General features: G+C 34.5%; 13 protein-coding genes, 1 long non-coding RNA gene and 2 other non-coding genes across 32 annotated transcripts; 7 read left to right on the forward strand and 9 right to left on the reverse strand.

The window, feature by feature from the left end:
- Window positions 1-2,439: 2,439 nt before the first annotated feature.
- On the reverse strand, window positions 2,440-4,518 carry LOC118055751 (uncharacterized). Its single transcript, XM_035067738.2, has 3 exons — window positions 4,366-4,518; window positions 2,949-3,938; window positions 2,440-2,813 (listed from the first exon to the last, which is right to left on the reverse strand). The coding sequence occupies exons 1-3, from the start codon at window positions 4,445-4,447 to the stop codon at window positions 2,782-2,784; spliced, it is 1,104 nt and encodes a 367-aa protein (XP_034923629.1). The 5' UTR covers window positions 4,448-4,518; the 3' UTR covers window positions 2,440-2,781.
- Window positions 4,519-12,097: 7,579 nt separating this feature from the next.
- Window positions 12,098-14,163, reverse strand: LOC118055750 (zinc transporter 1). Its single transcript, XM_035067736.2, has 3 exons — window positions 13,242-14,163; window positions 12,996-13,145; window positions 12,098-12,505 (listed from the first exon to the last, which is right to left on the reverse strand). The coding sequence occupies exons 1-3, from the start codon at window positions 13,863-13,865 to the stop codon at window positions 12,200-12,202; spliced, it is 1,080 nt and encodes a 359-aa protein (XP_034923627.1). The 5' UTR covers window positions 13,866-14,163; the 3' UTR covers window positions 12,098-12,199.
- A 3,110-nt stretch (window positions 14,164-17,273) lies between these two features.
- Window positions 17,274-27,951, forward strand: LOC118055749 (putative cyclin-B3-1). The gene is made up of 24 exons (XM_073410774.1): window positions 17,274-17,360; window positions 17,676-17,789; window positions 17,888-17,945; window positions 18,055-18,112; window positions 18,213-18,245; window positions 18,550-18,598; window positions 18,721-18,778; window positions 18,861-18,954; window positions 19,437-19,494; window positions 20,916-20,973; window positions 21,052-21,139; window positions 21,319-21,351; window positions 21,447-21,501; window positions 21,672-21,720; window positions 21,825-21,918; window positions 22,371-22,425; window positions 24,068-24,361; window positions 24,436-24,558; window positions 25,890-25,979; window positions 26,113-26,274; window positions 26,387-26,470; window positions 26,818-26,916; window positions 27,313-27,491; window positions 27,567-27,951. The coding sequence occupies exons 2-24, from the start codon at window positions 17,775-17,777 to the stop codon at window positions 27,700-27,702; spliced, it is 2,022 nt and encodes a 673-aa protein (XP_073266875.1). The 5' UTR covers window positions 17,274-17,360; window positions 17,676-17,774; the 3' UTR covers window positions 27,703-27,951.
- A 1,041-nt stretch (window positions 27,952-28,992) lies between these two features.
- Window positions 28,993-34,602, reverse strand: LOC118055748 (uncharacterized). Of its 9 annotated transcripts, XM_073410769.1 has the most exons (6): window positions 34,260-34,602; window positions 32,929-33,025; window positions 32,790-32,834; window positions 32,203-32,341; window positions 32,047-32,124; window positions 28,993-31,621 (listed from the first exon to the last, which is right to left on the reverse strand). In XM_073410769.1, the coding sequence occupies exons 3-6, from the start codon at window positions 32,790-32,792 to the stop codon at window positions 29,529-29,531; spliced, it is 2,313 nt and encodes a 770-aa protein (XP_073266870.1). In that variant the 5' UTR covers window positions 32,793-32,834; window positions 32,929-33,025; window positions 34,260-34,602; the 3' UTR covers window positions 28,993-29,528. The 9 variants fall into 9 exon arrangements, with proteins under 9 accessions (XP_073266870.1, XP_073266871.1, XP_034923617.1 ...); XM_073410770.1 differs by lacking the exon at window positions 32,929-33,025; XM_035067726.2 differs by lacking the exon at window positions 32,929-33,025 and having other exon boundaries at window positions 32,203-32,337; window positions 32,790-32,888.
- Window positions 34,603-41,273: 6,671 nt separating this feature from the next.
- Window positions 41,274-41,360, reverse strand: LOC118055929 (small nucleolar RNA snoR116). The gene has a single exon (XR_004688728.1). It is a non-coding gene; the product is annotated as a small nucleolar RNA snoR116 (small nucleolar RNA).
- Window positions 41,361-41,432: 72 nt separating this feature from the next.
- On the reverse strand, window positions 41,433-41,517 carry LOC118055930 (small nucleolar RNA snoR117). The gene has a single exon (XR_004688729.1). It is a non-coding gene; the product is annotated as a small nucleolar RNA snoR117 (small nucleolar RNA).
- Window positions 41,518-42,696: 1,179 nt separating this feature from the next.
- On the reverse strand, window positions 42,697-45,332 carry LOC118055746 (metal tolerance protein 9). Its single transcript, XM_035067720.2, has 6 exons — window positions 44,999-45,332; window positions 44,796-44,908; window positions 44,298-44,543; window positions 43,832-43,912; window positions 43,511-43,741; window positions 42,697-43,396 (listed from the first exon to the last, which is right to left on the reverse strand). The coding sequence occupies exons 1-6, from the start codon at window positions 45,192-45,194 to the stop codon at window positions 43,049-43,051; spliced, it is 1,215 nt and encodes a 404-aa protein (XP_034923611.1). The 5' UTR covers window positions 45,195-45,332; the 3' UTR covers window positions 42,697-43,048.
- Window positions 45,333-49,783: 4,451 nt separating this feature from the next.
- On the forward strand, window positions 49,784-57,940 carry LOC118055747 (uncharacterized). 2 transcript variants are annotated; one of them, XM_035067722.2, is made up of 11 exons: window positions 49,784-49,944; window positions 50,797-50,858; window positions 51,362-51,498; window positions 52,437-52,495; window positions 52,616-52,639; window positions 54,838-54,920; window positions 55,034-55,098; window positions 55,361-55,410; window positions 55,873-55,974; window positions 56,471-56,530; window positions 57,170-57,214. In XM_035067722.2, the coding sequence occupies exons 1-11, from the start codon at window positions 49,942-49,944 to the stop codon at window positions 57,197-57,199; spliced, it is 675 nt and encodes a 224-aa protein (XP_034923613.1). In that variant the 5' UTR covers window positions 49,784-49,941; the 3' UTR covers window positions 57,200-57,214. The 2 variants fall into 2 exon arrangements, with proteins under 2 accessions (XP_034923613.1, XP_034923612.1); XM_035067721.2 differs by lacking the exon at window positions 57,170-57,214 and adding an exon at window positions 57,543-57,940 and having other exon boundaries at window positions 49,785-49,944.
- Window positions 57,941-58,414: 474 nt separating this feature from the next.
- Window positions 58,415-63,868, reverse strand: LOC118055744 (glyceraldehyde-3-phosphate dehydrogenase GAPCP2, chloroplastic). The gene is made up of 14 exons (XM_035067719.2): window positions 63,606-63,868; window positions 62,994-63,067; window positions 62,822-62,889; window positions 62,686-62,724; window positions 62,431-62,531; window positions 60,821-60,933; window positions 60,545-60,644; window positions 60,285-60,431; window positions 60,002-60,062; window positions 59,809-59,906; window positions 59,575-59,717; window positions 59,349-59,432; window positions 58,904-58,993; window positions 58,415-58,781 (listed from the first exon to the last, which is right to left on the reverse strand). Exons 1-14 carry the CDS (start codon window positions 63,699-63,701, stop codon window positions 58,727-58,729), a joined length of 1,269 nt encoding a protein of 422 aa, XP_034923610.1. The 5' UTR covers window positions 63,702-63,868; the 3' UTR covers window positions 58,415-58,726.
- A 7,537-nt stretch (window positions 63,869-71,405) lies between these two features.
- Window positions 71,406-79,709, forward strand: LOC118055742 (uncharacterized). 7 transcript variants are annotated; one of them, XM_035067717.2, is made up of 13 exons: window positions 71,416-71,926; window positions 72,714-73,025; window positions 73,361-73,411; window positions 74,163-74,296; window positions 74,403-74,519; window positions 74,690-74,809; window positions 75,956-76,029; window positions 76,883-76,995; window positions 77,319-77,372; window positions 78,351-78,460; window positions 78,818-78,931; window positions 79,010-79,135; window positions 79,220-79,709. In XM_035067717.2, exons 2-13 carry the CDS (start codon window positions 72,849-72,851, stop codon window positions 79,245-79,247), a joined length of 1,218 nt encoding a protein of 405 aa, XP_034923608.1. In that variant the 5' UTR covers window positions 71,416-71,926; window positions 72,714-72,848; the 3' UTR covers window positions 79,248-79,709. The 7 variants fall into 7 exon arrangements, with proteins under 7 accessions (XP_073266838.1, XP_034923608.1, XP_034923607.1 ...); XM_073410736.1 differs by having other exon boundaries at window positions 71,419-72,074; window positions 72,720-73,025; window positions 76,883-77,052; XM_073410734.1 differs by having other exon boundaries at window positions 71,419-71,926; window positions 76,883-77,052.
- Window positions 79,710-80,640: 931 nt separating this feature from the next.
- On the forward strand, window positions 80,641-81,697 carry LOC118055743 (uncharacterized). Its single transcript, XR_012170531.1, has 2 exons — window positions 80,641-81,099; window positions 81,179-81,697. It is a non-coding gene; the product is annotated as an uncharacterized lncRNA (long non-coding RNA).
- A 1,155-nt stretch (window positions 81,698-82,852) lies between these two features.
- LOC118055876 (germin-like protein 9-3) lies at window positions 82,853-84,466 on the forward strand. Its single transcript, XM_035067902.2, has one exon. The coding sequence runs from the start codon at window positions 83,852-83,854 to the stop codon at window positions 84,464-84,466; it is 615 nt and encodes a 204-aa protein (XP_034923793.1). The 5' UTR covers window positions 82,853-83,851.
- A 1,230-nt stretch (window positions 84,467-85,696) lies between these two features.
- Window positions 85,697-89,587, reverse strand: LOC118055741 (phosphoglycerate kinase, cytosolic). Of its 2 annotated transcripts, none has more exons than XM_035067714.2 (6): window positions 89,258-89,587; window positions 88,933-89,143; window positions 87,099-87,437; window positions 86,557-86,874; window positions 86,191-86,349; window positions 85,697-86,111 (listed from the first exon to the last, which is right to left on the reverse strand). In XM_035067714.2, the coding sequence occupies exons 2-6, from the start codon at window positions 89,125-89,127 to the stop codon at window positions 85,917-85,919; spliced, it is 1,206 nt and encodes a 401-aa protein (XP_034923605.1). In that variant the 5' UTR covers window positions 89,128-89,143; window positions 89,258-89,587; the 3' UTR covers window positions 85,697-85,916. The 2 variants fall into 2 exon arrangements, with proteins under 2 accessions (XP_034923605.1, XP_034923604.1); XM_035067713.2 differs by having other exon boundaries at window positions 89,254-89,583.
- Window positions 89,588-91,216: 1,629 nt separating this feature from the next.
- On the reverse strand, window positions 91,217-94,748 carry LOC118055740 (phosphoglycerate kinase, chloroplastic). Its single transcript, XM_035067712.2, has 6 exons — window positions 94,057-94,748; window positions 93,285-93,362; window positions 92,942-93,202; window positions 92,230-92,547; window positions 91,963-92,121; window positions 91,217-91,589 (listed from the first exon to the last, which is right to left on the reverse strand). Exons 1-6 carry the CDS (start codon window positions 94,474-94,476, stop codon window positions 91,380-91,382), a joined length of 1,446 nt encoding a protein of 481 aa, XP_034923603.1. The 5' UTR covers window positions 94,477-94,748; the 3' UTR covers window positions 91,217-91,379.
- A 4,132-nt stretch (window positions 94,749-98,880) lies between these two features.
- LOC118055885 (DEAD-box ATP-dependent RNA helicase 36) lies at window positions 98,881-103,361 on the forward strand. The gene is made up of 6 exons (XM_035067908.2): window positions 98,881-99,697; window positions 100,010-100,332; window positions 101,004-101,207; window positions 101,288-101,369; window positions 102,275-102,373; window positions 102,889-103,361. The coding sequence occupies exons 1-6, from the start codon at window positions 99,074-99,076 to the stop codon at window positions 103,045-103,047; spliced, it is 1,491 nt and encodes a 496-aa protein (XP_034923799.1). The 5' UTR covers window positions 98,881-99,073; the 3' UTR covers window positions 103,048-103,361.
- Window positions 103,362-109,126: 5,765 nt separating this feature from the next.
- On the forward strand, window positions 109,127-114,750 carry LOC118055821 (delta(24)-sterol reductase). The gene is made up of 3 exons (XM_035067823.2): window positions 109,127-109,285; window positions 112,266-113,537; window positions 113,844-114,750. Exons 2-3 carry the CDS (start codon window positions 112,290-112,292, stop codon window positions 114,285-114,287), a joined length of 1,692 nt encoding a protein of 563 aa, XP_034923714.1. The 5' UTR covers window positions 109,127-109,285; window positions 112,266-112,289; the 3' UTR covers window positions 114,288-114,750.
- Window positions 114,751-116,149: the final 1,399 nt, after the last annotated feature.

Consider the following 116,149-nt stretch of genomic DNA (forward strand, 5'->3'; position numbering starts at 1 on the left):
CTATATTCAATCTTTATTTTATTAATTGTCATTTCTTTTTATTGTATTTTTAAAAAATTTCATCTCCTAATATTTTATTAATTTATAACTTTGCTTTGTTGTTTTTAATACTTATTTTTTATGATGTTGTTTATGAACTCGTAATCAGAGTAATTGGTTTTAAAAACTAGTATAGGTTGGTTTTGGTTTTTTTTTATATATATTTTTAAAATTGATTTTTCCATATTCATCCTTAAACATATGATTTACCATAAATTATTTTTTGTGCTTTTTTTTTTAAATTTCTTTTCTACTTGATTGGCAGGTCAACCTAGACGGACATTAATTTATTTTTTCATTCATTTATTTTATTTTATTTTATTCTCAATTTTACCATTGAATATTATATTATTTTTTTTATAATTAAGCTTAATGATTTTATTCAATTTGCTTTTGATGATATTACCTTAATATCATGACTAGCTCATGGATTTTACATTCTAAACCAGGTGGGTTTTGTTTATATATATATATTTTTTTTTGCTGTCAATTTGTTTATCCATTCATCTATTATCATTGCATTTTTTTATTTGTATTATTTAAACTAGACAAGCTTATTAAACTCAGTTTAGTTAATAACTAAAATTTCATATTTTTTTAGTGTCTTTTCAAATGCCTGTATAGACCTGAATTTTATTTTGTATATTTAAAAAAATAATCAGCCTATAGTGTAGTGTGGTCTTCTTTGTCTATCTAGAGCTTGTTTGATATTATAATAATAGTTGGTTTTTAAAATATTTTTTATTTTTAAATATAAAAATAATATTTTATTTTTATTTTTAAAATTATAAAATATCAACGCACTTCAAAAACATGAAAACATGATTCTCATGTAAAACAAAAGAGGATGCTAGTATAAACTATTAAAGCCGGTCACGTAAAGCGAGACAGCCAGCAACTTACGCAACACGGCAATAGTGCGTTCTGACCAGGAGCGCTCTCTAATGTCGTTTTGATTCTGTTATTGTCCACAAGGTAATTGTTAATTAATGGGTGTCCACGCAGTTTAATTGACCCGGAAACTGATTTTGACAAGTCTTTGATCATTAATTTCAAAACAGGGATTCTAATTAAAAAAAAAAAAACTATAGCCAGGAGAAAAAACTGAAACTCCATTAACACTTCTCCGCTGAAAAAACTAAAAAAATTAGTTTTTCAACTTTTATAATGATTTTTTTTTTTTTACTTGGATATGTTCACACATTTTTTAAAAGAACTAGACTAATTTTATTCGAGGTTTATGGCTGTCCCTTCTAATAAATATATTTTTTTAAAATCAAATCTGTATTTTTATTTTTATAAAGATATAACAATACCTAGCTGCTAGATAAATAATTTACTATTAATTTTAATAATAAATTTGAAGAAGACATCTAAGATACTCTTTACCTTTATATGCAGGTGCCCACTACTTTCCAGATAAAAAAGTATAAATAAAACGCATATATATATAAATGTTGTAAAACATTAGACCATTTTTTACATTTTCATATTCAATTAGTAGCGTACATTTATTTTATTGTAGAGAATTTAACACAAAGATTTATTTTTTCAAGTTAAAAAGTATAATTTTATATGGTATTTAAAAAAATTAAAATAATATTTTACAATAATTTGACTACTACTGATTAAAAATATCAAGATCACCATTACAAATAGTGATTTTGATTTTTATATTGAAATAGTTCCAATACTAACACAATTTTTACCTTCTTTCAATTGAAAACTTTATCTCAGTTCTTAATAAACGAATATGTTTTTTTTTAATCTTTTATTGAAAATTTTGAAAAGGAAAGGCATTGAATAGAAGATATTTCTTTACTGGTTAACAAACCCAACCACTAACCCTGTGGAGCAAGAGGTAACAAACTTCTTTTCATTATGAAATTGCTTGGTTAATTTTAACATTTTAAATAAAAAATAAAAAATAATTTAACTAGATTTTATATAAATTTAACTAAATTAATGGAGTTTATCTCAATGAACATTTAAACCGATTCAAAATAAAATCTAGGTCAAGTTTAAATGTTTGTTTAGGAGTTTAAAAACCTATGTTTTTGTGTATTTTTTTAAAAAGTGTTTTATTTGCTTTAATATATATATATATATATATATATATAATTTTTAACACAAACACATTAAAAATAATCTAACAACATGAAAAAAACATTAATTTAATATTTCTTAAAAAATTAAAGATATTTTTAAAACAATTTCAGCGCAATTGAAAACAATTACTAAATCCGTGGGTTATGAATAGATTCAGCGGAATTGTTCTGGTTCAATAATCATAGTCTACCATCAAGGAAGGAATTCCGAACTTTTTTTTTCTTTAAATTAATATTTTTAACTTGAATATGGCTCTACAAATATGCTATATTGCATACGTGTGCGATCACATGAATAAAACATGCAACTGGAATTACTGTATGTTTATGCGAGTTAACACAACTCACACGGGAGAAACAGAGGAGGTCCCTTGTACAAAAAGTAGAATTTAATGACGAGGATGATAACCTAAAAAGAAATAGAAATCCAAGCCTAATCTACCTGGGACCCACCTTAGCAGCACTACTTACAAAATTCATGCCTTGACAGATCGTAAAGTGACCCTATAAATTTATTTAGAAATGAACCATCAGAGAGAGAGAGAGAGAGGGAGAGATTGGTCTCTGCTGTCTCGGAGACTGGTTTGCTATCTGTTCACTGTTGTCCCCAGAAGATCGAATAGCCTTCATCTCATCACGCGGACATAAATTGACAGCCATCATAGCCTGCGGAGGATATAAAAAAGAAGACTAATTACAATGAAAAGACAAATAATAATAATAATAATAATAATGCAAGGTGCGATGTCGTGACAAGCAGCACAAATTAGAAGTATTTGATATGTGATTTACGGGAATTACTAGGATCAACGGTGACTAGCATGGCAGTGCCTCCAAAGGAACAAGTGCCGCCGGCAACTTTGGTCCTCTGCCAGTAACTATTGAAGGCATAGGAAGCATGTGCAAACAACGTGTTGGGCTCAAAGCATGACCCGCTCGGTTGAATCGAGTCACAATCTGCCCCAGACCCACAAGCGTAGTTCATTGCTTCTTGAATGATTGGATCGGGCACCGAAGGCTTGGCAACACACCACAAGGCTGTGTACGGGCTTGTTCTTGGAGATGGTGGCCCTGTCGGAGGTGGATAAACAACAGGTGGTTGAAAAACCCGCGGGCTTGGAACAAATCCAGTTGGAGATGGAATAAAAATGGGCGGGCTAGGGATATAGCTTGGTGGGCTAGGCTCGTAATAAGGGGGACCGGGTTCAGCTTCTGGTGGGCTTGGAACATAGATGGCCGGGCTAGGCACTGATTCCGGCGTGCCTGGCGGACTTGGGACGGCAACTTCTGGTGTTCCCGGAATGTTGACGGGTGGGCCAGGCACAACTTCTGGCGGGCTTGGAGTGACACCAGGTGGACTAGGTACTATTTCGGGTGGATTGGGAATCGGGGTAAATTCGGGCGGGCTTGGTACCACAACAGTTGGGCTTGGAGGTGGGTTTAGGATGGGAAGAACCGGTGGTAGATAAGAGAAGGGTGGCGGAGATGAAGACGGGACGTATCCTGCTGGAGTTGGAATTGTCGTGGAAGGGGGTTGTGGGGTGTTTGGAGGATAAATGCAGAATGGAGGGGCATAATCGGGCAATGAAACTGGTCCTAATGAATCATAAGGTGGCAAGGTAAATGGTGAGCTCACATAGGGACCAGCATTCGATGAACCCATCGTTTCCTTTTGCAGCAGCAACGAAGCCAAGTCAAAGTGCTCTGTCACTTTTAATTTCTTTGCATGTCTGTTTACTGAGCTTCTTCCATGCACCGAACCTTTAAATAAGCGCACTGATCTTCTTGCATCTGCTCAAAGGTTATAAAAATAGAGCTATCACCTATCAGTATCCATATCCAATTGCTTCTTAATTATATGCATTGAGATGGCGACTACTGAATATTCAGCAGAAAAAGATAGAAATAAATTCAGCAGAAAAAGATAGAAATAAATTCCAGCACTCCTAATGCTATATAGTTCTATTCTTTCCATCCTTCTTGATCATGGATATGTATTATATATTAGGTAGTTATCAAAACTTGATAGCAGAGCCCACAGCAGTAGCAATTCCAATTTCACAATCTACATGCTATATAAGAATAAGATGGTAAATTATATTAGCTATCAACTTGAAACAAAACGGAGCACTAATCTGTAACCTGAAACAAATAAATGCAGGCCAGAGTGATGTAAATAATTATGGGTGCAAGAACTCGAGGGAGCGAGCGAGCTTACTGCAAAGAGTGAATGAGGTAGCTGCAATCGTCAAATAGAGTAGTAGAATGCAAACTCTCTTGCAACCTTTGCTTATTTCCATTTCCTTTCGAGCAAACCAAAGCTTCCAAGGTGAAAGCTCTTAACTATGCCCAGACTCCACGTCCTTGGAAGAATACGAGAAAACACCAGCCATTTGCTTATATATACACAATTAAGAGGGTCACGGCGCCCTTGGACGGTCCTAGAATGGCTCAAAGTAAGGCCGTGAGGGACAGGTGGCGGTTGCGTGGGCCATAAAGATTGATTCTTTAGCAGCTTCACTTTGCTATACAGTCTGCTTTGCTTAGAGTGGTGTATGTGAAGAAATGCTAAAGAAGTTTAAAAGGCGTGATAGAAGGTATATTTTATGCAGTCTTCCTTTTTTAAGGGGCGCCCATGTATAATGGCATATATGCTTGCTTGATATTGAAAAAAATGAAAGTGCTGATTTTTGCCTGCCTTTTGTCTTGCTTGCTTTCTACTCAAAGCTGATCTCTCATGGTGGAGGGAGGCAGAGGCACCCTTTTGTCCCTTGAACGATTTCGAATCATTCGTGGCGTCTTTGGGCTCTAGGATTGATAAAACAGTGCCTCCATTTCCATGCAAATTTATCTCTGATCGTGGTTTTTTCATCATGAAAAAAAAAAAAAAAAAAAAAACGGTGTATCTTTGAAAGATGCAATGCATTTTCGTTGTGAACTCTATGGATGAGTATGGACTGTCATGCAAGTGATATCTTCGACAATTTTGGTTAAAAATGAAAAAAAATATTCCTTTTTCTTTTTTCATGTTAATTTTGGTCCATGTTCTTTGAGTTTTTTTTTAATTAAACCCCTATAATTGTATTTTGAAATAGCAATATTTAATTTAATTCATAAACAGTATTTTTTATATGGCGCATGCATGTGAGAGCATGCTAATCAAAACAAACTTTAAAATATAAAAGTTTGTGGACATAACTTGTGAAGATTAAAGAACAAATAAATAAAGTTTAACAACAAAAGTGCAAAAACAAAAATAAAAATTCAAGACAAAAAAAAAAAAAAAACAGAGAGACCATACACATTGAGGTTAACATGCAAATGTTTCTTCATGAACAGTAAACACACGTTATTTTTCCATTCCCTTTTAAGATTTTTTTTTTTAATGTTTATAGATTTTATATTTCCAGATAGGGTGAGAAAAAAACTAAAAAAATAATTAAACTGAATTTAAAAAAAAAAAAAACCGAACTATAAAAAAAACAACCAAACCGATTAGATTATTTAAATAAATATTCAGTTCGGTTTCGGTTTTATTAGTATGAAGCTGAAAAATCAAACTGAATCGAACCAACAAAAAAAAAAAATCAAACAAAAAAAACCAAATTAAACCAAAAACAAATCCATTAGAAAGTAAAAAAAATATAATTTTTTATTTTTAATATAAAATAACTGAATTGATACCGGTCGGTTTGAATCGGTTTTGATTTTATTTTTTATATTTTATAAAATTTTAGTTTGATTGTTTTTGTAGGTAAAAACCGAACCGAAAATGATCACTTCTATTTTCAAGTATTTTTTATCTTTTAAAATCATTTAGATGGGCATGGTAGAACATAATTCTAATTATATGTTTTAATTGCATTTTTTTAAAAGATAATTTTTTATTTCAATGTTGCATTTTTTCATCTTCCTAGAAAGAAAATTCTCATCGTTCAAAATCTAAAAATATTAAGAAATAAATAAAATTTATAATAACATCAAATCACACGTAAATTATAAAAATTTTGAATTAAGTCTTTTAGAACAATATATTCTTTAATATTTAATATGCGTGGATATGCTTGGATATCTTACCTTGTAGTAGTGCCACACACCAATTGGTGTAATCTTTAATATTTTATTTTAAGTTTTATAAGTAAATTACTAAATCATTTATTGGTCATGTTAAAGACCGTAGCTTTGTGAGAAATTACTGCACTGGAGAGAACAGTGAAGCTGGGCCTGGTGAATGGACTGAGGATATTCAATATTTAGTTCTATGATCACTAATTGTGTCCGTGAAATAGCTAGCAGGAGTGTTACACGTGGCTGTAATCAGCAGTTTAAGCTTGGCAGTGGAAAAGGTGGGAACCAGTTCTGGTAGAGTTTTTGATCCGTCGGCAGTTACATGTTTCGGTTATTTTTTAAATAATTTTTTATGATAAAATATATGATAATAATATTTTTTTTATTTTTTAAAAAATATTTTTAATATCAGCACATCAAAACGATTCAAAAAATATAAACTATATTAAATTGTAGCAAAAAAAAAATAAAATTTAGAATCACAATTTACACCGTTTTTCTAACAGTCTCTAAGTTAGATAGCAGTTATTACTTACTAGGATGTTAAGCAGGAGGTTGTTATGATCATGTTTTTTTTTTTTTTAGAGTTATTTGGTGTTGTGATCGTTTTTTTTTTTTTGGATCGCAATGATATTAAGGTAATTTTTAAAAATTTAATTTGTAAAAAAAACAATTTTTTAATATTGTTTTTAGATGAGAAAAGTTTTATTTAAAAAGTTCTCACTTAGTATTTTAGTCACTACAACCCCTAATTAATCAATAAAAATTCTACAATACAGGACTGCGTATACAAAAGAAAAGATATTATCAATTCTTGAGTATCCTATCCGAAGTAGGCTACATCGCTGATTTTATCTTAGATTACTAAGAGTTTGTTGGATTATACTATCGATAGTCTACTTATAATATTTTTAACTCTTACGGCAGTGAATATTCGGATACAAATACTTCCCACTCTGGTGTTGGTAAATATTATGTAACACAAAAAAAATAACATTTCTGAATCTAGCGTTAATGAATAAACTAGTAAAATTTAAATTTAAAACAAAAAATTCATATTTTATATTTTTTTGTTATTTTTTATATAAAAAAGACAATTTACATTTCACAATAAAAATCTACAAATCAATTACATATTCAAATTATAAAAAAATTTGAGAGATCCACAAATAAATTCAGAAAGGTACATGAATTTTTGTGGAATTTTATGAAATAAAAAAGAAGTTTGTTTGGTCAAATATCAAAATAAAAAGGAATAAAATAAAGAGGATTGGCATAAGGGTGTGTTTTATCAAATACAATCTTGGCCCAAAATAAATTAGGCAGGCTGGGTCTGAGGCCCAGGCCCAGCCCGGCCTCAACTTTTTTTTATTGGATGGGATCCAGTCTTTGTTCTATGATCAGATGGTTCGTGATTCAAGCAAGATTGCAACTTCATTCAGTGCATCTAACAGGGTGCTCATGTATCTAGCTAAAGCAGAAAGGTTGGAGGCGTCATTTTGTTGTTTCAAGAAGGCTCAGGATTCCGGCAGTAAAATTGATACAGAGACATATAACATACAAGGCATTTGAGATATATGAGAGCATAGAAGCAGCAAAGTAATCATTGGATGGCTCAACTTATGAGCTGATGATACCAAGCTTGGCAAAATCAGGTCACCTGGATGCTGCTTTTAAGCTTTTCTAAGAGATGAAAGAAATGAACTTATGTCCAAGCCCTAGCGTTTTTTCCTCGCTCGTTGATTCAATGGGGATCGAAAGCAAGGAGGATGGAGACATCGATGAAGGTTTACATGGAAATGTAAGGCTTAGGGCTCAAACCACCTGTTATCATGTATGTTTCCTTGATCGAGTCCTACACCAAGGCTGAGAAATTAGATACTGCTCGCAGACTTTGGGATGAGATGAAGATAGCTGACTTTAAGCCAAACTTTGGGTTGTATACATCAATAATTGAATCCCGTGCTAAGTCGGGGAAGCTTGATATTGCAATGTCCATCTTTCGAGACATGGAAAAGGCTGGATTTCTACCCACCCCGTCTACCTGTTCATCTCTTCTGCCTCTGGACAATTGATGCTGCTATGAAGCTGTACAACTCGATGACCACTGCAGGTTTGATGAGTACATATACTGTCCTCTTGACTCTCTTGGCTCATAAGAAGCTTGTGGATGTGGCTGCCAAAACTTTACTTGAGATGAAGGCTATGGGATAATCTGTTGATGTGAGTGCCAGTGATGTTTTTATTTTTTTTACATTAAGGAGGTTCTGTTGATCTTGCTTTGAGGCGGCCCTGGATCCTCGGTTTTGCTATCTAGGTCTGTCAAGTTACTTCGCAGCTGATAGCTTGGATTATTATCCTAAGCCAAAAAATTAATTGAGAATTAGCACATTCTACTTCTCCTTCCTGTTGTGGCCATTTGACTATTGGATATCTTTAGCACTCTATTTATGAAATAAACACACAGAGTTTTGTTGTACAGTTCTTGTATTGCAGATGATGAAGCTTCAGGTACTTGTCAGTTACTATTGGAGCAATGCTATCCATCCCTTTCCACTGACAGATGATCAGACGAGCAGGGTACTCCTTGTAAGGTTCTAACATTACGAATAATGATTCTTTTGGGGCCAATATATAGTATTTGCATATTTTACAACAAAATAAGTATACAATGCTGACGTTAAAAGCCATCGAGTTCAACGAGATTCCCACTTAGTTAGACAGCAAGAACTGCATCTGTTCTCGATAGCAAGTGACTAGAACTTGTATGGTGACAGAATCTATGCCGGTGTCGGTTATATAATCATATCACAATTGCGACAGTGACGAAGTTGTGGTTATGTTTTCTTAAAGTTGGTAATGGATCGAGACGTTGAAGATGGACAGTTGTACTGGATTAGAGCAGAGATATTATGATAACCTGCAAAACAAGTTTCACCTGTAGGACTAGTAATGGAGCCTAAGAGTGGGTCGAGTGATTTGGGGCCAGCCATCTCCTTTCCAACCTTTGGTATCTTCAGGTCTTGTTTTCATCCAAGACGGGTCGTTTTCCGAATGCGTTGACTTATTAGGCTTAGTGGAGGTCTCGTATTTATTTTGAAGACCAATTGATCTTCAGGTCTTGCTTTGGACCTCGGGTTCATCCCATGGCTCATTAGTAGACTTGGGCTTTGCCTTGTGTTTTGTATCCTGGGACGGGTGTTTTAGATATAAATCCCAGACCCAGAGACAACTTTCCAAATCTCCAAAAAAAAAAAAAAAAAAAGTGAGATGGAAATTTGATTCCGTCATTATCTTTGTTTTTGCATTTTAAAATTATTTTTTAAAAAATTTGAATTTTTTTAATTTTTTTTTACTTCAAATTATTTTTTTTGTAGAACAAGAGTTGCAACCAATCTCAAGTTCTTTCAACCTTCTGTTTTCATCTAATTTTCTTGGAATCGAGACGATTGGATTTGGACATTCACTAGGCCTTGTTTGTTTCCCGGAAAGTAGTTTTCGGGAAACCATTTTCCAAACTTTCCTGTGTTTGTTTGTCATTAGAAAAGTTGGTCAGCGGAAAACACTTTCTAGTCAATGAAAAACACTTTCCGGTCAACGGAAAACACTTTCCAGTCAATTTTAGTCAAAAAAAAAAAATTGACTTGGTTTTCAGGAAAGTGTTTTCCTTTTAGCTGTGTTTGTTTTCCGGAAAGTAGTTTCCGGGAAAACACTTTCCAAACTTTCTTGTGTTTGTTTGCCAGTAGGAAAGTTGGTCAATGGAAAACACTTTCCAGTAAAAGAAAAATTTGGCTTGGTTTTCAGGAAAGTGTTTTCCTGAAAAATTTGAGGGGAAAACACTTTCCGGAAGTTGTGAAAAATTTAGAAATGTCATTATTTGCTGATTATATCAAATTTGATCCTCAAACTTTTGATTGCTATATATATTTTGTTTTGAATATTTATTTTTCAATTTCATCTCTTAAAATTTTATTTTTATATTAACTTTGGTCCTTATTTTTATAATTGCTATTTGCTTTTTTCTTATCATTTTTTTATTGAAATTTTTTATTGATCAAATTTGATCCTCATTCTTTTGATTGTTACTTATTTTATTTGAAATAATTTATGAAATGTTGATTATTATTATTTTAATTTCTTTATTTTTCATTTTTTTTTAATTTTTTAGATTTAATCCCTATTATTTTGATTATTATTTGTTTTATTTGAGATAATTTATGAAATTATATTTTTTTTTCAATTTCATTCTCATTCAACTTTTTAATTTGTAAGATTTGTTCCTCATTATTTTAATAAACTTGAGAAAAATAAAATATTAATAAGTTATTTTTCAGCTTATTTTCCATGACATAACCAAATACTGGAAAGTGTTTTCCAGTTCATTTTCCATAACACTACCAAACATCGGAAAATACTTTCCCAAAATTCACTTTCCCGAAATTCACTTTCCAAAAGGAATTCACTTTCCTGCAAACAAACGGAGCCTAAATCATCAATCGGTCCAAAAGAAACTTTGGCCTTATTTCCTGCCGTACAATTTGTTTGCTTCCTCTTTGTAGCTTGTACGCCTCCAGACTGCGATGGAGTTTTTTTCCTAAAAGATAACTTTGTTAACTTTTTATTTTTATCGGTTAATTTTAACTTAGATGTATTTTAATATAATATTATTTTGAAAAAAAAATATTATTTTAAACAAAAAATTAAAAAATAATTAAAGTTGACATGATTAATTCTTACTCATGTTTAATAGAATCATAAAATAATTGTTAACTCAACCCAAGCAACTTTCAAATTAATAATTTAATAGATTGAACTAACTATCAACCATTTTAAATTTAATAATTTCAAGGAGTAATTCAACTAGTCAGGTTTTAAATTTTTTTTTTTATAATAATGAGTTCGAGTCTCTTCAGGATCACTAGAGACTTATATATTTGTTAATTTTAGAGTTCATGAAATCAGTCAAGGTATGCACAAACTAACCTCAACACCTCTATTAAGAGTATGTTTGGCAGTGTGGTAGTGACTGTTTTTCAAATAACTTTTCGTGCCGAAATGCATGCCAATGATGTTTTTTCATTTTTTAAAAATCAATTTTGACATCAGGACATCAAAACGATCCAAAACATATAAACTATATTAAATTTTAGCAAAAAAAAAAAATTAAATTTTTTAAGAACGTGGTTTGCGCCGCATTCCCAAATGGTATCTAAAAAAAAAAAAAAAAATCTTTACACGTCAAAATGTTCTTTGGTAAATTTCTTAATGAAATGAAAATTGATCGGAGGATTGTATGATTGGATTTTCTAAACAGAACCACTTATTTTTTAGCGGCTACAAATAAAAGCCTTTTTTTTTTCTCGTTTTAAAAGTAATTAATTTTAATATACAAGGCACGTATTGAATATGATCAGTGAGATGAAATCTGCAGCTGATACAATGAAGAATATGCACCGATGAGTTGAACACTGAAGCTGCTACAATGAGCATAGTAGGTGGTTAGAGTACTGAGCATAGTAGGTGGTTAGATTCTGTTGTCAAGTTCGGTATTAATCTGTTATTTATAACTGATTCCGGTACTATGCTAAGTGTAGGATACAAATACTGTAACCAATTAACTAAATGGATCAGCAGAAATCAATTTACATTTTCATTTCCAATAGCACGTCGTCATTTTGCCAAGTACCTTTGCTTGTTATTCAAATGAAAGAAAAATGACTGCAAATATGAAACCATTGGATAATTGATTTTTTCCACATCTAAATAATATATATATATATATATCATAAAACTAACACTGTTAACCAGTTTCTCAAACTATCAGCCATGAACATGGACGGAGAGAAAATACTTGACCAAAAATGAAAGTTTAGGGTCTGGTGTGATCAAAATTGAAATAGATAGGCACATATTTTTAAAACTTGAAGGACCATGAATCCATTTTCCCCGGAAAAAAGGCAAGTGCTTGTATGGTTCTGAAAATCTCAAGCCCATCTGACCATGAAAGCCATGCAACCAGCCCCTAGAAGAAGGGAAACATTTGCTCCTAGTTGAATCCTGAAATTGCCTTGCATCCTTGGACTCATGAAATCTGATGCTAACAGGTCAACGAGTGCCATGTATATCAAAATCCCAGCTGAGGCTGCATTGAAGATGCCCTCGACTATCAGAGCAGTTGGACTCCTCTCATCGTAAATGTTAGAAATTCCAATTCCGATGGCAATTCCCACCGGCGTTGTCAGGGAGAAAAGCGTTGCCATTATTGCCATGGACGCAGACTTGAATTGTGCCTGTAAATACAAACAGGAATTCATCGGAGTTGAAAGGAGGAAAAACGACAGTATAACAAGAAACAATCTTTGCCCAATGATAACATTGATTCATGTTTAATTAACAAATGGAAGTTGTTTTTCTTACATAATGTTCCTTTCTTCTTAAAATATCAATCAAACGCTCAAAAGCTACTTAATCTACCACGCAATCATTTTTATGTTGAAACTATCAAGTGAGGCATCTGTATGCATGGCAAACCTATCACATTGATGAACAATATTATTAAGGTAAAGGGTAGATGATAAATGAGTTTAATTTCTTAACCAAGATCACACAAGGAGTTGACCATATATAGGAGATTAATGGAGTAGAACAGTGAAAAGACAAAGATGTTGTCATTATGTCGACATCTCCAACCCTTGTAATCTGCATAAAATTCTAGTGGCTGGCAAAAGGCAATAATTGCAAAACATGAAAAAACCATCCTAGGTCGTGTGCGATGTATACCTGAGTGATGCAGCCACCAAGTCCCAGGCCTTCAAAAAACTGGTGGAAAGACAAGGCTGCCATGAGAGGCTTTATTGTTTCCGGACTCCCAGAAGCACCCAGAGATATTCCAATAATTATTGAATGAACTACAATCCCCAACTCCAATACCTGGAATAACATCCATCCAAGCATAAAACATAGGTTATGTGTTAGTTCATCGCCAAAAAATTGCCAAAAAAAATTAGATTATGAGAAAAATCTTACTTGTGAAATAACCCTTCGACGAACCAATTCAGACAGAGCCAAATCTTCTTTTAGGGAGGCAGAACCATGGGCATGGCCATGTGTAGCATGTGTATGAACATGTACATGACCTTCATGCTCTCCAGCTGCCTCTTCATCCGTAGTATCTACCTGTTTGTTCTTGTTAAAATGCATCCTCTTATAAAACCCTGCCGCAAATGAATCCACCATTAGCGTCCCTATTGCAGACATCATGGCAACAAAACCCGTGAATGGAAATTGCCCCCACAGATCCTGGTTAAGACATGGTGATGTTAAGGTTTCAAATGCGTCCGGTAGTATGTGAATGAATCCGGTTGCTAGGATAACACCAGCAGCAAATGCCTTGATCATGAAGAAAACATCATTTTCAGGCCTCAAGGCTTTTATTTTCTTTCCTAACAAAGGGAGGCTAACACCGATAGCGCCAGCAACTAGAATTGAGAGTATTGAACCTAGTTTAAACTTCAGTGCTTCACCTTTACCATGCTCTAAATCTTCAACCTCACATGTACACTCACAGGTGACTATAGTAGGGTAATAAAGAAGAATCAAGAGAGAAGACGCCTTAAAGATGTTCAAAAAGCAAGCTTGAAGATGAGCCATGGCGTGTCGGAGAGGAATGGGAGAGAGGGAAGAGAATTAACAGATTTTTAGGTTTGTGGGCTGTAGAGAAATGATCAAGTGATTTTGGTTTGTATATGATCAGGAAAAAACAGAAAGGAGTGTAATATAATGACCGTTGAAAAAACTGGATGGCTAATAACAAGAGAATATTATACAGACAAAGACATAAAACAAAAGTGAATACGCAGGGAAGGGGAAACCAAACCATTGGCCTAACGTGAAAACTCCATTAGTATATAGTATGCGTGTGATCATCCGCATTCAATATACATACATGGGATTCTCAAGCATCAGTGGTCCAGAATTATATAGATTTCCCAAGTACATTTAGTAATTTAATTTATACACCATTATCTCATTTAATAAACTATATATATAGGACATCTGGTGCACGTATATATTTATATGTGCAGGACACAGGCATATTGTGCGGCTGCAATTGCATGCATATATGTGATCGGGTCAATTCAAGGAGATCTGATACATAGCGGCTGTGCTAGCTTCCATTAATTAAATAAATTAACGGGTTAATTAGCTCTTCTAATCACCTAATAAAATGAGCATGCATGTAATTAAATCTAGTTATACTAGGAGACGCATTATCGGGAGCGGAGACCAGGCGAGAAGCATAATCAATTTCCGGTTTGAAATTAAGGAGGCATGCTGGACATATAGTGAGGGGATAAAGTCATCTGAAAATGTGGGGAAAATGTTGTCATCCATTCACCTACATCAAGAACACTTGCTTAGACTGCAAAGGTACGTAGTGCTTCCTTTGAAATTAATTTCCACTGAAATATTATGTCCTCTTTCCCTATTTCGATCTTTGTAGGTCAGACCACTTCTTTAACATCTTGTTTAGTGCCTCCTGACGGGGCTTTCCGAGGACACAGCCATCTTGTTTAGTTGTCTAATTAATCAATAAAGTAATCGAATAGGTAATCAGTTTCTTGTAAATTAATGGCAGAATTGTTTTGTAAGAATTATTCTTGAAAGCTGCTTAAACGTCGCAGATGAAGGGAATAATAATAAAATATTATGCCTTTTCCTGTCCTCAACTCACAAAAATTCTCTCTCAAGTCTTAATCCCTATCATAATGAAAGTGTGCCAAGCCTGGAAATACTTATGAAAATGACTATACTTTCTTAGCAAGTCCAAAGAAAATGACCATTAAGAATCTAATACAGAGAAAGAACTCAGTCTCCATTACTTAACTATTTGACATTTTAAATTTTAATTTTTTTTTAAGAATACATTATATTTTCATCCAATATTAATATAAATATAAAAAATATTTATTTCTCATTAAATGTTATCAGAGTAAAATTATACTTCAGATTTTTTTCTTCACAAAAAAATAAAAAGACTACAAATACACCATTGGATCTTTTTCAGAACAAAAGTCCATAATCTTTATTCTTCATTTTATATATGTTTTTAGAGAATCTCTTCTTAGAATGTTATTGTATTTTCTATCTTTTTAAAAACATATCTATTTAAGTATTAGATAATCTTCATCTTTATAAAAAAAATCTTTTTTAAATACTAGTTTTACATATATTAGTCATAAGTTAATCAAGTATAAGTTATCAACAAATACCTTAGTTAAAAAAATAAAATTTGATCATGTCTACAGGCTTTCTCCATCTTTTTTGTAACCTGTACGGATGTAGAAGGACTGCAATTGTTTTGATTTTTCATTTTTTTTACTCGACCTTGAATTGTAGCATTGGAATATCAAAATAATTCAATAATGTTAAATACGTCAGCTCTACAATGAAACCCCAGGTGTCTTTAATTCATGGGTTTATCCAATAAACCTAAGAGCAGCACTGTATAACTTATTTTTTCCTCATTGAATGGTTATAGCTCTGTATAATTATTATTTCAAAACAAAATTTAAAAAACATTCAATTATTTCCATCCTTTACAAAAGCAATACCGTTTAATTTTAATTACATCTCTAGCTAGGGTCTTAATATCCATAAAACTTCAAGCTCTTGATGTTGTTTTCCTCCTGTGTGAATTAGGAACAAGTTAGTTAAAAGAAACATCATTTTTATATTGAATTTCTTAGTTTAAAATCTAATGAGAATATTTAAAATAATTTGGATCAGATCAATATAGCAAATATGTTCTTAAAATCATCTAAAAAACAATTTTAATTAATGCACAAGCTGGTTCAAAAATAATTTTTTATATTGTGTAAGAAAACAATTGTAACTATGTGATCATTTCATTTAAATACATGCTTTGCCTACGTAGACTCAAGTACAAAGGTATATTATATAGTGACAAAAAGATGTCTCGAGATTGTGGTTAGTGGAGAGATTGACAGGTATAATATAGCTGTTGTAAAGTGCGCCATATCATGATTAACCATTCATGGATCCCATTTTCTGAAGATTTTTTTTGAAAGTGTAATTTTTTTTTAAAGGATATTTTATTTAAAAATATATTAAAATAATATATTTTTATTTTTAAAAAATTATTTTTGATATCGATGCATTAAAATAACCTAAATATACTAAAAAATTATTAATTTCAAATAAAATATTAAATTCTTTTTTAATTTTTTTTGAAATATAAAACTAATTAAATAAGGGTTGGAGGCTAGGACGAAAATTTGGATGAATTTTCTTCGATAATAATAGAAAGTATGTATAATTTTTTTCGTCAAAAAATATATTTTCCACTTTAGTACCAGTAAAAAATGTATGATTAATTTTCTTTAATTCAAACAGTGAGATATCCTATCAATGAAGGAATATAGCTGTTGACAAATATTTATGAGATAATCAAGGACAAAAGTTGTTTTTGTAACGCTTCAAATAACCCAGGGGCCAGGAGAGGAGCTCGATGCCTAGCTGAAGGATAAGCATCTTTATTACAAATAAATATTATTCTTTATTACAAATAGGTTCATTAGTTATTTATTTTATCTTTTCATAATTCTTAAATATAGAATATGGAGCATCAATTCTTCTCCTTAATGTGCACGTTTCCATCACTCCACAATTGTACTCTTAACGTGTGTTTAGTTGAGTATTTTTCATTTTAAAATATATTAATAATTTTTTTAGTTTTTTTTTTTAAAAAATTTACACATATTCCGAATTTTACCCTGTGCCATGTGTGTTTTTAATTGCTGTCCATGCTCCTATCATCACGCCTCCAAATCCAACGCTGACATTTTCAGTCATTGAAGACAATTAGACACAGGCCCAAAACTTACAAGGCTTTTGGGCCCGGGTACAGGGTGGGAAGCCCATAACCAGAGAGCCTAGCCTAACAAGAAACAAAACCCAAAACGTTGAATTTGGGAGACGCGGAGACTGGGGGCATAAACGTAAACACGCGAAAATTTGAAACCATAAAGGTTAGTGGAGATTCAACATTTGCAACGGTAACCCATCGGATTCATTTTCTAATCGAAAACACAGGTATCGAAAAAAAAATTAGCGTCCTTGAAGGTATAATCTATTAATTAAATGCTTCTTTGATTGTTCTTTAAATTTTATTCTATTTTCATTTTATCCGCTTTCTTGTGTATTTTAATTCCAATTTCCCCTCAAACAAAAAGAGGATTAGGGTTTATTATGTTTTTTATTGAAAGAATAAGGGTTTTATTCATGTATTTTTTTGTTGAAACCAAAGAATTAGGGTTCAGAGGGAAAATAAAAGGGAGGAATAGAGAGTTCCCTTTTCAGAAGAATGTCAATAGTTATTTCTTTAATGCCTTCTACAATGTTGAAATTCTGTTTTTTTTTTTTGTTTGGTAATTTTAGGCAAAATAAATTCAGCGAGAGAACTTCATATCTGTTATCATCATTCGTCATTAAGTGCTCGGTCTTTCTATCAGAGGAACCGAGAAAGAAAGTAACAGCATGGTGGCCGCTAAAGTATGAAAGAAACCCACAAAATGTTTTTTTTTTTTTGTTTTTTTGTTTTATCGTGAATTCACCGTTTGTTTTTGCATGCATTCCTTGTAAATTGTCAGGGAAAAGTCAGCGTGGGCATGAATCCAGTTGCTGAAGATGCCCATACCTGCCGAACAGGTGTAGGAGGGGGTTTCATTGTTTTTTTTTTTTTTTTAAATTTTTAACTTGACTTTATAATTCAGATTGTTGAATTGTTGTGTACCTAATTTTTTTACTTTTATTTTAGGTGTTAGAACTTTTAAAGTTTATTCAGAAAATGAAAAGAATAAGGATGCTGCTAGCATGTAAGTTTAACTCGTAAGTATAACTCATGTTCAGGTTCCCTATGGAAAATCTTATTATTACGTAATGCTTATTGGGTGATGTTTTCATTTTTCTTTCCAGTAAATCTGCCAGGGATAGTTTTCTTCCTGCAAGGTATGTGATGCTATAGACTAGTTAAATCAATATACACAACTGCTTGTGAATTAGAGGTGAAGAAAAGAGCAGAAATCTGGGTCTTTAAGTTTTGTTGTCTAGCTTTAAAAAAACTTAGATTAAGGCTCAGCTTAGTGGATGTTTTCTTTAACTAGTCTTAAAACAACAGGTAGAAGGTTAAGGCAACCGATGTATTTATAAAGTTTCTATAAATTAATTGGAAAAATAGGTTAAGGGAAAATTTGTGCTTTATTTGTTTCTTGAAATATTTTTAACATTTTTTTGTCAAAAACAAATTTTGCAGAAGGATACCTAACAAAGGATATCCTCCTGCCAATGCAAGTGATTCAAAGGTAATTTTCCCCCTTTATTTGCTAATGTTTTTTACTTCAATGGTGTTTTCAGAGAGGATGCTACGTTTTAGATATCTATATGAAGTATGGTTTTATAGTTTTCCTTAACATTTAATATGAAGGGGAGCTCGAAAATTGTGGGGAAGAACAATTGCAAACATGACAATTCTGGACTGAATGGTATGGCTGAATTTGATCATAAATTTTCTCTTTGTTGATTTTTTTTGAGTCATTGTTAAATTTTGATAGTGGCCCTTTCCAGTAAATCAAAATATCAGAAGAAAAGCATTGGCTGATGTAAGCAATGTGCAGAGCGGTAATGCAAGGGATGTGGCATATGATGTTTCAAAACCAATGTGAGTGTCTCTGTTTGAATTGGAAAACCTATTTTTTAATTTATGAAGGACATTTTCATCTACTAGTTACATATATGACCTGTTCATGTCTTACATGCAACTCCCTTTTTCATTCCCACAAATAGCAACTTTAGAAAAATTTCTTGTGCCCTCAAAACATATGGTTTTTACAGAAAAGTTACTTATGAAAGACAATTTGAACATGTAGATATCCATGATATCTCAGTGGAATATATCCTCTCTCTTGCTCTCTCTCTTATTTTTATATTTTAGCTTTCGTGAAAAAAAAAGGGACCAAAGTTAAAGAATATTTCTTTTTCCTATTGAGTAAATAATCAAAGTTTATTTAGGTTGTGAAGCCATAAATACCTTTCTTGACTTTATTTTGATTCTTCAGAGTAGAATTTTTTCTAAGAATTCCATGTATGTTAGATTTTCTTTATAAACTGACATGATTCTCTGCCTGTCATCAACTTTTTTAGGATTTCGGTGGGTCCAGGCTCTAGGACTACGAATCTTTCATCAAGAATATCTGCTAAGGTCTGAAAACCAAATTTCACCTCAAGTTCTTGTTTTCCATCTGTTTTTGCTTTTCTTCCATGTTCCATTGCATTGTTTATGATGTTTGTTGCCATTAATTATTGGTTTCTAACAGGCAACTATAAAATGTCTTTTGCTAACTGGTTTTTTCTGCAAAACCATATAATTCCAGCATCCCGCTGAATGGCTGATTTATTGATTTGCTAGATTTTGTATCTGACTACGACGCCTTTGTTTCAAAACAGTCAGATAACAAAGGAAGCATGCTTTTGAGTTCTTGATTGTTGGGAAGGGAGGGTGAGGGGGATAGTTGAAACCCTAAATTTGTATGAAACCCACTTCCATAGCATTACAAAAGATAAACTCCCCAATACTATCATGCTGTTTTTAAAATTCTGGAAGGCAGGAGTAGAAACAACATTTCACCTCCCAAGTCTTAACCTTGCTTTAGCATCTATAATATGCGTAAACTAGTTTTGAAAACAACCAAAGGAGCTGTTTGTGGAACAGTTTTCTTAAGTTCAGTGGGAGATGGATGAACAAACAAACTCTTAACACGCTTGGAGGTCCTCCAAACAAGGCCTGCCTCCAAGGAGGATTGGCTCGCCTATCTATAGAAGAAACACTGACAGGTCCTGGCCATAAGTCTTAGATCATTTCAGTATGTTGCATTATTCTGGATTTGCATGCTAGCAAGGCTCTTTGTTGCTTGCATGAGTTATTTTGCCTGGCAGATATCATTTCTTTATGTTGATCAGTATTTCTGAATTTTTGTCCTTTATGGAATTCTGGAAAAAAATTGCTTCTTTTGGCTTCACTTTTCAAGCAGTGGTTGTCCTTGTCACTAGCTAACAAAGGCTTCTTCTTTTTTCCTTGAGAAGAAAAATCATAAACCCGGCCAATATTTTGCCATATGCTGGATTAACTTTAATTTTTTTCACTGTATGCCATAGCATTCTCCAAACTTAAAACAATCTGGGATCCTTTTCTCCTTATATGTTTGCTTGCTTCTGTTTCTTGATTTGCTTAATGATTGAGAGACAATTTCTACAAGTTGAATTGGGTATTCTTTTGGGAATTGGCTTTTTCTAATTTTATACTTCAAGCTTATTTTTCTGAAGAATTGAGGTTTTCATGAAAAATGGAGGATTTATTCACCAATGCTGGATGCGTGAGGTTTCCCAACATTCAATCTGGTCACTAATATACACTGTATATTTGTCTTGAGTGATCATAATGTTAAATTCACATTACTTGTAGCTTTCCTTAATTTGTATCTAATTTGACCACATTGTGCCAGTTGCAAGATGAAAGTGTTTTGTCACTAGTAAAGATCAATGTTCTGTTTTATCATGCTCTTTAATTCTTCCTCCTGCGATTCTAGAGTACCAAATACCAAAGATTTTCTTGTTTCAAATTAGGGAAAAATGAGGGATAATCCAAGTCAAAAGGCTGGTGACCTTCATGCTTCTAGGAAAGGTATTTTGTCATAACTTCACATCCATAATCTCTCTAATTGGGAATTCCCATTGAATAGTTACTGTTCTTGTTCAATAGCAGGCGCTAAAGATCTAAGGGTCTCTTTAGAAGATCAGAAGACCAACGCCAAGAATCATGGTCATGAATCCACCGTTAACAATAGCAGGTATTTCAATTATGCTTGTTATTTTTCTTACCTAGGCATGAATACTGGTACAACAGCAAGGGCACAAATATGTTAGTATCAATGCCAGCTGCTATGCAACTGTCTAATGTGACTGAATATTTTCTTATACCCAGCAGGGCACAAACAAGTTATGAAATTATTTTCTTATTTTTTTATAGGAGGAATGCAAGGAATTTTGTTGCAGTGATGAGGTTTTTGATTCTATCTGAATGAAATTTACTCTTTAATATAACTGTGTGCTCGCGCGTGCGCTATTGATCTTATTTTTGTTACTTTTGACATGAAGGAAGTCTCTACCAGCGCTAAAGAGGGTGAGCCATGCAGATGCAAGTAATGCAAAGGTTAATCTCATTACATAAATTTTCCTAGAAAAGAACTGCATCCTATCCCTGATAGACCAGTGCTAATCTCATTACATGCAAAACATATTTATGTTTTGGTTTCGACTGATTCCTGGTCCATTTAGTTGTCTCCTTTTCTTGGTTTTTTTGACACTTTCATTCTCATGTAGGAAAATGATGGAAGCTCTGAGGAAACTAATAATATTAGTGGGTTTCCTGGTAAGATACATTGATCTGTCTCTTTTTACAGGGCTCTATTGTCCATTGACTAAGATTCATGATATTTATATGGCTATTTTGTGTCTTAATTCTTTTGGTTTCAGTTAAGGTTAAAGCGAGTAAGAAAGTAGTACCTCAGGTGGGCATGGGTAGGAAAGATCTATGGAGAAATAGAGTGAGTGATGGCTTCATATTAATGTAAGTAACAATGATCTGTTTCTCCCAAGAAAGGGGGAAAAGGAACCGTTGTCTGTTCTAATTCAATTTACTATCCTGTACATATTGCTGCTTTATTTTAATAAATTTATTTGCATAAATAAAGTTGCTGTACTTGTCTTTGCTCTTCAATCAATTGCATGCTATTTTCTACCTAATATATGAGCTTTGTTTTTATAAATTTATTTGCATAAACAAAATGGCTGTACTGCTCTTTGCTCTTCAATCAATTGTATGTTATTTTCTACCTGATAGATGAGTGTAAAATGTAAAACCAAAGAATAGCAAGAACATAAATTACCTACAATTTATACTTAATCCTTAAACTGAAAGTACTTTATTGTTTTCTGAATCATGGCTGAGAAATTCCTTTCATTTTATCTATTGATGACTGACCAGGCTGCAAATGCTCATCTTTTCCTGTCTTTAAATAGGGCCCCTAGGGATCAAAATAATGCTGAAGTTCGTGTATCCAGAAAATCTGTCAGGGTATGAGTTGTGTTTTATATATTTACTTTTCTTTCTCTTATTTCCAGATTATCTATGCTCCATGCTTTTGTGACTTAAGATATTTTATTTGCTTGCTTAGACAAACATTTATGGTGTTGCTTATTTATGTCGTTTGAATTGTCAAGGCTAGGGGTGTTCAAAAAACCGACCAACCGATTAAACCGAAAAAACCGAGAAAAAATTCGATAAAAAAAACCGAATAAACCGATTAAAAAATTAAAAAAAACCACTCGGTCCGGTTCGGTCCCGGTTTAAAAAGGCTTAAACCGATTAAACCGAACCAAACCGAACCGGTTTAATTGAATCTAAAAAAATATATTAAAAAAAACATCATAAACTTAATAATTAATACCCCTTTCCCAAAACCTTTCCAGCTACCCCTCCTCTTTTCCCTCCCCTTTTCCCGCTTTCCCCTCCCCACAAAATAAAACCCAGCACAATCCACCCACACAACCTTTCCCTCTAAACATTTCTAAAACGTGTGATTGCATTGGAATGTCCATAACAAGTGTAGAAGGACATCCCTTTAGTGGGTCCCACATCCAGGACCATGATGATTGTTATTACCAAAGCTCTAATTTTTTTTACTTAAATAAGAGGAGAGGACAGGACAGAATAGGACATGTTTTATCTTATTTAATTGATTTCGGTTTTTCTGGTTTTGAAAGCTAAAAAACCGACCCGAACCGAACAAAACCGGTTCGGTTTGAACCGGTTCTCGGTTCGGTTCGGGTTATATTAATAAGGAATAGAATTTTCCGGTTCGGTTAAATTTTTATATTGAACCGGACCGTGAACACCCCTAGTCAAGGCAATGTGAATGTTTATAAATTGTTTTATTCTTGTGGCAAAGCTGGCATGACCTGGAAGTTTGAAATTATTTTAATAGTACCAAAATATATGCCTACTGAATATCATGACAGATATCATCTTGAAATTGAAATAATGGCAGATGACATCTTTAAGCTGCACAAGCCTATTACAAATAATTGACAAGAAGTGGATGTTGAGGTACAGTGGAATCGTGATTTGGTATCAAAACTCGTACTAGTTTGATAGAACCTGTGCTTGACCTTTTGACCAAATCATATACAATCATACCTTCCACATCTATGTAAATTAAATGTGTGATTTCTTGAGTAACTGTTTTCACAGTTGGGAGTTGTATACCATTTTTTTGTTTTGTATGGCTAACAAGTGGCTAAATTCGTATCCAGGTTCATGGTTCCCACAATCAAAATCTTCACTTATAGCTATGCATGTGCAGTGACATCCTTTTCTACTCCTACCTGTATCTTCAACATACAACAACAATAAAGCTTTAATCCCAAAATTGTTGTGGTCAGCCTAGCTTCAATATAGCTTAACTATAAATAATGGAATTCAGTGGCCACCAGAACCGCTTATTATGTTCCTAAGCTTTTCCTCATTCTATTGTTTTGTTAATTTGAATGGATGTGCTTGCTGGAAAGTACGGTTACATCTTATAAATGGTAGATTAGTAAAAATCCTGTTCTTGCTGTAATGCTTATAGCTCAAATGATATATATCTGACAACTTGATCTCATGTGTTCTTTTGTTCTTAGTGGTGTTAACTCGATTTCTTCATTCATTGATCCAGCCAATACTAAAGACTGAAATCAATGCTTCCAGTCACTATAAGACATCAAGATCAAAGTGCATCTCTAGTTTGAGCAAATCCAAGTCCATTGCTCCTATATCATCAAAGAAAAAAAAACCTGTGACATCTTTCCCAGAAAACATGCCCTTGGTGATTGCCAATGAAGTTACTCAAGGAGAACCTTCATCTGACAACAACAAGATGTCGGGTGCTAATCACAAATCAGATGTCATCACCATAGGAAAATCAAGTCGAAGGAGATCTTATACATTGTTATTAATGACAAGATCAAAGGTCTGGAACTACTTTATTGTTGTGATGCTGTGCTTGAGCGCTTTATTTTTTTAATAATTGCCTTTGTTTTGCAGTTACTAGAGGAACATGGTGAAGTTATTGAGCAGGAAAAGCTACCAAGTATAGATGATACTTCCAATCAACTGGAAGTTGCTGAATATGTTGACGCGATATATAAGTACTATTGGATTTTGGAGGTGATTATTCTTTTGATCCAACTTGATGCTATTAATCTTGAAAAACATTCCTTCACTGGCACACCCATATTTTGAGCTGAACATCACTCTTTTTTGTTGTTAACTACTACCCTGCCTAATAACACTAAGCTGTCAGATAAATCATGCATGTTTTATTCCTATTTTATTTTCAGATCTCAGTCACGGATCTTTTTAATGGTAATCAGAGTCATTCTTTTAGTGGTTTTGATCCAACCTGATACTTTAATCTTGAAAAAGTTCCCTTCAATTAGATGTCAGATAAGAAAGGAATTGACTATGCTCAATTGTTGGAGAGCGTGCCTGCAGTCTTCAGCGAAATAATATATGATGACAAGAAAAGTTAGATTGAAAATCTTTAGCAGTTAATGAGTATCTTGGAGACAAATACCTTTCTTCTCCAATATAGATTTGTTTGTCAACAGTGATGCACATTTCAGTTTCAGTTGTTTATTCCTCTGTCTAATACAACTAGCTGGAGAAAAGACTGAAGTTAAATCAGCTGAAATTTAGTAATAATGTCCACAGTGTTCAGCTAAATAAAATAAAAGACTGGTTCTCATATGATTGCAACAAAAAGTACGTGTGTGAGGGTTTTGGGTATTAGGTGGTGAGAATGGGACCAGAACCCATCCTTCTCCAGCATAGATGTTCCACAATGGGGTGGCATTTATTCAATAAGTTGTGATTGTGGTTAACATAAAATGACTGGTTAACATGGCCATGCACATATGTTTTGCTTACTGAAAATTTTTTATGTATTTTTTTAATCGACCAGAGTATGATCGGTGGGAAGTGACCAGCCTGTTTTCTGTTAGCAAGCTTTAGTGCTGTTCTGTGACATTGTAAGAGATATTAGTCTGTTCTAATTGATATAAAATTGGATACATTAGTCTGTTCTAATTAGTTTATAGATAATTATATCTAGGTAATCTGGATAAAGAATAAAAAAGGAATGAATTCTGTTTGGTATATAGTATTTTTGGGATCTCATCTTAAGTGTGAAATCTGATATATCAAGTGAATTGTACCAGGTCTTTAATGATATTGTGATTTATCATGCTATGATGTTAAAGTCAATTCATTTCATTATCACATATCTTTTCATGATTTAAAAATAAAACAAGATTTCCTTCAAATTAAATCATTATAAACTTTCTGAGTTTTGGTCTGGGACCTGGAGCTGATGAAACCAGGCATGTGAATGGTGGTTTGACTTTTACCTCTTCGATTTGCTTCTCATTCCTTGTTCACCTCATCTGTCAGCAACCCAATTAGGTCTAATTTGTTCTGTTTTCATGATTTTTTTTCAGGTGCAGAATTCATCTCTGGAAAATTACATGGCAATTCAAACAGACATTACACCTCAAATGCGGGGCATAGTTATCAACTGGTTAATTGAAGTATGCTCCCATCTGTTCTCAATTAACATTTAAGCACCTTTCCCTTCCTGCTTCTGGTGCCGTTTTCCTTGCTACTTCCATTAAGCTTGCCTAATTTTTCTCTGTGGTAATGTATTTTCCTTTCTGGTTGCAGGTACACTTTAAATTTGAATTAATGCCAGAAACTCTTTATCTTATGGTCACATTGTTAGATCGATACCTATCTCAAGCCCAAATTAAGAAGAATGAGCTGCAGTTGGTTGGTCTTACAGCACTGTTTCTGGCATCAAAATATGAAGATTTTTGGCATCCTAGGGTAAAAAAATAACATGTCAAATGCACATGGTTTCAATTGAATTCTTATTTGAGGTTTTGATTTTTTGTTAGACTACGCACTCATGCATCTTTTTCTGAAACATGCAATACAGATCAAAGATTTAATTAGCATCTCAGCAGAGTCGTACTCAAGAGACCAAATGCTTCTAATGGTAAGAGGCCAAATGCTTCTAATGGTATGGTATTGCAAATTACCAAATACTAGTTCACTGAAACTTAGTTTCTTTGTAAAAGAGATTTTGGATGTACTTGAAAGAAAATTGGCGTTGAGGATTTTATTCTCCCCTCTTTTAGTTGCAGGGTTAGGAATGTAAACATCTTTCCAAGATGGACTTGATCTCTACACTTTCTTCCCTTTGCTGAATTATTGCATATTTGTTTGTTTGTTTTTTGAATTTGTATAACAGAATCATGCTACTTATCTTCTGCCCTCTTCCTGAAAGATGATGGCATAAAATTGCAGTCCATCGTGATGTTGGTTTCTCCAGGTCTTAATGGTACTCGCGGCTTGCTTTGTTTTCAGGAGAAGCTTTTACTGAAGAATTTGAAGTTTCGTCTAAATGAGCCAACTCCATATGTTTTCATGTTAAGGTTTCTCAAGGCTGCTCAATCAGACATGAAGGTATGTGGCTTTCGAAAGGGTTCTAAATCTGGATATTTTTTATGATATCTTGTTGCATCCTATCTGTCATGGACATATCAAATAGGAAGATGACGGGAGTGCGAACCTCAACCACTGTAGTTGTGTTTCAGTAGATAAGAGATTCTCTGGTCATAAGGCTGGATATTGGATGGTCATGGACATATCAAATAGGAAGATGACGGGAGTGCGAAACTCAACCACTCTAGTTGTGTTTCAGTAGAGAAGAGATTGTCTGGTCATAAGGCTGGATATTGGATAGTCAATAGCAATGATCTTAGATTCTTAGCTGATATAGGTTTGCATTATTGCGTGTACAATTGTCAATGGCAATCCTAAATCTATCAACCTAATATTCGTTCTTGCTTTAACTGCCAGCTTGAACATTTAGCATTCTACCTCATTGAGCTCTGCTTGGTTGAATACAAAGCTTTAAAGTTCAAACCTTCAATGCTATGTGCGTCAGCTATCTATGTTGCACGGTCTACCTTGCAAATGGCTCCAGCTTGGACCCCTCTGCTTGCCAGACACGCACACTATCAAGTCTCCCAAATCAGGTATTACTTGTTAAGATTAATTTCCAGTAGTAGGTACTTTTCCACCAAGTTGATAATCTAACTTGATTATTATAGGGACTGTGCTGAGATGATATTGAGATTTCAAAAGGATGCAAGAACATCACAATTGAGAGTCACATATGAGAAGTACATGAGGCCTGATCTCAGTGGTGTTGCAGCAATAAAACCCTTGAGTGAACTTCCGCTTTGATTTTGATTAGTAAATTTTATGGTACATGAGAAGATTCCCTCGAAATATATGCTTTGTAGTGTCTCCCCTCCTTCAAAGTGGTTTTATCATGTCACCTACAACGGAAAGATTGTGTGCTTTGTGTGATTGTAGTCCCCGGTGACTTTGCATACCAGAGGATACTGCCTTCTTAGAAATTAGATCACTGTAACTTTCTCAAACGTAGTAGAAGTATTATAACAACCTCTTGTTGTATTGTTCCTGTCGCTTTATCTCTTGTTGTATTCTATGGTATTCTTAAAAATTGTATGCAAAGATCCTCCAAAACCTCTGCAAATTAAGTGCCTAATGTTTACATTCAGTGTTGTCAGCTTCATCAAGCACGAGACTTGATCTTACGGAATCATTTTCAATTTTTGGGTCGAGAAATCATAACTAAGAAATCCAATTGTCTTCCTGCAGTATAATTTCCCTGTCGTTCCACATTCCTAGAACCTCTTCAAATCCATGGAGACCTCGTCGCATGAATAGCTTTGAATAAGAACCATTGTTCGTTGTCCACAGCTCAACTTTCAAAGTTGATTCTTCAAGGTACTCCACAAAGCGCAATGCAAGCACGCTACCACCATTCAAAGGTAGAGCGAGCAGCATCCATCTTGGAGAAAACCATAGAATACGTCCCCTCAGGAATGTTGTTCAACTTCTCTCCAAGAAACTGTACTCAAAGTGGAAACCTCTGCAGCAGCCCAAAAGTCGTAGCACTTTGTGGACGTTTATTTCATGATGGAAACCAAACCCCAAAATATGACTCTCACCTCTGAGACAGGGCAGGCGGCGGTATTTTCTTGCTGCTGGGTTCCATAAAACATTACCATAACGTTCACTGTTATCCACGATGACCTTTATTTGAGACTTTGAGACATATTAAACCGTTGGTAGAACCCACAGGATATACCCTAACAGTGTTAGTATTGATAACGGATGATGGTGCGTTTAGATCCTTGAGTTTAATTGTTCCATCACAAAGTAAAGACATGGCAAATTTTGACTTCCAGCGGCTGTATGTGAGAAAGACACAGTTTTCTATTGGAAGGATGTTGGGGGTGAGTGGCAATAGAGTTCGAGCTTGTAATGCGAGCCAACCACTGTTTGGATACAGCCTTGAATCAAAGTAGAGATTCCGCTGGTAATCTAAACAGAAGTTCTCAGATTGTCTTTTTGCAAACAGGAGTTGTTTGTCATGTTTTTGAGTAAGCAAACTAAGTAAAGTAATCTACTAATACGCCATCGCTCAACATTCAGCCTTACATCAAACAAAAATCCCGGATGAAAAATAATGAACCAAAAGAATGACATGGGTAATTACAAGGAGTGACACCATGTACGAATCTCAGATTCAAACAATTACAGAACTTTCATGGTAATTTAACTTGTATCTTTACAAAGAAATACCATTAACAAGTGCTAATAAGATACGCATCACCAAAGCAAAAGGCAATCGTGTTTTAAACCTCTGCGGTATAAGGGGACTACACGCCAACAAAATAAAAGGTGATGTTATGTTGTGTGGCTTGGTCTGTGCAGAGACGCCAACGCGGTCCCGATTATTTACAGAGCAGAAGGGACAGCCAAAAGAATTATCAAAATCGAGAGGCTATGTTGGAGCACAATTAAACCAGTCTCGGAATTTTGAACCATCTTTTTCTCCCTTTATAAAGCTTTGGATCATCCCAGTTTAACAATCAACCCCAAATGCTTAAAACTTCATATTGTATCATCTGCTCCCAGTGAAATTGATCCGGATGATTTCTTGATTCATTTCTGCCACTAGAGGTAGTGGAAAATTCCTAACCAGATGTGTCAACTTGCTTTCCATGGTCATCATCATGAATATTTCTCCTTAACCTTCTTAGCCATATATCATAATCTATAGGATATGGTGTCCCACATAGACTGTCTACATAATCAGCAAATGCTTTTAACACAGTTGATACCTCACCAAGCTTCAGCTGAATCAATCTTCTTGACCATGAGGTCTCTCTCCATTGCAATGCCCCCTCAACCGAATCTAAATCAGGCAAAGCTCCACCACAGGCAAAGTAGAGCACATATACCAGGCTCTCTGCATCTGAAGCTGAGCACAATTTTCTCTCCTGAAGCGCATAGGTAGATGAAAAATGGAGATTCATCGCAGGACGATCCCTGTCTTCAAGAATCGCATGACCCCAACCAACAAGAACAAAATAAGGATGCCTCACACCAGACCTCACACAAATTATGTTCTCTGGCCGAATGTCTCCATGCCGAATGTCAGCAGAAGTAGTAGTAGAAAGTGCAGATAAACAATCATGACAACACCTGATAGCCTCATCCAAACCAAATCTGCCAGCATTTACCATATCAGCAACTGTCTCGCCAACAGGATTGGTAACAAGAATAGGAGTACCACACCATGGGTGATCACAGTTCCCACCTGAGCTGGGTTTTTGACACCGTCCAGGGTGAACAATCCTGCCAGAAGCACTCAACTGTGGTAGATATTTACTAGATAAACCTTTCTGTCTCATAACAGTCAATATTTTAGTTTGCCTTTGGACTTGAAACCACAAATCCATATCTTCCCATGCCGGTTCCAGTTGAGAAGGATGAGAACCAACATAAAGAAACAAAGATTTACCAGGATCTTTAACAGGAGATGCAATGTAATACCGCAGTTCATTATTGTGCACGACATCATTGATCTGATAACCTTTTTGCTGGTCTGAGTCCTCCAACCACAGTACAGATCCCACATCCAGCTTCATTATAAACTCTTCAGACTTTATTTTTATGGATTCATCTGGAACTTCAACGATTTCAGGAGAAACACTCTGTTGCTGAAACTGAAATAGTCCGTGGCCATTAACTCTGGAATCCCCTAACTGCCTTGCCACTCTTCTTGTTTGGAGGCGAGAACCATGATCAGCTGCTAAATCTTCAATTGAGTGCTTCGGCATCCCTGCATACTGTACAATACAATGGAAAGTAGCAAAAAGTACCTGTAGAGCACCAATGTCTCCCCAGTTGGCATTTCCAAGTTTGTTCCAGATCCTATCAATAGGAGAGACTGAGACTTTACAATGTTTTTTTATCCAATCCACAGAACAGTCATAAACATTATACACATCAAACTCCAATTTATCTACATCCCCTTCAACTTTTACAACCCCTCCATATTGAGAATCAACAAGAAGAACATACGCACAATTAGGACTCTGAGAAAAATTCAATTTGCTCAAGCTTCTTGATAGCAGCATGCGTAAAGCATAGAAGAGAGCCTCACCCAGAACAGATAAAGAGAGTTTCTGGTCACTTCCTGCAGCAACACTTCTAATATGAGGCCTTAGAAGGGCCAGTTCAAGAATATGGTCCCACTTTCCATGTGCATGTCTAGGGTTGTCAAGTAATACACCAGTGGCACAAAGACCACTGAGCTTTCCATTACCTATTGCTTTCTCAGCCTGGTAGAATTTCAAGTTTTCATTGTATAGACAAGCAACTGAGAAAGGAATGGGATCATCCTGACTCCAAAATGCCTCCCACAAGCCCTTCACACTTGCATGTAGAAAGTCTTCAATGGCAAGATAAGCAGTTGCTTCTGCAGCATCAGACGTTGAAGCATAGACAGCATTGGGCATTCGAACCAGCTGCTGAAATGACACCCCTTCCAATGCATAATCAAACTTTTGAAGTTCTATCAACTCAAATGGAACATTAAATGCAGACTTTTTTTTCCCAGACTGTTCTGATATCAATTCAAACCAGTCTTCAAGTCTGGCTGTTAGAGTTTGACTGTCCACAAACCTAGAAAGAAACTCTTTGTGGATACGAGACCTACTGCCAGATGATACACTAGATCTTTTTGTCTCAGACCCAATCGATTCTTGGTCTGATGATCCACCTGTCAAATAATAAAATTTGCAGATCTTATTTTTAGTTGGGGTGATGATATTTCATATCATTGTATTTACAAAAATAACACAATTGGAGACACAGCAAAGCACTCTCATGGCGAGTAGAGAAGACAAATCACATGCCATGACAAACAAAAAATAAAGGTTAAGCAATAACTCTGCAATTTGTTTATTGATGATGCTCATAAACATACACAATTAAGAAGTTAACTCATATCATAACATGTTCATTGCATTCATAGGGAGTTAGATAATAGAAGAGGTAACACTAGGACCCTAGATGGTAAAATGAAATATGAAGGATGACAAAAATTTCCTTATCAATGAGAACATCAGACTTGAACTGAAATAAATAGCTACATCCTACAGAACATTGCAATGTAAAGATGTAATAAAATGCCCATATACAAACCTTTTGGAGGAGGGCGTCTAAAGTCATGAGACAATAGCTGCTTCATGCGAGAAATATTATTTTTATATGCAGTTACAGCTGCAAAACCAAGAGTATTACTTCAACATATCTCCCAATACTTCTTAAAGAGATTGAATTGAGGACAAAGTTGCATGCCTGGGACTTCAATACCAGCTTCTGAGACTGAAAAATCATAATCATTTACCCCTAAAATGCCCTCAGGCGGGGATTCAAGATTCTTCAATTCCTTTGCTAGTTTCTTTATCATGCTGGGTGGCAGATCTTCATATGCTGCCTTAAATTATCACAAAAAAAAGAATAGTAAGACATGAGAAGTAACAATCCACAAAAAGAATCCATTGTCATGCTTCATGAATATACTCAATGCAAATAACAACTTCTTTAACCAAGGAATAAAGATTTATTGACTAGTGTAAGAAGTTCAACGAATAGTTTCAAAGCTCTCTCCCAACCAACCAAGAAGCAGAATAGTTTTAAAGCTCTCTCCCAACCAACCAAGAAGCAGCGCTGAAGTAGCGAGACATTTTCTTCATGTTTACATTGTAAGAAGCTATCCTTGCATGGGCGATACTAGGCCATGACCTTAAAAAGCTATTTGTTTCTTAGTTAATACTAGTAACTCATGACATTTCTGTTATCCTTGAATAACCTGAAACAGAGATAATTTTTGCTACTGGATAAGCATAACAGAAAAGGTTTTGCGTGGATTTAGATAGATTTACCATGTGCAAAGTGGAAAACAGGACCTTTGTAAGAACTGATATTTGCTGAAAAGAACCAGAACTTCAGCAAATTATGCGCAAAAATCTCCCTCAAACTTGCTGCATAACAGTAAAGTAAGTGACCAAGATAGATAATGACCTGTAAATTACATGATGACAGATCGCTTCCGGATAAGAATTAAACACAATTCAGTTCAGTCAAGTGTTTCAATGGACAGTTGAATGAACCTTGCCAACTGCACAATTCACCAGTGTAGACATGTTTGACAGTACAGCGTAGATAATATGTCCAAGAGCCAAGTATGTGATATCAGAGCACTCGGAAAATAAGAAACTAGAGAAGCAACAATAGCAATGACATAGGACCCTTCAATAGGTGATTGCCCTTTACCAGAAAGCAGTGAGGACATATACATTAATCGTCATACTAAACCAGACAATTTGATGCTCCTAAATCAAACCCGCAAACATATCTAGGTAGAAAATACATTTTGCATAGAAGCAAAAAAAGGAAATGATCCACACAAGACCAAGTTCAATCACTTTAAGCATCTGGAACTGCAATGTAGAATTGTAAAACATTAAATCCACACACAAAGTTTCTTCATGGTTTTGTAAAGTAACACAAACTCCCTGTAGTGGATCCTCTTGGTTCTCAAAACACTACATCTGAACCTTAGATGTAAACTGTAATGGCAATTCATGTACTTTCCACGTGCAAAACCAGAGGCACTCACACAGATATGGAGCCACCTAGATTCCCTAATGTACTATCACTACAAATTCTAAATCCATTAAATCTTCCGAGAAAAACCAATCTTTCTAAAGTCTCCAACGTCATGAAGAGCAGTACTTGTACAGCAGGTAAACTCTCAGAATCTTGTAGATTCCTAAAAGGGTTTTCTGTAGCCTTCATTTTGCTATGAACTTTGGAAAGCATAACCATGACAAACAACCACATCCAAAAATTAAGCAACTTACCAATTACGTAGCAGTAGAGTATGAAACAAGGCATAAATGAAAATTCAAAGCCAAAGTTGAAGTCCTTCATGTATCCCAAGAAAAATAAAAAGTTGAAATCTTGAGTCCAGTTATGCCAATAAAGAAAAGAAAAACCCAACAACAAAAACAATCAAATCAAATCAAATAAAACAACCCACTTGATGAAACCCTAAGACACAAATCTCTGAAATCTAAACACATACATAACCAAAAAAAAAAAAAACGAAAGTACTAACCCAGTGAGACAAAACCAAAGAATATTGACAAAGACAGAAACTTTTCACTTAAAGCGGACAAAAACAGAGCAAGAGCAATGGATCAAATCACTAACAGGTAAGATTATAACTGTAACTTACTAATCAACCAATTTTAAATTAAACATTCATTTTTAAAACATATTAAGAGATAGAAGTGATCAAAACACCAACAAAATATCAAACAGGAAAGAAAACCCATGTGAGAAATTACCTTATCTTCTCCTCCTCCTCCTCACTAAGTGGACCTGACATTTGCTACTCCATTAATTAATCAACACTAGTACACTGTCATTATTTTTCATTTATGGTGGTGTGTATTTTTCTTTTCTTTCGCAGTAAACGGTAGTAAGCGGGATCTTGAAATGACCAATTTGACCTCCTATGAATATTCGAGTTACTACCTACAGCCTCGTGCAGGCCACTGCCGGCATCTGCTTAAAGAAAGGAGAACAGAGAGAGAGAGAGAGAGAGAGAGTTTTTTCTTTCTTCTTTTTTCAGTGAGGGACAAGAAAATTTATCTTTTTGTTTCTTCATTTTAGTTCTTTCATTTCGCAAAATATCTCATATAAACCATGGTATGACGTTTTGTATTGTAAACAGCGAACCCTTTCCAACTTTTTATTTATTTATTTATAACTTTTTTTTTGTCATTTTTCTATTGATTCATTTTTGTTTTTATTTAATAATTATAGTTTGATTTTAAAAAATTAATGCTTGGTAAACCATTAAATGATATCTGAAATCATAAATAGGTGAATCAATAGAAAATATAAAAAAAATAAAAAAATAATGAAAATATTACTTGAAAAAAAAGACTTAATTGAATGTAGGTTGCAATAATTACCTACATTTTTTTTTCTTGTTAATTTTTTATTTTTTATTTAGTTATTTCATTAAAGTTGACTTGAAATTAAGATTAATATTTTGTTTTGAATGGCTCATAGGTGTTCTCACGATATTAAAAACAAGTATTAATATTGAATTAATATTTAATTTGATAAAATAAAATTTAAAATTTTATTATTTTAAATTAATTAAAACTTTAAGAATTTAATTTCAAACCGAAACAAATATTTAATTTTTTTAATAGTATATTTAATTTAATTTTCTAACTCAAACTTTAATTGAAATCAACATATTTTTTATTATTTTTATTAATACCTATAATTCTCAATTTAAATATTCAACACGTATATAAACTAAATGTTTTTATCATGCAAGTTGAATCTATTTTGACGGTAAAAAACCATTAAACCTTTTTTGCGCTGAAAAAAATAAATCATCTCGCAATATATATAAAAAGTCTTTAATTAAAGCTCTCTCCCTCTAATTATCAATACTACCAAGACTTGTAAGGACAGCACAAAAGTGACATGGAACAGTAATGATGACATAAATCTGTTTCGTGGTTCGGAGGATGGTCACGGGTGGTTGGTTGGATCATGCAGGAAAAAGCCGCAATCAAAGGCATATTATTATTATTATTATTATTAACCCAAAAATTTAAACACCCAGAGTAAAAAGCACTGTTTTAAACTCACTGAATTGAGCTTTGACTCGGGGTTTAGGCGGGCTGAGTTAAAAAAATAAAATTAACTCAGTATAACCCGGATAAAAACTAGGTGAGACGGAAAAACCTGTAAAAACCAGTTATTTTTTAAATTTTTTTATAAAATAAAAATAAAAACATATTAACTGATCAACCACAACCCAGGATTTGCCCCCTATCATCCCCGTCAGTTTAAAAATCATGAAAAATAGTCTAGGTCGTAGGGATGTGGGTCCCAGAAAGGACATCAAGATTAGGCGGTTCATATTTTATTTCTCGTAATCGTAATCTGTACGTACAATGACGTAAGATAACGTAACGTCACTGAAAATAATCAACATTCTGCTTACGCGTACCCCATGCTTAACTGCGGTTCAAATTAAATACTAGTCAAAATAATGCATTTAATTATGAACAATGCCACATAGACAAACGGGTTCCAAGCAAGAAAGAAAACTCGTGAGTAGAATCCGTATGAACAAGAGTTATAAGCTTATCCTGACGTGGGACAGGGGTCTCTTTCTCTCGTTACCTGTGTAGCTTCAAGGAGAGGGAGATGCGAAGAACAGAAAGCCTCGAGGTAAGAGGCGGAGGCAGGATTATTTAGCTAGGGGGTTAAAATTAATATAATAAAATATAATATTTGTTTTAATTTATTGTACATGAGTTGTAAAATAAAGGTAAAATTTTGGAGCAATATCAAATTAGTCAAAGTCAAATGTTAATTTCATCTTTATAATATATTTATCACTTTAATGTTGTTAATCTTTATACCTAAAATATAAACATACAAAATATATAAGAAACACTAGCTAAAGCGAAGCATTATTTATGTTTGATAAACTTTAAAATAAAGCAAAAATAATAAAGAATGATTTTTACATATTTATTTTAATTTTTCATAGAATAGAAAATCGATTATCATATCAATTGTGAATCTTTCAGCAATTTCTTTTTCTATATAGACAATTAAATAATTTGTAAGAAAATCATCCTCCATCTGATGGATTGTGAAGTCTTGTTTTAACAATTCTTATCACTGAAAAAGTTCGTTCAATATGTTATGAGTTATCAATATTTTTTCATTAAAAAAAAAATCAATTCTTCTTATTTTGTTCATGGTTCAACCTAAAATCAAAACATTTATCATAAGAAAAAATTGAAATTTTGGTGGCTGCTATATATATATATATATATATATAATATATATAAAATTCAAGCACAATCAAAAAAACCAATAAAAATAAATTAATTAGAAGAAAAAAACTATAACAAGAATTCAAAAAAAATAATTGGTAGAACTAGCAGATCTGAGAGAAAAAAGAAGCAAAAATGATAAAATTATATAAAAAAAAATCATCAAATTATTAACAAAACATTTCAGTTGACAAAAAAAAATTAGATTTTAAATTTAAGTTACCTTATTTTGTTTGATAAAAAACAAATTAATTTGGCTGTACATTGATTTTTTTGTAGAAAAAAATTTGCTCGTGATTTATGTTTTTATTTATGTTTTTGATTAGCTGTAAGATTTATTATTTAAATTGGTGCCTCTGATTTTATTTTATAAAATAATACTTTTATATTTTTTCCCTTTCCACGTAGTAAAGAATAAATTCAAAAGAAATCAAAAATAAAATTACACTTAATTTAAATTTAAAGCTCACCTCTTTAAAATAAAAAATATAGCATCTCCTCACATTTAATTACTAATACCCAGTAATTAAAAAACAAATTGTGTTGCCCTGCTAGCCCCCCCTTGCTTCCGCCCTGCTCGAGGTGATGAGAAGCTACACTAAATGGACACAGAACCAAAGTTTCCGCAGATAAAAAGGACCAGATTGAGTTCAGCAGCAGAACAGAACTTACTTGCACACTGTTCTGCAGCCTCCTAGGAACTGTCCTGTTTCTCTTCCACCTCTGTCACAACAATCAGACAGCTTACATCCTTGGAAAAACATGAAAAGTTCCTCCCATCAAATCAAGGATGTTCCAGTATGCTGTGGCAATCCTCCAATGAACCCAGTTCTCACTATAAGCTAACTACAACCACATGAGCAAAGAAGAGAAACTGTCAAGGATAAATCATCTACAGGAAAGGCAGCTTTAGTCGTCCAATACCAAATTTTAGTAACTGAAGCACTGAGAAGTCAACAAGATCCAGTAGCACGACTGAGCAATAAAAGATGCTCGAGGAAAAACGAAAGCAATTCACAGCCTAAATGACACCACACTAAACACAGAAAGGAACCATGGACATAAGCTAACATTTTGTTGTGAGACAAATGTGCGGGGAAAATAAACAGTTGACTACAGGCACGGAATCTATGTCATAATACTACAAGAATGGTATACTTGCACAATTACAAACTGCTGTGATTCTACAAATAGAAAATAACATAAATGATATAAACTATGTAGAAATCCCACTTCAAGCAGATGCTTGTGTTTAAATGCATATATTACACAAGTGAATAAACAAATGCATGTATTACACCATGTGCTTGGAGGTAGAATGCAGTACACAAATTTTTCTGCCCACTGATCTTCAATGATAACATGCATTTCCTAGCTTCTTGAAAATCATTTCCTTCTAATTTATAAAACTGACAGTCCTTGGAGATGTCAAGGCAAAATCAATCTCAAAGAACTATATCATAAGTTCGTAACACCAATAACATCACTGCATCATCTTCAAAGAGAGATCCAGATCACGTTCGAAACCAAGAATGACTAGCATAAAACATAACCATATTTTCACTTGTAAAAGGATAATATAAAATTCAAATTTGTGATATAATCATTGCAAAACAAGCTCTGTTTTTTGCGTAATGACTGAACACTTCGTATACATACATATCATATGAGTTATCAAACATGTCCGAGCTTCTCTACCACCACTGATGCAGAAGTACATTGAACTCTCCAGCATCCTGGCTCTTCTGTACATACACCTTATCCTTCAACAAAACCCATTACTTGTTGTCTTCCAATATATCATCCATCATATAACGCACTAACAATACAAATTTGGAAAATTAAAATCCTTGATATAGATCATATTATAAGTACCTCACTAACAATGAATAAGTGACCATGCCATCTTGCAAAAGCGATTGACATGTTCTTGGCCCAATGTCTCTCTAACAGCACGATAAAATTCCACCCATGAAGACGAGCAGATGTCGACGGGGTACCCACAAAAACGTTGGATTAGGACTAGCAGGGCAAGCAGCCACCAAATCCAACACTGAAGCAGGCAGCGGGTTTGAGCGGTTGTGGGAAACTGAAGGCCAAATTATCCACTTTATGCTTATAAATTCTCACATTTCTATCCAATTTATACCTTAGAGTGCCCTGAAACTCTCCCTTGGCCTCCCATGGGACCCTGGGAACACCCTTTAAGTTCCATCTAATCAAATCACATTCTCTGAGGGTTGCCAAATCCTATAAACCTCAAGTGAAATCTCCCTAAACAACATTTTACCATAAAATCTCGATGCCCAAAAGATCAACTTGTTATCAATTCCCGTAAACGTATTCAACGGGTCACTAAACATGATTCCAAATTGATTCCTATTGTGTCAAATAATTCCAAATTACCAACGGGTTGAAATTCAATCTTCCTGAAAATTCTAATCAAGACCCTACTTTTAAAAAAATAGCTAAAACAATACTATTAATTTCCGTTTTGTATTTGTATTTGCTTTCCCCCCATGCAATAGTGTGCATGGAAGACAACCAAAAAAAGATCGAAAAAGGTAGCTGAAAGAGGGGAGCAAAGCCAATTTGGAGGGGACCACTTACGAGACTAGAATAGCTGGAGTATTCAAACGAGGGTATAAAACCCTAGAAAAGACGTACTAGAAATAAATCAAATTGGTTATACAAAAGGAATAGCTTTTTCCATTGGGTAAGGCTACTTCATCCATCGTCGATCTTTTTTTTTCAACTGTTTAGATGCTTCAAATAGTGAAAGCAAAAGCTGACAAATGGTAGATCCCTTTGAAGGGAATTGTAAAAGGAATATCCCCTCTATTATTCTCCGTTCTCAAGTCTTCTTTGCCAATCCAAGATATTATTCATGAAAGCGTCCCAGCATATCCACAGAATCAATGTAAAAGATTTGTCTGGGGTCCAAATAAAAAAAGGAAAAACAGAGAAAATTAAATTTCTCAAAACCCAACAACTGAAAGGGAAAGGGGTGGAAATTAGAGAGCGACTCCTACATTAGAAAAGCTGGATCAACAACTGCAGTTTTGGACGTCCAAGTTAGAAAATGAACATATTGTACAAATCTTACAACTTGCTTTCTGCCACACAACATTTTGCATTTAATTAAACGCATGTTTAAATATCCAAAACAAATAAAAGTTCAGTGAAAGAAAAAAAATACACGAATAAACAAAAAAAAGTGGAAATTCTGGAAGCAGAAGCCCAACTATAATATGACGCCCAGCCACCCAGTTAGGTGTTGGCAACGACAAGCACCGAGAAGCACGACGGGTAGAGCAACAGAGTGTCCGTGAATTATTGATTATTCATTCCACTTCTTCAGCCATACGAGTCCTCACCACATGCAAATAACCAAAACATTTCTCAATTACTTTAAATACATTTCTCGAAAAAATAAAAGAATCATTAAAGAACAAGAATCCAAACTCGAGTACGAATTCTTCAGCAGATATCATATAGAGGGAAAACAATTAATAAACAGACTTTGTTAGATGAAGTGTAGGCATCATAGCGAGCCAAGAGCTGATAGCAGACTAAAGCACTGGCTTTCTGAGATGCAACTTTGTTATAAGATCCTCTACTATGCACCCAGACGGTATCCAGGCTCTCATCAAACAAATGAAAATTCAGAATGTTTGTCTGGAGAGGACCTAGAAGAAAATTATATTCCGAACTGCATCCACCATAACAGTTCAAGCCAAACGAATTTTGTAGAAATATATAAACTAAATGTGGGAGCATCTGAATGCACAGGACTTATCAAAATAAGGAATCCGTGCCAGAATCTCAGCACCCAGCTGCATATAGGCAACGTACAGCACTAAAACGCTATAGAAAGAGCGAATCAGAGACTCTAATGTGTTGCCCTTACCACGCAAGACAATTGATAGAACGGCATTCAAAGCTTCACTACTTAACTAACAGCATCAAATGTTGGCTTTTACAATCGACTATAAAACAAAAATATCAAGACAAAATCATCTGCAAGCGGGAAAATCCGTATGAGAAATTACTTATAAAGAATGCCCAAGAACAGTGGTCAACGAATCATGGAACGCAACAAACTCAAGATTTCTCATTAAACTACTTGTGAAAAATGCTAACACCCGTGGGTGTCATAACTTCACTAGGAAACTTAGCTACAGATCCAACACTATGCAAAGGAACTCTAAGAGCAATCAACAAAAATAATGTAACTGGGTTCAAAAATTATCATCGCCTAAAAATAGAATGTAGGAATATCTGAATGCATAAGCTTCATTAGAAGGGAAGCAAATGCCAGAATCTCAGCACCCAAAAATTGGTGTTGGCAACGTACAGCACTGAAAACGCTATTGAAAAATAAAGCACTTCAGAGACTCTAATTTGTTGCCTTTTGATCCGAAACAACACAATAAAATTATAACTATTAATCAAAGAAAACACTAACATCGAAACAGAGGGCTCAGAGAATAAGAGATGGCATCAACAAGCTCACATTTTGAGCTCTCATAGTTTGATGGTATATAATTTTTATCATCACAGCCTCTGGTTAACCAATGAGTTAATCATAAAATGGTAAAAAGAAAACGAATAATATTACAAAAAAAGTGTATTGAAACGCCTCAGAATCTGTATAAGTTTTGGTAACATCACAGACAGAAATATCTCAGATGGTACGGACAATTTTGATGCATCACAGGCCTGTATATCAAAACAACTACGAAATTTAGTTTAGAATTTAGAGATTGAATTGGAGATGCAGGAAAGGAGAGGAGGGGAGGGGTTGCGGCTCATGTGCAGTCGGTGAGGAGGTCTATTGTTGGGACTAAATATAGGGCAGAAACCCTAATTTGGTGATCTCTTAATTTAGCTAACTAACCCGGGCAATGTTTCGGCCCAACCCAACATAAGAGTTCGAAACTCGAAACATTGTTTAAGACAATGAAAGCCTGGCCCGATATGAAGTAGTTTTAATACACCTAGATTTGGGACTTCTTTATGGAGAAGAAATATCATTCTTGGATAAAGGATAAAATTAGGATGTTATCATTGGGTAGCTATGGTGGTTCGTTGATCCCGTCATGTATATTATTGATAAAAATATTGGTTATAAATAATTTTATTGGCGCGAGAAATAGTGTTTGCTATCTGTAAAAAAATTGTGTGTATGTAAAAAAATTAATAAGTTTGTGTGTGACTCTTAATAATTCTGAAAAAATATATTAAAATGATGTGTTTGGAATTATGATAATGATAATGATTTAAAGTGATTTTTATTTAGAAATATATTAAAATAAATTTTATTTTAAAAAAAATAATTAGCACATTAAAAATAAAAAAATAATTTTAACACAAATAATTTTTTAAAAAATTTAAAAGAATACGATTTGAAACTATTTCCGACCATAATCGTTGAGAGAATATTGGACAAACCGAGATTTTCCCGCTGGTGATCTTGAGGATGGACTCTTACTATTTCGTTTTTTTTGAGATGCCATGATGGCACGCTGGTGACCGGCTCATTCTCACCATGCGGGGGAGGTAATAAAAGCTCGGTTCTATAGTTTGATGAATCGATTCGAGGACTCGTCGCCATTTCCCCCCCCTGAGAAGAGTGTTTGCTTGGCAGAGAAGGTAGCATTGTCACTCCTTGAATGGAAAGGAACCTGAGAAATGCATTGCCAGATAATATAATCTATTTTATGAACATTAAAACACATCAAGTCATCTTAGTTCAAAGGAGAAAAGATTGGATAAGTATAATGTTTTTGTACCTCATGGATAATACATTCCAAGTTTCTCACAACAACTACAACGTTCTGGTCTTTTTTCTGCTTCGTTTTTCTGGAAGGGAATGGGAGTTCAGAGAATCACACATTACTAAACACTATTAATCCCATAAATGAATAGAAAACTTTATATAAACAAATACAAGTTGCCAACTTAAAATTACAAAATAAGCAGAAGAACAGCGCTCTTCCACACCTAACAGCCCTTTAAGTTATACCCCCACAGACAAATTTCAAATCCAAGCTACCATGTTTCTCCATCTCCGAGTTTATAGGCACACTCTTATTATACGATCACCTTATTTCATGTAATTTCTTCTGTGAGATTTCACTTGTTTTTTTCATCATTAATTGAATATTTTTTCAAGAAGATCCTAGAAAGTGTTCATCACGCCTTGAACCATAATAAGGCAGTCTCCATTAAAGGATTTTCTTTCAGAATATTCATGGACGTTTGGACTTGTGCTCCAGATGATGGGTGGTATCAAAATCCACATGGACAAAAGCTCTTTCTACTTCAGGAAGTTGTTCCAGCTTCTCTTCTAGTGTCTCCCCAATATTATGTGCTTGATCAAGAGACATATCCTGTGGTAAGACTATATGAACCTCCACAAAGTACTGACAACCAAATGTGTATGCTCTAACAGTTTCAATGTGCTTAATATCCTTGTGATGGTTCCAGATTAGATACGTCAGCTTAGCTAAATACTCTGGAGGAGCTGTCCTCCCTATTAATGACCAAACATTCTCCACGACTGTCTTTGCCCAATTGCCCATCGTATATAAAGCTATCTGCATTATAGTTTCAACATATCAGTTGTCGCTATAATAATGTGAAAAAAGGGGGGAAATATAACAAGATTACTGAATAATTCTGATTCATGAACTGAGACACAGTCAACTTACAAGGATGGCTCCAATAGGATCAATCCACCAGTAAAACTTGATAGCTAACACTGCTGTCCCTAGACCAATTGAATTTGTAATGACATCGAAGAAGTGATCTTGAGCATATGCTCTAACAATCTCATTGCTGAATCTGCGGCAATATACCGTGAGAACAAATTTTACCACTGTGGCAGAGACCATAATGCCAATCATCCACTTTTCTTTGTCAGGATCTCTTTCTGGCTGAGCCTGCATAAAGTTAATCGAAAAGATGACTTTAATTGCTTTATGATTATATAGAAGTTGTAGCATATACTGATAAGTTTTACACTGGCATACCCTTGTAATAAGTTCTCTTCCTGACTCGAATAATATCTGTAATCCAAGAGTTGCCATTACTGATGCAAAAATAACTATTCCCTGCAAAAAAAAAAGAACACTGAATCGGTGAAAAAGCACAAAAAATATAAGACGACTTGAACAATTGATAACCCAAATACACTGTTGTGATGATATAAACTCAATAGATTTTTTTGCCAACGTGTATCACACTTGCACCCATCTTCAATGACCTAAAGTTCAATATCTTCTTAAGGCTACTCGAGAAAAAAGTGACAAATGAAGCATTGCTTAGTTTTGAGTGTTTCTGTTAACGATGCACCAATGCAAGTGTGTTTTATGTAAGACAAAACAAGATTCCAGGGGCATTTGTAATATAATCACCCTCTTCCAAGTCACTGCAAAACAATGAGAAACGAGTTCATATATATACAACTTCACGATCAGCTGAGAGAATAAGGCCTACCACAGGCTGCATTCTTTGCTTGCCAATAGGATATTGAAAATTATTTGGTTTTCTCATAGTATGAGCAGTAAACCACAAAATAAACCCTGACAATAAATCCAAGAAGGAGTCCAAAGTTGAAGCTATCACTGCCAATGATCTGCTCTCAGTAGAAGCATACACTTTTGCCAGGAAAAGCACCAAGTTGGCTACATTTGATGCATATATTGCCCCTCTCTCATTTCTTGCAAGCTGTTTCATTTCATCCTGAACCAACCAAAAAAATGTCAACCATAAAGAAGATCACATGATCGAGCGAAATCTTCACGAGAGCCATTTGGGAACAAATTAAAATTAGTGAAACAGAACAGATTGCTATCATCAAGATGCTCTCTATATGATCATGGTCTCAAAATAGTTATGACCCGGGATAAGTGGTTCCAGTCCTCCTAAGGCACTCGTATTTGAGGAATTGAAAATTAAAAAGAAAAGGAGAAAAGGAAGGTAAAAGAACTTAACCTCGCTTAAACTTCCAGGCAAAATGCCCAACTCAATGAACGAGTCCACCTCATGGAATCCCCCGACAAGCTTTTCCTGCCTTCTGTAGTATTCTGAAATTCTCTTTTGTCTCCCTGCCAGAGAGGAAAAAAGAAGCCTTAAATTCATTAAACAACTATATTAAGTTTGTAATTAGTGACGTGAAAAATCAACTTCTAGCTTACTTAGTGTTTTAAGAAAATATCCAAAGCCAAAATGATTATCCATCCGCCTCTCTGGCAACTGGAACTTATCCATACTTAGTTGCCAAGACGGCTCCCTTGTCATCGTGCTCACATTCCCTCCTGTCGCAGCAGGTGATAGAAGCTCCGTTCGATAGTCTAACGAATCTGTTCGAGGACTGCTCTGTCTGCTCGCCATTTTTTAGCCCAGGAAATTGCTTTGAACTTGCCCGGGGCTTGAACTTTTTAGCTGTGTGTTCCAACCAGACCAAGCTCTCTTTGCTGTAAACAGGGAAAAGTTTTAGTTATGAAAGGATGTGCTTTGAAGTGAAGCAAGAACCACAACCACCTCGTTTTATCTAGTTAACAAGAGGGCCCACAGATCTTGTACTCAGAAGTCAGAAAGCATGGAGAACGTTGATTTCATAATACGAGCAGATAAGCGGGCCTAGAAATCGGAGACATTTTCAAAGTAACATCATCCCATGCCTTCATTGGAGTCTGGAGCTGACTCCATGTATTTAATTCAGGATTGTACACCAAGTATGAAAGGAATCTTAAGCAACGAATATGTTCCTTTTCACACTATTAAATAGATTTCAGTTCTTGCTTGGTGAAGTGGCTTTTCAAAATCCATTTCTAGCTGGTCCACAGCCAAAAGGGATTTGCATTTTGCAGTAACATTCATTTGTAATTGACTGATCACGACACGGCCATTGGCTAGAGGTCCTTGGGGTTCTTGAGCTGTGGGAGAGAATCTAATTACACACTCCACTTTAAAAGTAAGAATTCTGCAGTCGGGAAAATCTGCTTCGACTGGTTTTCCTCTCAGGAATACAGATTTTTCTTTCCCCTCCGATTTCTTCACAGCTTTTATTCAACTATCATTACGGTCCAGACTATTTCACAGAGTTGCACGGATAGAGCTTGAAACTTGGAACAAGCGTGCTCCGAAAGAAAAACATGAAGAGAAGAAGCACTGAGTCTTCACACTCATGTTGTGCCTTCATCTCGCAGCTTAATTTGCAGTGATGTTAAGATTAAAAATAAAATAAAATCAGCAATCACAATAATTAATTCCATAGATTCCCATTTCCTTCTGTTGCGAAACAACTAATTTAATATATAATTTATATTATTTTTTAATACATCTTTTTAAATAAAAAAAAATTTAAAACTTAAAATTTATATATATTCATATTAAATAAATAAAAATGATAAAATTTAAACTCATAATCACTTAATCATTAAAATTTTAATATTATATTAAAAAATTAATTTAATCCAATAACTTAAATTTTTTGATACAACCTCATTATTTATATTATTCTAACTTTTTTTTTATATTTTTTTGGAAAAGCTATCCATAGGCTTTAAGCATTGACTACTTTGATACACGCGCGATGTTGCGGGTTATTTTTTTTTGTATAAAAAATATTTTAAAAAATAAAAAATTGAAAAATCTTGGGTTTTTCTGCAAAATTATACCTAAGAATCTTGGGAATTTGGCTGCAACGTTTGCCTAAAAGTAATATTTATAATATTAATAATAAAATTAAACTTGCATGACCCAAGTTTAAGTGAGCCTGGCTGTAACACCAGACCAAAGAATATTGGATGTGGATCTGGCTATAAAGTCGTGTCATAAAAGTGTGATAATTAAATAGATTAATTAAAAAAACAAAGAAAAAAAATCAACAAAAAGGAAAAAAACTAATGAATAAAAAAAAAAGAAATTGAATTAATTGGGTTGACCTTTTAAACCAGGTTATCCCGTAAAACCTGGAGATTTGTGTCATAAAAGTTTTAATAACTAAATAGAAAAAAAAAATGACGGGTTTACCTCAGAATTAACCCGGTTAACCCATCAAACCAAATTAACCCGTCAAGCCCAAGATACGTGTCATGAAAATCTGCTAATTAAATAAAAAGAAAATTAAATTTAACAAACTAAACTAGATGAAAAAAATAACTCGTCAAATCAGGTTAACCAATCAAATCCAAGATTCGTATCATGAAAATATGATAACTAAATAAAAAAAAATAACATTAAAAAAATAAATCAAACAAAAAAAATTCATTAAAAAAAATTAAAAAGAAAAAAACAGTCATATAATATAATACAATATAATAATAATTATAATGAAAAAACGTGGGGAAAGCTAAACTAAATTCTCAACCAACTCAATATTAAAAAAATAAATTTAACAAAGATAATTTAAAAAATAAACATATGGGGGAAACACTGCAGCCAAACAAAAATCATGCAAGGGAAACACTGTAGTAATTCCATAGTGTTTTTTTTTTCTTTTTGAAAAAAGCTATAAAGCTCAGTTCTCAACCAGCTTAATATAGAAAAAAAACCGAGATCCATGTAATGAAAGTATGATAACTAAAATTATTTTTTTTTCACATTAACAAACTAAATTAAACAAAAAAAATTAATTAAAAGAAAAAAAAAAAAAAAGAAAAAAGCAAAAAAAAAAAAAACTCATGGGCAAAACGAATAAAAAAAAAAAAAACAAAAAAAAAAGTCAAGTGTTTCACTGTGTGCACATTGATACATTATATGTAAAAAACAGAAGAAACAAAAAGCGATGAAAAAAAAAAAAAGCTGCTACGGTGAAAAAAACATTTAAAAAAAAACAAAAGCAAAAGCAAAAAAGAAAAAAAGGAAAAACTGCTATAAAAAAAAAACCAAAAACAAAAAAAAATGTCACAGAAGAAAAAATGAAAAAAAAACTACAAAAAAAAAAAAAGCTACAGTGCCTCAAAAGAAAATTGCAAAAAAAAACAACTTTAGCTACAGTGAAAAAACATGACCCGTGCAATGCCACAAATCAAATTTTTTTTGCATAAAAAATATTAAAAAAAACTAAAATCTAAATGTATTAGGTTTTTTTACAAAGTTATATTTAAGAGTCTTAGGTTTGACTTAACGCCTAACCCAAATGTAATATTTATAATAACATTAAACTTGAAAGATCAAAGTTTAAGTGGGTCTGACTGCAATACAAAACCCAATAGTCTTGGATATGAGTCTAGCTGCAAAGTTGTATCATAAAAGTGTAATACTTAAATAGATTAATTAAAAAAAAAAACTAACATGAAAAAAAAAATCTGAATTAACTGGGTTAACCCGTCAAACCTGAGATTCGTGTCATGAAAGTCTGATAACTAAATAGAAAAAAAAATTAATATCAACAAACTAAATAAAAAAAAAGTTAATTAAAAAAAATAAAGGCATCAACATTTTCACCGTGGATTGTATTGTGCAGTCCACAATGAAAGGCATAAAAATAAAAATAAAAAAGCAAAAAATAAAAATTAAAGACAATAGCCTTTTCACCGTGGACTACATATAATATTAAAAAATGAAATCGAAAGAACAAAACTAATGAGGAAAAAGAAAAACAATATGAATCAACTGAGTTAACCCGTCAAACCCGGGATCCGTGTCATGAAAGTCTAATAATTAAACACAAAAAATTTAATATTAAAAAACTAAATTAAAAGAATAATTACAAAACAAAAAAATAAAGAAAAAAAGATTAAAAAAAAAATAAAGGCATAAGTTTTTTTTACTATGCAGTCCATAGTAAAAGGCTTAAAAAGGAAAAATAATAAAAAAAAACAAAAGAAAGGCATACGCCAAGGGTTATTTTTTTTTTCTTGCATAAAAAATATCAAAAAATGCTAATATCTAAGAGTGTTATGTCTTTCTGCAAAGATATACCCAAGAGCCTTTGGTCTAGCTATAACGCTCAACCCAAGAGTAATATTTATAATAATATTAAACTTACACGACTCAAGTTTAAGTGAGTCTGGTTGTAACACTAAACTCATGAGCCTTGAATGTGGGTCTGGTTGCAAGGTCGTGTCATAAAAGTGTGATAATTAAATAGATTAATTAAAAAAAAAAAACGAAAAAAAAAACCAACACGAAGAAAAAAACTAATGAAGAAAAAGAAAAAAAATATGAATTAACTGGGTTAACCTTTCAAACCAGAATAACCCGTCAAACCTTATATTCGTGTCATGAAAGTTTAATAACTAAATAGAAAAAAAATAATTGACGGGTTAACATGTCAAGCTTGGAATGCGTGTCATGAAAGTCTGATAATTAAATATAAAAAATTTAACATTAATAAACTAAACTAAATGAAAAAAATTGATTAAAAAGAAAAAAACAAAAAAAAAATAAAATGTATAATTAACCAGTCAAACCAGGTTAACCCGTCAAACTCGGGATCAATTAACAAATTAAATCAAACAAAAAAAATTAAAAGGAAAAAGAAACTAAGAAAGAAGCCAAAAAAAAATCCATAAAGGCATAAAAAACCAAAAAAATAGAGAAAAAAAAAAAATGAAAAATAATATATATTATATAATAATAATAATTATTATTATTATTATTATATATAAGTATAATTAAAAGACGTGGGGCTACAATGCTTTTCTAGAGTTCTTTAATATATAAAAATAGTAAACTTTAACTTAACCCCAAAACTATATCCAAGTTTGAATTTAACCCCAAATGAAATTTCAAATGTCATTTTTCAACAAAGAGTGTTAAGCTTCCTACAAAACAGCTTCGGGTTTTGAAGCATAAACGCAAAGCTTGGACAGAATCCACTAACATATATAGATAAAGGGATTCAATTGATAATTTTATACTCTGAGACAAAAAAACAAAATTATTTAGGACTTAAGCAGGAATACATTATAGTTGGAGGGGTGACTCAAAAGAAAATCAAAGTAAAGCTAAACAAATGAAAATGACAGAAATCAGCCAAGTACTTGTTTACTTACTGCTCCTAGTAAAGAGAAAAAAAAAAAAAACTAACTGAAAACAAGAGAGAGCTATCGAAGTCGAAACCCTAAGATTCTCCCTCATCGCAAATATCACTTCTCACTGTGAATCAGGTTTTATCAAAGCTAGGAAGATGGTCAGTTTCTTTTGTATCCGTGTACTTATATAGTACAGGTGTATGCGTATGCTGTTTGCTAAACTGATTGTATTGATTTCTGCTTGCTTTATACTAGTTTTCATCAACATATGTGTGCGATGAGGGATTGATTGTTTCTTTTGAATTATTTTGTACAATTATCTGGTAATCAGTGTTAATTGTAGGTTTTTTAATTTAGTGGTGTAAACTTTAAATGTATTCTGTGGAGAATTTGAAGTTACATTGAGTTAGGCTTTGTTAATTGGTGAGTTTAGGGTCTTGCTTGCAAAAGAGGAGCAAAAGGAAGAAAATTCTTCTTGTTACAGAAAAGAAGTCATCACTAGTCTTTTTAGGGAAAAAAAGATCTTAGTTTGTGTAAATTTAATGCAGTTTCTTTTTTTCTTTTAATGTTTCTTGGATTATGTGATATGTATGTGCGCACTCAGCCTGTGTTCAAGCAAAAAATTTAGTTTGTGTAAATTTAATGCAGTTTCTTTTTTTTTTTAATGTTTCTTGGATTATGTGACCTGTATGTGCGCACTCACCTGTGTTCAAGCAAAAATTTAAGTTTGTTTTGTTGCCTGTGCATGCACGGTCTGTCTTCACTGTGAAAAAAATGGCAATCTTACTGATTGATGGTTTATAAATTTCTATGATACCAAGTTGTTTTCTTTGTGTTTATTAAGCATATATTCATTTGATGGGTTATAAATATGTGCTGAATCATGCAGTTTTATGTTAATTATGGTCATGTAGGAATTTAAACAAAAATCATTTTCAATGTGTGCATGTTCACTTTATTTTTCTTTAAGTTTCTTGTTCTTCTTTTTTCTATGCATTTGTTTTCTACAGCACAAATTAAATAGAGGCAACCGTGAGAAAGTCCAGCAGTTCATGAGTATAACTGGGACAAGGTAAACCAAAGATTAAATTTGATGTTGCTACTGTACTTGGAATGATCATTATTGAGACTAAACTTTAAATTAAATATGAGGTTCCTGGAGGACCCTTTCCCTTGCTGTTGATACTCCTTTTTAAAAAATTAAAATTAAATAATGGTAGCAAGAATTAACTTTCATTGGAAAGATCTTGTGTGCATGTGTGAGTAAAGTAAGAATTTTATCCAGGTGCTTTGCTGTTTCTTTTATTTCTATTTCCCATTACTTATCGAAGCAATTTTTAGAATTTAAAATTGAACTTATTGTCTAATCAATATGTTGTACTTATTCAAGTAAAAAGGAAAAAAGAGAGAAAGGAATAGATTTCAGAACATGATATGGGCAATGAAGTTTCATAAATGTGACATCTTATTGTTCTTGGGAATAATGATTTGAATGTATGTTTATGATCTGCACAGGGTAGCCTTGTTCCTTTTCTTTTACAGTTTGGTGATTAAAATAGTTATTTTGAAATGCAGTGAGAAGGTTGCTGTTCAGGCTTTGAAGGCTAGTGATTGGCATCTAGAAGGAGCATTTGATGCGTTCTACAGCCAGCCTCAGTCTAGAACATATACTGATTCTAGACATTTGGAAGAGCTTTACAACAGATATAAAGGTTAACAGTACTTATCTAACTACTTCTCTTTCTAGTGGCACTTAAATTAGAACCTTCAGTATGCTGCAATTAATAAATTTTAGATGCATTGCTACATGCTTATTGAAAATGTGCATTTAGATGTATTACTGTATGCTTATTGAGGATGCACTTTAATTTCCATGTCATTATATTATACATTGTGCTTATTGAGAATGTACTTTTAATTCTATGTTGTTATATTATACATATGTGCTTTAATATTAAAAGAGGTATTGATGTTAAGATAATCATTAAGGAATTGGTTGTTGCTTATAACCCTGCCTCATTTGCCACTATTTAGATGCAACCAAATTGATAGTTCTATCCCAGGTAATCTCGGTTCTTCTTCTTTCTTTCTATTTTTCCTCTTACAGAATGCCGTATTCAAACCTAGAGACGCCGAATCTCTCTGTTCCAATTATCTAAAAATATAACTTGCTCTATATTTATTTGATACTCTGTGCACACCATGTAGGATCCAAATTGACAGAGCAGATATAAATGTCTACAATATATTTACAAATTGCCAATTCTTTTTGGCTTACAGTGTTCACAAAAGAAAAAATACACTGTTAGAATATCTCAGTTATTTGCTCAATGGCAATTCTGATTATCATTTTTTTTTGGAGTACCATTATCTGCACGTGTCTTGGTGCATTTGAAGCATATTAAACTTACAAATAAATCATGTTTTTTGTGCATGTATGGATAATGCATAAGTTAGTGGAACAACTTTTTTTATTGGAAAAGCCCTAATGGTTCTATATAGCATCCAACAACTTACCAAATTTTGTGTGAGTACAAAATTCACTTTTTTCACAAAGATACTCTTTAAAGAACATAGTTACCCTATTTTATATTAATAGCTTAGCGAAATTATGTTTACTCATAGACATTTGCTCTGATTCGTTTTGCAGATCCTTATGTTGATATGGTACTTGTTGATGGTATCACCATCCTTTGCAATGATCTTCAGGTGCTGCTTTGACTTCCATTTATTTGTTTGATTATAAATGTTGCATCAAATCAGTTCAAAGATTATAAATTGTTTCTCTTAGATTCTGAAAATAATATCTGAACCTTTCTCATTTGTCAGGTGGATCCTCAAGATATTGTTATGGTATGCATGCATTTATCTGTCCCAATGCTTTGTATCTGAGGTGCATGCATCTGCATATATTTTTATTCACTCACATATGTATTCTGGTATTCTGTTGAATTACTTAAATGGGAAATGTAACCTGATAATAGAACAAAAAAGAACATGAAGACAATTTTGCAAAATTGCAATTGCTTTGCATATGTTATACATTAAATAATAGTTTAATCAGTCTAGAAATCTATATGTTCTTATGTTATTACATTTTACCTGCTTTTTTTTTATATAGAAATACACTATAGATATCGAGTGGGTATCGGTGATTGTACCAGCACCATTTTAAAGACTAGGGGTTATGGTTGATGTTGATTCACCTACTTTAATGTCTCTAATTCAAAACTGAACTTGACAATTTTTTTTTCATCCAGCTCCTTTATTGTTCCTGCTATAAGTAGCGAAGAAAACTAAAATTTACTCATGTCAATCCCTACAAGTAATATATCTAGAGAAATGTGATTGATTACTTCTCAACACTGTTTCATTTATAAATAACCTTGTTCAAACATCTTCACCATTGGCCATGTACCTCATAAATAAACTGATCAATTATCCTGATGCAACTTTAAAATTTTTGTCAGAAGATGGACAAGGTTAGTTCTCTTTTTTTATTCAGCTTCCTTCATGGTCCTTGGCTTAGCTTGTCCCTTAAATATGAAGTAATCTGGCATTTGATGATTGGAAAGATTTGAAGAAAGTACGTTAGTTGTAGTTTCTTGAAACTTGTCCAGAGTATATGTTTTGCTGCCTGCCTGCTTCTAATATAGCGGGTGACAGTTTAAGGAATATTTGACTGGTCTCTCATTTTGCACTTTGGAATTTCAAGCGTTGGTGTTTTTGAGCTTTCAGTTCAATGGATGTAAAAAATTAAAGTTTCTCTCCAGTTTTCAATGTGGAATCTAGGGATCTGAAGTATAGCAATTTTAATGTTTTTTTTCTGAAGAAGTTACTGTTTGCATGTATACTGGCAAGGAATAATTTATTTAAGCTAGTGATAGGAAAACATAGAAGGAAGAGATAATTAATCAATTGTAATTGAGTAGTTCTTACAAAGTGGTCTAGTGGATTTGTATTTGGAAGGGTGGGGTGTTTTCATTAATGTGGCGGAGTATGGTAGGAGAATTTTACTCTCACATTATGCATGGCATGAGAGGCACTTCAAAATTTCTTTCTAATTAAATATCTAACTAATTCAAGGTGGAAAGTTACGGGAGTCTTCTCAAACTTGTATTGATGAAAAAAGACTTGCTAGTGTTAGTAGGTTGTGTAAGAAAATAGTGTAAATCATATCTTGGGATCTCATCTAACAACTTAAACTATTGGGTTGAATTGGTTCTTTGACATGGATCAAAGCCTTAATGACCAAACGGTCACGAGTTTGAATCTCACTACCTCCATTCTATTTGATAGAAATTAAGCACAAGGTAATCTGGGTCTGTGCAAGTTTCAAGCCCAAAGAGCTTTCACTTGAAGGAGCGTATTAGAAAATAATATAAATCATATTTTTGGATCTCATTTAACAGTTGAAACTTTTGGGTAAGATGGTTCCTTGATAGGTTGCACCTGTTTATAGGTTGTGTTTAAATATGCATGGATTCGACTTGGGTAAGGCCTAGGTGAATCAACCCCAACATATCCATTTTAAATGTAGCCCTAACTTGGCTGCTTTCCTAAAAGTGAAAGTCCTATATGGTATTTGGGATTAGGCTTAGATGGACCCATCATCCCTTGTTTACTCATATGCATCTTATAAGAACTAGATGTGTCCTTTTTCAAACTTTGGGATAGTTGGGAATGTAAAAGTGGGAATTTTTATCCATTTGCATATCAGTAATGTCATCTCATAATAAAGAGTTTCAAAGTATCTAGAAAGGAAGCTCATGGTAAAAGTTAAACATATAAGCAGTATTCATTACATTAAAGAAACTGCATATGTTCCTGCCTGGAATGCCAACCTGAAAACTGCCCTGCATGGATTGGGGCCATTGTAAAGCTGAGCTCTGCATAAAACTTATACTCCTAGTATTCATTAACAGGTACCCATTAACCCATGATGTACCAGCTAATTTTTTCTTCTAATTGTTAACTTGGCATATTGTCAATTACATATGCCAATCAGGGTAAGGTAAGTTGGTAATATGTTATGTCACTTGTTATTGCAGTTAGTTGTTTCATGGCACATGAAGGCTGCCACCATGTGTGAATTCTCCAAGCAGGAATTCATTGGTGGATTGCAATCACTGGGGTTAGTGTACAAATTTTCTGTGTATCTTCATGTTTGTTTCTCTAAAGAAGTATAAGTCGATAGCATGTAATTGTTTTTATGTGAATCTAGTTTAAGCTGTATATTATTGGCAGGGTCGATTCTTTGGATAAGTTTCGTGAAAAAATACCATATATGCGATCTGAGCTGACGGATGAACGTAAGTGCAACTTCATAAACTATTAAGAAATTTCTCAGATAAATTATAATTTTAAAATTTCATTCCAGGGTTAGTTGTATAGATTGTATTATTGATCACAAACCTGTGCGCACACAAACTTTGCACTTGTGCGCACACGCACAAAGACCTGAGATACATTTGTTTAAATAATTTTAAAGAGATTTTTTTATGTGGTTTTAAAGAGATTTTTTTTTATTTGGTTTTATCACTGAAATTACCTTTTCCTCCTCTCATTTTTCAGAGAAGTTTCGTGAAATATACAACTTTGCTTTTGGCTGGGCAAAAGAAAAGGTAAACACTGTTTTGCACAAAGAATGTGCCTGGATTTGTGCTTGACGATAACCATTATTTTTTGCATCTGGCATATTTGACATGTTAGATAATCTGTGGCATAAACCAAGCCAGGTACCGAATTTAATGAATAAAGCACTTTAATGGAGTTGGTATGTTAGCAAAACTTGTTATTCATGAAACTGTCAGTGATGCTCATTTCATGTCTCCAGAAATCTGTTTTCTCATCACAGTGCCTGGTTTTGTGAGTATTTGTCTTGATGGATGTGAGTTCCCATGTGTAGAATAGAACAAGTCTGTGGTTACCATATGCATACATGATTTAAAGCGTCACAAGTCCAGCTTCAGGAACAGCACAAAAAATATTTATGACCAGATATTGGAGTACAGTTTCCTATGATTTTTGAATACATTAGGTTTTCCAATCCTATGCTGACTCTGGTGTTTTTTTGTTGATATTAGGGTCAAAAATCATTGGCATTGGATACAGCAATTGGTATGTGGCAACTGCTTTTTGCTGAAAAACAGTGGCCTTTGGTGGATCACTGGTGCCAGTTCTTACAGGTAGCTTTTAACTACTTATGATGGTATATCATTTCAATGTTTACTGAAAGCATTCAAGGTGGATTATTCCTAAATTCAGAATCTTTGCTTATGAATAGTGGATCTGGTATCTAGATAAGCTGACTTGTGTTGAGTGGTGGGTATGCAATAGTAATAAGCTAACCAGCTATCAGTATTGAACGGCTATATTCTAGAGTGATTATGTCAGGAAGTGTTTTAATAAGCTAATCAGTAGTCTTGAACACCTATTTATGAATGGCAAACTGACATATGTAATTGCCAGTGTCCTTAAATAGATATCTTTTAGCATATCAGACATTAATTTAATACTTCTGTCACCAATTTCATTCCAGTACTTTCTGTTTTTTTCTCTAGTAAGAGATGACTTTCTAGTAGGTTTGACAATTCATGTTTGTATCAACTATGGTTTTATTTCTTGTAGATATTTGTATTTTCATGAATTATTTATTTATTTTTATTTTATCAATGCTCTCAGGCTCAGCATAATAAAGCAATCTCGAGGGACACTTGGTCTCAACTGCTGGAGTTTGCCAGGGTAAGATAAAGCATTATGCTCGCTGAAGTTATTTGCTTGTTTCAACTAATATAAGCTTATACACCCATAGCTAGTATGTTGTGCCATATAGAACTACTAAAAGGAGAGGGGAAAGAGAAGTTATTCTATAGCTTTAGGTAATTAGATGTTGTACCGACAAAGTCACTAGATTGAGTATAAAATAATTTGGCTTATAAGTTTGCAGAATCGAGGATGATGATTATTGGCCCTAACCTGCTTAAATTTGTGACTTGATTGATTTTCTCTTATGACACTGAAAGATGTAGAACTCAATTTGACTAGCCTTAGTTCAGAATTTGTAAAAATAAATGCTTTGGATTGAAGGATAAAGGAAACAAAAGTCCTCTTTTCTCCCTTCCCCTCATTCTCGAATCACTTTTCTGAGCTTGGATCATGAGATGTGGATGGGTGACTGAAATTCAAAAGTCTTCCAAGGCCTGCAATCATTTGAAAAACTGTGCAAGAATGCTATTCATCCACAATTTGTATACCCCATTTACACCGCCTAGATGCAATGGATTGCTTGCTTGTCATGAGTGAATCTTGTGGATCTTACCTTTCTGTGTTTAGCTGGCATGTAGAACACACTAGATAACCTCATTTTGGGCTGCTCTCTAGGGAATGGATTGCGCACTCTGGAATTCCTAATCAAATTTTATTTTCCCTAAAGGTGATAAGTTCGATAAATTGAATGTTGGAAGTTATTTTTAGTTCGATGAAATTGTGGAATTATGAGGAATGAATTTAGTTTATACCTTTTTCTTAGTTTATATCATAAAATTTCTTGTTTTGCGCAATGAAGTAGAAATCTAAATTGACAATAAATACAGACCGGGGAGTTTTACCTTTACTATCTTATGAAAGATGCAGCAATGAAAATATCACATGATACATGCGTGTTGGACTGTATCATGGGGGCCTGGTCTTGTATGTTTGAATCTATTGTCATTGCGAATACTAATCTTGTAGAATGGTTTTCTTTTCAATGCAGACAGTAGACCCCACATTATCAAATTATGACGCTGAAGGTGCATGGCCCTATCTGATTGATGAATTTGTTGAATATTTGAATGAGAATGGCATAATGCAAAATGGTCGGTCAACTGATTGGAGCCAAAAACGATGATTGACCATGGGAATCCCCTGATGTAGGTCGTGGATTTTTGGCTTATATTCTGTCATTTTCCTCGGAACTTTTCTTCTTCTTTTTTCTTTCCACAAGACCCAAAATGAAAGGAAAAGGAAAGATGCACTTGTATCTGATATCTGAATTTGGCAACCCGCACTTGGATTTTCAGTTGATGGGATTTTCTGTATTGGATCCATTTCTTGTGAAAGCTGAATGTCTTGTTGAAATTTCTCAAAAAAGAAAGGTTTGTTGGCGTGTAATATCTCACTTCTCTGTGCTCTATTTTTTGTTTTGGCAATGCCACATCCATGCTTGTGTCTTCCTGTCATTGAAGGTGCAAAATTCTGTGTCCAAAAGCAGTTGCGGCTTCAAAAGAATTGAAGGTCGCATTGAGATTTTAAAAATCTCGGTGCGAAATGGAACCTACTTTCTAAAATTGAGTCAGAATGCTGACACGCTCGCTGCATCGAAATGGCGTCTACGAGCTCCAGTCTTCGCTTTCACCTGTCGTTTAATGTGGTCTCATCATGGAAATTGCGTCTACTAGGGAAGCTTGTAGCCACTAGCCAGGGAAGGGGAAATGGGCATTTGAACCCCTGATCTAATTTGAAAAAGGTAGTAATAATTGTTTTTGAAAATATTTTTTATTTTTTTAAGAATTACTTATTTTAATGCAGTCCGGAACTGCATCAGACAAAAGAAGCATGCGGAATGCCCAAATTGACAATTCTACCAAATTCAAATGCTCAACCCAATGACACCAACCCAAAACATTGAATTGATGAAAGGAAGCCGATCCTCAATTCTTTTTTTTCTTTTTCCCTTAGGAGGGATTTCACCAGACTGCCCTCATAAATCTTGATGATTTTGACATTATTTCAGAGTTTGCAAGTCCAAATTCACATGATAAGAAAGACTCAATAGGCCATACAAACAAAAACCGAATCACTATCAAATTTATAACTACTCTTTCGTAGAAAAACTTGGAGCATTCACTAAAATTGTCGCGTCAGTGACAGCAGTAAACCTCTCGTAGCGTTCCTCCTTCAATTATGCGCTGCCACCAATGCCATGTGCTCAATCAGGTCCAGCACTCGGTTGCTGTAAAAAAAGAGCAATATATATTGTCATGTATCATTACCGTAAAACGACCAGAAATTTACACATAGTATTCGATACCAGCCTTTGTTTGCACGCGCCTCAGTAAGAGAAAGATTCTATACCTGTAACCCCACTCGTTGTCATACCAAGACACAAGCTTCATGAAGGAAGCACTCAACCCTATCCCAGCTTTAGCATCAAATATGCTTGACCTGGAACGACAACAAGATCATTAGAATGCAAATGATGCAGACGAATCACTGAACTTTGGTTAATTAAATCAGATCAACGCCAAATAAGATCATACAAAAGATCTATTTGTAATTCTTAGTTATTCACAAGCAAGTCCAGTTTCTATATAAGATAAGATGCCAAAGGTGCGAGCATTCTCAACTAATGATTACAATAAAAAAGAAATTTTCAAACCAAAATGAGTTGACCAGCCGAACTTGACACTGCTAGGGTCAGAAAATGATCCCCACCTATTGCTGATATTTATAGTTGTTTGAAAATGAAGCGGCTCAACACAAACAGAGGAAACGAATAAAAGGTAAAGCGGGAGATTACCTTGAGTCACCAACAAAATCATTGGAGACGACATCATCATCAGTATAACCAAGAATGCCCTTAAGTGGGCCCTCTGATGCATACCTTGATTTGAAAATCAGAATTTTAACTGAGTTATTCCCATTGAACTATAACCAGTAAACTATAAATAGAAGCCCTCCATCCTGGCCCAGCCCCGAACCAAAATGGAGAAAAATATGCAAAGATAAAAAAACAGCAGATTTACTTAATAGCTGCCTTGACATCTTCATATGATGCACTCTTCTCAAGTCGACATGTTAAGTCCACAACAGAAACATTAGGAGTTGGGACACGGAAGGCCATTCCAGTAAGTTTTCCATTGAGTTCTGGAAGAACTTTTCCAACAGCCTACAATAACCAAAAAAAAACATGTTCACATGACTTCTTGCCAACAACTTACATAGAACAAAGTCCTAAGTTAAGATATTCAATATCATACCTTTGCAGCGCCAGTGGAACTAGGAATGATATTTTGCGCGGCTCCTCTCCCCCCACGCCAATCCTTCATTGATGGACCATCTACAGTCTTTTGAGTTGCTGAACAACAGAGGTCACAAATATGTTATACACGTATAAAAGACAGTATGCTAAACAAAAGCACATGAATGCAAGAATATGCATGGGAGACAGACCTGTGGTTGCATGGACGGTTGTCATTAAACCTTCAAGGATACCAAATTCCTCATGAACAACCTGTGAAACCAGTTTAGAGGAAATTAAGGCATATTAAAGAGATAAAGGAGATTATTACATATCAAAAAACAAAATGAAAAAAAACTTGAATGAATTAATTGGAACTGCAAAAGTAGTGTAAAGAAATGCAGGGGCCAAAACAGCCCAGAGGTTCTCCTAGCAACTGTTAATTAGAACAAAGAAAAGTGTAATTGAGCTTGAAATTTCAGGATGAGATAAGACCTTCGCAAGAGGAGCAAGGCAATTGGTAGTGCAGCTTGCATTAGAAACAACGTCCATGTTTGGCTTGTATGTCTTCTCATTTACTCCAACTACAAACATCGGAGCATCAGCTGAGGGAGCTGATATGACCACTTTCTTGGCACCACCCTGCAGAGCAATGTCACTAGCTCAACTTGCAGCAGTGCATGGATCTTGATATAAAAGAGACAGGCAGAACAAAAACTGGGAAAAACTTGAGGGAAATAGCAGTTAATACCAACCTTCTTGTGAGCTGCAGCCTTCTCAAGTGTGGTGAAGACACCAGATGATTCAACCACAAACTCAGCCCCAAAATCACCCCAAGGGATCTCTGCAGGATCCCTGGATTCGATGAGTTTAAATGTTAGATTGAAGAGCTAATATTGCAATAAAAACTGTATTAGGATTCATACTGACATGTGATTCAAGATGCTAAAATACAAGTTGCAGTAAGCCAACAGTAAATATTTCAGGTCCTATACATATATGAGTACAAAAATAACATCCCCAGATAGTACCTTTTGCTTGTAATTTTTATTTGTTTCCCATTGATTTCCAAGGTGAAATCATCCAGAACCTTGATGGTTCCATTGAAAACTCCATGAGTAGAATCATATCTGAACATATAAGCCTGGATAATGTGAAGAAATAAAAGGAGTTAATCATATACAATTCTTTAGAAAATTAAGGAAGCTTCCAATATAGGATTTTCCCCTACGCCCCAGCCCCCCTATTTCCCCAAATGCACCATCTCCCAAATTATCAAATAGCTATAGCTAGATCAACATATACCAACAGGCTTGATTCGTTTTAGTCATCTTCAAATTCTCCAAGCATTCTTGCATACCATGGATACACAAAATCCTTTGCATCTATATGATCAGTTTAATCATAAATTTCTATGCAGTTAAGACTTGTAGCCCTCTACAAAACCAAATTGCCATGTAAAGAAACCCATCAAAATGAAACAATGGTAAGAATTCATAGACGTTGATATAATAAAATCAATATCAACATGGAACACAAGGAAGGAGATCATTATGTGATGTGAAGTTATCTATATGGTGTTGGTGGCTTTTCAACCATTCTAAAGAGCAAATTTTGGTGTTTGAAAAAGAACTCATGCATCTAAAAATGTCTGAGGTGTTTGAGACAGTTAGCATAACTTCAGTGAACGGAAATGAAAATGAAGGGCACCATCATGACAGAAAGTTTTTGTATGAGCAGACGCTGTAAATTGTGGGCAACATGCTAATTCCTGATTCCATGAATCTATGTGAAGTTCACCAAAAAAAACATTGGAGCTTGATCCATGCTGGTTGAAATGCAATCAAGAAATTATGAATCAAACACCATCTTCTAATTTCAACATTGCTTCCAGCATCATATGCCAACTCCATAAGGATTCCACACACTATAAGTCTCCCCCTCCCCCAGTTTTTTTTTCCAGGACACTCTGCACTGCTTATTAACATAATTTGACAAATTCACACAAATTTACAGTAATAGTATCATTCATTTTCATTAACAGTCTCGTCTGAAAGATAACACAGTACTTGTGAGTAGATATCAGAAATGTAATTGCATAAGGATATTAGTACAATACTTGTGGAAGGATATTTTTACACTGCGTTCCAGACACTGTGGAAAAACAATCAAGAAAATCCCAACTTCCCAGCTTAAGTGGTTTCAAGAAAATTATTTTGCTTCCAAGCAACAACAGCACTGGTCTAATATCATAGTTCAATGACACCCTAACTCCTCGTGCACATGCAGTTGCATGTAAAAACAACCCATTTAAGAATCAAGACTGCTTTGGTCTTTATTTTTCCTTTGCTAAAAAGGTGCCAGGATTTCAAGGCTGTTTGAGTACCTCACTAACTCGTTAACACATGCAATGCACTAGTCCAAGAGATACTGAACAATTTCCAGAATATTTCCTAGGGACGGCCATTAAAAGGGTCTGCAGTGGGGTTCACCCAAGGCTGCTCTTATAACTAACACACATGTAAAACAAAAATAGTAATAAAATGAATCACATTAAGGAGGCTAACGTGTAAACTTTGGTCATTCAACAATATCTTCAAAACATAAATTGCAATAAGAAATCTAATCACGAATCCTTTACCATGTACTCAGCATCAATGAAAGGATCATTCACTGCCACCACATCAATATCATCCCTGAAAGTTGCTACTCGCAAAACCAATCTACCAATTCGTCCAAAACCTGTACAATTGTAGACTTGACTCCTGTTAGTATTTGAGTTTTTTATGTTCCAAAGAATGTCAGTTTATACTTCAAGATATATTGTAATACATGCATCATCTATCAATAAATAAGTAAGACGGAGCAAATATCAAGTTTAATCATCTTCAGGTACCATTGATTCCAATCTTCGTCTTTCCATCAGCCCGTGATCCTATTCAAAGTAAAAACAAATCAAACCAGCACCACATCAGTAAACACAACTCCCAAATCTGTCTATAAAACGCTAATACAAAACAGTAGTTTCTTACTTAAAACTGTTGGGGGAATTTCGGTAGCTGTGGCTTTGATGGGTTGGATGCTCCTTCCACTGCATGTACTGAATGGTTCAAATGTTTCAGAATTAGCGTGAAGAAAAGGCATGCCCGTGCACATATTTCAATAGATAGAGAGATTTTAAAATCAAAATCTTCAGAACTCAACTGTAAGGAAGATGACCCTGTTGGTACTGAAGCACCAAAAATGCTCTTTGAAGAGTTAAAACGAATGCTTGAAACCTGAAATTATGAAGCAGATAAATAAAGATCAACTTTCAATGGAAAAAGGTAAATGCATTTCTATATAGTAATAGGTACTTCACACCACTCATCAGCTTCTACATTGTCAAAAGATTAATCTATATATGAAACATTCCTTGTAGAGAACATAAGGTCAAATAATAATGAATGTTTTTACTGATCTGATGCCAACTCTTCACTGCTTTTGTTCTTCTTTTTTCAAGTTCTTTTAAGAGATAAACAATACTCTGTTTCATTTTACTCTGTTTTCATACCAACCATACAGAAAATATGAAACTCGAAACCACTATATGCGCACCAAAAGGAAGCCATAACTACACTGATACACAGATCATTTTTTTTTTTTAAAAGAAGAAATTATTTCCGCTTGATAATCAAAGGCACGCACTGTTATCTATCTGACTCCACTTTCTTTTCTTCTCTCACCAACCAAAAACTAGAACGAAGGTTAAACAAGGTGTGACTACCGACAGCCTTTCAAAAAGAAAGTGTTGATCAGAGAAAAAAGCACGGATACCTCGAAGCGATCGGACGGTGAAGGAGAGAAGTCGGAACGGGAAGCTTCGATAAGAGGAGCGGCGGGCGTGGATCTGAGAAGGGTAGAGAAAGCCATCTGTACTAAGAGCAACACAAAAACCCTACTGATAGGGCAAAGGTTGGCTTTGCGGCTTTTGAGAGGGAGCAGAAGGCAGTGGGCAGAAGGCCGAGGAAAATGAAAAATCGAAAAAGAAATGGTAGTTGCAGGCAGGTGGTGTTTGATGGTGTTTTAAAAACAAAACGAATGTGTATTTTTTTTTTTAATAAAACAAGCGGAAACTTTAAGCGGAGTTTCTCACGAGGAATGTGCTTGGCTCGCTTTTTCCTGTACCGATTTTTAAAAAATATATATATAAAAAAAAAATAGCATGGTGTATTAAAAGTTTTGAAAAAAAAAATCTTTAAAAAACAGTAGAATTTTAAAACAACTTTATTTTAAAATATTATTTTTATAGAAAATTACTATTATAACAGTTGCATCTCAAAATATATCTAGTGAATGTTTCAAAATATTTTTTTTTTATATATTAATTAACTTTAGCAAAAATCTACCTGAATATTTTATAAAGATTAAAAGAACAAGATATGAAATAAAAGGTACAATGATCAAGAAAGAAAAATAATATAATATAATATGGTAGGAGAAATAAATGGAAGAAGAAAAAAGATATTTTATTGGAGATATAGAAACTCTGTTTACAACACAATCAATATCTTTAAAAATATATCAACAAAACAATTATAATTACATATTAGAAGAACACTAGAAAAATATTATAATTAATCCTGAAATAACATTGAATAAATTTTTTTAACAAATTACGATTATATTTGATCGTCTTGTTTTTTAAGGTGTGGTTAGAACCGTATTGTCGAGATCTTTCAAAAAACACTAAATAGGTAAAAAATAGAGTTTTGATGTATCTTCAGTAACCTTTTTTTTTATATTATTGAATCTTGAATCTTATTTTTTTTATCATTGAATCTACCTAAAATTCTAAGTTGTATTTTTATATATGTTATTTCAATTGAGAGGAATATAGTTTATGGAACAACTTTTATTTTTAATAAGAGTTATATTTAACTGTTAATTTTAAAAATGATAATGTTTAAACTATAATATTTTTCTAATATTTTTAATGATTTTCTAACATGTGTTACCAATTCCTTGAATAAATCTACATTTAAAAAGGTAAAAAACCTATAAGAAAATATATCATTATATTCTTGTTAATGTTGAAACAATTAATGGATTGAAAATATTTCCTTGAATAATTGCAAAAATGCTCAAAATATCCTGAATGGAAATACTAAATAGTGCCAGAACTATTATCAGGGAAATGAAACTGCGTGAATCACGAAGGCGAGTTTGTCGTGTAGTTTCGGGGCTGAGAAACCCTGGCCAAGTCGTCGAAAGCCACGTCAGCCAGTCTGGGGCCTTTTGTATTTTTCTTCTGGGCCCACCGGGGCGGCTTTGCTCCTCCACAGTCCACTCTTGCTGTGTTTTCTTCCCTATAGTTCTATTAGCAATTGCTTCGATTTCTTTAATGTGCAATCAATGAATAGATTATTTAATTACTTGAAAAACAAAAATTGAGTAATATTAATATCTGATGCCGTGTCGGGCGTCGGTGTATTTGAGGAGTATCTTTATTTCAATCAATACCTTGGATAGCATTTCAAAAAGAAAAAAAAAACTATTTTACATATTCGGGGGCAAACTCGGCAATTAAGAAAAAAAAAATAACTGAGGAGTAAATAACTTATGGTAGGTGATTTCGTGCCTTGGGGAGGTAAGGAGCGGAGTTAGTGACTATTTGTGAATGTGATTATAATTATTTTTAAAATTTAATTTTTATATTAATATATTAAAATAATCTAAAAATATTAATTTAAAATAAAAAATTCAAATTTTTTCAAAAATATTTTTAAATACAAAAACAAATAGGATCTAATGAAGAATTCAACATGTATTTGTTGAGATAAAAAAAACTTGCCTGTATTAAGTTAGTATTATCAAGGAGATAATAAATTATAATTAAAATACTTAGGCTCACAATAAGCAATGCGAGTCATAGATCAATCACACGAAGAGATTTGTGTAGATATGGTTAAAGTATTATGGATTCTATCGGCTCAGAATAAGAAAAACATCACATGGATTCCAGAAATACAGGTAGTGTATAGGATGATAATGTTTGATGTTTTTCAAAATATATTTTGTTTATAAATATCAAAATAATTTAAAAATTATAAAAAGATAATTTAAAATTAAAAAATTTCATCACATTTTATAAATATAAAAATAAATACAACCCTGTCACTATTCAAAAGATCCTTGCTAATAAATTACAAGCCTAATGTAGTTGCAATTATTTTTTAAAGTATTTTTTATTTATAGACACATTAAAGTAATTAAAAAAAAAATTGTTTTAGAAACTACCTCCATTAGCCAAACTATGACGTTTTAAAAGTTGGGTCATCGATTGAAACAAATTATCGTCCTTCCTGAAAACAATATACTTTTATTATGTGATTATTTACTAAATTGGTTAAAGCAAATAAATTTTATTAAGAAATTTCGATGAAGAACGTGGAGGCATCTTTCAAGGAGAGTCTTTGGCTTTGAGCCATCAGAGGGACCAATTCATGATGGTTTGCATGTATTAGGAAAGTTGTTTACCTAAACAAGAGGCAACTAGGAAAGTTGAACCCAGACAAGAGTGAATAGCCTGAACAAAAGTTGTTATCTTAAAAATTTATTTTACGATGAGGGTATGGTTATGGTTGTTTTTTAAATAATATTTTATATCAAAATACATGTTAATATTTTTTTTTATTTTTTAAAACTTATTTTTAACATCATCACATCAAAATGATTTTAAAAAATTAAAAATATATTAATTTAAAAATAATAAAAATATTTAAATTTTTTTAAAAATATTTTTAAAATATAAAAATAAATAGTTAAATCCTCGTGTGAAGGGAAATGCGTGCCAACTAGCTAGGGGATTTGGAAAAAGTAAAGTGAGTTTCCGTGGCAGCAAACTCTTCCTTTTCTGCGGCTCGTTTGGGAATCTCCACAACATTTCGTTGATTATCGGTGCTTCAGCAATGATTTCTTTTGAAATTATCTCCGGCGCATATTTCTCAGTTGCAGGTTTCTACAAAGAGGAAGCCATTTAGCATAAACGAATACCCTTCTGTAATCAGAGCAACGATAAATAAAACTATGTAATAAACAAATATAGCAGCTAGGGTGTGTTTGGTATTGCAGTAGCTGTTGTGGTTATGGTTTGGAAAAAATTGTTTTATAAAAAATGTTTTTAGTTGAGGTTGGTTTGAAAAAATAAGTGTTTGGTTAAAACTGTGGTTGAAATTGAGGTTGAAAAAAAAAATAGTTTAATGTGTTTGGTTAAGAATGCTTTTAAAATTGAGGTTAAAAAATAATTTTAAAAAATATATATTAATATTGATGATTTTTAATTTAAATATTGTAAATTTAACTATTACTATTACATCATGAAATAAATCATACTTACTTAATATAAAATATTTTTTATTATTCCATGAAAGTATTTACAATTTCATTACGTATGAAATACATCCAATAAAAATTATAGTTTCCATAATTATTTTAGCATATAATAAAATTAGATTAAATATTAACATGTATAAAATTTACTCTAATTTAAAAAAAAATGTTAAAAAAATTAACACACTAAAAAAAAAAAAAGTGTTCACGCAGTGCAATGAACAGTGCAAGAGAATTGCATTGTTCGCATAAACAGTGTACCGTGTACACTGTTCATGCTAATTGCACTGTTCATTGAACAGTGCAAGAAAAGCAGGAAAAACTTGCTTACTAAAAACCGCAGGTTGAACATTAATTTTTTGTGGATCCCATGGCTAAAACACAGCTGCTGAAGATAACCAAACACCATATTATTGCGTTTGAAGAAAAAAACAGAAGCTAACGCAGAGCCAAACACCATGTTAGACTGGTAGGCCTTAAGAGAGTTAATTAGGTTATCCATGTATTCTTCTCCGCGAATAAGCAGGGAATCATGTTGGGCTCTGCTTCCTTATTATTTGCCCGCGGTTGTAATTGTTTCTTATCCTTCTTCAATATAATAGGGGGCCTGAATTGTGGCGCTCTAGGAAACTTGAAAGGAAGAGTTTAATAATGAGGGGAAGCTAGTTAATAAATGCAGTGAAAATCACGAGACGTTTGTTTTAGCGTTTGAAAAGAGTTTATGAAAAAAATAATTTTTATTTTATTTTTTTATTTGAAATTAATATTTTTTATTGTTTTTAAATTATTTTGATGTACTGATATTAAAAATATATTTAAAAAAAAATATTATTTTAATATATTTTCAAATAAAAAACACTTTAAAAAAACCATAACCAAACTTTCAAAACACACACATAAATAATACTTGAGGATGAAGTTTTACTTCAATGTCACATTCTTTCTCTTTCTTTTATTTTTGCCCGTGGTTATAATAGTTAATATTCATTATATAAAAATGATATGAAAATGTTAAAAAGAAATTAATTTGAAGTTAGAAAAATAAACAAATTTTTACATATTATTTTTTATATCCATGATGTCATTAAAGGGATTGCAAGAAAAAATAATCCAGACATGTTTTTTTTAGGATATAAATTATATGAGTTTCACTATTTAATTTTTGTCAATTTTATTCTATTTGTTTTTTTGGAGTATATCAACAACTTCACTATTTTATCCCAATCGTCCAGTGATAACAATAGCCAACGGTATCCTATACTCCCCATCATTTTCAGTGCAAATGCAATCGCTGGAAATTATCCATTGCTCATTTTGTTAGAGAGACGACCTGGTGATCCAAAACTCAAGGAGCATGTGCCGGCTCTGTTCATTAATTATAATTAAAATGAAGTAACCGATATTTTTTTGCGTTTTAAAAATATTTAAAAAAAATTTAAATTTTTTTTGTTAATTTTAAATTAATATATTTTTATTGTTTTCAAATTATTTTGATATGCTGATATAAAAAATAATTTAAAAAAAAATTAAAAAACATCATTAATATATATTTTAATACAAAAAATTATTTAAAAAACAATTATAATTACATTACCGAACAAACTCTCAAGTAGATGGAAGACAACCTGTCCAAGAAGAGAAAAATTGATACAGTGGGCAAATCATTACTAATTTGGCTCATCCTAAGCTGCTATCTCGACTGCATTAATTCGGAAAATTCATGATGTGATGCACTTCGGGCCTCACACGTTCCCTAACTTTCCACAACCGCGGCTGTTAAATACGCTATTTATATAATTTATTAAGTTTAGAAGTGATCGAGAATGTGACAGTAATTATAATTTAAAGTGTGTTTTTGTTTATAAATATATTAAAATAATATATTTTTTTAAAAATTAATTTTAAATAAAAAATATTAAAATTTAAATACGCTTCCAACCGTATCCCCAAATATTTCCACTGTTCACTTGACGACAACAACCAGGCATCCCGAGCTGAATAAACTGGTTTTCCTAAAATTTATTTTCATAATGAAAATATAATTTACATAAAATACCTGATACTGTTGTGATTTTTTTTTATAAAAAAGAATGATTATATATAGGAAAGGTTGTCGTAACTTGACAGGATGTATAGATTCGAACCGCATGAGGTTCTGTCGGGGGTCGTTTGATTCGAAGAGGGGACGGACGAGACTAGAATAGTAGGATTCACGGAGAGAGTAGCTAAAGCCAACGCTTGAAGTGTCCCTGTCCTCCCTGTCCCTTTTGCCATTTTCATCGGACTTGGGAGAGATTGTACCTGTCCGTCTGCATGTGGGTAGTTGGGAGCAAATCCTTTCAACACGTGGTCCTCGAGAAAAAAACACGAGGGAGATCTATCAACCTTTTCTTTCTATAGAGCTTTGGACTCCGACAGCTTTGTTCATTTTCACAGCAAAAGGTACATGCATCTTGAAGTTCCCTGCCTTTCCGTTGGCCACTGGCTCCATCACTCTGGAATATGACATTTTTCGGGTTTATGGACCTGTAATAAATGATATCATCAGATTTCTCGAAAGAAGAAAAATAAAGAAAGGAATAGAAAAGAAAATAACGCTGCATGTGCAGTTCCTCCGTTTAATTTTTTTATTAATTTTAAATTAATATATTTTTTAGTATTTTTAAATTATTTTAATGTGCTAATATCAAAAATAATTTTTAAAAAATAAAAAAAAATCATTAACATATATTTTGTTACGAAAAATTATTTCAAAAGCAACTACAACCATACTGCCATACAAGCCAAAGAAGTTATCTTAAAACACCCTTCTATATCCTTTACATCTTGTCCCTTTTAGGTATTTATTTATTCATAACAGCTAGTCCCTCCATTTACTGATGTCTTTATCTTGATAATCATTCTTACTTTAATTATATAATTACCCTCTTTTTCCTTTTAATTTCAAATTATTCCTATCTTGTTTCGGCCAGCCCAGCTCAATTAATCCATTTTTATTGGTCTTCTTTCTAAATTTGGGCCATTCTACTAAAGCCCACTAACTGCTAGGCTCACAAGCCCTAGTCGTCTGCCATCGTTACACCTCCCTCTGTATAGGCTGTGCCGTACACGCACGTCGGCAATCCTCCTTCAGTTCATTTTTCAACTGCTTGCATGTTTCCAGTTTCCTCCATCCTGTTTTTCCTTCTTTCAACTAGCTTAGTCCGAGTGCTCGCCTTTTCCTGAACTTGTTGAATTCAACCCTCTCATCTGTACGTTGACCATTCCCTCCTGTTCCTTCCCTTTGCTATTTCTCTCTCTAAATCTTTCTAGTTTTCTAGTAGGAAAATCACCCAATGGCCGGCCAAAACAAGGACTATAAGAGCATTTTCAATACAAAATACTAATTTAAAAAGTTAAATTGATAAAATAGCATTTTGAATAGTATAAATATAACTTTTTTTATCATATCTATTCCAATAGAAAAAAACCATTTGAAGAGTCATTTAAATTGAAGTGGAAGAAACAAGTGTTTTATTATTTTTTAATAAATTTGATGTTATTTTTTTTTCCATACAATTATATTTAATTGGTTTACTTTTTTAGTGACCCCACTTTGTTGGTTTTGGCTCTTTGAAGAGATATGTAGAAATAACATTTGTGGGAGAGAAAATGCATTTTAACATTTTGTTTCGCTTTCCCCTTGAAGTGTGCAAAACAAGTAAAGAAAAGCTAAAATATTAGTTTTTTATTTTTAGTTTTTCATTTAGCTTTTTCATTGGAGATACTCTAACGACCTAAAAAGACTTAGATCTCTCCTCTCTAAATCAGTTAGATTTCAATTTATATTATTTTCAGTTAAATTATTTAATATTTTATTTATTAAAAAAACCATGTAATATTTTGATTATCTTTTTCTAAAATATTTTGATTATTTTATCTTTTTCAACTATTTTTTTTAAATTTATTTTTAGTATCAACAAATTAAAAGGATTTCAAAATATTAAAAAATTAATTTAAATTAGAAAAATATAAAAATATAATTTATTATTTTTTAAAAAAAACTCTTTTTAAAACGCAAACGGTCTCTAAAAAGAATATAAATCCCTCCTAGTCTACCGGACCTTGCACGTAACTGTTTATTTGTTATAATTATGACAAAGGTATCATTTTACATGACCTACCACGTAACGGCCATTAGTATGTTTGTATTTTTGCAATTAGGGCATTCTCATGTCAGTTTTCACAAACGAAATAGCAATTTAGAAATTAAAATCTAACCAAACACAGCAGTTGGGTAACATATCAATTCTCAGAGCGTAAATTGCAATACTCGTAGACAATCTGTACGAAGCAACGCCATTGATCAACCACGTCTGAGACTGCCATCTCACACGGAGACAGAGAGGAAACGTGCAGGGTGGCATTTGCCTCCTCTGCAAGCAATTGAAACACACAACCTGAACCAGTTACTATCCACCCGAAGAAAACCACACCCCCTCCTCCCCCAACACAGACAGACACTCAAAAGGAGAGGGCGGCAGAGATAGCATATGCTTAGGGATGCATAAATTCCCGTCAACAATGATCCACCCTTAGTCTTTGCACAACCTCTTTCGATCTTATTATATATATCCTTCCCTCTTCCCTTTTCTTTTAATTTTCTGTACCAAAACAAAAACTAAGTTTGAAGAAAACTAACATCTCCGGGTGGATTACTTTTCCGTTCTCTTTGTTTTCCTGAACACAACAGAAAGGGAACTTCTTAACTCTAAGCCAGCTTATAAGTATATATTTGTCCCTCTCTCTCTCTCTCAATTATAACAATATTGTGAGGGATGGATATAATAAGGGCGTGTTTCATTCTCTGGGTTCTTGTCTTTCTCATTTTGTAATCTGGAATCTCATCTTTTGCCTTTTTTCTGTGTCTGTCAGGTAATGTGTGTGTGTATATATGTCTTTTCTTAGTGGGTTTGATTAAATGAATGTAAGGGCAATAGGAGTTCATATTCTCTGGAATTTTAAGAGTTGCTGCATGGAATTCAAAAACACACAATTTGTTACGGTGGTGCTTCCAAGTGCACCTTAATTCATTTTATCATATGGAATGCAGCATTGTTTTGGTTGTTAGGCTATGTCTGATTTCAAAGTTAAGGAACATCTCACTGTACAGGAAATATCATCTAATTTTCTTCGTTCAAATAGATTTGAAATGTCAGATAAAATTTTGGTTATATTCAAAAGGACAGGTTGATAAATTGAATGCTTGGCCCATATGTAATATGCCATTGTTATTGGATTCTACAAGCCGTATAGCCTATCAAGTTCTCCGATCAATTTGTGTTTGCCCATTTCTGTGATGAAGTGTTTCATATGTTTGTGGCATTTCTAGATAACTTGAATTTAAGTTGTAACATGCTTCTTAGTTCTTGTTCTGTCGGATAGAGCTATGTTGTCAGGTTACGCTATAATTTATTCCCTGCAAGCCTGAAAATCAAGTGTGCCTGATATGATCTAATGGAAGAATTACAAATTTTTTCTTGTTATTTACATGTGTTCCTCTCTCTTTGGAAGCTCCAGGTCCAGGTCCAGCTTCAGCATAGCATGCTATTGCCCTGTCCATAGAGAGAACTTTTCAAGGTAGTCAACGGAGTTCTGCACCTTGAAAATTCTCCTTGCTGATAGATCCCACGGTACAAAGGTTCCAGGATGGCTGCCAGCTTCTATTATTGGAATGATTGCGTTGATGTCCAGGACATGGAAGCAATGTGGCGGGAACCTGAAGTTAGCACGGAATGGTTAGATGCTGGAGAGACTAAAGGAAATAAAGTTCACCTTTCACGGGATCCTGATGGAGAGCCTTATTTGACGCAGACTGAGATGAAGGTAAAACATCCCTTCATCTACTTCAAAGACAACTGAAAATGCGTTGTATTATATTCAACAAATTTACAAGTATAAAATTATGCAATCCGCTTGCTAATGAAGTAATCTATTCAAGCAGCACCATAATGATTATTTCCTTTCATCTTCCTAGATCTTGAGTCTGAAACATTAGTTGCCAATTCATTTCAAATGCTAATTTCACCCTGGTCTCTTTGTCTTCGATTACTCAAAAAATTGAAGCATACAAGTTTGAATTTGATGGTTTCTTAGATACAAACCACATGATTTCGATCTTGTTATCTAATTGTACTTTGCATCATTTTGCATTCCTTCAGGCTGTTGCTGATATTATTGTCCGTAGACATTTTGATTCACAAGTACACCCGGTACGTATGCTCTTGTCAATTACTTCTTGTAACTCCTTTTTATTTCTCAGAAAGAGGCTATATGTGGGTAATGACTACCAATGTACTGACAGAAAGAGGTTATATATCTGCTAATTGGCTAAAGTCTTCACGAACACCATTAAGTTCGGACCTAGTTTGTTGTTTTAAGACACAGAGAAGCTAGCTATCCTAAAGTGCTTTATGCAGTTGGACTGGCCTCGAAGTTCAACTTCCTGTAAATAGTAACTGAAAAGAAGTGATTTGACCTTCACCCTACTCTTTTTATGCCATGCTTGCATCACTTTCATAGCTTGTAGCATTGTAAAGAAAGTAAATAGCTATGCACAAGGCTACAGGCACTTTCATGACTTGGTCATGTATCAACCTAGGTGTTAAGAATGGTTGGTTCGATTGAAAAAATCATCATAGATACCTATTTTCTGTTTTATTCCTCACATCTTTACAATAAGTTGTCAATGGACCAAATGTTAAGTGGATCATATTTTCTGTTTCAATCACTGCAAATTCAGCCAACTTTTTGTCTCTTCTCTTTGCTTTCTGGGAAACAGATAAGCATGAAATAAAACTCAAGTTGTCTGCATACTGCTTCCTGAATTGTCCATGAACAAACTTTTGGTTTCGGGAAGAATTGTATGACTTCATAACAGCATTTTTGCAACATCAATGAGTAATTTAGCTTTAAGAAGCTAACTGCATGTCTCCGTTTTGCCTCCATTCCCTGTGTCTGCAGGACATGATATGTGCTATAGCTGAACTTGCAAGTGACAGACAGCCCCTCTCTACGAGGTGGTATGATAAAAAAACAAAGGAAACAGCCATGGGGATCATGCAAATTTTACCAAAAACAGCAGAGTGGCTGGTCAGGTATCAATTATATGTTCTGGTCCTTTTTTGAGCTTCTTATTAATGGACCCTTTTTATGTTAAGCTTATTCTGGCTCTCAGAAGTTGTAACTGGAACTTTCTGGCAGAGACTTGGGTTATCGGGCATATGAAGTAGAAGGGAATCCAGAAATTCTATGTCGACCTTTTGTTAGCGTTTATTTTGGTGCTGCTTATCTTAAATGGCTATCGAACTTTGAGAAAAAGTAAGTTATCAATCAGAGATACGATTGGTTCATTTAACCATTTGTGCTGTTTTATGGCTCTATAATATTTATTTATCTTGAAGCAAACAATTTGTTGTCAAGTGATTGACAAAGCTTCTATTTTGAGTTTCATTGATTTAGGAAATATCAATTTTTGAGGTATTTTGCAGAGTAAGAAGTGAAGAGTTCATAGTTAGGGCGTATGACGGCGGCCCTAAAAAAGCAACCCACAAATCGACTTTGCCATATTGGAAAAGATACCTTTGTGTCAAAGAAAGTCTCCCATCCAGGTGAAATTCTTTTCTTGTGTATTACTTTGATGATAGCCTGTGAATTATACAAGCCTCTGCATTTCTCTCTTTTTTGTCCTCCCTCCCTTCCTTTATTATCCTTTTCTTCTCCCCACTTGACTTTGGATTCCAAGTAGTTCCAAAATTGTTATCTGAACAATTTCAAAGGTGAGTCGGAAATTCCAATGCACTCATCTGCTTGAGAACTCTTTGTTTCTACTGAACATGCAACAAAGTCCTTGCTTGGAAATCTGTGCCCCCACTCTCCCCTGCCCCCAATTTCTAATCTGAATTTCTGTTTGTTTGGTCAATTCTATTTATCTGAATTGAGAAAATCTAGTGTATTCGCTCCCCTCAAGGGAATATGAACTTATCTTGTCAATGGATAGCAAGGAAGTATTGACAGGGAGGGTTTTACACAGAAAAGAAATGGAAAGAAAGAGCTCCGGGAAATTCCTCAACTCTTCTAAAGTATAGAGATCCAAGAGTTTTTAGGCTTCTTGATAAGACATAAACATATCTATAAAATGAGTCCATAACTTTAATTTCAATTATATCATTATATATGATTTAGGCCTTTCTCCTTTATATACATACTTGGGAAACTATGTGACTGTATTGTATGTTTCAGCAAGTATTGCAATATCTAAAGAAGTTTAGTTTGAGAGATTACCAAAAGGGCGGGCTACTCTGTTTTACGTTTTTTTTTTTTTTTTTGAGCTCATATTTCTCTTTTACTCAATACATCGGTGGCAAGATAAATTTTACAATCACATAGACACGATACATACTTGCCCTTGCTTTTGATGTTTGGCCTTGGAACAAGTTGCGTGATTTATATTAATATAACAGGTTTTGCACTCAGAACGGTTGTTCCATGGCCTGTGCCTTGCAGTTCTATGTAACACTTGCACACAATTGCATATGGCCATTTTGTCGCTTTTAAATTTGACTTCTATCACCATGGTAGACTACTTAATGTCCCCTACCACCTACAGTCACGGATAACTATACGTGCATTTTATGACTGTAACTTGTAGGCCATCGCAATCTATAGCCATTCCTCGTAGATCCTAGTTAGCTGCTTCAGAAGCATGCATGTACATTATGTTTTAAATTGGGTACAACTGTATTGTCATTCTGCAGAAGGTTTGTCAGTCCTTCAGTAAACAGTGCTTGTTCTTCAACTGCTCCAGCTGCACCTTCTTCAGAAGACACAGGTTGTACTTTTCCCACTTTAGATTACTTGCAATGGTATTAATGCTCTTCACAAGGCTTGGATTAGGTTCAAATAAATTTTCAGTTCTCATATAATCGAAGGACTACAAAACTACTGTAAATGTGCCAGAATCTTGTTTGAATAACAGATGAAGGCCAAATGCAGCTCAAATAAAACTTTTTTATGTTATTGTATTAGGGATCTTAAAAATCCTAACAATCAGCTTTTCCTCCATGAGCATTAGTGCCCTTTTTATCCTTGTATATTAATCTTTAAGCTGCTCAAGAAACTGCCTGTTCAGAACCTTCAGGAGTGATTTTGCATCAGTGATTGTATATTTTTTGCTTATAGAGTGTATAAATAAATACATGGGAAAAGAAAATACGTTTTGTGTAATTACTTGTGTATAAATGATAGTTTTTTTTTCCAGTCTTCACATGCATGAGGTGACACTTTTCTCTTTTCAACTTTATTAACTTCGCAATTTTGTCATATATTTGAGAGCATATAATTAATTACTCAATAACAAGAATCCCTTTCTCTAGTCGAGTATGTAAACTCGACAAGCTCGGAACAATTACTATTGGAGTTGTCTTGGTCAGCATTGTCGTAGTCAACATGGTGGTGTAAATAAACATAAGATGCTTTCTTTGTTGATTATGATGTCATATGGAAAGATCACATCTTGAGAAAAGATAATGCCAATTTGCTGTAAAATTTATTCTCTTAATTAAATTGATAGTGTCAATTGACTACCCTGTATGGGGCCAATCTCTCCTCTGCAAGTTGCTTTTTAGAAAAAAAATTTGGTTTCAGTTGGATGTTAATTCCCTGTTGCTACTTTGAGGAAACAGGTTTTGTTTATATATACTGGGACTCTAAAGCTTCCCTGGAAGACATGCAGGAGATGTGGAGTCATTCTGAAGTCGCAAAGGAGTGGACAGAATCTGGAGAAAAAAGAGGAAAGGTGCGCTTTTCACATGATCAGAACAAGAGACCTTATCTATCCCGGGTAGAAATGAAGGTAGAGATAAATAAACATGAAAATATATTCCTTTATATTATTGCCATAAAGATGATAAGTTTTCCTTTAAGTAACATCTTCCGTGGAAGGCTAATCACTTAAGCATACTGGCCTATAGCATATTTGTATGGTCATGATTTTAAAGGTCTCCGACCATATCATTGATGAAAGCTTCTCTCAGATCTCAACTTAAAATAACAATGCTTTTAAGAATGTGAAAGACGCCATTAATTATTGTGCACATCACCAATACCGACTTCACGCAGGCTGTTGCAGACATAATTCTTTCAAAGCACTTCAGCACAAGGGGTGTTAAGCCTGTGAGTATATGTCCTAGCTAGTAACAAGATGCTAGTATATTGCCAATTCGTATTTCCTTTTCTTTTTCTGTGTTTCTTCTCTTCTTCTCTTTTATTTCCATTTCTTACAGCTATTTACTAGTGGCTATTCAAACCTGCCACCTGCTAGAGCGGATGATCCCACATTCATTTGCTAAGTATTGTGATATGAGTTTGTGTTAGGAATTAGCTTGAGTTTTTTTTGATGGAGGCTCTAGCAAAACCCAGATGATGGTGCATGTACTCCATCCATCTTGCTGAGGCATTTCTCTGTCATGTGGATTGGATGCATCCAAAGTATCAAAATAATAAAGATTATCTAGTTCAGATAGATGACCTATTGGAGAACTGGCATCTTATGAGTATGTTGAGTCTCATGTCATGTTCTATTTTATAGCATACAAGATCCATTAAAATTGCTTGAACTAGTATTCAGATTAACAGAAACAATTCAGTCCAGTATTGCGCTACAAGGGTCTTTAAAGAAGAGAAATGGGTTAGACCACTTTTTCTGATCAATAAGTTGGTGGGAGTGGATAGGTAATCTTAAAACACACATCTGTTTTTTTTTCTCTTGCTCACAATTTCTTGGAAACAATGTATAATATGATAAGCATGTGCACAGTATGTGATTTTTGCTCATGTTTGATTTGAAAGCACCGGTGCTGGGGTCATTGGTTTACTCGAGATTTTATTCCCTGGAAATATTACAATGAAGAGGCTAGTATTAAATAAAACTGATCTGCTAAGGCAGCGATCTTGCTTTTCTAACCAGATTTCAAAGTTCTACTGACATTTGAGTAGTCAAAGAGGTGGTTAGATTTTACTGTCACCTCTATTATGGTTTGTTTCAGTTCTTGGACTTTCTATCCTTGCCTAAATTTCATTTTTCTTGGACCTGTACCCTGCTCAATATTTTTGTTCTGTGTTCTTTTTTCTTGATGCTTATTTTCTGCACAGTCAGTCCTTTGTGCTCTTGCTGAGATGGTTAGCATGCGTTTTGTTAACGGGGTTGGACCGCGAACTGGATTAATGGGGATCGACTACTCTACAGCTTTCTGGCTTTACATGTACGCAAATACCAAAGTAAATTTTTGAAATTCCAAGTTGTAGAGGGTAACGTGCATCTGAAGTTCTGGTAAAATAAAAAATTAAACAAGTTTGGCCATGCTAGCTTGCTACATTGCATTTTTATTGAAAGCTGGGGCTATTACAGGTGGCTTGCTCTCACTTTTCCTAAGCAATCTGACATTAATTATAGTGGAATCTTTTTATTCATCAATACCTATTTGAGTGCAAAACTATACAAGACTCGTACCACCAGAAATGTAATGTATATATGAGATGGATCTTTTCATTTGTATCTGGTTTTCTGTCGTTTCTTAAGACCATCGCTAAAATGTGCTTATTTTTCTCCTTGTACTCAGGGAGTGGGGTTATAGGGCTTACAGAGTAGATTCTGTTGACGATATGACCAAGCCATTTGTGTCTGTGTACTTTGGTGCAGCTTACTTGGCTTGGTTATCCGAATTTGAAGGGAGGTGAGTTCGGTCACCTCAAAATCTGAACTGTAGTTGGCCTCGTGTTTAGCAATCCTTTGTGACGTGTCTCGTTCACAGGGAAAGAACTCCACAGTTTGTCGTTCCAGCTTATCTTTCTGGGCCAAAGAACGTGACCCGTCAAGAGTCTGGTCCCCTTTGGCTCAAATTCGAGCAAGCTTTGAGCAATTACGAAGACATAAAGAGGTAATCCCCACTCATTTGCGTATCCTTAAATGGAAAAATCACTATTTTTCCACATTGCTGATGAGTTCATCTTTTCCTTTATAGGGATCCTGGAAATTGCACCATCCTGTAAGCAGTAAGCTGACCAACGAAACGAAACCATCGTTCAAGTTGTATTGACTGATGGATATTACTGTCATTATACAAGAGCTATGAAATGAGTTTAAACTTATTTTGTGTGGAATTAAGTTAGCAAAAACCAGGGCAGATCCAAGCATCAGGGAGAAGAAAGACTAGCTGTAGCTTCTTCTCTGTTCTTTATTGGCCTCCTATACAGTGGATTGAGTAATCAAACAATCATAGAAGATGCCGTGTGAAAATGTGATCTGCATTTGCTGTTTTGGCTTGTTCTTAGAATGCTTTGCAGGAGCTGTCAGTGGCGCTTCAACTGGTTTTATGGTTAGAGCCTGCGGTGTATTGGAAGACGATAGGAATCGTATTCAGCATGTATAGATACGCCGTGACTGACATGTCAGCACAATTTGGAAAGACTTGGCTTCGTTTGGAACGAGTTATGAAAAATAATTTTTTTAAAGAAGGGAGATAATCACTAAGTTAAAATAAAGATTTTACATTTTCATTAGAGCAAAATTTTAAGTTACAACTACAATATTAAATTGAATCTTGTTACAAGACACATAAAACGGTATGTCATATTGTAATAAGCAGCTATTGTGATATGAGGCACTCGGCCTCTTTAAAAATATAATTGCAATTATTTTTTAAAATATTTTTTTACTTAGAAATATATTAAAATTATATATTTTTTAAAAATTATTTTTGATATGATTAACACATTAAAATAATATAAAAACATTAAAAAATTTTAATTTAAAATAAATAAAAAATTTTAATTTTTTTCAAAAATACTTTTAAAACAGAAAAATAAATTATAATAATTTATTCTACTTTTTTTTTTTCCACAAACAGAGACAAAAGTTCCAACTAAAAAAGATACTAGAAATTATTGATAAAATATTTTGTTTGGGATGAAACTCAGAATTGGATGACATCTTAGAGCTAATTTGAGGTTTATCTTTTTCTCTTTTATTTTTTTAAGGCTAAATGATCCAAGATGATTCCAAATTTAACCCCTAATCTTTAAGGTTTTTTTGTTTATGTGACATCGAACTATTTTTTTCAGTAAAAAATAAGTTTTTTTTCCAAGTTCAAGTCCATTCGTTAATTTTGCTTAAATCACATGTTTTTAACCTTTTTTTTTATTATTAACATACATGTTCGGGTCAGCTTACACATATATCTACTAATCCTATGAGTTTAAAAATTAACAACAATGTAAAACTCTATTAACTATTATATTAACAATCATAGAGCTCGAATATAAAATCATATAAAAAGCAAATCTTTTAATTCTAAATTTTTACCAATTAACCGTCTATTAAATGGTTAACTTTTTATAAGCTTGTCAAGGCAATCAACTGTAGTTAAATGAAAAAAAACAAAAAGAAAAAAGTAAAGTTCATGATCTAAATTTAGGCTGTTCTAAGGTTTAAGGATGTTTTTGGATAAGTTAGTTTTGTTTTTTACAAAGTAATAAATGATTTCCCAATGGTTTGCACTTTGCCCCCCCTTCACTAGCTTCTGTGTTCTATAAAAAGAGAGGGAGGGAGGGAGACAGTGAGGGAGGGAGAGAGAGATGGGAATCTGGGACTACATAAATTCAGGTGCCGATTTAGTGAATCGGCGTGCGTTAACACCTGCAAAGAACATATGCTGGACCTCTTGTTCTTACGCCCGTGCTGCCGTTACCAGAATAGACACCGCCGCCAGAGTCAACGCCATCCCCGCGTTAAACCAGCGATTACAGGACGAAGAAACTCGGTCCATGATGAGCCATCTCACCATCAACTGTGCCAAAAACGCTGCTATTTTTGCAATTCGCGAAGGCGTCAAGACTGTCCCTGGTACGTACACAGTAATTCACTCCATTAGCTGTTGGTTAGTTTTAATTTATTGATTAATTAATTAATTAATTCCTGTAAGGTGGAGCGCCAGTTTATGAAATTGTTTCAAAATCAATTGGAAAGAAAGGAGTGGTGGGGGATTCCAAAGAGAAGACAAACAAATTGGAAGCTGAGGTTGAGGTACTGATAAAAGAAGTCAGTGAATTGAAAAGATTATGCAATCAACGTGAGGCAGGTGATAATATGAATGGTTGTGGATCCACAGCTAGAGTGGATTGTTTTGAACAGCCAAAAGTAGTGAATAAAACCTTACAAGGTGCAGTGGTCAGAAATTTTATGAATAGACAACAACCAGACAGTGCGATCCGGTTCTTCATGATGGAGGGATTTGCTCATGTGTTAGAAGACGTGGTTAAGTCTGAGAATGAACAACCTCATAAGTGATAAGAGGGAGTTGAGTCTTGCGGCGTGTTTAGTATATTAATTAAGTATTATGAAGTGTTTTTATTATTAACTTGATCACCACTCTCTTTTTTTTCATCTGAATTAAGAACTATTCGGTGCTCTGAGATATGAAAAGGTTGGGACTGTTCCTTTCTGCTTTGTTTTTTTTTTTTTTTCTCCTTGTGGCTCAGTTGTTTAACCGAGAAATGTAAGATGTAGATTCAGTTTATCTAACCATTTTCTCTAACATAAATCAGTATGCACAATCTTGATTTTGAATTTGGAAGGTGGTTTAATGCAAACTAATATGATTAAAACATTAGTAAGCTTTTGCTTTACCTGGGAATGTGACAGTTCAGTCTTCTCTGTTAGTGTTGAGAGCAGACACATCTTCTGTTTCCTCATCATCATCAGCACCCACTCTGGAATTCTCCTCTCCCGTTGCCTCTGCATCATTTGTACTGGCCATGGAATTTAGAGCTTCCAAGAAGCGTAGTTAGAACCCTGTCTTTCTCGCAGTGACCGGTTCAACAAAACACATTACAGCCTCAACCTTACCTTCACTGCCTGGATTGACATTTTCATTTAACAGGTCGCACCTGAAGACGTGTGATCTCCTTCGTCCAATGGCAGCTGAAGCACAATCTGCTTCATAACATTCTTGGTGTGGTTGATAATAAAAATACCTTGATCTTGCGCTGGGTAAACGCTGGTTATGGCAACACTAACCAGCATGTACCCGCCACCATGTTTAGGCACAATAAAATGTGTTGATTAACCAAATTGTCTTTCCTCCATTAACTAGACATGTTATACTTGCCTGTACCATACCCCAGGGCCCAAAAATCATGCCTATGAAGATGCCATGGATGTGTCTCACTACTGTTTGCAGTCAGTGTTAGCATTTTGTAGTACGACGCCAACTGTTGAATTGAACCATAGGCTATATATGCGGTTGCTTGAAGTACCATTAATATTTTTTGCAACACTATATTTGTCAAAATTTGCGAGCTCCTTTCCATCAGGAGGAGGGCATTGATCAAATGCGCTGGTCAAGTTTTCGAGTGCAATAAGGTATGGGGTCCGAGGACGTGAGAGAAAGGGTGTTCAAGGACCATTTAAAATACCCAGCAACCTTGTTTTGTGTTGCAAAATCACTTCATCTGAGGTGAGATGAGGGTGTTAATGAAACCTTGACGAGCCTAAAATGCAGAACTTGGAGCCAATCTTTGATGGTATATCATTCCAAAGAGGCCCTATGGTTGGAACTGTTGGAGGCTGCTTTTGTGGGTGGTTTGGGTCAGGGGGGGGAGGCGGGCAGGGCTGGGCCCCTGAAAAATATTTTAAATTTTAGTATTTTTAATATCTAAATATAAGATAATATAATATATTTTTATTTTAAATTAATAAAGTTTCTAATAATAAATTATATCTTAAGTTTTGGCCCTCTCTATTATTAATTCCAGCTCCGCCCCTGGTTTGAGTGGTAGTTGAAAATGGCTATGCCAGTTGGTGTTGCTGGTTTGCGACTAATTACATTAACAGTTTCCCAGTAGTTTCGCGAAGGCTCTTGTCAGTTTTTACTAAGACCGCACGTCTCACCAAAGTAGATGTAAAGGTTTCTTATAGCAAATGGTTATGCATAGCTCCCATTGGCTTCTACAACAGTCATATCATGACCCTGCACAAGAAAAATAAGAGTAACAATCATGAACTTTTTGAACTTGAATATTGAAAATTCAAACAGATTATCTCTGAAGCAATTGGAAGTTGGTGAAGTCATGGAATTACCTCAGTTTCAAAACTAAGAGCTGACAGGGAAGTTTAGCTGCCAATCCCCAGTCGATATGTTTTTCCAGGAACACAGTCAGCGAATAAGGAGAGCATTCAGGGTCTATTGTATTGCAAACTCCAGCTGCAGAGCCTGAACTAGAGGAGAGAGAGCAGGACTAAAAACTATAATGTGCAGGCCTAGGAGACAGCTGGTACTGTTGGAAAGTACAATGTCCTTGTTTACTTCAATTCTATGCTCTAACACTTAAAATCTTGCAATTGCATGCTTAAGCTGCCTTGTTGCCTTGGTTCCCATAGGAGATGAACTTTCAAGTAAAGGAAACCAACCTTGAGAACTTCATCAATCACAGCTAGCCATCAAGGCTGCAATGAACAGTGTTCATGCATGACAAACAATGATCAAGGGCACAACTATAAGTACCTGATTCAGTGGTGCTAATCACCACAGAAAGCACAAATCATCCATTCCATTACATATTCAATTTGTTTGAAGGAAATATATACTAGTAGTACCATGGCCTCAGCCTTGCTAAATGCAGTTCTTTTTGTGACATTTTTTGCATTGGTCACAGCAAGTGATCCAAATATCATCACAGACTTTGTAATCCCAGCAAACTCTTCAACAAAAATTGGTGGGGATTTCTTCACCTTCACCGACCTGCGAGGCTTCTTTGATAGAGCCTATCCACCAAACTTCAAGGTGACAAAAGCTAGTTTGGCAGAGTTCCCAGCTCTTAATGGTCAGATTGTTTCCTTTGCTACCCTTGAGTACCTGGCAGGTACAATCAACCCACCTCACACCCATCCACGTTATGCTGAGCTCCTTCTCGTTGTCGATGGAATCCTTGAGGTCGGCTTCATTGACACCACAAATAAACTTTACTCTCGGACTCTTCAACTTGGTGACATGTTTGTGTTCCGTAAGGGACTTGTGCACTATCAGTCCAATGCCAATGCCAAGAACCCAGCCACAGCTATCTCTGCCTTTGGTAGTGCAAATGCTGGCACTGTGTCGGTGCCATCAACCGTGTTTGCTACTGGCATTGATGATAACATCCTTGCCAAGGCTTTTAAAACTGATATTGGTACTATCCAGAAGATCAAAGCAGGTCTCGCCGTGAAGGGATAACGTGATCCTAGTCTTGCTATTCTAGCTATATCGATTTAGTTATTTCTTCTACCTTTTCTTCATTTGAGTGTCTTCTGCAGAGAAAGAATGAGTGTTGTTGTAATAAAACGTTTGCAGCCTGGTTCTGCTTGATTTTAATATCAACTACACAAAACAGTTCTCATAGAATTCTTTTGGCTAAACTTGCACGAAATATAAAAATTATACAACTTACCGGTTTTTTACTCACCTGAAACCAATTTTTTTGGAAAAACTGCGTTGAGAAAAGTATATTTAGCATAAAAAAAAAATATCAAATTAATAATTTTTTAGTGTTTTTTCGATAATTTTATATATTGATGTTATAAATTAAAAAAAAAAATCTGAAAAAAAATTATTTTAACATATTTTCAAATAAAAAATATTTTTAAAAACACTCTACACCACAATACCATTCATAAACCTATCAAATCTAATAACAGTCGGAGATTCTTCCATAAATGATTTGTGTTATATTATTAGATATGCTCTCTCGTATTACCATGGCAAGGTTCATGCAGGTTAAATATCAATGGCTTCTTTATTTTCATTGCGCACACTCGAGGAAACTAGGTATAGCAACAGATGCGCAAGTTGTAAAAAGAATACAAGAACTCGCAAATGACACTAGGTTTTGCCGCGACATATTCTGGAAGCTGTCGTGGTACCATGTTTTATGAAAAAACAGAAGAAATTACATTTGATTTCCAAATTGTTCACACTTTCGCGTGTTCACAGAGGAATATAAGATTGGCCAGCGCACTAGCTAAGCAGAGACTCCATGCATATTTTGGCCACCCTTAAACCAAGCCAAATGAACTTTCCAGTAAACAGCAGCAATTGATAAGTGAATAATAAATCAACCCTCGTTTTGAAAGTGAGTGATAAAAGACTCCACTCAGCAATTTACCTTGTCCATCAACATGAATTACTCTGTTCGGAATAAATCCCCTACCCCTTGAGCCAAAATCACAAGCAATCCCAAAATTGATTGTCAATTCTTTTTGAAATTTCTAAATTATCTTTTAAATGAACATTTAATTTCGACCGTGCTAGATGAGGATTTTATGAGTTTTTCATTGAAGGACAACAAAAGGAGCCATCATACCTCGCCCTCTTGATCTTTTCAGGATCAGATTTACGATAAAAACATGCTTCATGTTTGATTCAACATTAGAATCAGCATTGAAATTTCAGACTAGAATAGACACATTGAGAGCAAATTCGCATAATTGGATCATCAAAATAATAACAAAAAAAAACCCGGAAAGGATCCAATCCGAAACCATTCCATGGTTGAATATACTTGAGAGAAGATTTATTTAGTCACTCTACAGCCTCCAAAGATCAGCACTCATCTAGTCCACTCTGATTGTAATGCCAAACATTTACCACGCATGTTCTTAAGAAGTAACACGAGGAAAATTTCGGGTTAAGCATCATCAAGAGCCAGGACTCCAGGTAATGGTTTGCCCTCTAGAAGCTCTAAGCTGGCACCACCTCCTGTTGAGATGTGGCTCATCTTGTCAGCGAGTCCAGCCTTCTCCACAGCAGCCACAGAGTCACCTCCTCCAATGATGGTAGTCACTCCCTTGCCACTGAGCTCGGCAAGCTTCCTGGCAATTGCCTGAAACAGGAAAAATAATGCTCAATTACAATGCTTCAATGCCAGTGCATTAACCTCGTATCTAGTTGATATGAGATACCTCAGTTCCCGCTGCAAACTTCTCGAACTCAAAGACACCCATTGGTCCATTCCAAATAATGGTCTTGGTTGTATCCAATGCCTCGCTGAATGTCTTGATGGAATCAGGTCCTATGTCCAAACCCATCCAGCCATCTGCTATCTCAGAAGCTGCCACCACCTGCAAGAAAATTGCACCAAACACTCTGAACAAGATCGTTCTATATCACATTCCAATTTCGTGTGCTTGTGTGCATCCAAGCATGTTCTTTTGAAACGCAACATAAAATCTGGCCAAATTGCTCTGAGTAACTAAGAGCAACTCCCAGGCTTTACATGCACTATTTCCAGGGAATGCACATAATTTAAAAGGGCAATGACAAAAGACCTTGCTGTGGGCATCTGGAGCAAACTTGTCAGCAACAACCACATCTGCAGGCAGCAGCAGTTTTACCCCCTTGACCTTGGCCTTCTCAATAAGTGAAGTTGCAAGATCAAGCTTGTCTTCCTCAACAAGGGAGGACCCGACTGAGTGCCCTTGTGCTTTGTAAAAAGTATAGATCATTCCTCCACCCAAGAAGAGGAGGTCAACCTTCTCCAAGAGTGATTCGATAACTCCAATCTTAGAAGATACCTTTGAGCCACCAACAATTGCAGCAAATGGCTTCTTGGGATTTGCCACAGCTCCAACAAGATAATCGAGTTCCTAAAACAGAGCACCCAACAGGTCATTTATGCCAAGATGGCCAAGCATGCAGCCATGAATTTAAAAGGTCAAATTGGATCAAACAGAAAATTGAATCTACAATACAGAGTTTTGTTAAATAGAGTGTTTCTCTGTCAATTTTTTATGCAGACGTGTAAGTTCACAAGATAAAAATTCCTTGGGGAAGAGCATTTCAAAGAGGAAAAAAGACACCAACAACATACCTTCTGCATAAGGAAACCAGCAACAGCAGGCTTCAAGTATTTAGCCACACCCTCAGTGGAAGCATGGGCTCTGTGAGCAGTGCCGAATGCATCATTCACATAGATTTCTGCTAGAGAAGCGAGCTTCTTTGCAAATTCAGGGTCATTCTTCTCTTCCTCCTTATAAAACCTTACATTTTCAAGGAGCAAAACACCCCCTTCTGGAATCTCAGCCACAATTTTCTCAACCTCCACACCAATACAATCATTTGCCATCTTAACATCAACACCAAGAAGTTCAGATAGCCTTGGTACAAGAGGCTTCAAGCTGTATTTAGGTGTGACACCCTTTGGGCGTCCCTGAAAACCATATTTGGAAATGGATTATATGAGAGACCATTCAACAAAAACAGAAATTAAGTCGTGAAATGCACATCATTTTTTAGCATCACTTTAGCAATATCATGAAAGCAGTTCACTATTGAGATTATCAAATTTTCATGATTCTAGAGCATCACCGTAACAATTTCATGAAAGCAATTCACTATTGAGATTGCGTATGCGAGTTCAATAAGAACTCCTGGCAACACAGAAAAAGAGTACAAGGGAACAGAATAGTCGAATATAAGTACAAAACATGGATCGCTTATAATTAGACAAATAGAAAGAGATAAGCTTATGGCAGAAAAAGGCAAATCAATGATTTAAAGACAGAAATTGATAACCTTCCCGCTATGGAAGAAAAGTTGAATTTACATCCCAAGTTTGTTGAAGGCCCAAGCCCATCCAGATTAAGGGAAAACAAAGCTGTGGGATGGAACGATAGTAATTAAAAATCTGGAACTCACTTTCTTCAAATTATTTGGGATTGTCATAAAATCATAAGAAAAAAAAATGGAAAAGAATCATGACTACAGGGAAAAAGAAAACTTTGGTATTGGATTTTTTTTAGCCTTACATATGGGAACATCAAGCAGCTCAAACTATGGATTGAAACTAATCCATAGCCAATGGGCCCTAATTACTGCCAGCATTGAAATAATAAAAAAAGGGCATAATAAGACAGGCATTCATGAGGAATCAATTATCATAGCTGCATTCTCCTTGTTCACCTAAGGACAGCACTAAAAAAAGATTGAGGAAATAAATTTTAGCTCGAAATATAATGGGCCAAACATGTAATCATCTTAGGTAGAAGAGATGTGATAATAGAACCAGGAAAACAGAAAGAAAAAAGCTAATCCAGAAAGGTAAAAGATGATTTTGTCTGATCAAACATCCCGGGGAAGAAAATAAAAGAGAACCCGCCTTGGAGACCATAAATACGTTTATATATACAAAGTTTATTTCCCTTAAATATATATATATATATATATATATATATATATATATATATAAAGGAAATAACTTTGCTTTATTCACATCAAACAAGTCAGCAGATACTTGTTTGAAGAGAACTTTAAAAAAATCCAAATTTCAATCCAGTAAACTAAATACAGCTCGTTTTCCAAAAAAAATCTATCGTTCAAAACAGTGGCAGGAAGTCGAACGAAAGACATATTCACTTCCATGAAAATAAATATTCAAAATATTAGAAACCAAAATGAAAACAGAAGCCGTATCACAAAATGTAAAGCCCAGATAAATCTGCAAATAAACAATCCATGCAGATCTAGTTTTGCCTAAAATCCACCACAGAAGAGACCACAATAAGCAAAAACATATCATAAAAGCACAATACGGCTACAAATTAAACATCATATGAATCTGCACAAAAGTCCAAATAAGTGATCTAAACAACAGAATAAAAAATGAAATCTTTAAGACTGAAATCAGAGAGTCATCGAGTATTTACCAAGTGAGAGGAAAGAATAACTCTGGCACCATGACCCATCAAGTACTTGATAGTGGGGACGGCAGCACGGATCCTAGTATCATCGGTAATATTAAAGTTATCATCCAAAGGAACATTCAGATCTACTCTTACAAAAACTCTTTTTCCTTTCAAATCTGCTTCCTTTAAACTGCTAACACTCTTCTTAGTAGCCATTTTTCAAAACCAAATCCTGCACAAAACCCAAAACAAATCAAAACCCAGATCAAGAAACACGTAAACAAACATAAACCAGCGAAAAAGATATCGTAGTGTATAGGAAAGATTGGAACTTCTACTTACGAACCGAGAGAGGAGAACAAAGACTTGGGCTTTTGGTGAGGTCAAGAAAAGAATAGGGTGAGAGAGTGGTGTTAGTTTCTAGGCGTTTTTATAGAGAGAGGAAGATTCGGTGGGATTTGGGACTTAAGTTTGTTTTCTTGGGGTTCACACTGGGCCAATATGTGTGGTAGGGGTAACGGATTTGGGTAAACCTTGGGCGGTTTTTGCTGATTCTAGGCTAGCAAATTGGTTCATAAATGGGGTAAAGCGAGAATATACCCATTGGATTCGAATTTGTTTTGCTGATAGCTAAAAAAATGAGTTTTTTAGAAAAATAAATGAGTTGATTTAGGGAAGAAAAATGATAAGCATTCATTTGCTAGCTTTTTGTCTTTTCTTTTTCAAGCTATTAATTCAAAGATTGAGCAACATTTTAGCTACTACTTTTACTTCTTTTTTTCGTAAGTGTGTTTTCTGTTGAGGTAAGACTATAATGTTTTTTCTTGATAGAGCGTGGAGTGTGCTTCGCTATTACATGTCTTCATATCGCCCAGGGAAGTCGTCCTGCGCTCTCCTCCCAGCACTACGGTAGACGGCTCTTGGTGTATCTTTAATTTTTTTATTATATATATAGAACACCAGGATGGCTTTGATGAAGTATTTAAATTAAATTTGAAAATACTTTTGAAATAAATCCGAGTTGAAAATCATCAAATCTATATCTTTTTAATTCAAATACGCTTTTACATAAGCATGCATCTGTGCTGTATTTTCATAATAATACTAATGTGATCGAAAATGTTTTTTGTTAGAAAAACATATTAAATTTGATTTTTTATATGATTTTTTTTTAACAGTTAAAAAACATATTTGATTTTTTTTTTCAATACAAATGCAATTTCAAAAGTCACCCCCAATACCAAACCTTGCTCTAGTCTTTTTAAGGAGAACCTGCCTTTTGTCAATTATCCTATCGAGTTTTATTTTCGTTATAAATAGCCGGTATTATATTTATTCAGGAAAAAAAAAAGATGGTTTATTTAATAAATCGATCGAGAATTCAAGCATGCATGACTTCCTTCTTGCTAAACTGAATAATTAACTAAAAAAATAGTGAAGTTTATGACGACAAGAAGCATGCTGCGATGATTTATACTTTGAATTATTTGTTTAAAATCATTTTTTTTAGGCCAATAGCTAAAAAAAGAAAAATATTTCATAAGATTCTGTAATCTGTAGTCGTAAAATTTGGTAGCCACGAACGAGTTGGATTTTGGGACAGGTGATAGTCCACGGGAGACTTGATTTAAGAAAAGAAACAGGTATGCCTTCCCATGATGTGCACCAGTTTTCTAATCCATCACCTTTAGAAAAAGTTGTCAGAAGAGAAGAAAAACAACAGCCATAGCCTTTCATTTCTGTGGCTTGAAACTTCCGGAGGTTCTGTGAAGAACTTTGTTGCCTATGTCACTCTCAACATCTTTTGATTTCCATTATATTTGTATCACAGAAAGGGGTGCTGCTGACTTGAACTCCTACCTCTTGAGAGAACATATCATATAACAAGCTGAAATGAACCAATGTTCTTAACGAGAATAGAAAGCTAAGAAGCTTTCTCAACTCAGTCCTGTTATGCACAGATAACGTAGCATTCCGAGTAGATCGATCATATCGCATACACATTTCTTGACTACTTGAATTGGTTATCCAATCTCTCATATCTGCACTATACTTTCATGTTTGGTTAAAAATCTCTCATATATGCACTACTTTCATGTGAATTTCAAGAACGACTAATCCAGACAGGAGACTGGAATTTTGCCTTCAATGGCTGGCTGATCTTGCAAGGTGAGGACTGAATCACATAGATACAGGAAGGCAACTGCTTAAGTTATCCTTTTTTTTTTTATTTTCTTTTCATTTCCAGATTCATCAAAAGTACTTTTACTTCTCAAACCACAACATGTAATTTACAGAGAAGTGATTGATCAAAACCAACTATTTATTTAAAATCTTGGATCACTCTTGTTAACCAACCTCAACGTACAGCATGACTCGTACTTCTCTACAACATTGCATCTCCCTTTCGTAACAATAAAAGCAAGGACATGGAAATGGGAACGGGATTGGGGGGAAATCAAATTATCCTACACAGCAACTCGTTCGACTTCGTCAAGAGCAAGGACACCTGGTAGCTCTTTCCCTTCCAACAACTCCAAGCTGGCACCACCACCAGTTGATATGTGGCTCATGACATCAGCAACTCCTACTTTTTCTACAGCTGCAACAGAATCTCCACCTCCAATAATAGTTGTAACTCCCTTGCCACTAAGCTCAGCAAGCTTCTTTGCAATGGCCTGCAAGCAGAGGTTCAACTCTAGTTCAACATCTAAGCAAAGGTAATAAACCCAAAACCATGTGACGGGCAAGCATAAACTGCAGGTTATATATGAAGTTGGAATGGGTTTAGCAAGCCACTTCACAAAGTTGAGTCAAGTACAAGGACCATTTTTTATCATGTACAGTTGATCCAAGTAATAGAAAGAGTAGATTATTGGAGAATTTTGCAATGGTATAGACATAGTTATCACACTGCCCAGATATTTGTATACATGTGAGCTTCTAACAAGGTATCATAGCGTGCCTATGAGGGAGTGGAAACAAAAGTAGAATCCAAGCTTGAATAGATAAAATCCAAAAAACAAATTTAAGCACACTGTTCTTGCATACCTCTGTTCCAATCGCAAACTTGTCAAACTCAAACACTCCCATGGGTCCATTCCAGATGACAGTTTGGGTGGTTCCCAAAGCTTCACTGAATGTTTTCACAGATTCTGGTCCAATATCCAGTCCCATCCAACCATCTGGGATGGCTGATGCTGGCACAGTCTGCAGTAAAAAGAACAGCACTCGAGTTGGTTCAGTCACAGAGAGCATAAAAAATGTCAGTAAGAACGAGTTTTAGAGAACTTTCTTGTGAGAGCTTAGACCACAAACCTTGCTATTTGCATCAGGAGCAAACTTGTCTGCAATTACCACATCACTTGGTAGCAAAAGAGACACTCCTTTTGCCTTGGCCTTCTCAAGTAGTGTGGTCGCCAAATCAAGCTTATCTTCCTCAACCAAGGATGAACCTACTGTGAGGCCTTGAGCCTTGTAAAATGTGAAAATCATACCTCCACCCAAAAGGAGGATATCACACTTCTCCAGGAGTGACTCAATGACTCCAATCTTCGATGAGACCTTAGAACCACCCACAATGGCAGCAAATGGCCTCTTTGGGTTTGAAACTGCCCCAACAAGGTAGTCCAGCTCCTAAAAACAAGGTAGAGAGAAACAGAATTACAATGAGAACCGAAGTTTAAAAAAGAGACACGAGATAGTCAGCAACATTGACAATTCAGGCTCATAAAAAGGATGCAAAGGTGGTGGCATTGGGTAAGTATCACCAAAAAAATGGCAAGAGAGAAAAAAGTTAAAGAGTGAATGTGCTCAAAGGGTAAAATGAAAAATGACAACAGCACAATAAGGCAAAATAAAACAGCCAATCATTCAGTCTGCATACGACACCTAAAGGCAGTTTAGATGAAGGTCCCAAATAAAACAACCTCTGAGTCATAGTCTTATAGAGAGATTGGTAAAACTTTTTTATTTCATTCAAAATATTAGGGTATAATATCTCACACAGTCATTCAACTTATAAACCAACCTTCTGCAAGAGGAAACCAGCAACAGATGGTTTCAAGAATTTTGTGACTCCCTCAGTTGAGGCGTGTGCTCTATGCGCAGTTCCAAATGCATCATTTACATAAAGATCTGCCATGGAAGCAAGCTTCTTTGCGAATTCAGGTTCGTTCTTCTCTTCTTCCTTGTAAAACCTGACATTTTCAAGAAGAAGAACACCCCCCTCGGGAAGTGAAGCGACCAACTTTTCCACCTCTGGACCAATGCAATCATCAGCTTTCACAACCTGCTCAGGTAGTATATATTAGCCATATTATCCAGCAAACACGGGCATTCTCTATTTCTATACTTCCATGAACAACTTGTACCTGAATTCCAAGGAGTTCAGATAACCGGGGAACAAGAGGCGCCAAGCTGAATTTTGGAGTTACACCTTTTGGTCGTCCCTGAAAAATAATCAAAGAACACTTCAGCTCATATGGGCAAACCACTAACATTATGCAGAGCGTTCGATAACCCAAATTATTTTGACGGATAACCTATTATGACCAGAAGTAAATCCGCAAACATAAATGTTATTGAGATATTTCAGCAAACAATTGTTATCATGTATAAAAAACACCACACTAGCTAAATTTACCAATATAAGAACTAGCTTCTACACCAAATCCAGCAGTCAAAAGTAATTCTTTACTGAAGCAGTTCTCAGAGCATAGTATCGTTCGATAACCAGAAGAAGACAAGCTATAACATTCAATCCCTTAACGTTCTATCAATCGGCAATTAACAATTGCAAACCTTCTGCCAATTTCGCTAACTCTCTCAAAAGCAACAGAAGAACTTTGCATATCAAAAATTACTACCTGAATTTCGGACCCATTAGCACGCAAGTGTGATTCCAATAAACCAGCACCAATACATACATACATATATATATATATAGAAAATAAAGAGGGATTTTCAGAGTATTGTGCAACTAAAAGTCAATGCTATGATTCTAGTCGCATAACATCAAAGATTCAATGCAGGAACCAAGAAATTCACAGAGTCAACAAAACCATCAGAATCAATGGAACGCACAAAACAGAAATGCTACAGAACCCAAATTCAAAAAATGAAATTGAACAAGATGCCACGTACCAAATGACTAGAAAGAATAACTTTGGCCCCTTTTGAAATCAAATATTTAATAGTAGGAACAGCGGCTCTAATTCTAGTATCATCAGTAATTTTCTGATTCTCATCAAGAGGCACATTCAAATCAGCTCTAACAAACACTTTCTTCCCTTTCAAGTCAGCAGCAGTCAAGTCACCCACACTCTTCTTTGCCATAGACACCACAGCTCTTGGTGCTCTACCATTTGACTTAAAAGATCGGATTTTGGACACCACATGAGAACTGAACAATGGGTCTGCAGCAGAGAAACCAAGACCACGGAGGCTGGTTGCGCGGAGGCCAGAGGTGGAGACTGGGAGAAGGGAGGCACGGGCAGAAGTGGAGGTGGAGGCGGCGGCTGTTTTGAGGAGAGAGAGAGTTGTTGGTGCTGTGGCAGAGGCCATTTGGCGGTGTTTGTGGACTGTTTTGTGAGAGAAGTTGTGTGGGCTAAAAGGAAAAGAGAAGGGAATGAGGGGTTATATGGATGTGAAAATGAGGCTCTCTTTCTCTGATCTTTTGGAGTGACAGTGAGAGATGAAAATAATGGGGAAGCTGTGGACGGGAAGAACGAAGGAGGGAAAGAATGGGCGGTGTGTGTTAGTTTTTGGATTTTCTCTTATCGTTTAATTGAGGTTGTGGATGCTCGATGCTTTTTAGATTGTAACTTGCTGTACGGTGCAGCCTTTTACTGCTACAAGTACCAACCAACGACGGTGCCGACTGCCGAGAGGGTTCGGGTTCGTTAACTAGTTCAGCTGCCAAGACTCGTCCTCCTCGTAAAAAGGGCTTAGGTTCGACTGCCTTGGACACACATGCGGTTGGATGGATCCTTTCAATTATTTCGAAAGTCGTCTTTTTAAACAGGAGTGCCCATTTTGATTATAGATTTTTATGGAATGAGTGTTGTTTGGTGGCTGTTTTTTAAAAATAATATATATTTTTTATTTTTAATATTAACTAGATAAAATAAATTTTTTTTTTAAAAAAATAAATATATATATATATATTTAAATAAAAAATTTAATTTTTTTTTTAAAAAGTTGTTTTGCCGCCTTGTCCCAAAGGGGTGTATGTAGAATATAAGGGTGAGCAAAAAAAACAAAAAAATCAGTTAAACCAAAAAAAACTGTAAACAAAATAACTGAAAAAACTAAATCGTGAAAAAAAATCCGATTAAACTAATTAAAAATTTTAAAAAATCGATTAGTTCTGTTTTGATTTTATAAGTCTAAAACCGAACCAAACTGGACACAAACTAGAAAAAAACAAGCCAGGACCGAGCCAAACCAGTTTGAACCGTTTTTTTGTTTTAAAAAACCGAACCAAATTGAAAACCGATAGTTTTGAACCAGTTTTGGTTTTTTTTAAAAAAATCAGTTTGATTATTTTTTTATATATAAAAATTAAACCGAAGCGAACCGAATCGAATCGAAAATAATTATTCCTAATGAAATATAATTATAATTAATTGTTATATTTGAGTTAAACAAGATGGAATGTATAATTGTTTGAACAAGGTCCAGATATTAGCATTTTTAGATTTAGATACTGCGGAGTTTTGGCACTAAATGGATTCTAAAATAAATGTATATTGTTTTTTAAATGAATATTTTTATTTAAATATGAATATTTACACTTATAACAATCAAATGAACACATCTAATTCGTATATCTAATACCTTATATAAAATTAACAAGACATGCACTTCATAGTAAGAACTTTAAATTTCAATCAAACACTCCAGCAACACATTTAAGAACATGCATATCAAAATTCCAGTAAAACTGAAGAGTAATTTGGCTAATTGACTATCCCTTAAAAGTTGATACCTATTTTTTTTTTTTTATCATAATCTATTTAAGCCTGTAATTGTGATTTAAATATTTTTTCGTTTAGAATTATATTAAAATAATATATTTTTTTATTTTTTTAAATCAGTACATCAAAACAATTTAAAAATATAAAAAAATTAACAATAAAAAAAATTAAAAATTTAAAAAACATGATTTTAACCATGTTCCAAACGTTTTCCTAAACAGCAGCAAATAAAAGTTATCATGGCACAAATTACATAAACAGGCGACGTCAATGCAAGGGGTGCTAATTTGAGTTTTCCCTAGCAAGGTTAGCCATGGGCCATCCTTAAAAAGCTAAGTTTACTTCTGGATTGGGCTTTTTGCTCGATATGTCATCCATGGCTCTCGAGGCCATGACTTTTCAATGTAGTCGATCAAAAAGCCCATTTGGAACTCTCCTTTTTTTTCCCATGAATATCTATCCGCCTCCTGTCCTGTCATATCGTGTGCTATTTTCAGAAAATGTTTAGCAGTGTGATGATTTAAAATATTTTTATTTAAAAAAATATATTTTTATTTTTTTATTTTTAAAAATTATTTTTAACATTAATACATCAAAATAATTTAAAATATAAAAAAAATTATTTTAAATAAAAGAAAAAAACATATAAAACTTGAGGAAACACGGTGCAAAACACACCCTTAATTGCTCCGAATGATGCTCTTGGTCCTGTGATACTATACTAAAAAACCCACCACTAATAGGGTGAGCAGTGGGATAATGTGAGTCCTATACATTAGAGGTTTTCCTTTTTCAACACCGTTCATTTAATTTTTAGCTTCTTTTGTGTCCATGCCTTTGACTCTGCAGCTCGTGTTCCGTGCCGTTGGCTTCCATGGAGCAGATATTCGGAACCTGGTCAATGAAGCTGCGATCAAGTCTGTAAGTTTCTGAATCTTGTCAAGAAAGATACAGGTAACGGTGGAAATATTCCTGGTCAACCAATGGCGCCAAAGGTTTTATAATCTTTTCAGCATGTGGCATGTGTAGAGACTACTGTCACATCTCTACCTCCCATTTATATTTATGGTATATATTCGGACATCTTTATTTATTGAACTGTTGAACAAGTTGAACCGTTGGAAGGTTCACTGAATTCTCCAGCAATGTGGAACATCATGTCTAATCATTTATTGCAGGTAAGGAAAGGGCATTCCAAGATCTATCAGAAAGTTGATGTGTTAGATAAACAATTGCTTGAGGGCATGGGTGTACTTCTTACAGAGGAAGAACAACAGAAATGTGAACAAAACACATGTCTGTCACTGTCATTATTCATCCTCGTGAAGTGACAAGGAGTCTATAATTCTGTTTAAAACTAACCATCATAGTGATATTCTTACTTGCTAGGTATCGTTTGAAAAGAAGAGAGACTCCTGGCTGTACATGAAGCTGGTCATACAGTATTAGCTCACTTGTTTCCTTCCTTTGATTGGCATGCATTTTCTCAGCTCCTGCATGGAGGCAAGGTGAAATTTCTCTTTGCAAGCTGGATTTGTGATTGCTGCTACTCAACTGCTGCAGTTTCTTCTAATCACTTCTCCTTTCCTTTAATTTTCATCTTTTTGGTCAAACACGAGCAGGAAACTGCAATATCTGTTTTCTACTCACGAGAAGATATGATTGACCAAGGATACACAACCTTTGGCTACTTGAAGATGCAAATGGCGGTAGCTCATGGTGGACGTTGTGCTGAACGTCTTGTGCATGGTGAGGACGTTACTGATGGAGGAGAGGTGATGATCTTGAAAAAATAACAAAGGTAAATGCGGTAATTTGAGTATAACATCGTTTGGGCATGTCCATGGACTGGGCCTAATCGTCTGCCCAATATTCCCATTTGATTACTAAAAAGCAACAGGAGGAATAAGGTAGCAATTAGGAATTGCTGAAGTCTCTTTGATAAAGATTTAGGTATTGTTTATAGTTAAGGGTAGGAATTTTGGTGGTTGTCCTTCGACAACATTTTTTCTTTCCAGATCACTAGAGAGATGGCAATCAGCCCTATGGTTTCATCAGCGTGACCCAAACACAGATGCATATTTTTTTGTTCTCTGTCTAGAATTTTACGTTAGTGTATTGCCATGGCAGAGCATTGTAGTTATGCATCCAGTGACTGTGTTCTTTTATCATTCACATCCAATTCCTTGTCGGTTTCTTCTAAATGGCGTTTTTCTTGAATGTATGTTTTGTTACAATTCATCAGGACGAAACAAATCTATATTCCTCTTCGCCTTGCACTGAATTTAAATTCCAACCATTAGTCATCAATGACAAGTTGCTTATCAACCACTGGACATTTATCCTGTACCTCTCCATCGACGATGACAGGTTGTAATACCAGCCTCTGAACACACATCCTACGCCAGTCCATTGTTGTTGAAGGTTTACGGACTTCAGATGGTGATCATAGTCCCTGAAATACAAACTGCCTGCTACTTTGACTACGGAGTTAAGAAAAGAAGTTTGTTGTTCTGCTGCTGAAAGCCAACAAACCGCAATGTTGACACTTCTTGAAGCCACTCGAGCCTGCTAGCGGACAAGTGATGTCGGCTAATAGGAGAGCAGAAGTGTCAAAATGAGCCTGCCAGTTTTGTTCTATCCATGCCTATTTTTGTTCTTGATGATAACTATTGCTCACCAGAAATATGCTGTTGTATCGGTTATGAAGATTGTCAATCTATGTGCAGATTCTAACGTCCGAACCCTATTTTGTACGCCAGTTTCGTATACAGGGAAGCAAGCCAATATATATATATATATATATATATATATATATATAATTACAATAGAAAAAAGAAAAGATTTCTATTTAGTGTGCTTTAGGTAATGAGATATATAATATTTTTCAATTAAAAATATATTAAAATATTTATTTAATGTTTTTCTTTTTTAATTTTTTTTTAAAAACAAGCACTCTAAATATATATATATATATATATATTCGTCCTCTTGTAAAAGAAGGGGAGGACTGTTTCGTTGCTGTTTACCGGGGAAGAAAATCAGGGTTGCAAAACGAGGCGGTTATATTTGTAGGACCAGTAAAAAAAGAAGCTGAAGGTGGTTGTTAACCCCGGTGGGTGCATTCTAATCATTAACAGCTTGCTGTAAGAAACAGCGCCCTCTCAAAGACAAGAGCCAAGATGGAGGAGCAGCAACAAGAAAAAACACATGTAGTTGACAGCAACTTCCCACTCTTCTCTAAAACCCCTAAACGCCCCAAACTCCAGAAAACCCAAAACCCTGATGAAAGCCCTGAAATCCCCAAACTCGAAAAAGAAGTCTCCTCAAACCCTAGTAACCCCGACTCCGCCGCCGCCAAAACCACTTTGTTTTCTGACCTTGGCCTCTCCGAATGGGCACTTCAAACCTGCAAAGAACTTGGTATGAAGAACCCAACACAAGTACAATCCCACTGCATCCCCAAAATCCTCTCAGGCCGGGATGTTTTAGGCCTGGCCCAAACTGGGAGCGGCAAGACGGCAGCTTTTGCTTTGCCGATCCTCCACCGCTTAGCTGAAGACCCATTTGGGGTTTTTGCTCTTGTGATGACACCAACCAGAGAATTGGCTTACCAATTGGCAGAGCAGTTTCGTGCTTTCGGTTCTTGTTTGCATTTGAGGTGTGCTGTTGTTGTTGGGGGTATGGATTTGTTGACTCAAGCTAAAACCTTGATGGGGAGACCCCATGTTATTATTGCTACGCCGGGAAGAATTAAGGTTCTGTTGGAGAATCCTGATATTTCTCCTGTTTTCTCTCGAACCAAGGTAAATAAATAAATAAGCAAATAAAAAAGAACCTTCTTGATTGTGGTTTTTTTTTTCTTTTTGTGTGATTCTAGAAATAAATCTTTTAATTGGTAGTTTTAGTCCTTTTAGCTGCGATTAGTGTTTGATGCAATTTTTTAACTGTGAGTAGTGATTTGTGTTCATTAAGGATGTGGAGATAGATTTTGCTTTTTATCTCGCTCTTTAAAGTTTAAAGATTGGAGCTTTATTTTTTTCTGTTTTGCTCATTGTATGCTTCCTTTGTTTGATAAAAGTGCGTGCTTGTATATTTTTTGTTTTATTTTGTTTCAGTTTCTAGTTTTGGATGAAGCTGATAGGTTGATTGATGTTGGATTTCAAGAGGAATTAAGAGTGGTGTTCAAGTGCTTGCCGAAAAGTAGGCAAACTTTGCTTTTTTCTGCCACAATGACAAGTGAATTGCAAACGTTGCTTGAGCTTTCTGAAAATAAGGCTTACTTTTATGAGGAATATGAGGGTTTCAAGACGGTTGACACTCTTAACCAACAGTATATTCAGATGCCCAAGAATGTGAAGGAGGTTTATCTTGTTTACATTTTGTCCAAAATGGAAGAAATGGGAATTCGATCTGCCATAATATTTGTCTCTGCCTGCAGGTATAAATTGCTTCGATGCAAATTTCTTCTGTCTGCTCCCTGATATTCTATTTTACCTGCTGTTTTTGTTGTGTTTCCGATATTTGCTTCTTTCTTGTGGTAATAATCATGCCATCAGTGGCTTACTTGTCAGATACCTGGTGACATCTCTGGGTTGCGATTCTCCATTGCACGTGTGTTTGCCCCTGGCTAATTTTTCTCTTGTGACTTAAGGATATTGAATATGATAGTATTACTTTTTCCAGAAGAATTTTATTGGCTACCTAGGGACTCTTTTGGAATTGTGCTTGTAATAGAAAGGTGCCATCTGTCCTAGTTAATCTTGTGGCAGAAGAGGGAAGTGCCTATACCATGAAGGTGTGTTACATCAGTTGTTCGATGGCAAAAAAATCAGTCGGGGGATTACTAATTCCTTTAGGAAGCATAGTTTCATAAGTTGCATCAACTTCTCTTTTAAGATGACCTCTGGAAATTATGTCTGGTTCATGCTACATTCTGTGAGCTATATATCCTTGCCTGAGCCTTCTTCATAGTAGTCAATCCTCCTTTGTCTCCCTGTGGGTTTTGTGTAAATTAGATTCATTTTGGAATAAAATGTTCTTGCAAACTTCTCAATTTCGAGATCTGGAAAACCCACTCATTAATGCTCTGTCTTTGTAATGTAAATGCAGCACTTGTCGCCTTTTGAGTTCATTACTGAAAGAGCTTGATCATGAACCTGCAACATTGTACTCACTTGAATCCCAGTCGTCTAGGCTTGCTTCATTACATCGGTTCAAATCGGGACAAGCTTCTATATTAATTGCTACCGATCTTGCTAGTCGTGGTTTGGACATTCCTACTGTTGATCTTGTTATCAATTATGATCTTCCAAGGTTATACTTCTCAATGATATTTATTCTTTGTTAACTTATCTTTAAAAAAATGTGCTTAAATTATCAGCCTAATATTGCAGGGATCCTACAGATTATGTTCATCGTGTAGGGCGTACTGCAAGAGCAGGCAGGGAAGGGCTGGCTGTGAGTTTAGTTGCTCAGGTAAATAGTGGAAGGCTGTAATATATTTTTTTACCTGTAGATTTTATATTCTCTTTAGAGCGCCATCATAACCCTGCAGCCATGCTTGTAATTTTCCAAAAGTTAAATATTCTTCCAATTATGTTCTGAATGGCTAGTTTTATGGGTATCCCTATGTCTGGGAACATTTCTGGGGTGGAAAGTTACTAGTGTTCCTAAATGTGTATGCTAATTTTTCATGATTAATGTCAAATCATAGGTCCATGGGTCTCCCTATGTTCTGATTACACCTTATCATATGTTTAAGAGATGTTTTTTGTTGTTTTTTAGTCCTTGCTTGTCCAAAGAGCATCAAGGTAGCCATGTACTGAAGATGCTTAATTTGCCTTCTGTTCTAGAAAATGAGAAGTGAGAAAAATAATACTGGTAGACATTCTTTTTCATGCCTGTCCAATTGATATTAGATTTTTTGAAGTTAACATTTGGATGCAGTTTTAGAGTTTGTGCATTTTGCAACACATGCAATGGGTTATATCACCAGCTTAAATGGTCAAGGATTGTTTTACCTGTCAAAGGCTCTTCAATGGTGCCTCTTTGGCATGATTCTTTGTAGTGCGCAGGTTGTTTGCACAAAATGAAGCTGTAGTTTCTGTAGCTTTTTCCGCCATAATATATGTCTTCTATTTATGTGGACATTGACTCTGAAGGCTGTGATACATTAGTGCTGTTTAGTAATTGAATTGGACATTTTCACGAGTGTGAGTACATGTGCTCTGGTCTCCCATGTCTGTGCTTGTGTGTATTTGTTACAGGGTGATCTATAAATAGCATTTTGCAATTCTCCGCTAGAGTAGAACCTTTAGGTCTATGGAATGTGCTGTACTTTGAATGTAGTTTTACTCAACTTTGTTACATTTGATTGGCAGCATGATGGAAAACTCATGAAAGCTATAGAAGCTGAAGTTGGAAAACAGTTCGAGAAATTCGAGTATAAAGAGAATGAGGTCCTTTCCGATATTACAAAGGTTAGATCTCTTTTTAACTCTTGAGTAACTGATATTACGATGAAATAGTATATGCAGGGTGTTCAGCTACTTGGTTTGAAGAGACATTCATATCCTATTAGTGCTGGGCTTTCTTCCACAATTTTTTGTGGGAATCTCATTTGATTCAAAGTCTATATGCATGCTGTAACATTCTGGATGAAACTACTTGCTTTTCTTGTCGATGTGATGGCCAATCACTATCGAATGTATCCAGCCATTCTCCACTAGAAAGTCTTTTTGAAGCCATTTGATTTTGCTCACGCCTAGATATATTTCTGCAGCAAGGAAGTTATAGGGATGCCATGCAATTAGATTTTACCATTTCAACTCCACTACTTCAGTATATTACCTTTTCTTTTTCTTTCATCTGGGGAAAAAAGGAGAAACAAATGAGCAGAAAGAAAAATCTGATTGGTTTTTTTCTTTGAAGCCTGATGAGAATCATTAAACAGTCTTCTACCAGTTTGCTTATGTATCTTTATATTAATTTGCAGGTTTACAAGGCTAGACGTGTCGCAAAAATGAAGATGATGGATGACGGCTTTGATGAGCTAGTAAAAGAACGGAAAAAACAGAAACAGAAATCCCTAGCAGAGAAGGGATTGTTGAAGAATAAGAAGAGAAAGAGGAAAAGTAAGGATATGTCGAGCTGATAGTGGTGGTTTACGTGGTTGTGCCTCTTCTAATCCCGCTGCATTTTGCGAGCAGCATGTTTGTTGTGAAGTCAAGGCTGCCTTCCTCTAGAACATTTCTTCAGTTTTATTATAGGTGAGAGATTCTTTTCTTTGCATGTTTTGAGCTCATGGAAATTATGACCAGGACTAGGAGTAGTATCCCTTAGATAAATTTATGGATGACTAGGCATCCATGTGTCTGGCAATTTTGATCGAGTCTATTTATATGTTTATTTATATTTGTATTCACTATTCAGTAAACTGCTAAATATTTATTATATATCTTTCTTGTATCCGAATCCATCCAATCAGTTGCTTTCCCCTGAAATTTCATCTGACTCCCCTTTGCTACGACATCGTAGCTCAGCTCTTGTTTGTGTTGCTCATAATTAGTTTCCTGTTAGAGGGGGGAGGTTCTGCATCTTGACTTTAATTAAATTAAGGGTGTTTTTTTGTTACTATGATAGTGGATTGAAGTTTGGTTATGTTGTAATATTAAACAAGGTTTAAGTACTCCTCGGCGGCCCTCCTCGCCAGTCTTAATAGTCCTTTATGGTCCCATTTGTTTTTGTATTTTAATAATATTTTAAAAATAATTAATTTTTTTATTTTTTTACTTGAAATTAATAATTTTTTGGTGTTTCTAGATTATTTTGATGTGTTAATATTAAAAATATTTTTTAAAAATAAATATAATTATATTCTCAAACATCTAGCGGAAGCATTAAAATGATTGGATGTGAGCAAAAGAGTGAAGGGTGAGCATATACCTGCATCTTGTGGAGCTCGTTTGTAACATACCACTCCTTGAACCTTTGGGTTAAAAGGTCATCTCATCCACCATGAATAATTAGCAAAATTAGCTATTAATCTCTTTCATATAAGCTATCTATATTTATGAGCAGGTGTCTTTTTAATGAAAAAAAAAGAAAAAGAAAAAACAGTTTTTGATGTGAATATGTTAAAAATTATTTTTAAAAAATAAAAAATATATTATTATTTTTAAAAATGACAGCTGCTTGTCTTTATTTTCTAATTATGGTTGGCATCGAAATCGTTCCCCTTGCAAATAAAGAAAGAAAAGAGATGAATAAATCCATGCATCATGGATCTGGGATCTCCACCTCTGAAAACTCAAAAGGCCTAAGATGCGACTTTATGCAACATTGGGCACGTGTACCAGAATATATTAAACGAAAAACACCGCACACATCCCGTGCTTATATATAAATATATTTGGTATCTTGTGTCCTCCCACTCTCATTATTATCGGACAGCTGATTTTAGAATCTAAGGAGATTCACATCATGTTTAGCATATAATTTATTGTTTACTTAATTCTTTCTTTTGATTTTATTTATTGCTTTATTTATAGTTTTTATTAGCTTGTTTTTTTTTTTATTTTCTATAATTTTTTCTATTATAAATTATAAAGTCTTGTTTTTTTATTTTATTTACGTGGGTGTCCGGGCCAGCTTGCGCGCACCACGACTAATCCCACGGCTCATTGAACATCCTGCAAACCCAATAAACATGTAAGGCACCGCGGGGATGACAGGCGTGCACGATGAGGTTTGAACCCAGGATGCAGAGGAAGGGAACAAATTCCTTCAACCATTGGCCCAAGACTCAAGTGCTAAAGTCTTGTTTTATTTAATATGCTTGAAGGTTGATTTGAGATAAATTCATTAATCTCTTGGTTCTAAAAATTTAACTTATTTTTTCATAGTAAAAAGATGAGTAGAGCATTTTTATTACTTTACAAAAGATTTTTTTATTTATTTGGAGACTCTTTAATTATTAAATTAATATTAGTTCAGAGATAAATCAATTATATTTAAAAAAAAAAAAAAACTTTTTAAATGGACCAATCCTTGTAACCAAAGAGAAAAAATCGAACCTCCCAGTGCTCATCTTTGTTTCCTATTTTTGCAGCCACCGAATGTTTCTCTTTCTTTCAAGGGAAAGGTTAATATATCTTATCATGATAAAATGTATTTTATTTAAGGTTTTATTAAGATAAAATATTTTTTATTTATAAAAGGATATCTAGATTCAGCACTTGATTGCGCTTAGAAACGATGAGTTAATAACTTGTTAAATCCATAAACTCGATACTTTGTTAAACTAAAGGATGGGATCTTAATCTTCTTATGATCAAATGTTTAGAGAATAGTTTCAAACAAATAAACAAAAGCAATAAGTATTGACATATCAATAAACAATTGTAGCTTTATTATATATAATTTCAAAAAGAATTATTCCCAACTATTTTTCTTTTTTTTTTAAAAAAAAAAAAACAAAGCAGTTACAATGTGTTAATTTATATTATTACATAATTTCATGTAACACATCCTATAAAATTATTTTTTAAAGTTTTTTTTTTAAATACACTAAAATAATATACTTTTTTAATTTTTAAAATTTATATTTAATATCAATATATCAAAACAATATAAAATAAAAATAACTTTAAAAAATCAATTTTTTATAGAACTTATTACACCACCCAACTAAACACCCCCTTAATATATTTTATATGGGACTAGGACTATCCATTCCAAGACACGTGAAGAATTTTTTTTTTTCAATAAAAATATAGTACACCTGAATCGATACCTCTCTATTAATTTTTGTTAATCAACCAATTAAAAACACGTGAAAATGAGGTGCATATAAAAAAATCAAACTAATTAATAAAAAAACACCAGGCAAGTAGGCAGTGTTAAAAACAAAATGGAGGAAAAAATAATTCGAATAAAACCAATTCCGAGGAGGGGTGTAGAAAAGGAGAGGATAACCAACTCTCTTGAAATTGGGTAAACAGTTAAAAAAATTCTCTCCCTGTTAGTTACATTCTTCAAAATCATTAAATTGTATAATAAAATATGCGATTCTTCTTACAGTTCCTCGAGTAACACTGCAGCTATCAATGGAATCCCACGACCCAGTAAAAAAAAAAGAATTTAATGAAATGCAAGTCTTTGCAAGAAGCTCTTTTCTTGAAAAAGAAAAGAAAAGAAAAGAAAACACTCCCCTAATAAGATTTATCAACCTTCAAGTCACTTTTCATTTTCTATTGCTCATTTTTAGGGTTCTATTCCAATTATTTTTCATGTCTCTTGCTTTTGATATCGCTCAATATTTTATTTTTTATTTATCATTTTTTTTTTCATGCCTGTTACTCTTAATATTGTCCAGTGTTTTATAGTTCATTTGTCAATTATTATTTTATTTTTATATGCATGTGATTTTTCATGTGTTTTTTTAATAAATTTATTAGCATGACCTAGCAAAAGGAGTCAAGTACAGAGACCATTGCTCGTTTTCATTACCTCCTCCATCTTCTTGCACCCTCGATCACGTGTTTGTCTTCTCTTTCCCGGTGGTCACCCAGTCAAAGCTCACCTCCTTTTCTCTCCGTTTGTTTGTTTCCGACCCATTCGCCATCACCGATCCCAAACTGTCAGCTGATTAATATTGACTCCGGCGCAAATTCCCATGCAGCTCGGCCTCTTCTGGTCTGAAATCAATATATAAAGCTTGTAAAGCTTCTAGTCGCTCGGCTCCTACACCAGCGAACAAAAAATCGACTGTATCAGGGTTAGAAAATCACACCGCATTTTCAAGTGAAATGGCGACTGAGCTTGTAAAGCTAACGAGACATTAAATCTAATATAATCATCATGATTTTTAAAATCAGATGACACGCTTATCAAAAATTATGAAGCAAACCATTTAGATGGTGATCTAGTGATAAAAACTTAGAATTAAAAGACTTGTCTTCTCTGTGATCTCATGTGTCGAGCCCTGTGGTTACTTATATGATGACCACTGAAGGCTTACATGGTCGTTAACTTCAGAGTCTGTGAGATTAATCGAGGTGCACGCAAGCTGATTCGGACACTCACATTAATCCAAAAATAAATAAATAAAAATTGCAAAGCAACTTCTAAACTCGTCTATACTCCATGTCTGTGTTCTGGGCTATCAGGCCCAAGACGAGATGGATGGATGGACTGCGTTCAATGTGCGAGTAATTTAGAACTTATAGTCTAACAATTCATTTATTTAGAAAGGGGAAAGAGGGTGTTTAAGATTGTTGTTTATCATGTTTTTTTTAAAAAAATTAATTTTTTAAAATTTTATGTTAATATAATTTTCTATTTTAAAATTTTTTTAGTATTGAAAATAATTTTTTAAAAAATTTAATATATTTTTAAATAAAAAACACTTCTAAAAACACACATTTACATTCAATTTCAAATATAACCGGGTTAGAGCATCTCCAACGAAACAACTAAAAAAATAAATAAAATGAAAAAAAACATACTTTTAGCTTTTATGTTTGTTTTTAAACATTCCAATTGGTCAATCAAATTAATAGCTAAAATAAATATTCAAGACTAAGTGTTATTTCTACATTTCTATGTAAAAAAGACAAAAATAAATGATAGTACATTTTTTTTTTTTGCTAATGTTTTATTTATTTATTTTATATTTGTTTGTCAATATTGTATAATTATATTAAAATTAATTTAACATAAAATATATTAAAATATATTTGGCTTTTCTAAATAGTTTTTTTACTATTGAAATGTATACAAAGAAAGAGGCTATTAATTTTAATAGTTTAAGATTTTTTTTTGTGGGACCTACATAAAAAACATGTTTTTTTTAGTTTTTAAATGTATGGTTTGTGTTTCAATGGTATTGTACTTTTTTTAAAAACAACCACCACCTCTTCCCGCCAAACATATTCTAAATAAAAAAAATTATTTTATTAATTTGGCTATTTAGTATATCATTTTTAATGGGAAATGCTCTTACAAAGGAAAGAGACAATTACAGGTGCATTTTTTCAACAAACAAATGGAAAACCAGGTCATTGTCGCACGGTCCCCGCCATGTGATAATATTATTTTGGCACCGAGCATTTTTCAGTGCGTGCAAGGAATCGCAGAAAAGAAAAGAAAAAACATGAACAAAAGGAAAATCTTGGAGATAATTTTTTATATGATTTTCCAGTGCGTGTAAGAATAATTTTAAAAATATTATAATAATAAAAAACTTATATATAAAAAAAACAATATAGCAATCAACCGTGGAAAAGCTACAGTATTTTTCTAAATTATTAAGCTTTTGTTATAATAATTATAATAATAATTGGCACAATGTGTTCTACCAAATCACGGAGGAGGAACATTACCAGCTATATGAATGTTTTATGGTTAACACTAGACATATTTTTCACATTTTTGTTTTGTCAGCGTCAGCCATTAACTTAATCCTCCTGTTCAGGCGCATACAGGAACAGGGGAACTATATAACCAATCGCGTCCTATTAATTAATTTTTATTATTTACTTTTAAAATGTTTTTTTTGTTATGTTTGCATCTATTTATTTATTTTTTTAAAATAAGCCATAGAAAATAACTGCACCGCGGTTTTTCCTCTGTCAATTGAAAGGTCAATATATTTCATGGTTTTTCCTCTGTCAATTCAAACTTCGAAGGTTTGAAATCTAACAAAATCACAGAGATTTATTAAAGCAGCTGGATAATAGCATAACGGTTCACATTTAAAACCTGTTTGTTAACATGATGTACAATAGGTGTAACAAATTAAGATAAAACTTGTTTTTTTAAAAAATTATTTTTGATAATAGAATATTAATTTTTTTAAAAATATATAAAAAAAATTAATTCTTTTAAAAAATATGATCTGACCCAATACCAAACGGAATTAAAAAGCTTATATTTTATATAATTTTATGCTTTGAGTGCTTTGGCATCAATCATGTCAACTTGTTTTTTTAAATAACAGATTCTGCGGGGATGTGCTAATCTTGCATATCTGTGTTGAAAAAAAACCGACAAAAATTATCTGTCACTGTCATCACATGGTGAATCCGTCCGAGTGAGTCCAACGTGACAGACAGCGAATCTCATTTGGGTGTTTTTGTGATCCGACTTCGATATCTTCATTTTCTTTGTTTCTAGTTTCTTCTTCTCTCTCTCTCTCTCTCTCTCTCTCTCTCTATATATATATATATATATATATATATATATATATATTATTGTTTTTGGTATTTTATTAAAGAAAACATCACCTCTTTTAGCTCACCACAGCTATTTCAGTCTCTATATTTATCACATGAGCTTCTAAGTTTAAAATCCGGTTCCCATCTGCCCATTTCGAGCTTCCTGTGTTTCAGGTAGTTTTTCAGTTTTCTCTATCTAAACTGTCCAAGTCTTTCTGTTCTTGCTCCCTTTTCAGTGTTTTTTGTGTGTGTTGTTGCTTAGAAATATGATGAAATTCAGTGGAAAGTGAGATATAATGGATTTGTTGTGATGTGTTAAAAGCGACTTTTCCTTTCCTTTTGACTGAAACAAAATTACTGGGAAGTATTTTTGGTTTCTGGCGAGCGTAATCCATGTGGGTTGTGTTAAATCTCTGTTTGGCTGCAGAGAAAATGAAATAAATTTGAACCTTCTAGACAGCCCCCCCCCCCCCCCCCCTCAATCTTCGTCTTTTTTTGTAAAATCTTTTTATTTTGAGTGATTTTAGTAGTAGATCTGATCTCTGGTTTTTTTGCACGTTGCATTTCCTGTTAGTTAAGTACTTTGGTTAGTTTCAGGTAAAAACTGCGAACCTTGGTACCAGGTCGCTCTTTTAGCCGTGGAGGTGCCTTTCTTTAGTGTTGTCATTTTCAGAAAATCAGGTTTTCAGGAAGTGCCTAATGTATCATGTCCTCATTTTGCTCGATGGAATTCACAATCAGAGTTGAACTCGCTCGCTCTCATAGATAGTGGATCTGACACTCAACGGTGTTTTTGAAGTGCAAGATTTCCATTTCAATTCAATACTTCTTTCCGTTTTGTTTGTTTGTTTAATCTGATCCTGTCAAAAAGATCTTGATTTCCTAAAAGAACTGTGCCTTTTGGGGCTTTCAGTAAGCAAATGGCATGTAGTCTCATGCATAGGGGTGAGCACTGTTAGGTTCGAACCAAACATACCGTTTGCTCACCCCTAGTTAAGTAGTCTTAGATGTTCCTTTAGATCTTCTAGATTTGGTCTTTTTAACTTTCAACAGTGTTTCCCCTTCTGCTTTAAGAGGGATTGGAGGCACGTGAGGTTTTGAATGTCAAGCAAATCACATTAGCGAGGAGATGCAATGTAAATATAAAATAACAATCAGCAATGTCTATTTTGCATGCAGGATTTATGTTACCTCTTTTGGTCAGCAAATTTCTTAGCTTCTCATAGTTTCGTTTCTTTCCAAATTTGTTACCCATGTGTGTGTGGCTATTGGGGAAAAACATGAGGAATCTTTTTTAGTTGACCTATTTGTTGCGGTTTGAGCTTTCTTCCTTGGGGACAATGGCATGAGACCTTTTCTGAAATGTTGACCTTTATTTTTAATTCGAACTCAATTTTGCCGCTTTCTTGCTGTTCCCTTTAGTTTACTGGGTGACTAAACAAAGCAACATCGGTATTGGATCTTAATGTTGGCTGTTATTCTTAGTTTGAGATTCTACTTTGTCTAGGGCTTAGTAAAGACAGGTTCATGTGCGTGCTTGTGTAAGCATTTGTGCAGTATTGATAGTTGTTCTGGTAGTCTTTATTCAACGTAATATTTTAGTTATGTAGCTATTTTTGCCAAATTAAATGACTGCTACTCTTGTTTTTTTCTTTTTTGTGTTAAATCTGTTTTTTCTTCGTGTTCAAAGCTAGCATGTGCTTTTCAGCATAATCTGCCAAGAGTATTCGTTGAAAACTCATTTCATTTTATAAGGGCTGATTGTTCTGATGGGGGAGAGATTAGCATATGCTGCAGACCCAGAGCATACTTTTTTAGTTATCTTGGTTAGACTTTGGCACTTTTTGTTCACACTTTGAACCTGCTGGAGTTTCATAATGGAAATCTTTGTGGCTTCCAACTGACTCATGTTCTGCTGGTGTTTAAGCTTTTGGTGACCTTAGTTCTTACTAATTTAATTTACTTATTTCTGTAGCTGAACACTTAGGCTACGTGCTTTACATTTCGGATGCAAAATCAATGATTGTGGTTCGTTAGGAAACTAGCTATTTTTGTTCATGATGCTTCTATTGACCTTTTTGTCAGCTACTGCTGTGTTGTATAGTGTTTTTAACTCCAACTTTTGGTAATATAACTTTCTGTGATGAACATTTTCTAGTCCATATATGCATCAAAAAGCTCACATGCTTTTGTTAAGAGATGCAATTGTCCCTAAACAACTGTGATTTTGGGACAGACCTGATTGTTTTCAGATTCATCCTATTGCTGAAGTCAAAAACCCTTTGCTTTTTATTTTTCCAGTGCAACAGCTTTGACAAATGCATGCGTTGTGTCACTTGTAAAAGTTGCAGTTAAAGGTTCCTGAATTCCTCATTAAATACTTTTTTCTCTTCTGTTCTTACTTTTTGGTTGATCATGGATTTTTTTTCTTGGATGGAAAAGAAAACATTGTTTGACTAAATTGCCTTGTAACTAGCTTTCCCTATGCAAATGGATGATTTATATTTCATGATCTTTTCCGAGTTGTCAACCTCTGGATTAGGTTAGTTATAACTTGCATGTAGTACATATCAGAACTTGTTAGTTTCCTTCCATTGGCATGTTGAAAAACTAGATTCTTTCAGGTTTTGATTCATCTATATAAAGCATTTGGCCCTTCGTTCCATCAAGATTTTGAAACATGGATTTCCACTTGGCTATTTATCAATAGTTTCTTTCTCTGCATCAACAGCTGATAACCTTCTAATTATTCACTCTTAGTTTCAGCATCATTCAATGGAGTATTAAAGTTGGACTCTTTATTTCACCTAATCACAAGTGTTGAATATACAAGTATTTATATTTTAATTATAATTTTCAGATCATTAAACATGGTGGATGCCATTGCTCTAGCTTTACTGATTTGTAGCCCATGGAAGTATTCGATGTTGATGCATCGTACATCATTAATTTAATTTCCAAATTTCATAATTAAGTGGAATGCAGAAATTACTGAACCTTGAAACTTTTTTTGTTGCAGAATTTATTTAAAACTCTTTTTTGTTGCCTATTCTTATATCATAGAATCTGTAGTGATCTCGATTTATACTCATCTTGAACCTGATGCTGAATTTAAGCAATTCTATATGCTTAAAGTTTGACATGTTTTGTGCAGTGAAAATCATCTTCCTGAAGCACAATGTCTGATCTTGAGGCCCCCCTGCGCCCGAAGAGGAAGAAGGTGTGGGTAGACTATTTTGTGCAGTTCCGATGGATTTTAGTTATTTTTGTCGTTCTCCCAATCTCCTTCACCCTTTACTTTCTCACTTATCTCGGGGATGTCAAATCAGAGATGAAGTCCTACAAACAGCGTCAAAAGGAACATGATGAAAATGTTAAAAAAGTTGTGAAACGTCTTAAAGAGAGGAATCCGTCAAAGGATGGTCTTGTCTGCACTGCTCGTAAACCCTGGATTGCTGTTGGAATGCGGAATGTTGACTACAAACGGGCTCGGCACTTCGAAGTTGATTTATCAGCTTTTCGTAATATCCTTGAAATTGATAAGGAGAGAATGATTGCTAGAGTTGAGCCTCTTGTAAATATGGGTCAGATCAGCAGGGCAAGTGTCCCAATGAATCTTTCTCTTGCAGTCGTAGCAGAACTTGATGATCTCACTGTTGGCGGGCTCATTAATGGTTATGGGATTGAAGGAAGCTCTCATATCTATGGCTTGTTCTCCGACACTGTTGTGGCATATGAGATTGTTTTGGCAGACGGTCAGGTTGTTAGAGCTACCAAGGACAATGAATACTCTGATCTTTTCTATGCCATCCCCTGGTCTCAGGGAACACTTGGGCTTCTTGTCTCTGCTGAGATCAAGCTTATTCCTATTAAGGAATACATGAGGCTGACCTACAAACCTGTAGTGGGTAATCTGAAAGAACTTGCGCAGGCCTATATTGACTCTTTTGCACCCAGAGATGGAGATCAGGATAACCCAGAGAAGGTTCCAGACTTTGTGGAGACTATGATTTATAACTCTACCGAAGGTGTGATGATGACAGGGAGATATGCCTCCAAAGAAGAGGCCAAGAAGAAGGGAAATGTGATTAACAATGTTGGTTGGTGGTTTAAACCGTGGTTCTATCAGCATGCGCAGACAGCCCTAAAGAAAGGAGAGTTTGTGGAGTACATTCCAACCAGAGAATATTATCACAGGCACACAAGGTGTTTGTACTGGGAGGGGAAGCTTATACTTCCATTCGCTGATCAATGGTGGTTTAGATTTCTCTTAGGCTGGATGATGCCTCCAAAGGTTTCTCTTCTCAAGGCCACTCAAGGTGAAGCAATCCGAAACTATTACCATGAGATGCATGTTATTCAGGACATGCTTGTTCCTCTTTACAAGGTTGGGGATGCCCTTGAATGGGTCCACCAAGAGATGGAGGTAACCTGGTCCCACTCAAATCTTTTGTCCTTTTCTATTTTCTTCGTCTTCTTATTTTTTGGACAATTTTACTTCCCATCGTTGTTTATCATTGAAAGTTAAAAGTCTCGTCGAATGGTTGGTTTGAGTGGAAATTTAGATCAACCGTGTCTAATCACAGCTTTAGTCAGGAACTCAGGGTGTGCTCTAAGTAAGGAAAATATCTGAGATCACATGACAATAGTAGGTGTTTGCATTGTAGAAATTGCGTTACCTGACTAAGGATTAAGTTTCTAGATTCTGACCTGACTATTATTCATTTTCCAGGTATACCCCCTTTGGCTCTGTCCGCACAGGTTGTTCAAGCTCCCTGTGAAAACTATGGTGTATCCAGAGCCAGGATTCGAGCATCAGCACTATCAGGGAGATACATCCTATGCTCAGATGTACACTGATGTCGGGGTGTATTATTCGCCTGGACCTGTGTTGAGGGGTGAGGTGTTTGATGGTGCAGAAGCTGTTCGTAGAATGGAGGACTGGTTGATAGAAAACCGTGGCTTCCAGCCACAGTATGCAGTGTCCGAGCTAAGTGAGAAGAAATTCTGGAGGATGTTTGATGGTGACCTCTATGAACACTGCAGGAAGAAATACGGAGCTGTGGGAACCTTCATGAGCGTGTACTACAAATCCAAGAAAGGAAGGAAGACAGAGAAGGAGGTGCAGGAAGCTGAACAAGCCCACCTTGAGACTGCGTATGCAGAGGCTACTTAATAATGGACAGATCTTGAAGTGAACTTTGGAAATGTTTGGTAGCATTTCTTTATTTGCTGTTTCTCGTGTTTTCTGGCTGTGCTTGTGAGTCGCTAGCATTTTATTTTTTCCCAGTGAATGTTACAGTTGCTGATTTTTCCCAGTGAATGCTGCTGCTGCTGGACCTTATTGTCGGAGATCTTAAACTTGTTAGATTAGACTCTTGTTTTAATGGTATTTCCTAATCGTGCTCATGTCATAGATAGTCTTTTGAGACTGTAGCCCCCAGCCCCCTGCAGCAGAGGGACATCTTTCATTGGGCAACTGTAGTGTGGCTGGGGGAGTTTAGTCTAGTGAGGTAAGATTGTTGCTGAGATCAAGTGTTGGCTGTACTGACTACTGAGCGGGGTTGTACTTGGCACTAGAAAATAAATGAGGTGATGATTCACCCGAAAGTGAAAATTTTCCCTTTTTTCCCCGGCAATTCTCTCTATGATAAGCAAACTCTTGGCAAAAACTCTTGATCTTTGGTGTCTTGTTTTTCACGAGAAACAATTAATGTCGACAGTGACCCAATTTTCGAGAAATTAAGAGCTGCATGCTCGCTCTCTTCAAGACATGGGTTGATCTCAGTGTTTGCTATTCATGAGCAACAATCAATGCTAAGTACTGTATACTTGCTCTCTTCAAGACTTGGGTCATTGTCAAACTTAAGAAAATAACGTCTTGAACATTAAAAAGGGATCTCGCCAGAACAGAACGTCATCATTTCCTGTTGTCAGGACAGAGAGCATTGATTTGATTTGAACCAACCTGGTCCAGTTTGAGATGGGCAATGACGTGACAGGCACTAGATTAGCAGTGTTCAAATCCAGCCGTGTATAAAAGACAACAACCTAATCCATTATTGATTAGGACATGTTTCTAATTAGATTATAGTTTCCTATGGTGATTGATATATATATATGAACTCCACGATCCTCCATGCTACGCCCATCAACTTCCTGAACGTGCCCCGCTAATCTGGGTTTTTCATTATTTCAGGCTTTTAAATGTTCATTTTCTACACTTGTTTTCGGGGAAGAAATCACAACTAAGTTGGTTCGAGCTGTGTTCTACCTAGAACTGGATCATGTCTGGCAGAAGCAGCTGGGATCTAGTTGGAGGGTCAACAGCTAATGGCTCATTTAGAGTTTAACACAGTTAATACAGATAAACTAAGCGAGGCCAAGATGGCGAGCTCGGAAAGGAGAAGCATTAAAGCATTTGCGATCCTCCTCACTTCTTCTGCGTAATCCCTTGAAGCGAGAGCAACGACTGTCAATGGAAACGAGTAAGCCCACCACACAACACTGAACCTTCTCATGGATCTCTTGAAGAGATTAGGTCTACACAGATCTGCTTTACATGTCAAGAAATTAGCCATAAATTAGAATTAAATTATGCAAATTCACAGGCAAACATGGAAAGATCCAATTTTGCACCAATAATGAATTAGACAGTTTCGGTCTGCAAGAATCAAGATTAGAATCCTGATAATACCATTTACCACTGCAAATGATTTTATATTTCAGTCATGCTAGTGTACTTTAGTTTAAGGTTTCACTTAGTGCATGTAGATTATATTTGCTATCTCGGAGAATTAGTCGGGTCAGATAACGAAATATCCCATGAAATGAGAAATTAATAGCTCACCGGTCTCCATTAATTCTTGTTTGAGGGAACCAGCATATACAACTCTAGACATAACAATGAAATCAGGCAAGCTTTCACCAGCTGTACGGTTTTGTCATAATATCAAACAAAATCCAAGACCAAACCCTAGTGGGTGCATGGTCCCTACCTCATATTCATATATATTTAATTTAGTATTCAATGAAAGC

This window comes from Populus alba, chromosome 8, assembly GCF_005239225.2.
Source record: "Populus alba chromosome 8, ASM523922v2, whole genome shotgun sequence".
NCBI lineage: Eukaryota > Viridiplantae > Streptophyta > Magnoliopsida > Malpighiales > Salicaceae > Populus > Populus alba.

Excerpts from the sequence above, each read along its gene's own strand:
- LOC118055751 (XM_035067738.2), bottom strand. The coding sequence starts at position 4,447 with ATGGAAATAAGCAAAGGTTGCAAGAGAGTTTGCATTCTACTACTCTAT. Across the intron at positions 3,939-4,365 it reads TACCTCATTCACTCTTTGCA|ATGCAAGAAGATCAGTGCGC; the intron begins GTAAGCTCGCTC and ends ACCTTTGAGCAG. Across the intron at positions 2,814-2,948 it reads GCTAGTCACCGTTGATCCTA|GCTATGATGGCTGTCAATTT; the intron begins GTAATTCCCGTA and ends TATCCTCCGCAG.
- LOC118055750 (XM_035067736.2), bottom strand. The coding sequence starts at position 13,865 with ATGGCTCATCTTCAAGCTTGCTTTTTGAACATCTTTAAGGCGTCTTCT. Across the intron at positions 13,146-13,241 it reads GTCGAAGGGTTATTTCACAA|GTATTGGAGTTGGGGATTGT; the intron begins GTAAGATTTTTC and ends ATGTTATTCCAG. Across the intron at positions 12,506-12,995 it reads TTGGTGGCTGCATCACTCAG|GCACAATTCAAGTCTGCGTC; the intron begins GTATACATCGCA and ends TTGTATTTACAG.
- LOC118055749 (XM_073410774.1), top strand. Across the intron at positions 18,599-18,720 it reads CCAATGCAAGTGATTCAAAG|GGGAGCTCGAAAATTGTGGG; the intron begins GTAATTTTCCCC and ends TTTAATATGAAG. Across the intron at positions 21,502-21,671 it reads CAGATGCAAGTAATGCAAAG|GAAAATGATGGAAGCTCTGA; the intron begins GTTAATCTCATT and ends ATTCTCATGTAG.
- LOC118055748 (XM_073410770.1), bottom strand. Across the intron at positions 32,125-32,202 it reads AGCTGGTATTGAAGTCCCAG|CTGTAACTGCATATAAAAAT; the intron begins GCATGCAACTTT and ends TTGGTTTTGCAG. Across the intron at positions 31,622-32,046 it reads TAGACGCCCTCCTCCAAAAG|GTGGATCATCAGACCAAGAA; the intron begins GTTTGTATATGG and ends ATTATTTGACAG.
- LOC118055746 (XM_035067720.2), bottom strand. The coding sequence starts at position 45,194 with ATGGCGAGCAGACAGAGCAGTCCTCGAACAGATTCGTTAGACTATCGA. Across the intron at positions 44,544-44,795 it reads TGCCTGGAAGTTTAAGCGAG|GATGAAATGAAACAGCTTGC; the intron begins GTTAAGTTCTTT and ends TGGTTGGTTCAG. Across the intron at positions 43,742-43,831 it reads GAAGAGAACTTATTACAAGG|GCTCAGCCAGAAAGAGATCC; the intron begins GTATGCCAGTGT and ends AACTTTATGCAG.
- LOC118055747 (XM_035067721.2), top strand. Across the intron at positions 50,859-51,361 it reads ATGAGTATAACTGGGACAAG|TGAGAAGGTTGCTGTTCAGG; the intron begins GTAAACCAAAGA and ends TTTGAAATGCAG. Across the intron at positions 52,496-52,615 it reads TCCTTTGCAATGATCTTCAG|GTGGATCCTCAAGATATTGT; the intron begins GTGCTGCTTTGA and ends CTCATTTGTCAG.
- LOC118055744 (XM_035067719.2), bottom strand. The coding sequence starts at position 63,701 with ATGGCTTTCTCTACCCTTCTCAGATCCACGCCCGCCGCTCCTCTTATC. Across the intron at positions 60,645-60,820 it reads ATAAAAATTACAAGCAAAAG|GGATCCTGCAGAGATCCCTT; the intron begins GTACTATCTGGG and ends CATCGAATCCAG. Across the intron at positions 59,433-59,574 it reads GATGTCAAGGCAGCTATTAA|GTATGCATCAGAGGGCCCAC; the intron begins GTAAATCTGCTG and ends TTTCAAATCAAG.
- LOC118055742 (XM_073410736.1), top strand. The coding sequence starts at position 72,849 with ATGGCTGCCAGCTTCTATTATTGGAATGATTGCGTTGATGTCCAGGAC. Across the intron at positions 74,810-75,955 it reads AAAGAAAGTCTCCCATCCAG|AAGGTTTGTCAGTCCTTCAG; the intron begins GTGAAATTCTTT and ends GTCATTCTGCAG. Across the intron at positions 78,932-79,009 it reads TTATCCGAATTTGAAGGGAG|GGAAAGAACTCCACAGTTTG; the intron begins GTGAGTTCGGTC and ends TCTCGTTCACAG.
- LOC118055876 (XM_035067902.2), top strand. The coding sequence starts at position 83,852 with ATGGCCTCAGCCTTGCTAAATGCAGTTCTTTTTGTGACATTTTTTGCA.
- LOC118055741 (XM_035067714.2), bottom strand. The coding sequence starts at position 89,127 with ATGGCTACTAAGAAGAGTGTTAGCAGTTTAAAGGAAGCAGATTTGAAA. Across the intron at positions 86,875-87,098 it reads CTGGTTTCCTTATGCAGAAG|GAACTCGATTATCTTGTTGG; the intron begins GTATGTTGTTGG and ends GCTCTGTTTTAG. Across the intron at positions 86,112-86,190 it reads AGTTTGCAGCGGGAACTGAG|GCAATTGCCAGGAAGCTTGC; the intron begins GTATCTCATATC and ends TTCCTGTTTCAG.
- LOC118055740 (XM_035067712.2), bottom strand. The coding sequence starts at position 94,476 with ATGGCCTCTGCCACAGCACCAACAACTCTCTCTCTCCTCAAAACAGCC. Across the intron at positions 93,363-94,056 it reads TTATTCTTTCTAGTCATTTG|GGACGACCAAAAGGTGTAAC; the intron begins GTACGTGGCATC and ends ATTATTTTTCAG. Across the intron at positions 92,548-92,941 it reads CTGGTTTCCTCTTGCAGAAG|GAGCTGGACTACCTTGTTGG; the intron begins GTTGGTTTATAA and ends CCTTGTTTTTAG.
- LOC118055885 (XM_035067908.2), top strand. The coding sequence starts at position 99,074 with ATGGAGGAGCAGCAACAAGAAAAAACACATGTAGTTGACAGCAACTTC. Across the intron at positions 100,333-101,003 it reads ATATTTGTCTCTGCCTGCAG|CACTTGTCGCCTTTTGAGTT; the intron begins GTATAAATTGCT and ends ATGTAAATGCAG. Across the intron at positions 101,370-102,274 it reads CTGTGAGTTTAGTTGCTCAG|CATGATGGAAAACTCATGAA; the intron begins GTAAATAGTGGA and ends TTTGATTGGCAG.
- LOC118055821 (XM_035067823.2), top strand. The coding sequence starts at position 112,290 with ATGTCTGATCTTGAGGCCCCCCTGCGCCCGAAGAGGAAGAAGGTGTGG. Across the intron at positions 113,538-113,843 it reads GGGTCCACCAAGAGATGGAG|GTATACCCCCTTTGGCTCTG; the intron begins GTAACCTGGTCC and ends TTCATTTTCCAG.